The sequence below is a fragment of the Paroedura picta genome, chromosome 8, assembly GCF_049243985.1.
Source record: "Paroedura picta isolate Pp20150507F chromosome 8, Ppicta_v3.0, whole genome shotgun sequence".
Lineage (NCBI taxonomy): Eukaryota > Metazoa > Chordata > Lepidosauria > Squamata > Gekkonidae > Paroedura > Paroedura picta.
In genome coordinates this window covers 50,988,973-51,133,151 of record NC_135376.1, presented here as the reverse complement: position 1 = coordinate 51,133,151, position 144,179 = coordinate 50,988,973, and the positions used below count along the sequence as shown (strand labels likewise).

Below are 144,179 nucleotides of genomic sequence, written 5' to 3'. Positions count from 1 at the left end.
CAGAAGAAGGTGCCCCAGAATCTGCACAGAGTGGGGAGAGATCTTTGGGATGCACAAAGAACTGGCTCAGGAGGCTTCTGCTCTTTCAGGGTTCTGCCCTCTACCTCCACAGCAGAAACCCAGGAGCTGGCTGCAGCTCCCACCACCTGGGATGATACTGAGCTGGCTTCCCTTACAGCTCAGTTTAAACTGAGCTGCACAGACAGACAGCCCCAGCCTCAGACGTGGGGATCTGGCAACTCCCACTGTTTGGGCCTATCCCCCCCCCCCAAATAGCCCAGTTTAAACTGAGCTACAAAGGGAGCCAGCTTCAGCTTGGGCAGTTAATGTTTTAAGAACACTATAGATGTAGATAGGGAAAGTACTTTAAGTGGGGGGGGGGAAGGGAAATGAAACAATTTCATATAAAATTTAGCCTGGATTTCTGCAATCTGTAGTCCATATGCCATCTTTAAAACCATATAACCTATTTGCTAACAGGATTGAATTAGATACATTTACACTTTGACTTCATTACTTATCAAATTTATATTCTGTTTTTCATTCTTATCAAATTTATATTCTGTTTTTCATTCTGTTTTTCATTGTTCTCCAAACAATTATTAAACCATTTTACAATTGCAATTAAAAACTAAATTACACTTTTAAAAGCCTGATATCTCCCAGAGGAGAGGCATCTTGACAAGGATGTTGCTTTTTAAAAATCAAGGATTTTGTTCATGATTTATTATTTGATTCGGGGGGGGGGGAATACAGAACAATGAATGGGAGTGTAAGATGAAGGCCAGTTTTTGTACTCCCAGGTAAAAGGTTATAGTGCCAGACCCACTTCCTACCTGTTTTTTAAACCTCACTCCTATGCAAGTCACAGTGCTTGCGAGTCTACCTATTTGCTGGAAACAGCAAAGGTTGCAAAATGTCTGGAGAAAAAATGCCTATATTTTTCATAGAGGCTTAATGGGACAAGATTTATCTGGTGGTGGTATATTCTAGGTGGTGGAGTGGCTGGCTCCCTGGCCCACATCTGGCCAGATGCTCTCACCAGATGCACAGTCCCGCAAGAACTTGGGATACACCCCAAAGGTCGTTCACTTGCTGCCTACTGTTGGGTAAGTGGTGTTGGAGTGACCCACATCCATCAAGACCACCAGCATTGTCTCTCCACCAGAGGCATCCATCTGCTGGAAGTACTGCAGCTTGCTTGTGATGGTCATCTCTGAGTTCTGCAACCATAAGGGGTCCAGCTCCCCAAGCCCCTCAGACAGAGTACCCACAATGAGATCATTGAGTTTCCGGTTCTGGGCTCTAGTCGTCTGGCGGGCCCCCCTGGTGGCTCCGCTGGCATTAGAGGCCACCAATGGATCCCACCATCACTGGGACCTTCACTGCTGCACCCTGCCAGGGATGCTTGAGATGGTCAGCATGGTGCAGAACTCAGGCATGGTAGCTCGAAGCCTCTAGTCACACTGTTTGTAATGAAAAGCACCAGTTGCCCATTTATACACATTTAGGGTCAAAGGCTGCCCATTTTTCTGATTGTAACCATCCCACCTCTGCTCCAAGCTGCTCCTCTTCCTTTTATCCCCTTGGATTCCTAAGGGCTGAAGTCACAGCCTGGCATGAGAGAAGGCTACAGATCTTACCCATCAACCTTATCAGGATGCCAATTTCTTAACTATTCTGTATTCCTTTTATTATTCAAATCTCAGTTTTCATGGGAAAACCCAAAGACAGACTGGTCATTTAACTCAGGGGTAGTCAAACTGCGGCCCTCCAGATGTCCACGGACTACAATTCCCATGAGTCCCTGACAGCATTCTCTGGCATTCGCTGGCATTCGCTGTCAGGGGCTCATGGGAATTGTAGTCTGTGGACATCTGGAGGGCTGCAGTTTGACTACCCCTGATTTAACTTATAGGGAAAGTTTCTGATAGGCTGCTCCTCTGGAGGGCTGCTGGCAGCCCGCAAAAAAATACAGCCAAACCTCAGTAGCTCTCCTTAAACACTACAGGGGCAACACAGCCTGGTTTTCTCCAGAGCCATTTCATGCGTGTGAGAAACTACTATATTCAGGGAAAATATTCTTTGATCAGGAAGCAATATATACATAGGCGAAATTTAGAGTTGCCCAGCTGATAAAAATCATAAAGAAGAAATCACAGTATTAGTACAAGCGGAGGACAATATTATGAGAGGAAAGGTACACATGTATTACAACAAATGTTCAGGTCAGCACAAAACCTTTCATATAGTTAAACTGACAGAACACTCCAAGGCAGGTAGGAACAATATGTACTGTAGTGATGAAATAATTAGTTTTGTGCAGCCTTTGTAATAAAGGATTCCATGCACGTTTCACAGCTCCTGGGCCCAGTAGCAAGCTGAGTATGTGAAGGCTCAGCCTCAATAATTTTCACAGCTGAAATTTTTCACATTGTGAAGTGGTTTGGGGGAAAAAATACAGTCAAGAGACTTATGGAGGGAATCCTGTCAAACCTTTTACTGAAGGAACAAAGCCACAGCAGACTGCCACCAGCCTGAAATCAGTATGATATGGTCAGTAATACTAGACCATAAGAGGGCTGTTAGCATAGATTGTACCAGCAATGGGCTGCTGCTCTAAAGCTCCAGTGGGGCTTATTCAAACTAGATTCCAGTTGATGGTAAATGAGCCAGCAAAAAGCAAGAGTGTGAAATAACAAGCCAGCTTTTGAGTCTGCAGGGGCTGAGATTTTTTCTGAATGTCACCTCATGGTCTATGCAGAACACCTGTAAGGTAAGTGCTTGGACAAATTGCAGGAAATGTTACACCTAAAAGACTAATAGAGACATTACAGTTTTGATCTCTGATATAAAGCTGTAGTGTTTCATTACATTCTGGTGTAAATGCACTGGCTGCAAGCATCCCATTCTTCAACATTGGATTTTGCCATCAAGACAATTAGGGAGAGAACAAATGATGGAAAATAAATAGAGGGATTGCAAAAAGGAAAAAGGGCAAAAAGTATTTGAAGTGGAATGTTTCGGTCTCTTCGGCCAAGCCTCTGGAGTCTCTTTGCTTTATTACTTGCATCTGGGGGGGAAAAAAACAGAAATAAGAAAGTCTCTATTATGGTTTCTGCCAAATGTAGAAAGAAATATATTATCTAGTGGAATATCAAGGGAAATAATGAGGGAGATTTTTGTTGTGCCCTTTTGCAAATGCATTCTTGCTAGGAATGTTCTCCTCCTCTTCAAAGGGACAGCTACTTCATCTGATTTATATACTACCTTTCAGCAGTTTGGTACCCAGGGTTCAGGGTATGCCCAACATGGGATCTCCCTCTCAGCTTCAAGCAAAAGATTTTTTTTTTTTATGTTGAGTTCCCTCCAGTGTATGTCTGGTCGCACACCTGCGATCTCTCATGTGTCAGGAGTCTTGTGTAGTTGCTCTCTTTAAGGCTGCCAGCTACCATTTCGACTTCAAGCCAGGCCTGGGAAAAAAAACAGATGGTGTCATGAAAACTTTTAGGTAATTCCAGAATGTAATACAAAAGTAGGATGGGCATCTATTTCTTTCTTCAGAATAGACCTGACAATTACCTCCTGCTAGGTAATGAAAACCGGTCGATGTTGGTTACATATATTATATTGGCAATAAAGTCTCTCAACAGACGAGAAAATCAGCAGCTGGAGCCGTTCTGAAACTGAAGCAATTTCTCGAGGCAAGCCATTGTGCAGAGGGTGCCTGGAACTCCACTGAGCAAGCTGGTGGGTTTGTTGAAACTCTTTTGGCTTCCCTTGAAATCCCTCAGTGAGGAGTCCTCTGTGGAAATTGCTTTAGTTAACATTTTGCTAAGAGGCCTGAGGTATGGATAGAGATTTTGCTCATTTTACTAGGAATGTCATTTCACCCAGTGGGACATTTCTTAGAACTTGGAGCTGCTTAAGCTGCTTTGCTTTCATCGTGTTGTATTTTGTAAGCTGCCTTGAGCAGTTCCTGGAAAGACAGCAAAGATTTTTTTTTCCCTAAATAAATAGATGCAGTGCTTTCAGCAAAGTTTTGCACATAGAATTCTCTTGCTGTTACCCAAATAACAGCCCAGTAAGGCAGTGTATTTTTTAGGCCATTTCCGCATGAGGAAAATGTTCCTGGACAGCCTTGGCAAGTTGGCAGCATATAGAGCCCCCTCCACATGACGTCGCCAACATCCCATGGCTGTCCAGTAGCTGGGTCATGATTTGGCCATTTTTAATCATGATTTTGGAAATACAGAAAAGTGGATTTAGCATCCTAAGTTGCGCGAACCACCAGTATGCCACCAGTGAGCAACCACGGACAGGACCATATGGAGGGGAAACATGCAACAGTCTCAGCAGCTTTTTCCCGCCCTTGTTGGCTTTAATGGTTGGCTTTAAAACAAGCTGCTCAAAGCCCTGTATGATTGGCACAAGACAGGCCAATCACGCCCCCCCCTTTCCCAGCCCTACCCTCTCCATTTCCTGCTCCAAGTAATTTTTTTTTTTATGGCATGGTTCATGTTGCAGCGGGACTGCAGACCTACATTATCCAAGGTGGTCAGTTTGGTGTAGCGGTTAGGAGTGCAGACTTCTAATCTGGCATGCCAGGTTCGATTCTGCGCTCCCCCGCATGCAGCCAGCTGAGTGACCTTGGGCTCGCCACGGCACTGATAAAACTGTTCTGACCGGGCAGTGATATCTGGGCTCTCTCAGCCTCACCCACCTCACAAGGTGTCTGTTGTGGGGAGAGGAATGGGAAGGCGACTGTAAGCCACTTTGAGTCTCCTTCGGGTAGGGAAAGAAAAGCATTTAAGAACCAACTCTTCTTCTTCTTCTTCTTCTTCTTGGGATCAGGAAGGCAAAACACAGCCCTGTTTTTGTTTTCTGGTGGTAGGAAATAAGCTGGGAAAGGGGGGGCAGGTGATCGAACAGCTTTTTCCTGATGATTCAGCAATATATGTGCTTTGTTTTTAAGCCTACCATTAGCACAAAATGTATTTTTGGGATTCAGTTACCTGCCCAGCCTTCTCACAACTCAGGCAGGCAAAAACAGTCCTGTTTGCATCTTCTGGAGGTGGGAAATGGGCTGGGAAAGGAGGGGCGTGATTGGGCTGTCTTGTGCCAATCATACAGGGCTTTGAGCAGCTTGCTTTAAAGCCAACCATTAGCACAATATGTCTTCTTGGGTTCCAGGGACAATGTGCAACATCTCATAAATCCACCCAGTCAGAAATAAGGTGCAAAAAAACCCAACCAAATCCCAAAAGATGGGGGGAGTGCTTTATCGTCCTGCCGTTTCTTCATAGCAATGCGGCAGTGTTGATTTTATTAATGATGCATCTGTATTATGGCATTACTGCACAGCCATGTGAAAGTGCCTTTTCTTAAAAAATTAATTTTGAGGCTTCCCCCTCCACGTTTTCCATGTGACCCGAAATCACTGTTTCGGCGGCCGTGCATAATGGGCCCATAAGTTGACTATTTCACTTTTTTTATTGGGTGCAGCATGGCTGTGCTTTTTCCACATTCCTTTGCTGTGGAGCAATTAATGGCTAGATTCGCACCAGCCCTTCTTTCAGGAAGCGGGAATTAGCTCTGTGATCAGGCAAGTGCTGAGCCACTTCAAATTCCTCATGCAAAAGGGGTTTTTGTCAGCCTAGTCTATCTCCAAAGACTGGTGAAAATAAAATGGGAAAGGGAAAACCATTTATTCCACCTTGCATTATTGGAAGTTGGGATTAAAAATGCACTACACACAGAGATAAAGTTCTAGGAACTCTGAAAAATGTTGGCAACCCTAAATAAAACCCTGCTGTATTACTCAAATGTAATTCTCAAATAGTTTTTAGCAAGTCCTAGAGAAAGTCTTAACAGTTAGGTTAATGATTAACAAACTTGCTTGCAGGTTAATTACATAAACATTAACAAAATAGCTATCCTAGAAAAGGTACTTACATTTTCAGAGTACAAAGCATAGACATTTTCACTTTTACACTCTTTTAAAATAAAACTGTGTGCATTGAACAGGAGCTGTTTTTTCCTTTTCTCCCATTCTAGACTAAAATCAACTGCCTAGGAAGTCACAGTTATTAGCCATTCATTTGATATAATTTATTTTATTCTGTCTCTTTCCCAGGCTCATTTCTCATTTCTGCACTTCATTTAACAAAATTGTATTGAATCATCTTTGTGGAAAGCTTTTACAATCTCTCTCTCTCTCTCTCTCTCTCTCTCTCTCTATCTATCTATCTATCTATCTATCTATATTAATATTTATTACTTTTTATACCACTCTGCATTGGCTTTGTTGCAATATATGATCTCATGCATGCAGGGTTTTTGACTGGTCTTCTCAGATCCTGTGAGTTTAGAGAAAGAAATGATAGAAAGGACATGTCTTTTATTTCCACTTGCTTTTCAGTGATATTACTTATTGGATGTTCAATGATAAACAACATCTGAGATAAGTGACTGGTCTTTGAGGACTTAAATTGAAGTACATAAAGTCCCTATAAGTCATCCTTTTGTTATGTCCATTATAAACACCCATCAATAACAATACTTAGCATTTGTATATGATACTCAAAACATATCACAATTACCCTCTCAGTACTTTATACTAAAGGCCTGTAAGACAAGCCTGTAGTCTTGTTCCTACAACATCATATTTCCTCTGCCTTTCTACTTTGCCTGGAGAATGGTCTTTATTAAATGATATCTAACTATAGGCCTATTACGCACGGCCGCTGAAACGGCGGCATGGAGAACGTGGAGGAGGAAGAAGCGAAGCAAACCGCTTATACATGGGACAGGATGCAACAGCGGCAAAACCCAGAGTATCCGATTATGCACGCGGCTACTCTGGAGCCGCTTCTGGTTGTGCCCTGGTCCCGGGAAGCTCCACTTTCTTCCGCATCTCGCTAACACGGCTTTACGTTGACTCTGCGCCCAGTTGCCACCTGCAGCATGCATAATTGGTGATTTTAGCCACTGCCATTCCACCCCGAATGCGGGCCTTCCACTCCGTGTATAATGGGCCACAGTGAGGAGAAAACAGCTACTCTGAAGTTTTGTGTCCTACTTTACATGTAGAAAATAGGGAAAAATCAGTGCTTGTAGGGAATCTTTAATGATATTAATAAATCACACATAATATAAATAAGTCACAAATATTAAAGATTCTCAGGGTTTCACAAATATTAAAGATTCTCTCCTTACAAGCCCCAGCTTTCCCCCCAATTTTCTTTGTCGGAGCCGGTGTGGCCTGGTTCAATTCCCTGCTCTGCCATGGAAACTTGATGGGTGTTCTTGAGCCAGTCACTCACTCTCTGCCTAACCTACCTCACATGATTAATGTGAGGATAAAAAGGGAGAGAGGTAAAAGTTTTAAGCCACCTTGGGTTCCCATTGGGCAGGAAAGCATAGTATAAATGAAGCAAATATAAAAATCAAGTGAGAGGCTTGACTCAGACAAATGAGTGATTTGATCATGGTAAGTATGACTACTGATCATGTTAATGTTGTTTACAATGCCCATGGTTACTATTTTGTTCTGAACAGTATATCACAACTGCTTTGCAAGGCATCCAGTTTACATGCAAACTAACCTTGTCAATTTTTCATCGTCATGGCATGGTTCCTTCTTTCTAATTGACTGCTGAAATAAGGAATTTTCTCAGCAGCAGCATTTTGAACCAGACCTATCTTTATACATGCTGCCAAGTTCTTTTTTTTTCTTTTCTTATGTTGAATACTTGGCTGTGAGCCCAGTGACAGGAAAGGGTTGCTTTGTTGTGCAGAATATATCATTTTGAATAAGACAAATAAGTACCACCAATCCTCTGTGGAGCCTGATTATCATATCTGAAGGCACTAGTGCAGTCCAATCCTATGTGTTTTTATTTAGAAACAAGTCCCACAGGAAAACAGTCTCAGAATGGGGAGTGAGTGAGTGAGAGAGAGAGAGAGAGAGAGAGAACTTCTGGTGATGTGCAAGTCACTTTAGGAGTTACATTCTAATGAACAATCTACCTGTAGAAAGCTCCAATAAACTCAGGGAAGTTTACTTTCAAGTAAATATGACAGGAAGTCACAAATGTGACTATAAGTCACAAATATTAAAGACATGAAGTTGGATACCACTCATCAAAATCTGAACTAAAAGCATCCTATTCTTTAATGAAGATACTATAGTAAATCTGAGTCAAAAAAGTAATAGCCATGGAAAATGATAAGAGAAGGCTGTTAATCCTTGTTATTTGGACAACTTGCTATTTGTCTTCAGCAAGGATGAGAGAATGAATCAGACGGTAATAATGTAAAGCACAGGCACAGTACCTATCCATCCAGAGGACTATATCGATGTTGCCACCAAAAAGGAATACATTTATAGATTTCTGCTCAATTTGTTTCTACTGTCAGGGAGAGGTTTTTGGAAATCAGGGAAGCACCATAATTTCCCTGTCAACTATTTGATTTCAGAGACAGTGTGTTGTTAACCTCTCTGCCCTTTTTCTGTCTTCTCTAACAATCCTATTCCTTCCTGTGCTCATTAGGCAAGTGTCGGTCCTATAACAGCTTATCTTGTCTAAAGCTTGACTGGCAGGATCCCTTTGAGAAGTTCAAACCAGATATGTATTTCTCATGGGATGTAATTAAAGTAAGTAAATAAATAAAATGCATTGTTTTAATAATGGTTTTATTTATAACACCAAATCAAGATATTTTTTTTAAATACAAAGGAGAGGCAGTAGGAATTTCCCCCACATGCACACACAAACATTGACGCTAAAAACCATGAGTCCATTTTGCAACCATGTAAGTATTCAGACTTATGGAAAGAAATGAGTTCCGGCTGACATTTCCAGAACAAACGTCATTATCTTATGCAGACATGGTTCAGCTAAAAAGAGGGATAAGTCTGTCTGCTAAGGAACATATTTGGTGTAGACAGTTTGGTGTAGTGGTTAGGAGTGCGGACTTGTAATCTGGCATGCCAGGTTCGATTCTGCGCGCCCCCACATGCAACCAGCTGGGTGACCTTGGGCTCGCCACGGCACTGATAAAACTGTTCTGACCGGGCAGTGATATCAGTGCTCTCTCAGCCTCACCCACCCCACAGGGTGTCTGTTGTGGGGGGAGGAATGGGAAGGCGACTGTAAGCCGCTTTGAGCCTCCTTCGGGTAGGGAAAAGCGGCATATAAGAACCAACTCTTCTTCTTCTTCTTCTTCTTCTTTTGAGACTCTTACATTGTTGGCATCTCTTAACCAACCAGCCTCAGATTCACTAATAGCCTCCCTATTACATTGCAGCTGAATTACTGACATTATGGTAGTTCTTGCTACAATTGGGCTGACAAGCTTCACTCTTTATGTGAATGTATTCTGGCCTTTTTAATCTCTTTAGCATCATCCACTAAACATTTTATTTGCAATTGATTTTTTAATTTACCTGTAATTGAAGTTTATGTGCAGTTAACTTCTTGCAATAGGAATAATTAAGCATTGATTAAAAGTAATAGCAGAAGCCACGATTGTTTTGTTCTTAAAAGAATCAGTATATAGAACTTGAGTCACATTTCCAGGCCAATAGCAGAAAAGCCTGTTGTATCTGTGAATACAATGGGTGCTAAATCACCCCCCCCCCCTGCATGCACTGGGCAGGCCAGCCAAGGCCTGGAGGGGCCTCAGTAGGCCTTTTTGGGGTATAGGGGTGCTGGAGGGCTCTACCAAGGCCTGGCAAGGCTGTGGCTGGAGCTGCTCAGCGTGGCTGGAATCACTGGCAGAGGCTCCTTCCTCCCACCGGTCCTCCCCCCTCCCTCCCAGCCCCTGCTTACCCAGTTGTAACTTCTTCCACATGGAAGAAGTTGGAGAGGGATGCGACCAGGGGTGGGACATCTTTTCTGATTGGTTGCTTGTTGTATGGAGGGCCAATTAGGAATGGGGCAGCCAGGGCAGCCGACCTGATTGGTAGTTAGGTGGTAAGTCTCAGCTCCTCCCAGCATGCCTTAACAGCTTTATTAACAGTTACAGATTACAGATTTAAAGGAACTGCTTCCAAAAGAGTACACAGTGCAAGGTTAGTAGAGACCACACTATGTTCCTCTTTCCTACTTTGTACCAAAGAGCTCAAACATTTGCTTATCTGGTTTATGTTCAGCGCACAAGTAATAGCCCAGATAGTTTGAGCAATTTGGTTGTTTGCAAGCAGCTCATTGACTGATTGTTGGGTTACTTTTCATGTATTCCAGCATTGCAGTACATTATAAACACTAGCATTTCATGCATGTATACTCTCACCTGGCTCATTGGCATCCCTGCTTTCCCCCTTCCCCAGAGACACATCATTTCTGCATGCCACTCAAATTCAGTCAGCCACTGATTATATTCTTCAAATAGTGTTAATATTTGGTATTCATTTAAATCTGTTTGTCAATGTGCATTTCTTTGCAAAAGTCTTAATTGATTCGTAGTACTCTCCCCACACATAGCCTAGCCATCACAATCCTTGCGAAGAATCAACAACCTATGGTAGAGACATTGAAAAGGATTAAACAGAAGAAAGAAATTAAAAACCACTGGTACAGCTACTCTTTAAGTAGTGGCAAAAAGATTTAAAGCAGTAACAATAAATCTAATATGTAGATAGTAAATGATCATGATTGCTTGCCTGCTGAGCATGTTATCATGAAATTCACAGCACCCCTAATTAATACTTCGTAGAACAGCTGCAGACAGATATACTTACTGTAGTTCAACTAGAACTCCATTCCCCAGCTTTAGTTGTGCATTTGCATTGCATTCCACCATTGAGATACCAAGATCTGCCTTCCAAAGATCAGTATCCACTAACTAGGCTCAGGATGCCAGAAAGCAAGTGCCTGCATAGAAATATTCCCTCTCCCCGCCCTCACGCAGTAAGAAGTTTTTTACTGCGGGGGGGGGGCGGGGAGAGGGGGCCGCGGCCCGCAGGTTGGGGACCACTGCCCCAAAGGTCTCGTTCACACACAGTGCTACCTAGAAGTGTATCCCCCATCCAGTAGGCATGCTTTTCATTTTTCTGACCCAGATGCAGAACTTTACACTTATCTTTATTAAATTGCATCTTGTTCTCATTTGCCCATTTTTCCATTGTGTTCAGATCTCGTTGAACTCTGTCTCTATCTTCCAGAGTATTTGCCAGTCCTCCCAATTTGGTGTCATCTGCAAACTTGATGAGTAGTCCCTCCACCCCCTCATCTAGATCATTAATAAATATGTTAAAAAGTACCAGGCCGAGCACCGAGCCCTGAGGTACCCCGCTATTCACCTCTCTCCAGTCTGATGAAACACCATTGACAACAACTCTTTGAGTGCGGTTCTCTAACCAATTCCCTATCCACCTAACTATCTGAAAATCCAGATTGCAGTCCTTCAACTTATCCATCAGAACATCATGGGGAATTGGATGAGTCTACTTCTTCCTCAGATCACAGACAAATGAATTCAATAGCATCAGACCCAGCCATGACTCAGAGAAACATGCATCTAATACTGTTAGGTGATTTTTCATGGTGGCTAGACTACCATATTTTATAGCTGTGAATATTTATCTGCTTTTACCCAGGTATTAGTGAGAGTTGATCTAGGACATGTTAATTCTCTTAGGACCCATTTTGATATTTGCTTCAGTTGTAACATTTTAGTAACCCTTTTCTGTCTTCTTCAGAATACATAACTCCTTGGACATACAATGCAAACTGCCATGCTGCATTTGTTCATTATCTATTGTCTGTGATGGAATAATCTTCTCCCAAGCCATCCTTGAATCTTAATGATCAGTTTGTCAGTGTAGTGAACAACTCTTATCTGGCCTGGGCTTTTTGCCTGAGGATATTAACTAACAAATTGATCCTGCCAGGACTCTCTTTTGTGTGCATTGTTTCTTAATTACATGATTTGTATGATCCTTCAGACTCAATTACTCAATTTGAGAAGAGGCATAGGGAAAATAAAGAGAAGGCCAAAAGGCAGAAGGAACAGGGGAGGAAACATAAAGAGCTCCTGCTGTAAACAAAACAAATCCTAAAGTCACCAGATATTCCTTTCCCTTGATAAACATTCAACTCATAATTCATACTGGATCAGAATATCTCTCACTTCAACGCAATATGTTTTCTACATGTTTTGTACAACTCAGTTGCACAGTCTAACTATAATGATATTTGTTTCTGTGTATTATCCCTACATATGCAGAGACTGCAAAACAGGCTACTTTCTTTAGAAATTTGTCTCCCTGTTTCTTTTTGTTTGTTGGATCCTGGAGATTCCCTGGAATAAAGAGTTTACAGTTAGGTCATGTATACATACTATAATATATCCATCTTAATAAACAAAAAGCCTAGCCAAAATTGTTCATTATATCAACCTGTATCACATTAGATACAATAGCTGAATCCCACAAAAAATAAGACTGACAGAGTATAATTCTTTGTGATGTAAATGTCTGGGATTATTGAGCAGTGCTGTATCCAGTATCTGTCCTTGAATTTTGTCCTGTGGAATAATCTAACTCCTGTTGTGCCGGAAATTTATCTAGGCTCTACATTCTTTGGCTGAGTACACATGCACTGAAAATCTTTTTTCACCAACTTGACTGCCTGACATAACTTTCTTTTGAAAGAGGTAGGCTCCTTAGATATACTGAGGTCCAGATGTGATATAAATTCAGTATCTCTTGTTTTAATTTAAGTATTCAGGAGCAGTGATCTGGTCTCTTCAGGTAAGTTGCATGATGTCATCTCTTGCAAATAAGGCTTTCTAGAAACATCTTCAGCCTGCCAGGCTAGCTTTGATGCATCCAAACAAGTTAAAGGAAATTTTTGAATCTTAAGTGGAAAAGAACTTTCATAGAAGGACCCTGAGTAATGGATATAAAACTTATTTTCTTGGTACCAGTTCTCATTCTACAGCAGAAATGAATAGATCCTGAAAAAATCACTTTTTTCTATAAATAAATAAATATGAAAACATAGAAGGATCTCCAGCATTAATGAATTCCTATTACCCGAAGCTATTGAAGATGTGAGAGACTTTTTAGGAAGGCACACTGAAATATTCAAGATAATGCATCTTTTCGGGGGAAATACAGTGAAAACAATATATAGATTCTGTTAATACAGTTCATATTGAGCACCTTCCTCTGTTACAGAGAGATTCTCACTCAAAAATGCTTGCAAGCTCTAATGGATGTGATGAAGAAAGTTGTGGAAACATATATCCTAGGTACGTTACAAAATTTTTTAGCAACCTGGGTTCAGTTCAAAAGTTTTAATATCTTTAAATAATTCCATCTGGCGAGTTGGGTTTGATTCCGCGCTCCCCCACATGCAACCAGCTGGGTGACCTTGGGCTCACCACGGCACCAATAAAGCTGTTCTGACTGAACAGTAATATCAGGGCTCTCTCAGACTCACCCACCTCACAGGGTGCCTATTGTGGGGAGAGGAAAGGGAAGGCGACTGTAAGCCGCTTTGAGCCTCCTTCAGGTAGAGAAAAGTGGCATATAAGAACCAACTCTTCTTCTTCTTCTTCTTCTTCTTCTTCTTCTTCTTCTTCTTCTTCTTCTTCTTCTTCTTCTTCTTCTTCTTCTTCTTCTTCTTCTTCTTCTTCTTCTTCTTCTTCTTCTTCTTCTTCTTCTTCTTCTTCTTCTTCTTCTTCATTTTGTAAACAGAAGACCAGTGGCACTCTGACCATGTCCAATGTGCAATCGATTTGTGATCATTTACCATACTCCATAACTATTATACTTTTAGGACATTCATATCTTATGGGAAAGAATAGCTTAGCCATGATGGTAGATTTCATTATCTGGTGTTGAAATATATGTAACAACTGTAATGTGTGTAATTGCATTATGTTTGATTATTTGTTGCTAATTCAATGGAATTATGGTTATTGCCGTTACATTTCTGGATCTTACCATGAGCCAGCCTACTGGGGGGTGGTGGTGGTGGTATAGAAATCTAATAAATAAACTTAGAAGCTCTCCCCTACCCAGGGCATCCTTCACCACTATGGGGTCAGGAGGCAAATTTCCTCCAGGCAGGAATGGCCAGAGATTCTGGGTTTTTTTGGGGGGGGGCATCATCCAGGCATGGAATTGGGGTCACTGTGGGTAAATGGGTGAGCAGGTAGGTTCCTGCTTTCTGCAGGGGGTTGGCCTAGAGGACCCTAGAGGTCACTTCCAACTGTATGATTCTAAACTTAATTTCTGAATAAACTAAGTGTCACTATATCCTGTCAGGCTAAAAAAAAAGTTGTATGAATGGATCCTTAACAAATGTGGTCAGATGCAAATTCTGGTAGTTGTCTCTGAATCGTTGGGATGAGGCTTAATTTTTTCAAAATCTACTGAGGAAGTTTGCCACACTGATTATGAGGATTTGGTTTATGGGATTATTTTGGGCTTGGTTCAACAAATGGATTTTCCTGAGGCAGATATAGAAATATAAACAAACAAACAAACAAACAAATAAATAAAGGGTATGTGATGCTATATCATCCATCTGAACAAGATGAACTCATATTTCCAAGAAATCAATGAAAATCTTGTTTATATTTGACACGGTATAATTCTGATTCATGTAAAATCCTTTTTTCTTCACCATCTAAGTCTTCTTTTGTTCTCTTTTTCTCACTGTCCTGAATTCTGTAACTTTTTAGTTCTTGAGTGTTCTTAGTTATTCATTACACTAAATCGAGGGAAACCGCTGGTATTAGGAAGTTGATTTCCCCTTTTCCCTACACTCTGTAAACACAGAATAAATTGTGCTGGATTATTTGTTCTTGCTTCCTTTGAAAGACATGTAGGTAAAGTTCTCATCCATTGTAGTTAATTGCAACCTAACAAAGAAGTATAGCTAAGTGGCACAGTTATATTGATTTGGATTAAATATATAAATAGAATTTTAGACCAGGAACATCATAAGGATCAACAACATTATCCCAGGTGTAAACTTCCATGAATCAAAGTTCTATGGAGTTTTATCAGCCCTTATACCCAGATCAGAAGGTGGGAGAATTATTACATGGAACAGGTCTGGATGCAGAAATACAATGTTAACTGTAATCAGTTTGTTAGAGTAAGGAAATATCTACAGAAGTAGAAAGAAGATTAGCACCTATAATGAGATCAGAATTGCATTCCTTTAATCCATTAGTCATCACATATCATACATCAGGATGACCAAGGCCAATAACCAGGGCTAAGCCCAGTTTGAAAGTTCCATAGCCCAGTGGTCTGACTCAGTATACAGCAATTTCACTGTGCTCACTGAACTCCAGCACTTCATGTAATGTGCAAGGTGTCTTGATAAAATTCAATTTATGCATAATTCAGCACATGCCAACAGGAGTCAGACAAACCTTCAGCATGTGCTGCTAGATTTGGAAATCACCATAGGCCATTGATTTCCTTGGTTTGTGCTGATAGGATTGAATAACTGGCCTTGAATCAATTGCTAGAGATTCCAGAATGATTTTCTCTTTGGCTGCTTTCAGATAGAAGTTCAGCATATACAATATTCATAAGCAACATAGGAACTATAACATTTGCTAATCCAAACAGGACACTAGGAAGTAGCATGATGTAAAGCCCTTTATGTCAGGGTCCAATAGCTCTATGAGACATTTCATCCTTTTTCTACTACTGTAGCATTACACTAAGGTTGAAATGATTAGTCACTTGTTTAATGGAATAGTTCTGATTTATGAGTTCATGGGCACAGCGATGTGAATAGAGAAAGTATGATTATTATTGCTAGCAAAAAAATTCATCTTCTGGTGAAGTTTTGGCTTTTGGAAGAAGAGGTGAACACTACCTTATTAAGTGCTATGTTCACTGTGGTTTTGGTGTCCATCCTGCTGACGAAAGCCATCACAATATCCCCTATATCATCTGCCCCCTCTATTCCACCCAATCCCTAAACATCATAGGACAACAAAACAATTGCTTGCCCAGTTTTATGGGTCCGAAATATTTTCCCTTTGTTCTCCACTTTCAGTAGCATTAATGATATAACATTGTATCACATGGTTCACCCTGTGACTAGCTGCATCTTTCCCAAAGCCAAGAACACCCTCAGACTGAATGGGGGGTGGGGTGGGAGATTAGAATTCTCTTTAAAAATAGATTGCCATCTGTTTAATTGTTAGTAAGGGGTGTTTTATTGGTTTTATGGTATTTTACTGTATTTTATTATGTTGTAAAATGCTGTGAAACTTTTGGAGAGTGGCAGTATACAAATAAAAAATTAAATAAATAAAAATAAATAACAATATTCTACTGCTCATTTTAAAAAATAATGCAGAAACCTAGATGCCCTAAGCCATGGGTAGGTAGCCATATTTGAGGATTTGTGGCAAGGAAACTGTGGGAAAATCTGCCATGTGGAAACCCCATTGCTCCTGTACTTTATTTGCAGTCACATCCTCATGTAGGAGCCATCTAATAGACTGAGACTGTGGTCAGAAGAATATGAAGTAAGTTGGTCACAATAACAAAAAAACCCCAGACATACAGGATTTCATTAAGCAATTCATGTCGTTATATAAAAGATCACTATCTAGGTTGGTAATTTTTGGCTGAATTGGAGCATCACTTTCTGGTTCATTAACTTTGAACATAACTTTGAACACACAAAATCAAAAATTATTGTGGTTTTGAATGTTATGTACATTTTTTAGTGTCAGCAAATTACAGACGCTGCTGCACATCAGACACAAAAGCTGTGAACGTAGTAAAAAAAGAAATGCATTCTGCCTGCCATTTTTGAGAGTTGTTATGCATCTTTAGGTGAATTTATTACATTTCATAATTTATTCCATTTCAACATTTTTAGTGATAGCCATGTCTATTATTTAGAATGCATAATGTAATTTTGCAGATCTGCAATTATGAACTTCCTCAGTTTAGACCATCCAGACTAATTATGAGATTTTCCCTGTCCCACTGACACTTACCCAATAGCATTTTGAAAACTACAGTACCTGTCAGTCTTGATGCCTGAGATTCTGCTCATGCAGATTCCAACACCCTATTCAGGGCTACATTCTATCATTAATCAATGTGTAGGGGAAAGGGGGAAATAGTAGTAGACTGGGGAAGTTTCCAGGGAGAAGCAGTGGATGGGTTGGGATAAGATGGGGGAACCTGGGAGAAGAAAAGACCTCTAGACTCTGGTATATTCTCAATAACACCAGTAAATGCAAGGTGAGACTGGGAGCTTTGCAAGGGCCCAAACATAAAGCAACCTAGTTGTGCAATCTTATACCATTCTAAAGCAATGTGCTTAGAAGGGTATAATTCTTTGTCAGATTGTACTATCACTGATGTCAGATTTGTAATACTGGGGTGCCCTTTTTCCTGGAGATTCCAGCCAGCATATGTCCTGCAACTCCCCTCTCCAGCTGTATCAAGGGTAGGGAGGCACACAGCATGTCAATTTTCATCCCAGGAAACTGGTCCAGGCATGGCTACACAGAGCCAAACTCCACCATCGTACTTCTTATGGCCTGATGCCACCCCTTCCCAATTCAAGATGATACTCATTCAGCACACCCACATTGTTCTTTTCTGTCATGATTTATTTATTCTACTCATGCTAGCCAATCAGGATCATACTCTTTATGCCATCACATTAAAGACAGAGAATCAACTGAAACTTCTAATGATAATGCATGCCACTTGAACCATAACAAAACTATGCCCCGTTACCAGCCCTTCATTGAAAACAGGAAGCAGCATAGAATTTGTCTGGCTTTCACAGTCCTGTTGTACCTGTAGTCATGCTCCAACTGTGTTTCTGCCTCATAAGAAACATCTTCTCTGCTACATATCGACACATTGAAACCCTGGAGGTGAAATACCTAGCAAAAAAAAGATGCAGTTTAGGAATAATGTTACCTTAGGTCTGATACATTGGCGATAAAGGCAATGATTCTTGTTGTTGTTAGTTGCAAAGTCATGTCCAACCTATCGCGACCCCATGGACAATGATCCTCCAGGCCTTCCCATCCTCTACTATTCCCCGGAGTCCATTTAAGTTTGCACCTACTGCTTCAGTTACTCCATCCAGCCACCTCATTCTCTGTCGTCCCCTTCTTCTTTTGCTCTCGATCGCTCCCAGCATTAGGCTTTTCTCCATGGAGTAATTCCTTCTCATGGGGTGGCCAAAGTATTTGAGTTTCATCTTCAGGATCTGGCCTTCTAAGGAGCAGTCAGGGCTGCTCTCCTCTAGGACTGACTGATTTGTTCGAAAGGCAATGATTACAATCTTCTAATTGGAAATTAGCTTTATTTCCATATTGGAGGAAAGTTGCTCGCTTAGCTAGACTTTACTATGCAGCCTTTTACCTACAATGGTTTATAGAGTGCTTTACAGGTATGCTAAGCAATTAGGTTTTGACTAAAATTGAGAATTGTGGTAACCAAGCTGAGCCTCAGAAGAAGAAGAGAAGTTGGTTTTTATACCCCACTTGTTACTACCTGAAGGAGTCTTAAAGAGGCTTACAAAAAGAGGCTTCCTTCCTCTCCCCACAGCAGACACCCTGACAGGACTGCTCTGTGAGAACAGCTCTAACAGGATTGTGACTAGCCCAAGGTCACTTAGCTGGCTGCATGTGGAGGAATGGGAGAAAACCTGGTTCTCCAGATTAGAAGCTGCCTCTTAGGCCGTACTCCCTCCATCCGAGCCTGGTCAAAAAACGGAATTCCACTTTTCATTATCCCAAGCTTGTTGGGGAGGATAAAATGATGGAGTGAGTGTTTGGTTTAAATTTTTTCAGATTTTAATAATATTTATTGTATGGGGATTTTAATGACAAGATAAGCCATCCCAAAAACATTTTGAGAGGGGCAGACTAGAAGGCCATCAAACAAACAAATAAAATAACAATTTTTCCTCCATATACACCCCAAGTAGTTATATTTTGCGCATAATAATTCAGTTTTATGTACATGTATTTAAAGTTTAAATTTCATATTAAAACAATGCTGATTCATTGATGGATTGTATTTATAGAATCACCCCTCTTTACACAGTCATATCGAGGCAGTGTACAGTTATTTAAAAATAGATAATTAACAATAAAATTAATTTAAATTAGTTTTTAAAAATTATCACAGACCACACTCTGTGTCTTCCATTCACAAGTTTTGTCCATTTAGATGTTCTGGGGGAGGGGCTGGTCTTCTAGAGGTCTTTGTAGGCCGGCCTCAGCCAAATGGCCCATGGAAGAGCTCTGCCTTGCAGGTCCTGTGGAAATCAGTGATCTCCAACAGGACCTGTGTATCTGGGAGCCTGCTCCACCAGGTGGGGACCAGGTCCAAAAGGCCTTGACCCTGGTCGAAGCAAGGTGAACTTCTTTTGGATCAGAGATCACTAACCTGTTAGAACCCATAGAGCATAATGCCTTGGGGGATACACCAGACCCAAACCATGAATGGACTTGAAGGTCAACATTTATTTATTATATTTATATACTGACCTCCCTGAAGGCTCAGTGTGGTTTACATAAAACAGGAACTATAAGGATAACTCAGTCTATAATAATAATACAGTGATAACAACAAACAGTATTGCAAAATGATATAACACTGTGAAGAACATTAAATCAATGCATACTGATGGCCCAGTGGGCTGAGCAGATCTCCAGTTATTGCCATAGGAGGAAGGTTCGAGGGAATGCCAGTGGGAAGCAGTGGTACAGGTCAACCTCAACCAAATGCTTGGCAGAGGAGCTCCTCTTGGAGCTTGTTCCACCAGGTGGGGGCCAGGATGGAGAAAGCTCTGGCCCTGGTTGTGGTCAAGTGGGCTTCCTTGGGACCAGGGAAGTTGGAGGTGGTACAATGTAAGGCTCTTTGAGGGGTGTAGACAGAGGTGATCCCTCAGGTACACTGGGACAAGACCATGTATGGCCTTAAAGGTGATAACCAGAACCTTAAGCCTGATCCAGAATTCAACTGGAAGCCAGCACAACTGCTGGAAGATTGGCTGAATGTGAGACCTCCAAGGTGTTGCTGTGAGGATCCTGGCAGTTGTGTTCTGGACCAGCTGTAATTTCTGGATCAAGGATAAGGGCAGGCCAGTGTAGAGTGAGTTGCAGAAGACCAGTCTAGAGGTGACTGTGCATGGATCACTGTGGCTACATACTCCGGGGCGAAGTAGGGTGCTAGTAGTTTGGCTTGGTGAAGGTAAAATGGCAGTCACACTACCATCATGATCTGAGCTATGCTGCCCTATCTGGCCACATCCAGTGGCAACTGGGCAGAAGATGCCTGGGCTGCAGAGCCCAGCTGGAGTCCACACCAAAGTCAGGTCAAAGTCCAATCCGAGTCAAAGCAAGCAGAGTTAGGGGCGAGGCAAAGAATAGTCAAGGGAATACCAAGATCAGAGAACAGAGAAACATATAGTCACCAAATACAACCCAATTACCAAGTGCATAGTCCAAAAGCCATTTGCCAGAAGTCACAGGAGTTCACAGAGACAAGGAATCCGAGCCAGACGGGAGGGTTTCTGAAGGTCACCCATCAGAGCAACCAATACCATCTCCACCCCACAGTCAGGCTAGAAGCCAGACTGAAATAGGTCCAGGGGAGAAGCTTCTTCCAGGTATGCCAGGAGCTGGTCTGCAGCAGCCTGCTCAACCACTTTCCACAGAAATGTCAAGTGTGAAATGGGGCAGTAGCTGACCAGGTCCTGTAGGTCCATTAATGTGAACCATGAACCAGTCAAAATTCATCGTGAACTTTAATTTGTGATCCAGTTTATGCTCATCCCTAGAGTTGTCAGTTTCCTAAACATGAACAGCAGCATGAACCAATTTATTCCCCATGGCCACAGCCCCATTGATAAGGAGATCTTTCTTCACTATTTTATTTCTGTTATGTATTATGATACTGTATTTATGTTATTTACATCAAGTAGTACCTACTAAGATGGTAAAAGAGTCCTGCTTCTGTTTGCACAATAGCCTACAGATTTAGAATACAAAAGAATAATTTATCCTACTTTTCAGCTAAGATTGGCTCTCCAACAGGCTTGCATAAATTTAAAATATAGATTTAAAACAAATGATTTTAAAAGTTGCTTGTAAAGCAGTGATGTCTGAATCTAGAGATTATGTGTGCTCCCTCTTGACTCAGAAATGGCTCCTAGTCTCTGATAAGGGACTCAGAGCAGGCATGATGGATGGGTGAGTGGATGCTTTTTTAATGTTCTGGACTTAAGAATTGTTGGAGCACAACCAGCCTGGAACAGAAGACCTTGAAGTCATGTGAGGGAATTCTCTTTCCCCAGATCTGTCATCTTGCCTGTCATGGTGTATTTTTGCTAAGTCTTTAGCTTATATAAGTTAACCTCCAGGGATATTCCCAGAATTAACTGCCACTAAATACTTAAAAAGCACAAAAAAGAGCTGAAAGTGACTGACAAGTATCTGTTGACAGCCTATGAAGGCAATGCTTCACTTGCTTCTATTATTACTCTTTTCTTTTTCCAAGAGAATAAAAGACTGTCTGCAACTCCTTAACCAAAGAAAGTCAATGTCATTAGTAATCTGTGTAGCTAAACTGTGAGTTTACTAGCAATCAAATAAAATCTAACTTTTAAAATGGTAGCAGAAATACTCAGCTCTAACCTATGGTCATAATGATTTTGTGAACTGCTCAGAGCCTGCTGTAAAGCAGGAAGGGGCAGTATACAAGTGCAAGAAATAAAAAAGTATAATGAAATAATCATCAGAAAGCTTAGAGATGCTTTGAGGTTGGGTCCACAACCATTCACCTGTACCATCTGCAGTGTTGTTTAGGAGAGGGCCCAATGTAATCTTTAACCCAAAAGGGAAATTTATGATGAGACTGAGGGGGGCTCAGAGTGACAAAATAAAAGATAAAGCAAAGAACAGAAAGACCAAGGCCGAAGGGGAGGATGTATCACAGTTGTTAGGATGGTTTGGCCCTTTGATCACAGATAACACACCAGATCATGAATAGATGCGACTGTCATTTTTATATACAACCTCCGACCTAATGGCTCTTGATGACCTGAAATCACATTGATGGCCTAGACCTGTAGGCCTCTAACAAGGTCTTTTGCCTAGCGTGACATTGCCCTAAAACATGCCAGACTGAAAAACCTTTTTGTTTTAAATATTTATTATTTTTGTTTTAGCTCTAACAAATGGAAAAACAGATACCGGATGACTCGCATATAGAAAGACCTGTGTAAAGAACAAAGAGTTACATAGCATTATATATGTTTACCTCAGAGGGCTATCTCCAAGGTCTGGCTGTATCCCTGGTCCAATGCAACAATGCCACTCCCTCAGAGTCATCTCCAGGTCCATGTTAATCCTCCCCCAAAGTCTCCAGGCTAGCCCTGGAGTCCTGATCTCATATGTCTGATATGGCAAGGGTCAGGAGGTCAGTACATTGCTTTCCAGCTTATACTAAACAGAGCACATTTCTAAACAGACATCCATTTGCAATGCTGCATTATCAAAAATGTAACATCAGTTGTTATTCAAGATTTCAAGGCCCACCTGAAGGTTGGCAACCCTAGAAGGAGAGAAAGTAGTAAGAAAGGGGAGTGGATATGGGGGTTTTGAGTAAAGGGAAATAGTGGAAGACGGGGAAATGAGATGCCTTGGACTCTCACTTGTAGTCTACTATTTATTTATTTAAAATGTCTATTCTGCATTTTCAGCAGTCCTTACAGGTTTCTCAAATGGCTCACAGTTTGTAACTAAATTATTTCATCATGTAATTGGATGATTCAACAGATCTCAAGAGTTGCTCTATCATCTCTTCTTTCACATCACATATAGAATTTTTTAAACACTGAACCATTTGTTATAACAGTCTCCGGTAAGGTTGACAAAAGATTAAGAGTGCAATCAGTAACTCTAGAGCAGGTCTGCATAAGTTTGCAATTCAGTGTACCTCTCTTATCAACAGAGTTGCACTCTTCTAAATTCACCAGAAATAGTAGGTTTATAAAGCTTTAGCTCTGCTTAGGGTGGCACTTTTAGAGTTTCATGAGCCCAAAGAAGTTCTCATGAAATATTCAGGAACTTAATTTAAAGCCTTTTAGGGTACAGGCATTTGGTCAGTTGATTGAAACCTTGGGGTCATGTTGCTCAGAAGGGGGCTACAGCTAAGCTGAAAGCACAACCCTGGCATCTTTCTTGGAGAAGTTAACATTTCAGTGGGCTGAAAGGTTTGCTCAGATTACCCTTAGTATAACTCACTGAAATGCATTATAGATACAGATTATATTATTGGTGATTAAAAAATGATTCAGAACAACATGCGTGGTGTGTGAGAGGACCTGAGGTGGAGTCGAGATGGAGACAGAAGAGACAGAGATCTGAGAAAATTTGCAGTGCTCTGAGACTCCCATTTAAGACTGAAATGTCAGAGATCAATGGAACAAATATTTCTTGAAGTCTTTCAGTCTTGCCTAAATATTTATTTATATGTATATATTTTAAACTAGTTTATTTTGGAAGTGTTTGTTTTTAATATTCACTGCCTTGGGAATGCTGAATTGCATTGAAAAGTTTAATAGATTTTTTTTTAAATTCAGTATCCACGGGACCACGGGATTTTGAGGAGCTGGCACAAAAGAAAAATCTCTGTTCAAAATGCACTTTTTAAGATCAATTAGAATTCTATCAGACAAATTATAAATCAGTATCTCCCTCTAATTTTTAGCAGTTATCATGTCTTCTCTTCATTTTCCTCTTTTGCGTGGATCATATACAAAGTGAGGACATGAACATCTTCAAAAAAGAAGCCAAAGAGGCTGATCAGTTGTAGTCCATGTTTTCATCTGAACTGTGGTTGTTTTTTGTGATCGATGGTGGATTGCCATGCAGGCTTTTGATCAAGTTGGAAGTGTTTGGTTGGCACGCTGGAGCATCGGACGATCGAGGAAGGCTTCCTAAATAGGGTTTTGCATAAACAGGCTCATGAACTAAAGTTCATCACAAATTTTGGCCAGTTTGTGGTTCATGAAGTAAAGTTTATGGAAGGGCAACAGGCGTCAACATCCCACAAACTTTCATGCTCTTGCTGGAAGGTTGTATTTATTTGTGAATGGATACATTTTCAGACAGTCCTCACTCAATTAAAAAGTTTACAAAACTTTGAAGAAACTGGGGGGTGGATTTCTCCAGCCTAGCAAATGTCAATAGGGACCCTCAAAGCCTAACAGGCATGGCTAGCTGCCAGTAAAAGAGCTACAATTCTGCTCTATGGGATCAGAATTCTATATATACCTTCAGATCAGCTCTGTTGGCAGAGGGAAGGAACTGTTATGGGCCAATCAGCTGCCTTCTTCTCCTCAAAATCAGAAGAACCAGATTCTTCACCACTAGAATCTCTACCTGAGCAGCTAGGTCCAGCAGCAGACCCAATGGGGTGGGGGGATGTTGGGAAGTGAGAATGCTTTCCCAGTCATGGCCAGGCAGCTCAGTCTTGCAAGGGAAGAAAGGAACGTCACAGAGGTCAGTATCTCCACTCCCTCTGGGTTCTCCCAAAGCAGCAGAGCTTAGATGGAAGAAAGAGAGCACTTGACAGCTCTAGAGAAATAATGAACTGCTCACCTAATTGCTAAGCAATGATCAGTGTTAAGTCCTGGAGTGGAGTCCTTGACAGGACTGACAGGCTGATAGGGAAACAATAAAGACTTGCACCTGTAGGAATGTGGCTGCGACTGTAAGGAGTCACACCTGGGCCTTGGAAGATGAGTCAGCAGGGGCAGAGAAAAAGCATACTTGAGCAACAGCCAGCATGGAAGCAACTTTGCTTGCCATCCCTCTGTTCAGCAAGCAGAGTGCTACCCTGACTTTCTGTCTTACTGCTGGGATTCAGACCTTGTATCTAGCACCTGTTCATAAACCCTGGAGCTGGACCCTTGAACCCTCAATCCTTCTGACCCTTGGACTGGTTATGTGATCTCTGACTACAGACTGGTTTGTAGGCCTTGCCTCTCTACCTATTGTTGTGTTTATAGTTATGGTATTAATTTATTCCAGAAAACCTGGGTAGAGCAATAATGGCAGGGGTTTGGTTATTAGATGGACTTAGGTTCCTGAGCTACCCTTACTCTCTGTTTACACTGGCTTAGCTAGTGGGTGACTTGGCTGAAACTGTATACCCTGTGAACTGTGAACTTCTTTCTACTGCTGGGGTTTGGGTATTAGGTGAACTCAGGGCTCTAAGCCACCCTTGTGTCTCTGCTCCTACCAAGCAGAGGGGCTTAACTACCAGGTGCTTCAGCTGAGGAATCATATCCTTATGATTGTAAATTAGCAGCAAATTAGTAAACAGCACCATAATGTCCAAAATATGCAGTATGATAATTCTTTACTAGAAAAGCAAATTAATACTTTGGGTTCAATTGTCATTCACAAAAATATTGGGGTAATAAAAATGTTGAAGTTGATTATTTATGGCAGACGCTTCCCCAGCTGTGAAAAGAAGTAATTAAAAGGGACTTGTTGCTAGCCCCATCCATCTGCACCCAAGTATGGAAGCATCCCCACAAATGGCAAGCCATGTTGAGTTTGTTATCTCATCCTGAGAACAGAGAGTTAGATTCTAAATAGCATTGCATACTTATATCACATAAGTTTCATTGTCCTGAATAAAATAAAAGGAAGAGGGGATTGTAAGAAATGTGAATATAAGAGTTGCATATGTAGTGAGATAAGAAATCTGTGTCCTTGTTGAATCCTGGATATTCCATTGTTTTGAGTGTTGTAATAACTTGTGTTTCTGTAATCTTCCTTTCTATCCTGTTCTTGAAGTTCCTTTGAGGTCCCTTATTGAATGTTCTGAAAGGTCTAAGTGTTTACCTACACGTTTCTCAATTCTGTGATTTTTTATGTCAGATTTGAGTCCATTTATCCTTCGGCGGTGGGTTTCACCTGTTTGCCCTGCGAAGAGAACAGAGGAGCATTGTTGCCATTTAATGGCATATACAGTGTTAGAAAATGAGCGTCTCAATAAGCCTTTGTTGGTGTAGGTGATGATGTTAGGTCCAGTGATTGTACTATCGGAGTGCATGTGGCAGCAAAGTTGGCATTTGGGTTTGTTACAAGCTCTGGTAATAGTGTCCATATTCAAATTAGATGTATTGTTGTGGGTGAAGAGTTGCTTGAGACTGGTGGGTTGTCTTGTGAGGGTTGTCTCCCTCGGTACTTGGGAAAGAGGCTGTAAGTCACTGATGTGCTGAACTGTTTTGAGTTGAGAGCTATATGTAACCACTAGTGGTGTTCTGTTATTGTCTCTTTTAGGCTTGTCTTCCAACAGGTTTTCTCTGGGTAGCCTTCTGGTTTTGTCAATCTGTTTCTTGACCTCATTAGGTGGTTACTATAGTTCCAAGAAGGTTTGTTGTAGATCCTTTAGGTGGGAATCTTTGTCTGTGGGATTGGAGCAGATGTGTTTGTAACAGAAAGCCTGGCTGTATACAGTGGATCATTTGGCATGCTTAGGATGATAGCTACCCATTTGAATCTACCTTTTGGTGAAGTTCACTACAGGCTCTGGTTTTCAAATTACCAGTTTTTAATCTAAAATATTGAGCCTCTTGTGGCGCAGAGTGGTAAGGCAGCCGTCTGAAAGCTTTGCCCATAAGGCTGGGAGTTCAATCCCAGCAGCCGGCTCAAGGTTGACTCAGCCTTCCATCCTTCCGAGGTCGGTAAAATGAGTACCCAGCTTGCTGGGGGGTAAACGGTAATGACTGGGGAAGGCACTGGCAAACCACCCCGTATTGAGTCTGCCAAGAAAATGCTAGAGGGCGTCACCCCAAGGGTCAGACATGACTCGGTGCTTGCACAGGGGATACCTTTACCTTTACCTTAATCTAAAATATTAAAATTGTCCTATTGTAAAAGCACAACAAATGTAACTGGCCAGTAAAAAAACAATATCACAATCCTCCTCTCCTTTCCTATAGCATTTTGTAACAAATGACTCATTAAGTTTGTCTGGCTGCAGTCTGACATTGCCTTAATGCTGCTTCTGGGATCCCAAGAGGATTCTTTTCTCATATAAAACTTAGTATTTGAGTGCACAGAAGCTGTTTTAATTAGCAGGAAATTGTGACAGGTGTGACATCTTTTTAAGACCATCTGGAACCTCCTGAAAATTTTTTTAGAACAGGATGTGGTCTATTTTGAACTATAAGTGTAAGCACAATCTCACCACTGTCCTTTGTCATTGCTACTAATGGGGGAAACATGCATGTGATTAACTCTGTTCTTTTCCAATCAGGCTTCGAAATGGTCATATGTCGCTGGTTTGTACCCACATTATACTTAAAGGCTGTTTTTTTTCTTAAGGGACATGATAATACAATTCAAACCTGCAGATATACTCTTTGGTTCTTTTACTTTAGAACCTTTACAAAGAAACATTTGACTGACGTTATAATTGTTGTCCTGTAGAGAACAGGCAGGGCTCCAGTGATGTCACTAGGATTGCCACATCTCTCAGAATGTGGGAAAATAAAGTTACTTGCCTAACAATTCCTACAAATTTAACATTTTCCCATTGATTCATGTCCATAGCATTGCTGAACAACCCAAAACACTGAAAGCCATGATGCTGTATCACAACTTTGCAGGAAATGAATCAAAGTATTTAGACCCAGGGGATTAAAATAAAAGCTCATTGGGAGCCAAAGTAAATATTCACTACAAGTTTCCTTACTATTGATAATGCTAAGAAACTTTAAGCAGTCTCATGGTTTCAATTATTTCATAAGATGTCATTATTTTGCTCTCTGTGATACACCTATCCTCAGAACAGGATAAAAGAAACTTTTCATTGTTATTCATCTTACTGTCATTTATTTCTCATTCAGCTACCCTGTGGCTTGGAATTATGTATCATTCAAAGTAGTATTAGTATACAAAGAGTTGTCTGTTTTCATAATTAAGATAAAGGTAAAGGTATCCCCTGTGCAAGCACCGAGTCATGTCTGACCCTTGGGGTGACGCCCTCTAGCGTTTTCATGGCAGACTCAATACGGGGTGGTTTGCCAGTGCCTTCCCCAGTCATGACAGTTTACCCCCCAGCAGCAAGCTGGGTACTCATTTTACCGACCTCGGAAGGATGGAAGGCTGAGTCAACCTTGAGCCGGCTGCTGGGATCGAACTCCCAACCTCATGAGCAAAGCTTTCAGGCGGCTGCCTTACCACTCTGCGCCACAAGAGGCTCTTTATGTATCATTCAAAGTAGTATTAGTATACAAAGAGTTGTCTGTTTTCATAATTAAGATACTCCTTTGCTATTCATAATATTCAGACTAAGAAGACACTGAGAGACAGTAGTTTAAATGAGTAAAAAAAATAAAAAGCACCTGTAGGAAGGGGAGCCCAACTATAAGAAGCAGCACCTGGGCCTTAGGGGGTGAACTTAGTGAACAAAGCTCTAACCTGACCCAGCTGATGCTTTGTACTTTATCACTGGTAACCTGTACTTGCTTCTGAAGCCTGGGACCCAGACCCTGTTTCCTGCATCTATTCCCAAACTGATGTTTGGATTAGATGTCTGGATCTCAGATTCTGGACTAGTTTGTAGACCTTACTTCTGTATCTTGATTAACTTGTTGTCTTTGACAGTTTCCACAAGGTGGGCTAAAATGCGCGTGGCCTCCTGCTTGTGAGAAGGCTGGACATGGTAATTGGAGCCCAAACCGTCTTTTTCTTTTTTTCTTTTTTCTTTTTTTTTTTGCAAATGGCTGGCCTAAAACCGAAGTGCTCAGACTCCTGAATGATTGGGAGAAGGCTGCTTGATCACACACACACATACACCCTTTCCCAGCTCATTCCCCACGTCCAGAAAACAGAAACAAGACTGAGTTTTGCCTGCCTGATCCCAAAAGTAAACTGTAGACATTTTGCAGAAGATTTATTTTACCTTCACCAATGTAGCTTTGTGCTGGCACTGCAACACAAACTGTGCCATTTAAAAAAATAATTAGTCAGAGCAGGAAATGGAGAGGGGAGGGTGGGTGTGAGGGTCGGTCAATGCTACAGAGAGTATTGCCCCTTTCCCCTTCTATATGGGCTTGCCCCTGGTTGCTCACCCATGGGATGCAAATCCACTTTTTAAAATTTCCAATTTCCCTCATCCCGAGGCAAATCTGGGCTAAACACGAGGCAGCCCCTGGATAGCCTTGAGATGCAGGTGATGCCCTTGGAATGCAGGTGATGTCATGTGGAGAGGGCTCTAAAACCTACCAGCAACCAGAGGCTGTCCAGGGGTGGAAATGATGTTTGTATTTGTGTATCCTGGAAAATCTGGGTAGAGTAACTGTGCCAGGTATAGCCTTGAACATGACAAAATATGTTTGGGGTAAATGTGACATTATCTGAAGATTTTGAAATCCATAGCTAGGTGTAAAGTTTGAGAAATACTATATAGACATGCAAAGTATCAGGAATAAATGTAACAAGGAGCTAGATTGCCCATTTCCCCACTTTCCTGCTTTTCTGTTTTTGAAAATCCTATGGATATGTGTTAAATCCTAACCCACAGAAGATGATATCCAACATTCTACCTATTGCCCATATCACAATAATGCTTTAGCAAGCAATTATATAGTTATTATATTAGAATAGTAGGGTATAGTGAAATAGTAGGATACAACTCTTCTTTCTCTGACATAAAGGGCTGGAGTAATATCTGTCACACAGCTAGAAACAACAGGAAGAAAATTCAAGCCAAAGATAACAAGGGCATGTCATATAAAGGGAGGATGTTATATTATAGGCTGCCCAGGTTTTCATGGCCTAAAAAAGAAATTTGGAAAAAAGAAATATGTTTTCTAATCTAGAATCTATTAAAAATTTAGTAACTAAAATATCTGGAGGAGAATCATTCTGTTGCATAAGGGATTAATCTATTTCTCTCTAGCCTACTTGTACCATGGGCATTCAAACAGGTCACAGTTTCTATTTCATCTAAACTGCAGCTACAGTATCTATTAGGGATGCACATGAACCAAAAATTACAGTTTGGTTCATGCTTCGTGGAGTGCCTGAACCATGGACCATCATGAACTTTAGCCATCAAATCATCACCACCACCACCACCACCATGGGCCAGCTTGTGGTGGGTTACAAAGTCTTATAAACCCAGTTAAAAACCCCGTTAAAAGACACAAAAAAATTCCAACATGACAGAAAACCCCCCACCCAACCCCCACTACAAGAGAGGTGAGGAAGGAGGTCAATGATGTACTACTCATCCCCAGGGTAGGGTGGCATTGATCTACCTTGCCGACCCCAGCCTCAACCATAGCTCAGTTTTGTGCCAAAAGCCCCTGCAAGCCCGTAGCTTAGGGACCTAATAGAACATCACCCCACAGTATACTAGAGATACCCATCTTGCAGGGGATCTCTGTTGACTCTTATCTGTTCTCCAAATCTGGTGAGGATTGGATTTATGGGATACAAAGAAAGTTTCCCCCTTGAAAGTGCTTTCTGGGGAAGTGACAGGTATAGGTTCAAGAGATTCTCCCCACCACTATGATCTCTGGATTTCTCTGCTGCTCTTATCAGTTTCAAATTTCTCTTGTCAATTTCAAGAGGGCTCCCATCCCCATTTGCTGGTGCACCTTTGTGTTCCAATTTTCTTGTACAGAGCTTGCAAAATCCCCCTTTCACTTGGATTTCTTGTGATACTGTACTTTGAAACTGATTAGTAATTTTACGTTTGTAATGCCATGATGGTGCTGAATTCTGCTGAGCATTATGTACATTGAACTGTTTGTGCTGGACTTGCATAATCCCACCCCTTTTTTTGTCTTGAAGTTTGCTTTGAAGTTTGGCAAGCATCTTGATTGAGCAGAGACAGTGTCTAGAAATATACCTATTCATGAACCACAATAAACATCACAAAGCACGAATTGCCCATTTCCCCCCACAAATTTTGCTTAAATGTTAATTTGGGATTGTAGAGTTAATATGCATAATGGAATAAGCATTAATATTGAAAGTATGAACATAGTGAACATAGCTGAATAAATATCTTGGCATTGTAAAGAGTGGTGGGATACCCATACAGAGAGAAGAACAAAACTGTTTATCTTGGCAGATGATACTGTTATCAATCTTCCTAATTAACTGCTTAATAGTCTTATGAAATAAAGGCCATCCTAATGCCAAAACCACATTCTCTGGACATCCCAAAATATTCAGTTTTTCTTCTGTAGCTCCCATGAACAGGAGAAGTTATCTGATTTCAGATGGTGGAACGAGCTCCCTGAGGAGATCAGAGCCCTACCCAAACTTCCACAGTTCTGCAGGGCCTGCAAGAGGGAGCTCTTCCACCAGGCATTCGCTTGATGCCGACAAACTGAGAACACCTGCTGGTCCCCCCAGATGCCTGCCCATGACTTTCCCAATATTACTGTTAATTGTTATTCATATTATAAATGTGGTTTTGTAATCTTTTGATGCTTTATTGAAAGTTGTTTTGATGTTATATTCTGTATAATGTTCCATCTAAGTTATATAATGTTCAGTGTAAACTGCCCAGAGCTGCAAAGAAATGGGAGGTATAGAAATCTAAATAAATAAATAAAACAAAACAAATAAGCTCTTGTCTTCTGAAAACATTATTTTAAGTTTAAGATTGAATGCCAATTTCCAACTCTAGCTTTGACACAATGCTGCCTGAGGTTCAATTCAAGGGCAGTATCAGCCACAACACAAATGATGGTATTCCACACATTTGGGATAGGAATTGTATTAATGGCTGATCTATAGTCTCATTTATTTTATGGACTCAGATGGCTGCACCATATAGTAACTGAGACAGTACTTCAGTGCTGAAATCTGTAATTGCTGAAAGAAAATACTGTCTACTGTTCTTATGGGGAAAAAATGTTTTATTACTGCACTAGAGCAAGCTGCTGATGCCGCCACAGCCTTGCATTGAGGTTTCCAAGTTAGATACACATTGAATGTTACTCCTAGATATTTAAAGGACATGACTTGTTCTAACAACTACTTATAACTTGGATCTCTTCTCTTGTAAAGACCAATACTTTGATTTTATGAAGTTTATTGTTAGGCCTTATTCTTGACAGTAGTTAGATAAGGATCATATTAGTCTTTGTAGCTCAAACTGCATCATCAGAGTTTAATAAAATAGATATTTCTAGAACCTCAAGCTGATGGAATTAATCATGTTTAAGAGCAGGTTCTAAATCATTTAGGAACAGGTTAAAGAGTAGTGGAGTCATCAGGCATCCCTGCTTAACTCCAGATTTCAAGATAAACTTTCTTATTAATTGCCTGTCTGGCCCACTTCTGGCCTGGGCTGTTGGATTATCATCCAGAGACTGTATCAGCTACAGCAAACCATGTTTGATCATGGTTTTCCTGAGTTTTTGCTGTTGATTTGCCCTGGGTATATGTTGGTCTGCTTGCTGTATTATCATAAAACTAGGAAATAAGCCCACTGTAATCGGAATACAGCGGGCGCTAGCAGGACTGTCGAGGTTGGGGTTGCGGCAGGGCGAGAGAACGTACCGGAGGGCGGGTGGCAGGCATCCTGTGAGACGGTGGCGAGTCGTCACCTCCCCTCCCCATGGCCTACCGTATTTAGTGGCTGCGAGGCAGGAACTCTCGGCGGGTGGCCTGTAGGCAGGAGACTGCTGTAGGCTAGATCGGCTCAGCTCCTGAGGTGCGGCTGGGCGAGCTTTGGATGTGCGGGGTGGGTGGCGGCAGCGCAGCAGCACAGAGGGTGTGCCGATGCAGAGTCGTCTTGGGGCCGCGGGGCCGTGGGGCACTCCCGGCTGTGTGTTCCTGCGGTGAGCTTCATGCATCTGGTGGGTGGGGTGGACAGCGCTGCCGCTCCAGCACAGGGCTCAGCCAGCCACTTGGGCCAGCGGGCGAGCTCAGCTGTGTGCGGGCGGGGCGGGTGGCGGCCATGGCAAAGGGAGGGTGGGCCGGTGGTGAACCATTTTGTGTGGAGCCACAGCCGCCAGTGGAGCCGGCACCACGGCCACAGTGACTGGTCCCTCGTTGTGTGGCGGGCAGGCGGTGACCTGCCCTGGTGACGGTGAGGTAGGTAATGGCGGCGGGCGGCGGCATTCGAGCGCAGTTGGAGGGGGGCGGATCGGGAGGCGCAAAGCGCCTCCCGATTGGTCAGTCCAATGGCTCGCGATTGGTCCCTTGCCACCGGACTGACAATCAGCTTCGCGCCTGCCAATTGGGCCCTCCGATTGTCAGTCGGGGGGAAGGGGCCTATTGGCACCCTTCCTCATCCCGGACAGGGCCCACCGATGGAGCCCTTACGGCTTTACTTTATCTACTCCACGAGGAGCGGTTAAAGATGCCTCAGGAATTTGTTATAGAATTGTATTTACTAGGAACATACTACTTAGACCCTTTTATATTTGCTTGTACTCTAACTGGAGAACTGGGTTTAATTCCCCATTGTTCAACAGGCAAGCATCTGGGTGACCTTGGGCCAGTCACAATTGTCTTAGAGTTCTCTCAGCCCCACGTACCTCACAGGGTGTCTCAGGGAGAGGAAGGATCATGAATTGCTTTGAGACTCCTTTGTGTAGTAATAAAGGGTTACAAAAACTAGCTCTTCTCTAAAATGACTATGGAAATGTAATATTGAGTCTTATGGCATGTTAATGAATAATGAATATCCTATGGCACACTCATGACTCAAATTTCTCTGCTAATTAAAAATACAGGCAACAAATTGGCTTACCTAGAAGAGTGATGTGTAAGCTTTTCTTGTTAGGTTGGGTTTTGCTTTCCCTTTTTGGTTTTGCATTGATCCTAGGGCATCCCAGCTGTGGGGTAGAAAGGGTGAAGCAGGGAACCATGGTAAGCAAGCTGGCAGCACAGTAATGGGATAGAACTGATGAACCAGGAAAGGCGGGCTAGTACCTGCATGCCAATGTGGCTAATCCCTGCTTATGCATGATGCCATCGCCATCCAGGCCCCCTTCCGACTCTGGCCCATGTAATGACCTTTGATGGCTTGCAGCAAGGGAATGCGGATTTTACCCATTTTACCCAAAGGATCAGGTGGTCAGTGATATGAAAGAACTCAGGCCTGAGTCGTTACAGAACTGCTTCCAATTTAAGTATACATTATTGACCTTAGTTGACCAGTGATCTGATTTAGTATAATCCAAGTTCATGTACACTCAGGAAGGATACAGCAATTTCTTATTGACATAGGAAGTTTGGTATGCATACAGAGCTCCATCTCCTGCAAATTTTTCTCATTCTTTTCATATGGATATCTATATGAGTGTCCATTTGCATATCAAGATCAGTTTCCATCTTGGAAATCAAATTAGCTACCTCCTGAGTGGAAGTGCTCTCTGTGCGCATCTGAATGCATAGGGGTTCCAAATATATCATGTCATGATGGGACTCAGTGGGCTTGCTGTAAATAACCCTTGACTTAGTCTTCAGTTTGTAGTTTTTCACCATATTGCATGTGGGCTGTCCATCTTTTAGAATCATAGAATCATAGAGTTGGAAGGGGCCATACAGGCCATCTAGTCCAACCTCCTGCTCAACGCAGGATCAGCCCTAAGCATCCTAAAGCATCCAAGAAAAGTGTGTATCCAACCTTTGCTTGAAGACTGCCAGTGAGGGGGAGCTCACCACTTCCTTAGGCAGCCTATTCTTGTTTAAAGCACTGTTTGTGCTTCTATGTACTTAAAGTTCATTTGATGCTGCTTTTTTGTGTGTAAAGGAACCAGTTTTTGTTATAGCTAAAGTATTTCTCTAGAAATGGGTGGAGGAGTAGAGTTAGGACTCCAGAGTCACCAGCCAATCAGTATTGTAGACTTCTGCTTTCTACTACAGGCTGGCAGAATAAATTTCCATTGAGTTTCACCCTGGCAAGAAGACTGAACATCAAAATACAATCTAGACCACATACTTGCTAAGTTAACCAATGTGCAAAGCCATACTACACCTGCCACTAGACGTTTGTCAGGAATCTAGAGTTTGTATTCAGTTAAATCTTTTTTGCTTTCTTTTCATTCCAACAAGGATTAGGAAAGGATTCTATCCAAGGACAGGCTGAGAATTCATGACCTTCCACATGTGCACACAATCCATGCCATGGGATTCCAGTGCCAAGGAATCCCATAGCATGGATTGCGTGCACATGGGCATAAAAACTGAGGTGTCCTAGTCACGATGGAAAACATTCATTCAGGTCACAGAACTGGATTTTAAGATATATAACACAGCAGCCATCTAAAAGCTAATCAAATCTGGACAGTGCCTGGATATCTCAGAAACTTGTGTACATCTGCTTGAGTTCTGCAGTAGAAAATTAAGTTAATAAATGAAATGGTATGCAGTCATTACTAGGTCAGTCTATTAGGGCTGTCCATTCTGAGAAAGAAACAAATCTAAAGTGGATGGACTATAAGCCACCACATTTCATGAAGCAAACAGTAGGTATAAAATTGCTTCCTGGTGGCAATAAAATCCAGTATTTGCTGACCTGGCTTGGTTTGAACTGCCGACCCAGAAAAAGAGTCTTTCCCACCAGCTACTCCTTAATCCTGTATCAAAAGATGGAATCCTTTCTTTATTGAATTGATGTCCCAAGGACTTAGCTTGTCTCTTGCCCCAACTACATGACCTGTTGCTGAGTTATTACAGTCCAAAGCCTTGATCTCATGATTAAAGTGTATCAGTCAAATTCTCCAGGGAGTTACTTTGAATGATACCAGACAGATACAGTTACATTATGCACAAAGTTTTCATTGGTTAAATCAAAAGGAATTTTAAATTGATTCACAAAGAAATCAAAGAGTAATAAATAGACATAGGGACACAACCAGCCTATAAAAACAAAACTGGGGCAATGCTGGAAATGGGTTTTGGATTATTCAGTTACACTTGGGAAACCTAATTTAGAAATGATTCCCACTTTCTGCTTTTCTGTAGCAATTCGTGTTAGTAGCAGTCTTCAAATTATGGGGCCAAACCTACCTGTGGATCACAGGGCCTAGATTATAGGGTGGATCCTACCCCTATTTGATCACTGAGCAAATTTTATTTATTTAACCCAATCGTTTAGTGTTGTTGATTCTTTTATACAAATAAGGGGGCTTAAGTTTCTGATTTTTTTTAGTTTCTAGTTGTTGCTGCTTTTTAGTTTGAATCATGTATCTTGATTTTGGAAGGGGGGTTGTTGTCCCTGTTATAATGAGTTGTCCCTGTTGTAGAGGAATATTTGCGTTACTGAAAAAGCATCAGTGAATGATGTTTATTATTTTTATTTATTGGATTTGTATACTGCCATTCCCAACTGGGCCCACAGCGGTTTACAAGGACAAAAGAATAAAATACAATAAAACCCGAACAGACTTATGTTGCCTCCTAGCACTGATATCCAGAGGTTTGCTGTTTCCCGATATAGATCCCAATATAGATCTTGTGAATTTTGAGGGTAATTTCATTCAGATATTCAGGGAATATGAGAATGTGCATGTATGGAAGCTTTTCTAATAGTATAAATCATTCATAGGCACTGCTATAATGTGGTTATGCATATACTTGATTGGATTAAGCAATATTGATAGTACACTGTTTTATACTACACAGTGTATTGAAGCAATGATTTAAAGATTGCTTTCTTTAAACCTCACTGGTATAGTTTTTGGGGACACCAATGAATAATCCATTCTTGAGCTTTTGTATTGCAATAAAAGCTTTCTATATTAAATAGAAAAAAAAGATTTTGCCACCCACAAGCTTTTGTAGGGATTTGATGAGCAGATGAGTTTCTGTCTAAATGTCCACTGACAGAGGCTGAAACAAAGGAAAGCACCAAGTGATGCTTGAAATCACCACAACAGACATATAAAATAAATGAGCGAAAGGTGATCTTACAATATATCGACATATTATCTTTGATGATATGCACACAGTGTCTCAGTTCCCAGTGAGACACATTCATCAGTGACTTCAAACCATATTGGTTGCCTTGTGGCCACCCTCTGCTCCCCATTGATATTGATATTGATATTGATATTGATATTGATATTGATATTGATATTGATATTGATATTGATATTGATATTGATATTGATATTGATATTGATATTGATATTGTTTATATCCCGCCTCCCCACGAAGGCTCGAGGCGGCTCACATAAAAAAACCCTCCCCTAAAATCCATAACAATAACATAAAATTACAGTAAATAACAACCAATTAATCAACAACCAATTAATCAACCAATTAATCAACAATAGATGGCAGAAAGATAGCTAATACAGCATGGAACTTATGAACAGTATTGCTAAATCAGACCAGTGGTCACCCTACTCCATCTAGTTAGTGGTAGGAAGGCCTAGTGTTTAGCAATTGCAAAAGCCTTGTGTTTTAATTTTTTTCAGCTTCTGTTATGATTATACTTAAATTTCACTGGAAAGTATCAAAATGATAGTCCGCTATAACGTTTAATATTATAAACCAAAAATCATTGGGAATTTCACTCAGCTTCTGCAGTGGCACTGTGTCATAACCCCAACCAATTCCACATGTAGGCATAAAACTCATGCCACCTCTTGCTTGCAAACACCCAGTTGGAAGCCGCATATTTGCAAGCTTCCTGATGGGATGGCCCTCCCGTGTTTTCCTCAATGAGGCAACAAGGGAAAACAACCCACACTCCTCCTCCTGCTCTTTGGTTTGCCAATCGCTGTAAGCCACCAATCCTATCACAGTGCTTATTTCAGGGGCTCAAACATCCTCCCCCCCCCCCCCGCCCGAGTCCCAACATTATTTTTTTAAGTGTAGTTCCATGTTGTTATGGGGAAACACCAACATTTTTTTAATCAGTTTTTTTTAAAAAAAACTAACACTTCCGCATTGCCACAGGATCATGCCACAACAATGCAACATTTTCCCTTAGATCTCTTTTTGGGGATTTTCATAATGGTCTCTCTTTATTTGGGGGTACATTTTTATGTGCTGTCAATGGTAACAGTAGTCACAGTAATAATTTAAAATAAAGAGCACAGAAACCAAGCAAATAGAGAGAGCAGCTTCATCACATGCCACCCCCCATTTTCGGTTCATACCCCACTGTCAGAAAACACACACAGGAATGTGTTTTGGCTGCCCTATCACAAAATTACCAAGCCCAATGAGGTGAACATTTTATTTTTATGGAGGGGACATAGCTTTGCAGTCCCACAACAACGCAAACCGCACCATTCCTTTTTTTTTTTTAAATACTCGATCTGGAAATGGAGAGGGGAGAATGGGTGTGAGAGTGGGCAAAATGCTACAGAGACTGTCACATGTTTCTCCCTCCACACAGGCTTGCCCCTTTCTGCTCCCCGGATCGCAGTGCAGCAAGAAGTGGCAAATGCAGTTTCCCTCAACTCAAAGCAAACCTGGGGAAAACTCACACCAGCCACTTGAGAGCTCTAGATTGATGCCGATGTCGTGGAAGAAGCACTAAAGCCTGCAAGCAATGAGAGGCTGTCTAGGGGCAAATTTCTCGTGTGTAATCGGTCCCCGTGATGCACATCCAATGAAAGACATAGGTGGTTCTTGAAAAGTCCTTAAGCTGTTATGTTATGATTTTAGAGACCAAATACAGGCTTCCAGCCATAACATTGCTAGAGACATTAAACCTTTTTAATGGCAAAATCAGGCTACATATAGCCTTAACCTCACACCACTTTGATTTGGTATTTGGTTGCCAAAAAGCATTCCCAGGGGGAAAGTAATTTTTTTTTTTAATCAAGAAAGCAAAGTGAAAGTATTTCAGAGTTTGAACAGCTAGGTGTACAGAGCAACAAGGTCATTTGCCTTATTTCAGTGCACAGGCCCTGGCATAAGATAACAGACCATAAAAAACACTGACAGATCAGAGAATGCAAGGAGCTAGGAGGAAGTAGAAGAAGGCCACAGGACTTACAGAAAAATACCAGAAGAGAACGCCCCTGATTGATTATATGGAATCAGGAAAGGGGCAACATGACACACTGGACACCTATTGAGCTATAGATTTCCACTACAGGACCTCGGAAATAAACTTTGAAATAGATTTTAGGTCAATTTTGAGAAAGAAAGGGAGGGATACCTGGTGGCAGGATAACTAGTGCACATTTCTGAAACCGATTGTCTGTTAGGAGACAAAACCACAGGAGTAAAAAATGGTCCTGCATTTTTCTCTCAACTAGGGCTGACAGCTAACTGAATGAAAAATGCCCTGTTCCTTTAATAGAAGCTTAATGTGTGGAAATAAGCAGTTGCCTTTTTTGTGGCATGGATAAAAAATGATTTTGCCTTATAACAACCCATTAAGCTTCAATGCTATATACTTTATTTGGAAATAGTAATGAGAGAGGGGGAGGCTTAGTGATAGGGTACATCTTTACACTCAGAGGGACTCGGGTTCAGTCCCTAGCATCTATAATAATATACCTCAACTACAGAAGAGGGAAGACCTTTCTGACCTGCCACCCTGAGAAACAGAAGAGTTGGTTTTTATACCCCACTTTCATTGCCCAAAGGAGTCTCAAAGCAGCTTACAATCTCCTTCCCTTCGTCTCCCCTGTGACAAGCTCTTTTCATGCTAGATGGAGTCTGAATGTGGTTTGAGTTGCTATAAGGCAGCTTCTGGAATGAAAGTTAAGACAGAGTTCGATGGATCTAAACATGCTGAAAAGTGGGCAAATGAGAACAAGATGCAATTCAATGAGGATATGTGTAGAATTCTACATCCAGGTCACAAAAATGAGAAGCATGCATACTGGATGGGACATACAATTCTGGGTAGCAGTGTGTATGAATGAGATCTTGGGGTACTTGTAGACTGTAAGTTAAATATGAGTAGACAGTATGATGTAGTGGTAGCAAATGGCAAATGCCATCTTTACAACAGAAGTATCAACAGAAGCATCACATCAGATTTGCAGAATTTCATAGTCTCACTGTATACGGTATTAGTTAGACCACACCTAAAGTACTATGTGAAATTCTGGAGCCTTCACTTCTAAAATTACCATTATGGTAATTCTACATCCATAATTACCATTATGTGGAAAAAAGTGAGAGTGCAGAGGAGAATGACAAGGATGCTCTGGGGCCAGGGGGCCAAGCCTTATGAGGAAAGGACTGAGGAACTTGGTAATATCCAGTCTGGAAAAGAGGAGGTTGAGAGGGGACATGATTGCTCTCTTTAAATATTTCAAAGGTTGTCACTTGGGCAGGAAGCAGTTCCTGTTGGCTACAGAAGACCGGACCCACAGAAATAGGTTTAAACAACATGTAGAACGGTGCCAGTTAGATATCAGGACATTTTCCACAGTCATAGCAGTTCAGGTGTGGAATAAGCTGACTAAGGAGATGGTGAGCTCCCCCACACTGGCAGTCTTCAATCACCGACTAGATAGCTATTTATAATGGATGCTTTAGGCTTATCCTGCATTGAGAAGGGGGTTGGACGAGGTAGCCTGTATGGCCCCTACAAACTCCATGATTCTATGAATTAGACATTTTTCTATGTATACATTTAATGCTACCGGAGATCTTTAGTACTTCTTCTTACTATATAACATCTGACTTTTCATGTCTTACCACAAGTTTTGCTGTGAGCAGGCCAAATACATCTTCTAATTAGTTCAGTATAATTCTGCTCCCCTTAGACACAGATCAAACTAAATCTCCACCAAAGAAGACTTTGGCTAAAGATTGTTGAGAACGGAGATTTAAATATTACAGATAGAAGTTAATATTTTAGAGATAATTAAATACTGCATGGTCTTTGCATCTGTGAAGCATCAACAGCTCATGTGGTTGGAAATAAATTCTCCCTGAAGAACTACCAGCTGGTTATCAAAGTCATGTTATTGGACATCCTTTCTGACAGTACTATTCAAATATGTATGCCTGAACTCTCTCTGATACGATTATTAAATTCACTCTCATATATGGAAGTAGCCAGCAGCCCACTTGGGTTTTGAAATGTAGCATTTTGATAGTTTTCATCAGCCTAAGTTGTCAAAATGCTAATCCTTTGTTAGATCATTAGACCTCCCTCCCCAGAAATTTTTTGAAAAATAAAGGAAATCAGTCTTTTATTTCCTTAGATACCACTGGCTACATAACTGCCTAGGGACACCTTTTGTATCCATCTGCCTTTTTTTATTCCAGACTCTTGTTTTCCTTGCAGCCGTCTTTACTTGTTTAAACATATGGTACATGATCTACATTTCTTCGTCAGCTTTAATAGGTGTTTGCCAGTTTAAGTCAAAATAATTCCATATGGGTAATCTATAAGAAGAGTATATCGACTGCTTCAGAATCTGTTTGTACAAGATCTTTTGCAACATCTAACATATTCCATATTGTATATCTTGATTCCGAGAAATTGGCTACATAATATCTTATGTGAGCAGAAATGCAAGTGGGAATACGTTTGATTTAAAGCAAGCAGCTACTGTGATTTTTTCCCTATTTCTCCTTGTGCAGGAGTTCTAGTGCAAGCAGCACTTTAACACTGGAACTCATGAACACACGAAGCTGTCTTATACTGAATCAGATTCCTGGTCCATGAAAGTCAGTATCATTTACTCAGTCAACAGCTCTCCAGTGTCTTTTAGCCTACTGCCTGGGACTTTTTTTAACTGGGGGTGCCAGGGATTAAATTTGGGATTCACTAAATACAAAATAGATGCCGTACAACTGAGCCACAGTCCCTACCCTAATGGAAAACAAATATGGCTTTTGATTTGTAAAAAATTGTTAAGACATGTGGTTTGCCTTTTAATTTCTGGATGAATATACAAACTGTTTTAATGCACTCCTCTTATTTGGAACCCCTGAAATGACAGCTCCTTGATGAGAATTTAGGGTACCCGAGGAAAGGGTGTGCAGTCAATCTCACAACACACACTGTGGAAGGTTGGAAGACAGCACCGCTCCACTAGCCCTCTTCCTTCTTGGCCATGTCAAGAACCTACCTACTTTCTTCCTTGTGCCCTTATGGCTGTGCTCACATTCCACATCCTGATCTCAATGGTACAAAGAAGGAACAGGGCCCACCACAACCTGATGGCGGGAGGAAAGGAGGGTGCAGGCTTTCCTCCAGCTGCCTAGGGCAGGAGATGAGAAGGGAACATGAGAGTCAAAGAACAGGTTTAAAACTTAAGATAATTGCTGAAACATTAGTAGGAATAGATCATGACTGTAGGGTGATGATCTAAAGGGAATTGAATTGCACATGTGTGTACATAGGTTTGTACGCCTTGTCTCTTAAGAGTCTGGTCCTGTTAGTCACATCATCCACTATAATAGCACAAAATCTTTTAAAGGGCACAAAGAAATCACAAACATACAGCCATGGGTCTGATCTAGACACTCAAAATTTAGCGAGATGACATTTTGGTATCACAAAATTGTAACAATGCTAGTTTTTGCGTTTTTTAAATTTTATTCAAAACTGGTCAAAATGACATCTTGAAGATAGCTGTGTCACATGCTTGTGGCCCAGCTGACATGCGCAGCTGACTCAGACCATTGAGAGTGCCCACAGAGTGGCATCAGCTACCCTAAAATTTTTCTTTAGGAAGAGGAACTCATATTCCTTATGCAATTAAAGTTTTTCAAGCCAAAATATTATCCACACCCCTATATGGGTCATAGATTTGTTTATATAAAGACTCCTATCACCTAGAAGCCACACAGTCCAAGTTTACAAACAGCATACAGTGCACCAAACAATTCTTAGAATGGAGTAGGTTCAAGTTTCACTAGAAATGTGTGGTTGGTATCTGGCAACATGCCTTTGAATTAGGCCCCTTAATCGTTCTAGATACCCATTGCTCAGGCTGGGAGGATGCTGTTGAGAACAAATTAGTAAAATACAGCATTTCCCCCTCAGCAGTTTGCTATGTTCGACCTTGGGAGCTAAACGAAGGATAAAATAATGCATCACACCAAAAAGATAGTGTCTAAATTCCCAGGTAGATCAGATATGTTTATTCATCCCTTCTCTTCACAGATCATTCAAACGAGACTTCCATTAAAAGTTTTGGGCTAAGGGTTGACCCACCAGGAAGCTGAGAACCCAAAGTTTTAACATCTACCAATTATAAGAAGGTTTTAAATTTTAATTTTCAGCTATATGTTATGTGTTGCAGATGCAGACGCGGATCTATGGGTCGAAAATAAAGAAGGAATGAAAATGTTTAAAAGGTGTTAATAATCCTGAATGCTAGATACATGTTTTATTTTTAAAAGTTATCAATTAACCCATACAGAGCTAAATACTTGAAGATGCTTTTGGAAGGAATGGAAATGGTGTTTCCTATTATACAGCCTTTCTTAGTAATATGTTACATTTTTTTAAATGAGGCTGTAGGACAATAGAAAATAAATTCTCTTTCTTGTTGTGTAGATCATTCCGTGTTAAAGGCAAAAGATTTTCCATAAGGGCTTGCCCTTACATCTACTAGCAACTTTGCCATGAATGTTAATAGATTGTAGAGACTGATAATGATCCTTTGATAATTGAGAATAAATTCTGATATTATACCTAATTCTCTTGATAGAGGCTCTTCCAGTTTTTAAAGAAGATTTCTTTCAAATATGAGATGAGTCTTTGTTTATGGATACGGAAATTCTTTCTCTCTGTTAACTATGCTCTGTGTAATATGTTGTCTGTACAATCCAAAACACAGTTATATTCTTGTAAGCATGTTCACTTGAGTGGATTTAGAATGGTATCATTCTGCTTACAAGGGCACTATATGTGTGCCCTTGGAACTGTGCGTGTACTTTTAAAAAAAATCTAGTTTCTCATGAGAATAATAGATTTCTTTATATCTTGAACATTCAGCAAAAATGTATTTCCAGATGTACATATTCTTACATATACACACACAATGTATGCACCTTAATAGTCTCACGTATACAGATTGACATGTACACATGCTTTGCTTTGTGTGTATCTGAGTGGCTTAAAATTCAGTCTGTTTCATACACATTTAAAAAAATTTTCTTCGTCAGAACTTGTGGTCATATACATTTAAACTCTTCGTTTGTCCTCTGTGTTGCTGTGGCCACCCACCACACAGCTGCATCAATACTAGACACTGCTGTGGTGGCCTCTGGGGTGATCCCACTGCAGCGTTGGATTCCTGCATTATTGCAAGGTGGTGACAGCGTGATAGACAGGGCTGGTAGGACCAATGGAAGTCATGAGTAGAGGAGGTTGTCATTGACAGGATACTCTAATGTCTTAGGAAAGAAGAGTCATTATGGTGTAGAGCAGTGGTCCCCAATCTTTTTCTCACCAGGGACCGGTCAACGCTTGACAATTTTACTGAGGCCCGGGGGGAGTTAGTCTTTTGTCAAGGGATGTCGCCGCCGCCTGAGCCCCTGCTCCACTTGCTTTCCCGCTAGTGCCCCTGACTTCCCGCGGCCCGCTGGGGGGTGCTGCCAGCAGCAGCTGCGCAGTGCCACACTGAGGGGAGCCCCAACCATGGCGGCCGCTGGAGAGAACCAAAGGTGAGCTGGCAGCAGAGTGGCAGGGCAGCCCCTGAGGCAGCAGCCATGAAGGATGACGAAAAGGAGCCACGGCCCCGTACTGACTCATCCACGGACCGGGACCGGTCCCTGGACCAGGGGTTGGGGACCACTGGTATAGAGGTTAGAGAGGTGACCTCTAATCTGGCAAACCAGATTTGATTCCCCACTCCTCCATGTGCAGCTAACTGTGTGACCTTGGGATAGTCACAGTTCTCTTGGAACTGTTCTTGCAGAACAGTTCTACTAGGGTTCTCTCAGCCCACCTAACATAGGATTTCTGTTGTGGGGAGAGGAAAGTAAAAGATGTTTGTAATCTGCTTTGGGGCTCCTTTAGTTAGTGAAAAGCAGCATATAAAATACCAGCACTTCTTTTTTAAGTGTCTAAATGTCAAACTGGATGGGGAGTGAGGCAGGAATATAAATCTTCATCCCAAGGAATGCCAGAAAACTTGAAACAATATGGATAGAATGTTTTCAAGTAACAGAAACATGTTGGCAACCCAGGAACTAAAATGTAAAATTATGTAAGCTTCCAAAAGCATGTTTATGAACCAGTTATCTATGTTTCTTGAGCTATTTTTATACCCTATGACTTCCTGCAGGTTCAGGCTCTAGTTAGAAATTCTTTGTTGACCCTGTAATTAAGGGATGTAATAGTTATTCAAAATGAGAAGCAACATAAAGAAGACAATTAAGTGGCTTCCAAAGCAAAGTAGGGAGATTAAGCTCCGATTATGATGCATAAAGCATGAAAGCTCTTTTCTATGTCTGTCACATGGGTAAGACTAATTGTAGTTTTTAAATTATGCCTTTTTCCACTAGCACAGAGCCATAGAAATTTAGGGGAAACCTGAAGGACAGTCAGAACATCCATTTTAATCTTAGACCACGGGCAGGAACCACCCAACAGCCTTAAACCAATTAAGCTATTAACATAATGGCATATAATCAAATCAAATTACAATATCCTGAAACTAAAGAGATGCAGGAAGTACAGTGTATCAATACCATGCAGTTTAAGATCCCAGCAACAGAGACATCTATAGTGCAAAGAAAACCTAGATTACTAAAGAAAAGAGACCTATATGTAGGAACTGTAGCTTTAAAACTAGGGTTGTTTTACAGCCTGCTTTCCATACGTGCCTTACAGAAACAGAACAATAATTATCTAGTCTTCAGTTTGAATTATCTTATTTGCCATATTCATTATTTGGCACACAGAGGCTATGTCAATGTATCATAAAACAAGGTTTCTTTCTAATGCTGGGTTTCATAGTGCTAGGGATATTTAACAGCCATGATTCCTGTATTGTTAAACTTAATTCTTAATGACCCTTGGGGTGATGCCCTGTAGCGTTTTCATGGCAGTCTCAATACGGGGTGGTTTGCCAGTGCTTTCCCCAGTCATTACCGTTTACCCCCAGCAAGCTGGGTACTCATTTTACCGACCTCGGAAGGATGGAAGTCAACCTTGAGCCGGCTGCTGGGATTGAACTCATGGGCAGAGCTTCAGGCAGTATGTTTGCTGCCTTACCACTTTGCGCCACAAGAGGCTCTTTCTTAATGTTTACAATGTTATTTATGAATTTTTCCCACTCGATAATTCTATTATTCCATTATATGGTTTAAATTTTGGATTATGCATGAATATAATAAACTGGATTATGTCAGAACATGTTAATTTGGGTTCTCACGATTTACCAGTGTGCACAAGATACCCAGCTGTATAATGTATCAGAGCAACATTCCATGATATGTCAGAATATTTGTGGGTGAAGTGTGCCCAACAAGCTATACTGTAGCAGTCCATTACCCAGATGTGTACCTGAAGCCATCATGTGGATGTTTATGAAAGGTCAAAATCTTCAGAAGAGGCAGAAATAATTCCTCAAGCAATAGTATTTTTAAAAAATCGAATGGTAACTGTCAGACTTTTTTGTGCCATCCTTGCTGCCTTTTGAGCTGGTGATGTAGGGGTCAGGAGGCCAGAGCTGTGGGGTGGGGGGCTGTCCTGTGTGTTGTGTTCCTCTTGTATTTCACAGGGGGAGGGGGAAAGAAGCCCTGAGAACCTGGACAGTAACCTGTTCTGTTTCCCAGATAATAAATCAGCTGGGTTCACCATAAGCTTCAAACAATGTCATAAAGACTGATTTCTGAAGGTGTGTTAACAGAAACCAATTCACATAATTGTTTCTAACAGGAATGGCAACTTGACAATGTCTTTTTTTTTGGGGGGGGGGGGTTAAGCAGCAGATGTGCCACAAAAACTTCAACCATGCCAAATAATGAATCGGACCTTAACAGAAACGGTTGGGGTATTTAATGATCCAGTGATCCAAAATTATCCCAACCACATTATGCTAAACAAGATATTGATATGGGGTAAGGTCAGCCTGCCCAATGTTAGTATGAACAAAATACCCGTCTGATATTTATATTGCCTCCTATTTATTTCCATAATAGCAAAAACAAAAGAATATTTAGGGACAGAAAATTGAGAAGATAGTGATGACTACAGTGAATTAAAATTATTTTATTGCAAGTGGAAATCAGCCATCCAAATCTTTTGCATGAAAATGACTATCCAATTAAAATGGAGTGTTTTGCAAGATTGTTTCTTATGCATGCACAAGTACAGCCAGCTAGTTTGCAATATTTGATTCCTTTTATTTTGGATGGAGTTTTTAGTTACCCAAATAATCCCACTCTCAGTGCAGAGGTATTTCCATGAAAAGAAGTCACTAGGATTATTTTAAACGACTATTAAAAGTCTAGTACTGAAGAACATTTATTGTGTAAGAAAAGCATCAGTCACACTTAATTTTATTCATTCAGTTGCCCTGACAACACTTGGGTCAGTTTTACTATTTTAAAGTAAACAGTCATTAAGAAGAAGAAACAGTAGTAAATCTAGGGATTATTTTAATTATTCTAATCTTTTCACTACAGGATAGCATGCTCCCAAAAGGTCAGTTATAGCACAAAAGCAAATAAAAAGTCCCTTAAGAGACAATGAACTATGGGGAAAATTTTTCCAGGTTTATAGCCTTTAATCAGAGTACATTTTTTACTACCCAAAAGTTTGTGTAGGTAATCATGATCATTATGTGAATAAAAGACCTGTTGGATGGGGTTTGGCTGAGGCAAAAAAAGCAGGCTGGATTCATCCTTTAATCCCAGACTTTCTTTAATCACCAAAGCCCAAAATATAGTCATTGTTGTGGGTCTCAAGAGAAAAAAATAGTTTTACAAGTGTCCTTAATGAAAGTGTCCTCTGAGGAAATTCTCACCTCAGGATTTTAGGTGCCTGAGGAAGGTTAGAGTTGGGAAATCACATTCAGACCCTAGTCAAGAATCTCATGTAGTGATTTGAAGCCAGCTCTCTGCCTACTGATTCTGTTCAAAGAAGCTCATTTATATGTGTATGGCCTTTATTCATGTACCTCCTAGACCCATTATGCATGGCGGCAGTTATGCTGTGCTGCCGCCATGCCATTGCAGCAGGGCACAAAGTCCCACTGCAGAGCTCCCCTGGCACACACCAGCTGCCCCAGCGCAACAGCCCTGTGCACGCAACGCAGGGCTGGAAGTGCCGGGAGCACTTTGAAGTGGTGGTGGTGGGGATCGGGGGCATGGGCCCCCCACTGCACAATGGTGGGGAGCATTCTGCTCTCCCACCATGATGGGGGGTTGCCCTGTCAGTTCCGTGGAGCCAGCAGTGGCAAGTGGTGTCCCTGCAGAGACACTGTAGGTCGGGCTTTTGGCCCAGATCCTCCGATTATGCACATGGCTAGCCCGACCTAGCCCTCGCCTGCACCCTCGGGAGACCCAAGGCCTCCAGAATAATCCACGTTTCATTAATGCAGGTCTTCTGAGGGCCTGGGTCGGGCTAGGCCTGGGATGGCAGCAATGTCATGCACAGTCGGGGATTATCCCCAAAGCCCTGTCGCCACCATCATGGGCATTCCAGCCCATACATAATCGATCCTAGACATTAATTTGGGGGGAATCTTAATCTGACTAATGAAAAAGGTTAAAGCAGAAAGTGCCAAAGCAAGACTACAGCTGAAAATCAAGAAGATAAAAGTAATGATTAGTGAGGCATTACTGATAGGAAGTAGTGCAGTAGATAGCTGAAGAATAAAAATGTAGGTATGGGTGATTGGGTTTGGATGAAAAGTACCTGAATCAGCCACATTGAATCCAAATCTCCATTCTGTAGTCAAAATGACCAAATCAAGCGTGTCCAAATTGCTGAATCAGAGCTTAGCTAGGGAGAGCTTAACCAGTTATTACAATTAATTTTTGCAAATGTATTTCAATGAGGTCTTGCAGCATGCAAGGCTTTTTTGCATGCCTAAACCTAGCTTTGAGGGGAGGGAAGCAGTTTTCAGTCAATAGGCTTTTTTGGTCAATCACAGAAGGATTTTCTTTTTTGAAAACCTGTGCATGGTCAGAGTATATAAAATGAAGGAACAATGTTTTATGTAAACCGACCAGAGCCATGGGGAAGGGCGGTATAAAAGTATAAATAAATAAATAAAATTATCTGACTCCATTGCTTGCCTGCTGAGCTGCTCTGCTGGAGAGGAGACTTGCTGAGTCTCGCTCCCAGAGATTTTGCTTGTTGGCTGGCTGACTGCCTGAAGCTGACTGCTGTTGCTGCTGGAGGATCCTTCTTCTTTTTTTTTTTATAATAATTTTATTGTTTATTATTATGTAAAGCATTTACAGAGAAGTTGTAAAGAAAAAGCGACCAGTTGATATGGTTTGCCATCTCTTTTAACATAGATATTTAGTTCCCATCACATATTATTCCTAATCTAGAAGTTTTTACCATTTTTCTTAGCCAAGTGATTGTTAATACATATGAGAATATGATCTGTTATAGGAATACATTCTGTTATTATCTTAAATGATATTAGGTCAGTCTCCTTCATAAATTGGCCCTGACCCAAGAATTACTACTGTCGTCTTGTTAATGCCTATAAAATATGGTTTGTCATCCTCTTTTAGCATACATATTAACATACATATTCAATTCCCATCGCATATTAATCCTGATCTAGGGGTTATTACCATCTTTCTTAACAAAGTAGTTGTTGATACATAGGAGGGTATAATCTATTATAAGGATATATTCTATTATTGTCTTAAATGATATAAAGTCAGTTCCCTTCATATATTGGACCTGTCCTAAAGGTTACTGCTATTATTTTTCCACAGGAAGCCAGGAGAGTACTCCATTGTTCAGCTCATCTTTCAGGTGGTCGCAGAAAATGAAATTGTGTTTTTTTCCATAGTAGAGTATTTCTGATTGTCCTTCTGTCAGGGCCAAAGAAATCTCTTACTTGATTCTTGCTTGTAATCGCCTTTGAGGGGGCTCTGAATCCTTTGTCAATCTGGATCTCTTCCTCTGGTCGCACAGAAATATCTCCTGATAGCTTCCTAGTTGCTGTCGCTTTTGAATAGACTCTTTTTATTTTGCTGATCCAAGTCATTTCCTGCTCTGAGTAGACTTCCAGGTTTTCGGTACTTTCCTTCCTTGAATCTGTTTTCCCAGGTTCTTTAAAGGTACTTTGAGTTTTTACATCTCTGGCACTCTCTCCCTCCAGTTGATTAACTTCCAGACATTGAAGTTTCACTTGATTTACTGTTAGCTGAGCTACGTCATCAGCTGGTCTCTCCGGACCTTGGGCTCCATCCAAAAGCTCCCCCTTAGTCCCACGAATTTCCTTTTCCAGCTTGTTGACTGCTTTCAGTATCTCTGAGTTTCCTTTGCATAACAAATGGAAAAGCTGTGCCTTAGTTAATTCTTCCATAGTTCTAGGCAGTCACAAACTATAAACAGAAAGTCTCGTGAGGTCTCGCGGGAGCACGAGCGATCCCAAATTATCAGTTTGTCGATCTCCGTATCAAGTCAAATCCCCCACTGAACGTTCACCAATAAATCTTCAAAGCACTCTCTTTGTTTGGTTAATGGGTATAATTAGCTGGGAGTCTCTCACTCGGCGAAAGAAGGAATTCGCTTATGAATTGGTTGGGGGGGGGGGAGGGAAGAGCTTGTGGGAGAAGAGAGAGAAAAGCCAGAAAGCTTTCAATTCTTACTGTTGCAGATTCCAGCTTCTGTCAGCTTCTGCTCCTGTCGATCTGGTAAATGATGGTCTAGGAAGAATGTAAGGTCAGCTGGTCGTTTCAAGCTTGTAAAGTTGTTTGCGACAAAGACGCCATCGTGACCTTGAGCACAAGCCGCTATTAATCCAGGGAGGTCGGTCTTCCTATCTCCCGACGGATCTGTAGGACCCTCAGGATACCGTTCCCGGTTCCTGGGGCGACCGGTGAGCAGATTTGCGTATCTGCTCAGGTCAGCCAGGTGCAGAAGCTCCTGACCCTCGGCATGGCTTAAGAGCTGAACAGAAGTCCAGCTTTTCTTTATGGCGCCATCTTCAGTTCCCTGGAGGATCCTTCTTGATCTTCCTTAACATCTCTGGAGAAGACCACACTGGTTTGGCTGGAGAGAATCTCTGAAAATTTTTACCTTTTCTTTTCTCTCTCTCTCTCTTCTGTTTGGTGTAGTGGTTAGGAGTGTGGACTTCTAATCTGGCATGCCAGGTTCGATTCTGTGCTCCCCCACATGCAACCAGCTGGGTGACCTTGGGCTCGCCACGGCACTGATAAAACTGTTCTGACCGAGCAGTGATATCAGGGCTCTCTCAGCCTCACCCACCCCACAGGGTGTCTGTTGTGGGGAGAGGAATAGGAAGGCGACTGTAAGCCGCTTTGAGCCTCCTTCGGGTAGGGAAAAGCGGCATATAAGAACCAACTCTTCTTCTTCTTCTTCTTTATTCTCACTCTTTGGATTTTTGTGGGTGTGTGGGGTGGCTCTGAGTGAGTGGAGGAGTGTGATTTCCTCTTTGGGTTCTGCTGTCCATGTTGATTGTTTTTTTTAAACAAAAAATCTATTCTGGTCCCCCCCCCCCCCCCAGAAATTATTTGTTTTTAAAAGGTTGCAATTCTATGTTGTCTTGTCATTTGGCTTGCTTTAATTAAATTGTTACTGTTTTAATTTATTTGAGTGTTTTGATTTTTTCAACTTCCAGTGGGTGTATGAGTGTGGAGAGGTGAAATTAGGAATCCATGCTTAACTTTAAAATTTGGGGTTTATTGGCTCTGGTGGTCTCCTCCTGCTTGTTGTTTTTGGGTTACTGCTATATTTGTGTACTGGCTTATGTAGACTTGTGTCTCTTTCATGTGAACTGTTGCATTTAATTTTGGTTCCCTACTTTTCAATTTTGGACTGGATAGCCTTGAGGCAAGGACAGAAGGCCTGTTGTATCTTGTCTGATTTGAAGTTTCTTGCATTTACAGCATCCTTGGTTAGGCATTGTTTGTTCTGGTCTGGTCGGTACATCAAGGGTACTTAGTGCCTTTTTCTCTGCCTGACTTACGCGGGGTTATTAGTGGTTTGGTGTTTTCAGTTTATTGATTAGGTTACCTGCTTTTGAGCACTTGCTTGAGGCTGTGGTTTCAGGAAGAAAGAGCACTTTAGGCTAAATAGTGTTTTCCCTCTAAATAGGCGTTAGACTAATAGGGTCTCTTGTAGGCATTTAAATTATTTTTAATACAATTTTGGATAGAGTTCTAGCTTCTTTCCTAATTATGCTGCATTGTTGGGAATACAGTGCAGGTAAAAGCTAGTAATCTTAACAATTTCCACCAAAATATGTGGCTGCTTGGCCTAAGGAGGTGGTGAGGTCCCCCTCACTGGCAGTCTTCAAGCAAAGGTTGGATACACACTTTTCTTGGATGCTTTAGGATGCTTAGGGCTGATCCTGCATTGAGCAGGGGGTTGGACTAGATGGCCTGTATGTGCCCTTCCAACTCTATGATTCTGTAATTCTGTGACTCTCTGCCAAACAAATGAACTGATAAAGTGATTTCTGTATCTAAAGGTAAAAGGTAGGGGAGCCCAAAGGGAGATGAGAAGGCTCAGGGCCATTTCGCACGGCTTCAAAATAGCACAATGGTTGCTAATTGAAAAAGCTACTAATTTGCCTTAACGCACGACGTCGCAGACAATCTGCAACACTCCTGAAACCAATCAGCAAAAAGCGCTTCGTTGTAGCGCTTTTAGGGGAATCCAGAAAAGTGGATTCACCCTCCGGATAGCGATACACTCCTGCAACCAATCTGCAACACTAGCGCTAAAGACCTGTGCGTTACCATTGTTGCGGGTTCTTCAAAGTCCCTCCTCCTGAGCCTGTCCTCCAAACTTCCGGCGAAGCGATCGCCATTTTTTTTTCTCCGAGCGAGCGGGGATAAACGCACCAGCGAGCCTCTTTCTGTTTAGAGGCTTCCCTGGCTTCAGTCCTTCAACTTTAGTCACTAAGCACAAACCACATAAAAGCCCGTTTGCTGAAATAAAGTCCCTTTATTTTTTACACATTAATTCAGCCGAAAATCGGGCCCGTGAGAGGGGGGGGTTTATCACTCGAGGCAGCGTGCCAACGATCATACAATCAAACGACAGCTCACATTAGGCAGCTGGATGGGTCTCTCCGTTGCAACGAATCTACCTAGATTCGTTGCTATGGGTCTGTTTTTTTTTAAAAAAAACCTTTCTTAAAGGGAAAGGGGCTGTTTGGGAGCATGCTAACGGCTGCCCATTGGCTGCTTGACGGCCAGGGGCGGGACGAGCTTGGCAATAGCGCTTCCTTTCTAGCGATTTCTGCCAAGACCGGAAGCCTGTGGGAAACGCTAAAAAACGCAACTGATTCCACTACAAAGGCAGGTATGCATAACGACGAATTCCACTATTTTAAATGGCGATTTTTCATTCCGCAAACAATTTGCAACAAAGATCCCCGTGCGAAAAGGCCCTCAGTTTTCCAGGACAAGTCGTATGACATTTCATTGCAGTGCAAGCATGAAAACAAGATCCATTCCAATGACCTTGGAACTGAGCTAAGATATCTCTCTGAACAGCAATAATTTTTGAGACTTCTGGGCTGAAATGACTTTATTTTGTACAGTTGTAATCAAGAATGAAACTTTGCTCTGATGACTGTCCAGTGAGTCATCCATTCTCATCAATCTAGTTCTCTGCTACTTTCTTCTGTGAAAACAGTCACTTCACGGATTCTGCCATAAAAGGAGTAATCACAGAGTTGTTACTGCCCTAATCAGAGCCTTCCCCTACCCTATACTTTACTACACTTTCCTCCTGTACAGGATGTGTCATTGACAAGGCCCAATTAGCTAAAGAACCGTTTATATTTTATGACAAAGTTCATAGTTAAAACAAGCTTTGTGATCTATTTTCAGAGTAAAGACCCACAGTTTAGTACTTTATGGTTTTGAACAGAAGCAACAAATATGGTCAAAATTTGTCCAAGCTTCCAATTAATTCAGAATCCAAATGCCAGGGTTTCAAATACGAAATCACAAAATGTCAGTTATCTAATACTACTTCCCATCTAATGCTGTCAATTAACATCATGCTAATATGTCTCCAATAATCTAATTCACCATTTTTCAATACTCGCTTGGTTGTAGATTAACTTTTTATAAACATACTGCCATACCTTTGGGTCTAACATATTTCAGCAAATTGTGTCTTTTCCTTTTCATTTTTACCAGCAGGGAGCACATTTTGAAAGGCATCCTGGGGCATTCATTATTTTTTTCACCCCTCAGGTGTTCTGATCTTAAAAGTGCCACTACATAGCTCTTAACATATAGACACCTAAAATCAGATATTATAGGCATACTTCCTAAGTTCATTTCTATCAGATATTTATATCTAGCCAACCAAGCTTCTTCAGACTTATCTTCAGTTAATGTCTATTGTACTTTGATTTTCCTATCATGTTGGCCAAAGTTAAAGGAAAGACTGGTGGTACTAATTCACCATAATATTTAGCCCATATTTTTAACAGGTCATTAATTATCCTATTGGTTCCATTATACATTCTTCTCCTTTCTGATCTGTATAGCCAGATCCAGGGGCATTGAAAGTCTTTCTCAGCTGCCAGCAATGATTTATTTCCCTGGTTCCTCATCCATTTTCCTATCAAAATAAATTGTGGTATACAGTATTTCTCAGACTAGGTTGGCCATGGCCTCCTTTCCAAAAAATTATCTTGCAATTTTTTATTTCTTGATCATTCTTATTGCCTTTCGAGATAAACTCTTAAAGCATTGTTTGAAACCTTTTCAGACTTATTTCAGAGACACAAGCAAGTATGTTGCTTACCTGAAAAATCAATTAGGTACTGCTATTATTTTCACAGCATTGATACATCCCCAGGAAGATCATTCAAACCTCTTCCACAGTCTGAGGTCATTTTTAATTTGCTCCTGATCCAAGGTTTTAATCCAAAATTATACTTCACAATATTTTCATAATCTCTTGGTATTAAAAGCCCTCCAATATTTAATCACCTTAGTGATCACTTTTATATTTGTGAAGGAAGGTTCACCATTGTGCTGGAATGCAGCTCTGTCTATCAGCATAGACCCTGGGTTTCACATCTAAATGGATCTTGTATTCTGCCACTTTTCCTTATTTATGTGGTATAGATGAGGGCTCCTTTCCTGACTTGTGGAGGTTAGTCATGTACTCTGTATCAACACATCATCTGTGAAAATAATTCAGCTATAATCATGACTCTTAATTTTCATCCCCTATATTTGATCATTTTGTCTTATGGTTCTAAAGACAGTAGAAGTAAAAGCGCTCACAGTGGCTGCAGGCAGCGTCCATTTCTTCAGGATACTAGCTGGAAGAGCACACCCTCAGCAGCTGCCCAGCTCTGTCTCGCACTTGCTGTTCTCCTCACCTAGGGATTGCAAGTTTCGCTGCACCACAAGAAGCAGAAAGGGGCTTGGTCTTTGGCCCAACCAGCAAGGGCTCCGGTTTCCACTGCTCTCCTGCTGCCTCCAAAAGACAACTATTCCAACTCTCAAATATTAATAGTAAACACTGTATGTGAACTTTCAAATATTAATTATAATGTATCAGTAAGTGGAAAAAAGTTACAGTGGAAAAAAGAAGATTTTTATTTTCTTTCTCCATTCCCCTCCTTTTGCTCTGAACACTTCCCATGGTGACATTCAGAGTGAAAGGGTGGGATAAGGGTAAGAGGAAGGAAAACAGACACTGGGTGGGGAGGAGAAACTTAATCTCGCAGTGCCAAGAGTACAGGACATGAAGGATCATTTAAAGCCTTTTATAGGGCAGAGATAAGTATTCCTTCTAGTTTGTCTAGAGTGGGAAACCAAAACAATGATGCATCATGTCAGTCTATTCTGGAAGGTAGAAAGGATTTTTCTTTAATACTTCACACATGGAAGCATGTTAGCTGATTTTTTTTAAGCCGTAGGTCTTTTAGCAGCCAACTAAAAACTGATTTTAAAGACCAAGCATAACTCTAATGTAATACTAGCTTATATGAACCATCTATGCAATGAGCTCTAGAAAACTGTTGCTGTTAAAGGCTGGCTAGAGCCCAATGGCCAGGTGCAACACAACTGCACCATGTGGCCCCCATCTCTGCCTGCAGGCCACCCTTTGTCTCAGCCATCATTGTTCATTTCCAGATCAGCTTTCCGGGTGAAAATGGCTGCTGTGGAGGGTGAACTTTGAGGCATTATATATTCTTTTGAGGCCCCACTTCCAAATGGCAAGGAATATTTACAACCCTGGGGTTGCTGGCCATTGGATTGAATTGGAAAGCTTTCCCCCCTGCACACATGCCCCCTTCAAAAGGAATGCACACAGAGGCCCACAGACACTCCTGCAATGCTCTTGGAAGAGTGGCAGCAATGTCTTCTCCTCAGCATTATGAGACAGAGAAACATGTTCTTTGTCTCAGTCAGTTGCGGTTAGAGGCTTCCTTCACAGCAGGCCAGGAGGGAGGGTATGGAATCCTGAGCAACAGTTACAACTAGCCCTGAGTGGGGGATATTCCACCAATAGGAAAAAGGCAGCCCAGTTTCATCAGCAGTTGCTGGGCAGATCCCTCAGACTGCAGGGCAGGCTGATTTAACTGGTGAGCTTTTATTGATTGCAAGTTATGTGATGATATATCAATCATCAACCAGTATAGCAGATTGTCAATACAGTAAAATCTGTGGATACTTAAATCCAGAGATGGTAGCCATGAACAGACAAGACAGATCTTTCAACAAAGTTGAGAAAAGCCCTAGTTTTGTGGAAAAGTCTGAAACCTTAAAAAAAAATCCTTGTGGAGGGGAATTTAACACACACACCCTAATAGAAAGAACTGTGGATTTAAGAAAATAATATCTTCAGTGGATACTGCTAGGCAACCACAACAGAATTGCCAGTATTCAAGCCTTGGTTTCTGTCAGTAAAAGGCTTTCAGTACTGTTTTGGCCTCCAAGGAGGACTTCCTTGCTCGCTAACCAAGAAAACCCTTTTAAAACACTGAGCCACAGAAACTCAGTTGCTTCTGATCTAAACAGATAACCCATAGGGGCAGCTTGCTCCCACAGCTCAGTTTCAGAGATCAGAAACAGCCGAGCCATGGAGACAACCTGCTTCCATGTTTCAGTTCCTTTGGGCATAAATCTCACAAACGCAGTCTGTTTTTTATGCAAACTGCCTGGGTTTGTGAGGTTCATGGTTAGGATTGTGGTTCACCCATGACTGGTTCTCTGTTGAGGATATCATATGATGTTCCATATTTTTATTTAATACATTACTGTTCACACCAACCTCTAGGGAAGCATATATGGTATATGCTCTATTAAGGGTGTCTAGACTTAACAAAATTAAAATCACAATGAGCTCATGACAGCATGAGATTTGAACATAGTCCTCCCTGATTCTGGTTTAGCACTCTTCTCACTGCAATGTACTGGCACAAACTAGAGCCTGCACTTCCTGGATCCAGATTTTTGGTTTCAGCTCAAGATCAAAGTGTATATCTTCACTGCTATCATAGTAACAGTCACTAACTTTGGTATTTAGCTTTCAGCCTATAATCAAGACAAACAATGATGAAACCCAGCTGCTTTTAAGTGAAATTAATAAGTCTCTTTCTGGTCTGTAGGAGTTCATGTTTACGAAGCCAAAGGGAGAAAAACATGTACAATAGGAGCATTTGTCATGAGAAAAAGAAAGGTTAATAACCTTCGCTGCTGGGGTGGAGAAACTGATTGTTAAACCAATAAACCGAAACCACATACAGCAAAGCATGATATGTGCAAGCCACTTTAAATACTTGTTCTTTGGCAGCTAGAAAGACAAGGATGCAGATAAACAGTCCAAAAGCAGGAAAGGTAACAACATTTAAAGGTGATTAATTCAAAAGGTGATGCCTAATTTTAGTGTGCTCTTTATAAACACCTCCATCAATTTTTAGCAAGTGAGACCGGATTTTGCAAAGGTAATCAGCAGAACCAAATTTTCCTTGAATGTAGGATTAGTACCCCCCAGGGTGGAAAGGATCCTGATTTTATTGTGATTATATATCCCATGTTGCTGTGTTAACATGCACAATGGAAAGATTGCAGAACAGTTATGCAAAATGTTTACTCCCAAATGCATTCGTTCCCAAGGTAATATAGAGATAAAAACTATGCCACTAAGAATAAGAGTTGGTTTTAATTCCCCACTTTTCACTGCCTGAAGTAGTCTCAAATAGGCTTACAGTTGCTTTCCTTTCTTCTTCCCACTACAGACAACCTGTGAGGTAGGGGTGAGAGCTCTGACAGGACTGTGGGCCAGTGCTGCTCATGCTACTAGACCTCTAAGCAATGTATGACACAGTTAACCATGAGCTTTTAGCTCACTGCCTTGCAGATGCCGGGATATAGGAGACAGCTCTCAGATGGCTGTTATCCTTTCTCCAGGGTCATGGAGAGAGACTATCAAGCTGCCACCAGTTTACATGTGGAGTCCCATAGGAAGCTGTCCTCTCTCTCCAATATTATTTAACATCTTCAGATGTCCTCTTGTTCAGCTGGTGTAGAGGTTCAGGCTGGGATGTCATCAATATACAGATGACACCCAGCTCTTCTTCCTGATGGATGGCTGCCCTGATAGCTTTTTTTCTGACGCACATGAGATACACTCTCAGCACAGAATTATATAATAGCGAAGTGTGGTGACCCTAGGCATATATCATAGGAGGTGGTCTCCAAAAAGGATAAAATTTACATATATTGGTTGGAGCCATAATTTACAGATCCCATTCAACCACTCAGCTACACTTTATAAAAAGTTTAATATAGATATTTTATATCGAGTGTATGATCACAGTTCTGACCACTGAGGAAGACCCAGTAGGGTCGAAGCGTGTTTGGTCTTATGTGCTGTTAGTTCTGTATAGTTTTTTATGAAGTTTTTATTCTGTTTTTAATTGTGCACCTTGAACCAGTGAAATGGATGGCAATTGGTACAAGACAGACAAAAAGTGAGACAGTCACAAACATAGATATTGTGAAATCACATTTTTATGGAGGATAGGTCCATCAATGGCTACTAGCATCTTGGGTTGCCAGGTCTCCCCAGTCACTGGTGGATGAAGGATTCCCAACTCCAGGATGGGAAACTCCTAAAGATTTGGGAGTGAAATCTGAGGAGGACAGGAATCTCAGTGGGGTACAATGCTATAGTGTTCACTCTCCAAAACATCAAATTTTATCCAGCAGAACTCTTATGTTCTTGTGAACCTTCTGGCCATGTCCCTGTTGGATGGACCTGGATCTATCCTTGCCTCTTGAAAGATTGGGCCTTCCAAGATTTGGCAGCACTTGGATGATTTAAAAGTTAGCAGTGAAACACCATCTATTAAAACAATAAAATCAAGCCTAATGCTTCCTCAAATATATTCATGATTCCAAAATTACCATATAATTTCAAAATATGTGAATTTATAGCACAAATTTCAGGTCTTACTGGGAAGAGGAGTGTCTATAATCTGGGGCAGCAGTTGAAAATGCTCTGCAGCAGGGATGCTGCAAATTTATCCACAAAGGGGTTTTAATATTTGAAGGTGGCAGTCCTATGTAAGCTGATCACTCAGTCTTTGGTTTGTGCCAAGCAGCTGCAAACATCTGCATCAGGTTTTCGCCAAACTGTATGTGCAAAGACATTGCTATTCTATTCACAACTGAATAACAAAGCATACAATTTGTCTGTATGCTTTACAGTACTATTCTATTAAGGCAATTTAATTTGAAGAACGATTAGTAGATATGTTATTAATTAATAAAATCTGGAAATCAAACTCCACTGTAACTTTAAAAATAACTCAGATAAAAGACTAGCTTCTTCAGTAATGTATTCCTTGAAACCCTTGGACAGAATACTGTAAGCCTATTCTTTCAGTTAGATTCTCAAATAAAATCCAAGAAATAATATGACTGGATGGATAATCCAACAAAAAGGTTTTAGAATAAACTGCACAAATGTTTTAGAGTATAATTTAAAATTAATATAATCCCATTTATATAATTGCACTGACATCCTAGTGATATGCCCATTATGTTAGCAAACAGTATATGAGGAGAGAAGCCCTGCATGTTTCATATCACTATGTCTCATAGCAATTCAGTATAGGAGTAAAAGATTTTGTTCCTCCTGCATCATTATGTCTAAGTGCAATTAATGAAATGAGAGGATACATTTGGAAATATGGTTTGAAGATATATAAAGGCACCAGCAACCCCATTTCTAGATGGGGCTGCAGCTCTGGGCTTGGATCTCACCTTGAATTTTCACAGGTAGAAAGGGGTACAATTTCTCTGGATTTGCCCTTCCCCCAAATGTGGCTCTTGGGGAAATGGGGCATCCCTAGGAAAATTTGGGGGGATCAGGAGCCTCCTGCAGTAGGAAGAAATTTGTGAAAATCATTGTTTCTTCATGGAAATTCTGAACATGTGTGAAGCCATTGTCTCTTCCTAGCTGAGCCCTGCAGATTATTTACTTCATCCTATACATCATACAAGAGGAGCCACTAGAAAATGTCCTCCTTTATTTTTTATGATGACATCAGCATGTGCTGAAACATTAGGAACTGGCTTTTTTCTATGACAGATAGCTGCATATTGCCATATCATTACCAGTATACATAAAACAGTTCTTTAGGATCCTAATTATATTGTTATTAAAACAAATAGCCTACATTTGGGCTTCCCTTTTTCCTTTCTCATTTTTTCAGCTGACTATTCAGCCAATTATAAAATGGTATTTCCTTCCTGAAAGAACATTTTTACAATGCAAACAGAATGAAGATGCAGTATTCATGAAGCCTTCCTTCTGTATTGCTCAATGTGTGACTAGATGTTCTGAATCAATATGTGAGGATTTGAGAAATGATTAACTGTTAAAATTAAATCAACATCCAGCATGAGAATACTGTCATTCATTGAGCTATTCCAATGTTGCATATTAATCCATCCAGTACAGGAATGTACATGCTAATAAACATGTCACACTGTGTTCTGTTGACTACAAAAAGAGAGACAAACATAAATGGCATGTCTGAAAAAATGCATAGAGCAGATAATTGTATGCTATGTGGTTTTATATCAGTCCCTACTGGTAATTTTTAAACTTTACAGGTAGAAATATAGTTCAAATCCAGGTGGTTTTTCAGGTTCTAGACTTTCAGGACTAGTATTTACAATGTATGTATTTGAATGTATTTGATATTCTGGGACAGCTGTTTATAAAAGTGGTGGCATGAAACTTACATACAAACCTAAGCCCCCCCCCCCGCCCCCCACTGTTTCAAGTAACTCGGACCAAGGGGCTTCAACTTGAAAGTAGACACCTCTTGGCATGGGCACTGCACTGAATTCAATCAATGGGGAAATGATGCCATGCAACACTTCTCTATACACCTTTTATTTCCTGATTCTTAGTGACTGAATAACAGTATACTATTTTACATTTTTACTGAAAACTCTGTTCTTGCTGTCTTGTGGTCCGTGGTTTGTTTCCTTTCACTAAGTGAAGATGGAAGGACTTTTTCAGAGGAGCTGGAGGAGCTAGTTTGCAACTGAATAGTACCAAAAGTGCAGCACAGCTAGTGCTGCATGTCTCCTAATGAATCACCAAGTTTCAAGCAGATTGCACTAAGGTATCGAATTCTATGGGCCCCAGTGGAAGGTGTCTTCAGCAATAATACTTGCAAGAGAAAAAAAGGGCTCTCTGCCACAACAAATGAAGAAAGAGAAGGAGAACAGCAGTTATATTATTATCCCCTATGTAGTGGCTATTTTCAACACCAAACCTGCAGGAGAACTGGCAGCTGTTTGGCCAACCACATATTCTCTTGACCCTTGTCCCTTGTGGTTAGCAAAAATTGGAAGTGAGAAGATCCAGGGCCCTTTCTGGGAGATAATTAATCTGTCCCTGATGCAAGGGATGTTCCCAGAGAGACTAAAAGAGGCTTTTGTGAGGCCTTTACTGAAAGAAAGAAAACCCCACAGAGCTGGATCCCAGTGACCCAGACAGTTACTGCCAAGTTTTGCATCTAGCATTCTGGGCAAGGTAATTGAATTTATGGTGGGAGGACAACTCTAGGTCTTCTTGGAGGAAACTTTGGCACTTGACCCTTTCCAGTCCAGTTTCTGATCTGGTTATGGGGTAGAGACAGCTCTGGTCATCCTGATAGACAATCTCCAGAGACAGCTAAATCTAGGTGGCTCCGTGCTTCTTATGACTCAGATCCCAGATACTGTGTAAGAGCCTATGGCCAGATTATATTGAAAACTGCTGTTACAGAGATATATTTGAGGATTTAATTAATATGAATTGCTATCATTGGAAGTTGCTATATTGAGGACAGGCCACTGAGGAAAGATTGGTGTTTGAAAATGGGTATACTATCTGGATATAGTTTTAGCTTGATGCATAAAACAGAATAAAATCAACTATAGAATACAATAGACATTTAAGAATGCTTTATTTGGAATGCCATTGGAGTTGGGTTTTTTCTTCTTTTGTCACTACAGAACAACTTGCTCGGTTCTGTTAGGTTTAAATAGCTGGCAGCCATTTAAACCTTCCATTTCACACACACCCCTTCTAGCAGGAGGAAGTGAAACAGATCACTGAAATGGCTGTAAAATATTTGAGCTTAACAGGATGGACATGCCCACCCAGCTGTAGGGCTGAAATGGCTGCAAGATATTTCAACAATCTATTTCACTTCTGTTTTCTTGGAAGTGGAGGCAAGTGAAATAGAAGGTTTAAATGGTTGCCTGCCATTTAAACCTTTCAGCTGACAGGTGGACCTTTCAACTAAATGGCTGTCAGCCATTTCAGTGCTCCATTTTTCTCCCTCACACTTCTAAGTGAGGGGATGTGAAATGGATCACTGAAATGGCTAAGCTATTTAACCAATTCTTGCATAATGGGCATCTTTATCCTAGTTTGGTGTAGAGCCAGTTTGGTGTAGTGGTTAGGAGTGTGGACTTCTAATCTGGCGAGCCTGGTTCGATTCTGCGCTCCCCCACATGCAGCCAGCTGGGTGACCTTGGGCTTGCCACGGCACTGATAAAACTGTTCTGATCGGGCAGTGATATCAGGGCTCTCTCAGCCTCACCTACCCCACAGGGTGTCTGTTGTGGGGAGAGGAATGGGAAGGCGACTGTAAGCCGCTTTGAGCCTCCTTCGGGTAGGAAAAAGCGGCATATAAGAACCAACTCTTCTTCTTCTTCTTCTTCTAAAAATAACAACTACATGGCTTTCTGTTAAATTTGTCCGCCAACAAGTAACTCTCCAAAGTTAGTTCCCAAACCATTAATCCATTGACATGAGCATGTGTCAGAAATCAAATATTTTGAATTGTGCAGTAGGCAAATAGGAAATCTGCAGAAATACAAAGTAAACAGCATATAAAGCATTTTTATGTTTACTTTTAAGAAAGCCAAACCAAACACCTCTGCTGGTCTCTTCTCTTGGCTGTTCATATTATATTGCCGTGTGTTGATGGACTGATCAAGTTTCTTGAGGTTACAGAACATGTAGTGTCTTGAAGCTGAAACCTGAAATTTATAGAGTATTATCCCCATGATACAAACCAAAGAAGCAAGTATAGATAAGGAAGGCAGTCATTTATTTGTTAGATATATGCACACTATTGAATTAGAGATATTAGTCAAGGGCATTTTCTAAGCTTTCATTCCACTACACTGCTGGTATGATGGTAGCAATGTCCCACTTTACATTCCTCTGGTAAGAACTTTGTCATCCATTTCCAACCAGGTGTGACCAATATTTCAGAAATGCAGGGTCAAATTAAAGAGAGAACTGATGGAATAATTTGAAGTTCTTTTCTGTTTGTACTTAGTGTCCCAATCGGTAGCCCATTCCTAGGGAAGCCCGAGTCCTTTTTTGGAAGGCTGCACTGTAAGTGTTCCAGAGTCCTGCAGCAGAAGTCCTTTTAACTGGTGTCAGAAAGTTCCCAAACCATTTTTATGGAGTTTGTATGACAGAGGCAGCGAACAGAGGAGGTGGAGTGAAATTGTAGAAATGTAAGTAGCAAGGGGTGGTAAGCCATCAATTAAAAAAAACACCTTTCAAGAATAAGAAATAAATTTTCTGCTTTCTCTTCAAAGTACTGTATTCCATTTTAATCACTGTTGTATTTATCTAGGACTTGGTGGCACAATCAATAATCTAACAATACTCCACATTCTTTTTCTTTCTATCACCCTCCTAACACATTGCCTGCTTCCTCCGTGAAAACCATCAAAGCAAAAAAAGAAGCTTCTGTGCATGTCAGTACTTGGGAAAGTGACATTTCTTTAAACAGGTCTCTGAATAATTCATGGAATATATTTTAATTCTGTACAAGTATCGGGCTTGAATGCTGTGTTAGCCTTACTTAAATATTATTCCATTAATCATTACAGAGATGAGCAAAGCAAAATCATTATGCTTACAGCCAAGTGATATGACTGGTACTAGTATGTTCTATTATTATGAAAAACATGTCTTAAAAAGTGATCAGAACTTTTCCCACTGGTGCATCTGTAACTACATTTATTCAAGGTTTTTTTTTTTTAATCTCTCAGCTTCTGGGTTCTACTTCATAGAGGGAAAATAGTTACAAGCATACAAAGTACTTCAGGAAATAACCACAGCCTGATAAACCACAAATCGGTCACTCTGCTAAGAAACTTTTTTCAGGGTTCAAAATCAAATACATGTGTGCACATTGTGTAGGATTCACCATAGTCTCAGACTGGAATTATTGGGAGGGTAAGTTGAAATTGAGAGTAACCTTTTCCTCCACGTCTTTCTCCCGAAATGAAACAACTATCTGCTCCACTGAGGTAACATGCAGATACTCCCTTCACTGTCTGCAGCTTTGCACTGTGTGTGGTCTAATCCAGTGGTCCCCAACCTTTCTATCACCAGGGACCGGTCAACCCTTGACAATTTTACTGAGGCCTGGGGGGGGAGGTAATCTTTTGCTGAGGACACTGCCACTGCCTGAGCCCCTGCTCCACTTGCTTTCCTGCCGGCACCCCTTATGTCCCACCACCCACTAGGGGGCACTGTCAGCAGCAGCTGCGCATTGCCAGGCTGCGGGGGAGCCCCAGCCATGGCGGCCGCCGGAGAGCACCAAAGGTGAGCTTGCGGCAGAGTGGCAGGGCAGCCCCTGAGGCAGCAGCCGGGGAGGAGGAGCCCCGGCCTGGTACCAACTGATCCATGGACCGGGACCGGTCCCTGGACCGGGGGTTGGGGACCACTGGTCTAATCCATACAGCCACTTGATTCCCAGCTTTCTGAATTTTTGCCTTCTTATACCTTTGTCTAATGAGCATACAGGGCATTTCCACATATCACAAAAAATAGTGTTACGGCAGCTGAATGGTGTAGTGCTAAATATTATTGTGCCTCCAAGCCCCTCCTCACCTTTTTGCTGTGTCACTTTCATCTGCTTCCTTTTTGTGCTTAAAACCCTCAACATTGGCTGCTGCAAATGGCGGAAGAGAGCAATGTGCTTTATACACGACTCTCTTCTACCTCTCAATCAGTCCAGGCAATCAATCACTTTCTCCATGCTTCAAAGGTCCCGGGATGCCCACCAATTTTTTAAATTCATACTACTCTGTTTAAACGCCTATACATATAATTATAGATGCATAGTGCTTTTTGAACATTACCCCTTAAAGAATCATAAGTCTTTTGATATTTTCAATAATTAATCTCCTTCCTGGTTTTGGGGGGGGGACTTTAGAGAGGCATGCTCTGAGTTAAAACTTTGGGGGGGGAATCTTTTATTTCTGGCATCGCCTGCGCGCTTGTCTGCCTATTCATTGCTCCAGGAAGTTAGACAAAAAAGACATTCCCGTCCCCAGGAACAAGGGAGAAGGAGGCAGGTGCATTTGAGCCTCTTCCCTGTTGGTTGCCTGCTGGTTGCTCTCCAGTAAATAGGTTGGCAAATCCACTTTAGGATAAATAGGTTGGCGAATCCACTTTATGTGATTCCCCAACTAGCACTTTAAAATGGATGTAGCCAGCCAGTTACTGCCCAGATGCTGGATGTTGGTGATGTCATATGAAGGGGCTGGAATATAACAACTACATAAGGTAAGCATTTAAACTACATTTAATGGGTGTGGAAAGATTTTGAACAATTTCCTAATGAGAGTTGTAATAGAGAAGTTAACATAAACTTGGCGAAGAGAATACTATGCTCACATATCTAATTTGATTGTGAGTTTTCATTATGTAGACCATTTCAATAATACTTGATGAACTGAATATATATAAATATTCTCTAAATATGTCTTCATCAAGGAGGTGACACAATTCAGCTGTCCGCTTATGCAGTCTTACAGGCAAGCCTGGTACAAAGGCTCCAGCAGCCAGTACCAACCTTCCCTTATGCCTGCATGGTACTTGCGGACTGTAAGCTAAATATGAGCAGGTAGTAAGATGTGGCACTAAAGAAGTCAAATGCAGTCTTGGGCTGTATCAACTAAGGCATCACATCAAAATTGCAACAATAAAGTCCCACTGTATACTGCATTGGTCAGACCTCACCTGGAGTGTTGTGTGCAGTTCTAGAGGCCTCACTTCAGAAAGGATGTGGACAAAATCGAGAGGGTGTAGAGTGATGAGGGTGGACAAAATCGAGAGGGTGTAGAGTGATGAGGATGATCCAGGGCTGGGGAACCAAGCCCCATGATGAAAGCCTGATGAACTTGAGAATGTTCAGCCTGGAAGAAGTTGAGAGGGGACATGATTGCTGTCTTTAAGTATGTGATAAGTTATCATGTGGTGGATTCATGGAAATGGTTCCTGTTGGCAACAGAGGGTAGGACCTGCAGTAATGGCTTTAAACTATGCATATAGTTAGACATCGGGGAGGGGGTGTTTTATAGTCAGAGTAGTTCAGCAGTGGAACTGGTTGCCTAAGAAGGTGGTCAGCTTCCCCACATTGGCAGTCTTCAAACAGCAGCTGGACAGATACTTATCATGGATGCTTTAAACTGGACCTGTATGGTCCCTATGATTCTGTTTAATCTTTTGAAATCTACACAGATTTGTTGATAGTAGCTGCTCCCTATTTCTAATTTTATTTCTTCAGAGAGAGAGAAAATAACTACTTATATTTTGTCTATATCTTATATATAAGTCACTATAATAATGCACCCCCTTCAAGGATCGCTGCCTTGTTGTGGCAAGGGGGCTTGCGTAGTTCAGTGAAGCTATGAGCTATACCGTGCAGGGCCACCCAAGACGGACAGGTCGTAGCTGAGAGCTCTGACAAAAGGTGATCCACTGGAGAAGGAAATGGCAAACCACTCCAGTATCTTTGCCATGAAAACTCTATGGACAGTTCCAATAGGCATAACGATATGACGCTGGAAGATGAGCCCCTCAGGTCGGAAGGTGTCCAATATGCTACTGGGGATGAGCAGACGGCTAGTACGAGTAGCGCCAGAATGAATGAAGCGGCTGGGCCAAAGCCGAAAGGACGCTCAGTTGTGGAAGTAACTGGTGGCGAAAAGACAGTCCGATGCTGTAAAGATTTTTATTCCATAGGCACCTGGAACGTCAGATCCATGAATCAAGGTAAGCTGGACGTGGTCAAACAAGAAATGACAAGACTGAACATCGACATTTTAGGAATCAGTGAACTAAAATGGACAGGAATGGGTGAATTTAATTCAGATGACCATCAGGTATACTACTGTGGACAAGAATCTCGCAGAAGAAATGGAGTAGCCTTCATAATCAATAAGAGAGTAGGAAAAGCAGTCTTGGGATACAATCCCCAAAATGACAGAATGATCTCAGTTCGAATCCAAGGCAAACCATTCAACATCACAGTGATCCAGGTCTATGCCCCAACCACTGCTGCTGAAGAGGATGAAGTTGATCAGTTCTATGAAGCCCTACAACACCTTCTAGAAGCAACGCCAAAAAATGATGTGCTTATCATCATGGGGGATTGGAATGCTAAAGTAGGAAACCAAAAGATAACTGGGATAACAGGCAAGTTTGGCCTTGGAGTACAAAATGAAGCAGGGCACAGGCTGGTAGAATTTTGTCAAGAGAATACAATGGTCATAGCAAACACTCTTTTCCAACAACCCAAGAGACGACTCTACACATGGACATCACCAGACGGTCAACACAGAAATCAGATTGACTATGTGCTCTGCAGCCAAAGATGGAAAAGTTCTATCCAGTCAATAAAAACAAGACCAGGAGCTGATTGTGGTTCAGATCATGAGCTTCTTGTGGCAAAATTTAGGCTTAAATTGAAGAAAGTAGGGAAAAGCACTAGGCCACTCAGGTATGAACTAAATCATATCCCCAACGAATACACAGTAGAGGTGACAAATAGATTTAAGGAATTAGATCTGATAGACAGAGTGCCTGAAGAACTATGGACGGAGGTTCGCAACATTGTACAAGAGGTAGCAACTAAAACCATCCCAAAGAAAAAGAAATGCAAGAAATCAAAATGGCTGTCTGAGGAAGCTTTACAAATAGCTAAGGAGAGAAAGGAAGTGAAAGGCAAGGGAGAAAGAGAAAGATACACCCAACTGAATGCAGAATTCCAGAGAAAAGCTAGAAGAGATAAGAATGCCTTCTTAAATGAACAGTGCAAACAAATAGAAGAAAACAATAGAATGGGGAGGACCAGAGATCTTTTCAAGAAAATTGGAGATATGAAGAGAACGTTTCATGCAAAGTTGGGTATGATAAGGGACCAAAATGGTAGGGACCTCACAGAAGCAGAAGAGATTAAACAAAGGTGGCAAAATTATACAGAAGAACTATACAAGAGCGAGCTTAACATCCCTGATGACCACAGTGGGGTAGTTACTGACCTGGAGCCAGACATCCTGGAATGTGAAGTCAAATGGGCCTTAGGAAGTCTGAGCAATAATAAAGCTAGTGGTGGTGACAGCATTCCAGTTGAACTATTCAAAATCTTAAAGGATGATGCAGTAAAAGTGCTACACTCAATATGCCAGCAAATTTGGAAAACTCAACAATGGCCACAGCATTGGAAAAGGTCAGTTTACATTCCAATCCCAAAGAAGGGCAATGCCAAAGAATGTTCAAACTACCGCAACATTGCATTCATTTCTCATGCTAGCAAAGTTATGCTCAAAATCCTACAAGCTAGGCTCCAGCAATATGTGGACCGAGAACTTCCAGAAGTACAGGCAGGATTTCGAAGAGGCAGAGGAACTAGAGATCAAATTGCCAACATACGCTGGATCATGGAGAAAGCTAGGGAGTACCAGAAGAACGTCTACTTCTGCTTCATTGACTATGCTAAAGCCTTTGATTGTGTGGAGCACAACAAATTGTGGCAAGTTCTTAAAGAGATGGGAATACCAGAGCATCTTATTTGTCTCTTGAGAAATTTATATGCAGGTCAAGAAGCAACAGTGAGAACTGAACATGGGATCACTGACTGGTTCAAAATTGAGAAAGGAGTTCGGCAAGGCTGTATACTGTCGCCTTGCCTATTTAACTTGTATGCAGAGCACATCATGAGAAATGCGGGATTAGAGGAGTCACAAATTGGGATCAAGATTGCAGGGAGAAATATCAACAACCTCAGATACGCAGATGATACCACCCTAATGGCAGAAAGTGAAGAGGAACTAAAGAGCCTGTTGATGCGGGTGAAGGAGGAGAGTGCAAAAGTTGGCTTGAAACTCAACATCAAGAAAACAAAGATCATGGCATCCGGCCCTCTCAATTCCTGGCAAATAGATGGGGAAGAAATGGAGATAGTGACAGATTTTATTTTCCTGGGCTCCAAGATCACTGCAGATGGGGACTGCAGCAAAGAAATTAAAAGACGCTTGCTCCTGGGGAGGAAAGCTATGGCAAATCTAGACAGCATCCTAAAAAGCAGAGACATCACCCTGCCAACAAAAGTGCGTTTAGTCAAGGCTATGGTATTCCCAGTTGCAATGTATGGCTGTGAAAGTTGGTCCATAAGGAAGGCCGAGCATCAAAGAATTGAGGCTTTTGAACTCTGGTGCTGGAGAAGACTCTTGCGAGTCCCTTGGACTGCAAGGCGAACAAACCGGTCAGTCCTAGAGGAGATCAACCCTGACTGCTCTTTAGAAGGCCAGATCCTGAAGATGAAACTCAAATACTTTGGCCACCTCATGAGAAGGAAGGACTCCCTGGAGAAGAGTCTAATGCTGGGAGCGATCGAGGGCAAAAGAAGAAGGGGACGACAGAGAATGAGGTGGCTGGATGGAGTCACTGAAGCAGTAGGTGCAAACTTAAATGGACTCCGGGGAATGGTGGAGGACAGGAAGGCCTGGAGGATCATTGTCCATGGGGTCGCGATGGGTCGGACACGACTTCGCACATAACAACAACAACATAATAATGCAGGGTGGTAATGGGGTGTAGGCTATCTCTCTCCTGCCCACATGATCCTGATTTGAATTGGATCCCTATACAGCTGTAATTAAACTTTATTGGAAAATCCAGTCACTTCTCCTTGGTCATGAGAGTGTTAGGATCTGCTTCTTTGCAAATGACCCCATATAAGCATTTCATATACATATTACTATATTTAAATGGGCACACGTGATGTAGAATTTATTCAGTGTTGTCTAGCATTTTCCTCAGCTAGCTCTCAAACTGTAGCCCATTCAAGTGAAGAATGGAAATTGCTTTGGGGACAATCATATAAAATAGCTCCCCTAAGTTTTGTTACAAGTATGTTGGTGACTTTTACCCATGTCAGCATACTGGGGGTGGGTGGCGGGTGGGGGAAGAGAGATGCTGTTTGGGAAAACTAAGTCAGTGGAAGTATTCCACCACATTCTGTAAATTATATTTAAAAGGCAAGAATTGTGAACAGCAATAAGTGTGTGTTGGCACATCTCTCTGACAGTGTCCAAGCCTTTGTGATTTCTTAAAAGAGATCATTACAGCAATAAACTGTAATAATTTTAAAGGAAATTTCATGAGTCCTTCAGTAAGTGTTATATTCATTATATTGGGAACACTTTGTTCAGCACAGAAACTGCTTCTTCATAATTCAGCATTTATTATTAGAAATGTTGGACCTATGAGAAGTAACTAAGGTGTGAGGACAATATACTTGTCTAAAAGTCTGTCTGTCTTACCCACACAGTTTTTTTCAGGCCTGAAACATCGCTAGAATTATTCTACTCCTTACTGTTCAAACGCTTCTTATTGAGAGGGGCTTCCTATAAAGCCGTCCAATCTTCCTTTTAAGCTTCACAAGCGCCTATATGCTTGCCGTACCTTTTCATTCTTAGAGAATTTGGAGGATTTTATCAAACAGAAGCTGTACCTGTGCAACCATCCCATATTTTTATATCAAGGGTCTGTCTTGCCTCAGCTTCCCACAAGTTACATGCAGTTTGGTCCAGGGCTCTTGATTGATCATAAAATGTAGGCAGAGTAGATGTTAATCAAAAGCCTTCTAAAATAGCAGGCAGGTTTAAGTATATCTTGTCTCTTTTCCTGATACCGAGATCCTGGCTGTTTCCCTTGGATATGCTTTACTTAATTGCCTCCTTTATCTGTTCTTGGAACTTTTCTAGATGGCTGATCTTGAAATTCAAGACCCCACCCCCCCCACCTGGTCGTCTTTGTTGATACCTTATTTTGTTGTTTATTCAGTTCTCATTATCGCAAGCAGCACACATCTTGATGCATTTGATTAGCTTTTATCTTTTCTTTTCTTTTGCAGATTTTCTCTGTAACCCTGAAGGATAAATACAATAATATCAATTTCCATTTGCTAAGGTATAAATGAATTAGTTTACTGATTGACTCATTATTGCCTTATATAGAAGACAGATCATGCTATGGACACCAATCCCATATATGAAGTAACCCCAGTGCATTCAAAACCACTTACTCCCAAGTAAATACACACAAGATTGTAGCCTAAGAGACAAATGAAGAGTTTATATTTCACGTTATTCTTCTGAACACCACAGGAGATGTTGTGGAACTAAAAAAACCCTCTGACCTTGAGTGTCCTAATAATAAAATAAAAGGAAAGCAGTAAACAGGAAAGTTGTTTTTACATTCCTATTCATATAATCAGAGAGTACTTAATGGGAAACATATGTAAAGAGTAGTTACTCAGTATTTCCATGAACGAATGGAAAAGAATTATGTATGTCAAAAAACTCTCCAAGTGATAAGAAATCTCCAAACATGGATTTTTGTGTGAATGTGTGTAAATATGTAGAAACATCAATGTACATTTTGCTTTATGGACTGCAATGAAAAAGTATTATCATGACATATTAAGTGGTGCAAAAATTACATAATAGGATTACATCAAGCTATACACTTACAGTAAGCTGCACACAGCAGTAAAGACCACAGTCCCTAATCATTTTCCAAGTAAGTTTGTGAGATGTTTTATACAGTGCAGCCCTATTGTCTGTGCAGAAAAGCCCTCTTGAATCCTTTTTTTTTTTTGCATAGTTTGCAGAAAACCAGGCAAATAGTAGCCTTCCTGATCTCCTCAGGCAGGTTGTTCCACAAGGTGGAGAAATTATAGGAAAACATTGTTGGAGCTGTGAATAGATTTCTAAAGTAATAACATTGCCAGCTAATTATATCACATCAGAGCCTCCCTTCACCTTCACATTTATCATGCCCTATGTTTTTATAAAGTCTAAATAACATCAATTTATAGATTTGTCCTTATGTGTGTTAACTAGTTTCAAAGCCTGTTAATAAGAACAGGCTTTGAGAGGGGCACTGCCCCTGCCGCCGTGAGGTGCTGAACCTTGACACCTGCCCCCTCCCCCCCCCCGGTGAGACCACAGCCTAGGGGGAAGCCATCCTCGCCCCACAACCAGGCGGCTTCCCTCTGGGCCACAAAACATACCCACGGCCTCTGCAAGGCAGCCAGACTCGGGCAGCCAGACCGTTCCATCCCCCAGGATGTTTCATAAATATATAAAGGAGAACCACGGATAAGGATAAGTTTCATACAGCCATAGTTCTAGAATTAACAGAAACTATCAGATGACGTTTTCCACAAACTATCATAGAATCATAGAATCATAGAGTCGGAAGGGGCCATACAGGCCATCTAGTCCAACCCCTTGCTCAACGCAAGATCAGCCCTAAGCATCCTAAAGCATCCAAGAAAAGTGTGTATCCAACCTTTGCTTGAAGACTGCCAGTGAGGGGGAGCTCACCACCTCCTTAGGAAGCCTATTCCACTGCTGAACTACTCCGACTGTGAAAAATTTTTTCCTGATATCTAGCCTATATTGTTGTACTTGTAGTTTAAACCCATTACTGCGTATCCTTTCCTCTGCAGCCAATGGGAACAGCATCCTGCTCTCCTCCAAATGACAACCTTTCAAATACTTAAAGACAGCTATCATATCCCCTCTCAACCTCCTTTTCTCCAGACTGAACATTCCCAAGTCCCTCAACCTATCTTCATAGGGCTTGGTCCCTTGGCCCCAGATCATCCTCGTCGCTCTCCTCTGTACCCTTTCAATTTTATCTACATCCTTCTTGAAGTGAGGCCTCCAGAACTGCACACAGTACTCCAGGTGTGGTCTGACCAGTGCCATATACAATGGGACTATGACATCTTGTGATTTTGATGTGATGTCCCTGTTGATACAGCCCAAAATGGCATTTGCCTTTTTTACCGCTGCATCACACTGCCTGCTCATGTTTAGTTTACAATCCACAAGTACCCCAAGGTCTCGTTCACACACAGTGCTACCTAGAAGCGTATCCCCCATCCAGTAGGCATGCTTTTCATTTTTCTGACCCAGATGCAGAACTTTACACATATTTTTATTAAATTGCAACTTGTTCTCATTTGCCCATTGTGTTCAGATCTCCTTGAACTCTGTCTCTATCTTCCGGAGTATTTGCCAGTCCTCCCAATTTGGTGTCATCTGCAAACTTGATGAGTAGTCCTTCCACCCCCTCATCTAGATCATTAATAAATATGTTAAAAAGTACCAGACCGAGCACCAAGCCCTGAAGTACCCCACTACTCACCTCCCTCCAGTCTGATGAAACACCATTGACAACAACTCTTTGAGTGCGGTTCTCTAACCAATTCCCTATCCACTTAACTATCTGAAAATCCAGATTGCAGTCCTTCAATTTATCCATCAGAACATCATGGGCAACCTTATCAAAGGCTTTACTAAAATCCAAGTAAACGACATCAACCGAATTTCCACGATCCAGCAAACCTGTTACTTGGTCAAAAAAGGAAACCAGGTTGGTCTGACAGGACCTGTTGGAGACAAATCCACATAGGGTTAGGTTAGTGTTAGGGTTAGTGGTTAGGGTTCATGGTTAGGGTTAAATGGGGGCCGTTCCACACAGCATTAATGTTGCTGAAGTCTCACCATTGTGTAACGCTTTTTTTTTAACATTACGCATGACGTCGTACACAATCTGCAACACTCCCACAAAAATTGCTTCATTGTAGCGCTTTTTGGGGTATCCACAAAAGTGGATTCCCCCTTAAAAAACCGCTAGACTCTTGAGAACAACCTGCAACACATCCGAAAAAGACATGTGCGTTCTCAATATAGCAGTAGCAAAAATGTCCCTCCCTAAGCTCTCGCACCTGACCTTCCTGCGTTGTGATTGTCATTTTTTCCCCCTTAAGCTGGCAAAAGCAACGAATAAGCCATACTTCTTTGGCTGAAATCCCTCCACAAGCAATTGTCTGTAAAGTTTCCAAGCACAATCCAGCCCCCTGTTTAACACTGCCCTAATTTTGGCCAGAAATTGCATGGGGGGGGAGGGATTTTTTTTTAACTGTAAGAGAATGTAAACAATTAAGCGCCAGCTCCCACGCCAGCAAAAAAGGTCTTTCTGATACATCGAATGAACAAATATGTGTTGCTATAGGTGTTTTCGGGTTTTTAAAAGACAGTTTTTAAAGGGAATCACGAACACAACAGGTTAATTGGCTGTTCTGTTTGATTGATGGTCAGGGGTGGGAGGAAGCATAGAAAAATATCGCCTCCTTTGTTGCGATTTCAGCGTGACCGGAAACTTGTGAGTTACAAGAACAGCGCTAGTGGGAGAGCCTTTTTTCCGAGAAAAACGGCTGTGTGCGTTACCCAGACCTGCCTCTATTGATTGCAGCGCTTTTAAATAGCGCTCAGATTTAGCTGCATTGCCGGTTGTGCAGAATGGCCCTAAGAGTTAGCTCAGTTACCATTAAAGTTGGGGAAGAGATGTATAATCATTTTTTAAAAAAATATTTTTCATGTAAAAGTAGGCATTTATATTGGGATTAAGATTAGGTTTAGGGTTAGGATTTGCTTAGCAAATATTCTTCAAGTTCAAGTCCTTGGCCACCTGATGGTGCCTCTTCAGATAGTTCATGAGGACACTTGTCGAGAAATGATGGGGTCCTCTTCCTTGACTGACCCATTGCAAGCAGACCTGGCACTCCACAAGATTGGTCTTCTCTGGAAGTACTTCCAGAACAGGGAAGTTTGGATCCACCCAGGCTGACTAGCAGCCTCGGGAGTCCTCTAAACTACCTCTTGTGAGGAACTTGGTGTGGACACACTGTGTCCAGGGGGAGCAGGAGAAGCAAAAAGAGGGGCAAAGGGTTGAGATGGCAGCATGGGGGGGGGCTACCTCTATCTGTTCGTCTTGTGCTACCTCTTTACTTTGCCCCCCAATTCTGGCCCGCTGGATCCTGAAGGAGACTGTAGAGTCAACAGGGGAACAGTCTCTTCTCATACTCCTCCAGGGCATTCTGCATCCCTGAGGTGAACAACGTGAACAAGCTGCACATGTCCTGATGCTCATCCCAAGGGACAGATCAGACAGCTCCTTCTGTGAGCACCATGCCTTGGTGGCAACGACAGCTACAGGAGATGCTGTCTGATCAGCAGGCCCCACCCATGCAGTGGCTGAACCTGCCCCTGCCTGTACCCCTGAAGCTCCCTTGCCCCAGCAGTCCCCTCAATAAAGAGACTTTTTATAGGAGAGTTTTAAACAATCCAGCCATGGAGCCTGTTGATTGCATGCCTAATAGTCTGGTGCCTTACTTTCTAAAGGGACTTGGGTGAGACAAAATAATGGTCTCCAGCCTATATGCAGGAACTGCATTTCACCAAACTATCTTAAATCCCACTTTAGACTATGATATCTTTTAAAGGAATAATATTTAAAAGGGAAGCTCAGTAAAGCACAACCAGTCCAGTTGATTCATCCAACATTGTCAATGAATTTTTGCTGAAGATAATTATTTTTATTGCTGAAGATAATATTCAAATATTAGCCTTGACCCGGAAACTACAGCTGGTCCAAAACGCAGCGGCCAGGATCCTCACAGCAACACCGTGGAGGTCCCACATCCGGCCCATTCTCCACCAACTGCAGTGGTTGCCAGTTGAATTCCGGATCAGACTAAAGGTTCTGGTAATTACCTTCAAGGCCATTCGCGGTCAGGGCCCAGTGTACCTGAGGGACCGCCTCCCTGCCTATGCCCCTAAAAGAGCTCTGCGCTCCACCGCCACCAACCAGCTAATGGTCCCTGGCCCTAAAGAAGTCTGCCTGGTCGCGACCAGGGCCAGAGCATTCTCTGTTCTGGCCCCCACCTGGTGGAACGAGCTCCCGGAGGAGATCAGGGCCCTGAGGGAGCTTAAACAGTTCCGCAGGGCCTGCAAAAAGGAGCTCCTCCACCAGGCATTTGGTTGAGACCAGGCACAACCAACAGCGAATGAAGGGTCCCCGCCCCCCGTTCCTCCCCCTCCCCCCTCTCCCCCCCTTCCTCCCAGAACTCCACCAGAGCACTCTGGACCTGTTGTGGTATTGCACCGTTCCATCATTATATTATTTTATTATATTGTTATACTGTTACATTCTGTTATATGGTTACAACCACTGTTATTAATTACTGTATGTTTTAACAAAGGCTGTTTCATGTATCGTTGACTAGTTTTAATGTAAACCGCCCTGAGCCTTCGGGGAGGGCGCTTTATAAATCTAAATAAATAAAATAAATAAATAAATAAATAGATCACATTTCTGATATAAATAAATCTTGATTACAAAATACTGAATAAGAATGAAGACAAAAACAGCAAAATAACTCATTAAAAAAACATTAATTCTTTCAGTGATATCAACAGAAATATTATTCTGTGAGGTAGAAAGGTACTGTCTGAGATAAAGAATTGTTTATCTAGTTCTTCCCACTAGTTGGAATACAAACGATTGGGAATAATTGATCTATTCAGAGTCTGCAAAGTGATTTCATCACTCTAGTCATGATCTCTTTTCTCTTGAGCATTGTCCTAGGAGAAATAGTATATAAATAAGTAAGGCTCATGCCCTTCACAGATACAAATGTTAATATTTTTATACACAGTGTGGATAACAAGAATTTTATTGACAGGAAAATAAATTCCTTTACATGAAATATGATTCACTTCACTCTATTTATGTACAAAATATATCAGGTTTAAGGGGCAAGCATTTTCCTCTCCAAAAAGCCATTCCTCGCATATCCTCCCTTCCACGATAGAAATATAGAAAATGAAATGGGTCAATATTTGTAACAAAAGGAAAGGCTTGATTTATGAGAGAAAGAGTGTGAGTAGAGACACAAATACTTTCCCCTTCATAAATAGTGTTTATTTGGAATAGCCTTATAAGTTATTTCAGAAATGTTCGTCCTTCAGTTGTGACATTCACTCACACAAATTCTGATGTTAACGGTGTCACTAGATTTCTGTGTGATGATAGAATTGATGAGATAGGATAAAAATGTCCATTACAGTTCTTTCTGCTACTGAGGTATGCTGCCTTTTTTTAGAAAATGAGAAGCAACCTCATATGTTCCACCTTATGAATGTCTTCTCTTATTCATTTTATATAGAGCAAAAGTAAACAAAAACATGCTAGACTCAGGGCCTTTTCGCATGGGGATCTTTGTTGCAAATTGTTTGCGGAATGAAAAATCGCCATTTAAAATAGTGGAATTCGTCGTTATGCATACCTGCCTTTGTAGTGGAATCAGTTGCATTTTTTAGCGTTTCCCACAGGCTTCCGGTCTCGGCAGAAATCGCTAGAAAGGAAGCGCTATTGCCAAGCTCGTCCCGCCCCTGGCCGTCAAGCAGCCAATGGGCAGCCGTTAGCATGCTCCCAAACAGCCCCTTTCCCTTTAAGAAAGGTTTTTTTAAAAAAAACAGACCCATAGCAACGAATCTAGGTAGATTCGTTGCAACGGAGAGACCCATCCAGCTGCCTAATGTGAGCTGTCGTTTGATTGTATGATCATTGGCACGCTGCCTCAAGTGATAAAAAAAAATCCCCCCCCCTCACGGGCCCGATTTTCGGCTGAATTTATGTGTAAAAAATAAAGGGACTTTATTTCAGCAAACGGGCTTTTATGTGGTTTGTGCTTAGTGACTAAAGGTGAAGGACTGAAGCCAGGGAAGCCTCTAAACAGAAAGAGGCTCGCTGGTGCGTTTATCCCCGCTCGCTCGGAGAAAAAAAAATGGTGATCGCTTCGCCGGAAGTTTGGAGGACAGGCTCAGGGGGAGGGACTTTGAAGAACCAGCAACAATGGTAATGCACAGGTCTTTAGCGCTACTGTTGCAGATTGGTTGCAGGAGTGTATCGCTATCCGGAGGGTGAATCCACTTTTCTGGATTCCCCTGAAAGCGCTACAACGAAGCGCTTTTTGCGGGTCGGTTTCAGGATTGTTGCAGATTGTCTACGACGTCGTGGGTTATGGCAAATTAGTAGCGTTTCCAATTAGTAACCATTGTGCTATTTTGAAGCCGTGCGAAATGGCCCTCAGTAAGTTGGAACCAATAGCTCCCTTCCACTAAATGCAGGCACTTTAAAAGAAGCCATCATCTGAACAAAAAAACAGGTTGCTGGATGAGTTCTCTGCAGCCAAGAGAATTTATAAGTTCCTTTATAAGTTCTATATCTTCTGAAGGTAGAATCAAATTACTGGAAGGTGCCATACAGGCCATCTAGTCCAACCTCCTGCTCAATACAGGACCAGCCTAAAGCATCCTTGATATCTGCCCAGCCACTGCTTAAAGACTGCTAGTAAGGATGAGCTCACCACCTCCTAAGGTAGCCAATTCCACTGCTGAACAACTCTGACTTTGATTTTTTTTTTCTCCTGATATCTAGCTGGTACTATTCAACACAGAGGTTAAACTGTGGGTCCTATCCTCTGCTCCCAACAGGAACCTTTCCCTGCCCCACTCTAAATGATACTTAAAGACAGTTGCACACTTCCAAGGCTAAGAAACGTTTATACAATCTTAATCCCTATACTTTGGCTTAGATCTGTACTTTTCAAAAGGAATACATTTGAAGTTCAGTCCTGTGCAAATTTATAACCTTCTTAGTCCATTGACTAAGACTGCCCTGTAAGAAAGAACATCCAGTATACTGTAGATCAATGTAACCAATGTTTTCAGTGGCCATGAATGTTTTGGTCGATTTTGTTCCAAATACCTAGGTTCAGAGCTTCAGTCCTCCAGTTAAGTCTCCTCATTTTCTTATCCAATGTATTGAGAATGAATCATGGAAAGATGTAAAAATGTTTTCAGTACTGTTCATTTTAATTGCAAACAAATCTTTGATGCAATCTAAAGACAGGTGCAACTTCACAAAAAGACATTTCAAGCACACTTGAAAGTAGTTTGCATCTGGGTGGCATTTTCATAATTTCTGATGATGACAAATATGTATTGCTAGCGTAAAATGTCTCCCTATCTGTAGAAATTTCTTGTTGCTGTGGTTGTCAGCCATTCAGTCGAGTCTGATTCTTGGCGATTCCATGGCACAGCTGTTGCCACAATCCTCACTATTGTACTGCCTCTCTCAGCCATGCAGTGTTCTAGCCAGTGTCCATTTTGATTGTGTCTAACCACCGTATTGTCAGTCTGGCTTCCTTTTTACACTGACCAATCCTAGCATACTTGCTTTCTCCACTTGAGTTGGATTGCACGTTATGGCCAAAGTAAGTGATTTTGCCTACCAGTGATATACTAGACTTTATGCACTGTAGTATTTCTTTCTTTGTGACTTTTGCTGCACATGGAACCCGGAGAAGCTTTTCCATCCTCAGAGTTCAAATGAATCAATTCTTCTCTTGTCCCATTTTTTCATCATCCAACTTTCACAGATACTGGAAATATGATAGATTTAAGTAATCTATATTTGGTAGTCACGCTTATGCCCTTTCTTTTACATATTCGGTTCAAGCTTGTCATTGCTGAGTGAATCACAAAAGAACTCTACACATGCAGAACAGAAGTCCTCTGCAAAATGAAAATAAAAGAAATAAATAGAAATTTGTACCTTGCTTTAACCTGGTGTTCAAGTAAGCCTTTCTAAAACTGATCACATTAAATATGCATCATAGAATCATAAAATCATAGAGTTGGAAGGGGCCATACAGGCCATCTAGTCCTACCTCCTGCTCAATGCAGGATCAGCCCAAAGCATCCTAAAGTATCCTTTGTCTAGTAAAAATAATCACGTTAAGACCCTTCAAATTCCATCCTTTCTTATATTTCTTGGGGAGGGGGGAGAAGAACTAGCTTTTTCATAGTTAACTGCCTTTAGGATATTTGAAAGTGTTGTGTCCTGACATTTAAACTGAGGCTAGCTATGGGCTTGTAGTTCAAAAGACAAAGGTAATTTTTTTTTCTTAGTGTACCTCTAGTGAAAACATTCATGCTACATAAATTCTCTCCTAAGGATAACTCCATGGATCTTGATGGGTTTTGCCCTTTAGCCTACTAATAATAGTCAATAAAACAAATCATTGCCTCACAGACTGTCTCTTTCATTGTCTCGGAGAAGCAAAGTGTACTCCAAATAACTAAGTCTTTAAGGTTCACTGGAGATATCTGAGTATAATGTCTGTTCTAGTTTTGGTTTTGTTTGTTTTTCTTTCTTTTTCAGGTCATTGACATAGAGGTTCTCATCCAACAGGACCTAATATCAGAACATATTGTTGTTACCACATTAAAATTACTACTTAGAATGTAAAGGAAATCCATTCAGTGTTTTTCCTTATACATGGATTCAGCAATGCCACTTAATGGAAATATCTACAAATATAGAGGTGTTCCTCTACTAACTGTCCCAAACATATTAGCAGTGAAAAGATTAAAATTAAGAGTTATGGAAAGTCAGAATGAACAGATTTCCCATATTCTATTATTGTCCCATGCCTTGCTTCTGCTCCACATTCAGCTGTATGTTCCTTCAGATTTAATAGAGAATTTCTAAAATTAGTTAAAATTGTTATTTGCAAAGTATATTGTTATGTTCTCTTCCTTTTGTATTTTTCCTATTCACATAACTGAGAGATGCTTGAGAGGATGGTGGACACACAAATCTTTTAAATAAAAATAAATGCACAAAGTTCCTGGATGCCTTAATGACAAACAGCACTACAAGTAAACTGAAAGCAATGTATGCATAATCACATTAAAATTTCTTTTTGCTGTGTATTTTATCACTCAATTCCAGCTCATCAATACAGAATTCTAATTTTCAAAAAATTAAATATCCAGATGAACTGAAGATGTCATAAAGTTTCGACTTAAACCCATGGTTCTTGATTGAAGTACTCTGCTTCTTGTTTCTTTCCATCTTTTTTTTACTGTAAAATTATTAAATCAACATTATACATTTAAATGTATATGTATAAATTGATATAAAATGTACATGTATACACAACATAACAAAACGAACACAACCAGCAGAAGCTGAAGAATTAATTTTATACCTCACTTTTCAATTTCCCAAGGATTCTCAAAGCGGCTTACAATCGCCTTCCCTTCTTCTCTCCCCAACAGACATCCTGTGAGGTAGATGAAGAAAGAAGAGTTGGTTCTTATATGCCGCTTTTCTCTACCTGAAGTACTTTCAGCAGCTTACATTCACCTTCCCTTTCCTCTCCCCACAACAGACACCCTGTGAGGTAGGTGAGGCTGAGAGAGCCCTGATATCACTACTCAGTCAGGACAGTTTTATCACTACACCAAGCTGGAAAGAGCTCTGTGACTAGCCCAGGTTCACCCAGTGGGTAGTATTTGGAGGAATGGGAAAACAGACTTGGTTCTCCAGATTAGAGGCCACTGCTCTTAAACCATACAGTACACTGATTCTCAGAGAATTTCTGATTATATAACTAAATATAAAAAGCAAGCAAAAAAAGTAAAGAATTGTTTTTCTCTATTTCTAACACACTGGAATCACAAAACAGAGCTGTCATTTATCCAGTTTAGGGATACTGAATTAATTTTTCTTATTATGACTTTCCACAACTTGGAATTACTTGTGTAATCATTCTGTATAATACTATTGTATCAAAAGATGGACTTGTTCATTAATCTAGAGAGGCTTACAGAATCCTGTCTGAAAAGTGAAAAATTGTATTCATTTGTCCTTCAACTGAAGAGGCTATTTATCACAATATTTATAAACTTGACCCTGAAAGTATGGATCTCATCTATCAACAGTCACCAATCTAAGGGGAAATTAAATTAAGAACTCTTCATAGTGTTTGTATCCTGTATTGACAATGTAACTAAAGGTGAAGATTGACAAAGATTTTAAGGGAGGTAGAAGTGGCTTTAAAACATTCTCTATACTGAAAATAGAATGCAGGAAATGTTACATTAAACCCTTTCTATCACACTTTGGAAATCTGTACCACATAGTGGCTCTATATAATTGGGAAGAACCACTATGGGTGGAGTGGTATGCAGGCCCTGTCTGGGTGTCTGGACATCTCTTCTGCTCCACGGGCCAATCTGGGTGTGGCCAGCCCCAACATCCTGCCTCATGCCCACACGCTCCCCACCAACCACCAACCCCTGACCAGCACACTGCTCTACCCAGGCAGCGGTGGCGGCACCTGAAAAGCACCGGTGAGGTGGCAGCAAAGATGGCAGCGAGATGGCACCAGAGAAGCAGTGGCAGCAAGGCAGCAGTGGAGAACCGGTACAGGGAAGCCGGCACCACAGAAGCAGACAAGGAGGCAGTGAGCCAGCACTGGAAAAGCAGCGAGGGTGTCCCCGAGCCACCGGTGGATAAATGGCAGAGCTATCGCCAGAGCAGCAATGGAGGCATCACCAGGCCGGTGGAGGAGGAGCAGAAGAGCCTGTGATGAAGCTGTGGCTTAGGAATGGAGCTGCCCTGTCACCAGCCTAGACCAGGACCGCCCTGGGCCACCGCGCACCCACCCCACCACCTTCACTGGGGGAAGGTGAGAGGAAGGGAAGGGCCTGGTGCTCCATGCACCCGCTGCCTCCCCCCCAACAATTACTCCACTTGCACCCGTTGCATTCAATACTGCAGTGGGATTTTTTTTACTAGTTATGTAAATAAAGAAGTCATAAAAGCAACAATAAAACTTTTGGTCAGGAAAGAAAAATCATTGAGGGGGATGCTGAATGAAACAAAATGTTTTCCCTGGGGTTTCAGAACTTTGGGGACATGATAAAGAAGGTACACATCCATCTAACCTCAGAAAGTTGGTATACCTGAAGTATTCTTGCAACGATTCCTCTTTCCTGACCAAAATTTTTATTATTTACAAAATCTATATGCTATTTTTCTGTCCTTCCAAAGGCCACCAAGGCTGCAAGCAATTTAAAACATAAATAATAAAAACCAAATTTTAAAATCATCAAAAAGCAACCATCCAATCACAAGTTATTTTTAAAGAGATTATATCCATACAAAGCATAAAAACAACTATTAAAACACTGAGGGATCACTGAGGGAATGCCAGATAAAACAAAGAAGTTTTTACCTGCTGGTGAAAATGGCAACAGAAGGGGATAGATAGATCTCTCTCAGAAGGAAGTTCAAGAGTTCTGGTAACTTGATTGAGAAGGCCCTTTCCACCCACCTAATCTCAGAAGCAGGGCTCTAAAGATGACTGTAGGTGACTTAGAATCATAGAACCTGTAACTTGCTACCCCTTTGCCTTCACAGAATCAGCCTCTCCGTCAGATGGCTATCTAGCCTCTGTTTAAAAATTTCCGAAGATGGAGAACCACCACCTCCCAAGGAAGCCTGTTCCACTGAGAAACCACTCTGTCAGGAACTTCTTCTGGATGTTTAGATATAATTTCTTTTGAATTAATTTCATCCCATTCATCCTGGTCTGTCCCTCTTGGGCAAGAGAGAGCAATTCTGCTCCAACCTCCATATGGCACCCTTTTAAATACTTGAAGATGGTTATCAGATCCCCTCTCAGTCATCTCCTCTCTAGACTAAACAGACCAAGCTCCCCCAACCTTTCTTCATCTGTCTTCATCTCCAAACCCCTCATCATCTTTGTGGTCCTCCTCTGGACACATTCCAGTTTGTCAACATCCCTCTTCAACTGGGGTGCCCAAAACTGAACACAGTACTCCAAGTGAGGCCAAACCAGAGCAGAGTAAAGTGGTACCATCACTTCCCATGATCTGGACATGATACTCAGTTTGATAAGGCTGTAAGTGTCCTTCAAGTATGCTGGTTCCAAATCATATGGGGCCGTAAAGGTCCAGAACAGCACCTTGAATTGTGCCTGAAAATAAATTTACAGTCAGCGTAGATGAGCCAAGAACTCATTCCACTCAACATAATTCAAATTCTCATTCAAACCATAGGCCATTATGGTCCTTGGGCTGAATATCCAATATGTTTCTGTTCTTCATGGCTTTTCACATAGTCTTGATACAGTGGCAGTAACCTTTTCAACAGCAAAAAAACTTCAGCGGTTCTTTGAATTGTCCAGATTTCTAAAATGTTTTACTAACAGCTCTGATGTTTGCATATTCTAGTCTTAAGGCTCTAGTGGTCATTCTCACAGACTTAAGATTGCAAGGACATTTCCCTACATACGTTACTCCTTTCGAGTTAATAAATATTTCAATAGAGTAATTCGTAGTATTCCATGTATCTTGAAATGTATCATCAGTCTTCATATTGTTGGAAATACTACAGCAACCATATGGATAGGTACACCTTTAGTAAGTTAAGATGTGATTTTATCGTGTATGTTTTGTATCATTGATTGCTTTGGTTGCTGAGAGGGCAGAAAGGTAGATGGGATTGGACAGATAGAGCTCTAATAGAACTGCTCTGTGAGAACAGCTAACCCAAGATCACCCAGCTGGCTGCAAGTGGAAGAGTGCGGAATCAACCCCTGTTCTCCAGATTAGAGTCTGCCACTCGTAACCACTTGCTCTCAATTTAACCTGAACCTGAATAACCCAAATTATTTTTTGTACCTCCCTATTTATTATTCCACTGGCAATGTTTCTTCAGTAGTGACTCAGAACATCAAACTCTGTAATTATGGCAGTACATTCTGGTATCTAGTTCAACAGATATACAGAATCAGTTTTAAAAAGTGAAAGAAGTAGATGGGTGAGCGAATGACTAATATAAATCACCAAACAAAACCAGTACAGCTCCAGAAGTTAAAACAAAGGTGCTACCTTCTCATGGGGAAAGAATTTCAAAATGTATTTTTCTCCATTGCTAGGGCAAAATTGCTGCTAGAAAATTTCATGCTGATATAACTTTTACTGTGCTTTCATTTGAAATTTATATAACCAGTGTCGATATTGTAATGCTGTATTGAACCATAGTGGAAATACACATGCCATTCCCCAAACCTCTAATTCTTCACCCAGAATACTCTTTTAAAGTCATATATATTTTCATCCCTTCAGTTCTAGAGCTGCATGAACCAAAAAGTAGTATAACAATTCTCTAGCAGATACGCCCAGAATAAATATGATGGATAGAATTTATTTGGAATCATTCTTACACAGAAAGTCATTCGCTTTAAAAAGATTAACATGTTCCCATGCTTGTCCTGTTACAGCAGCCATGGTGAAATAACCTGAGGGGGGTAATAAACAGCATCTTGTAACAGAGAAATTATGATACCACAGAAACCCAATTATTTTTATGCAAATTAAAGTACCCTTGTTTAGATCATAACAAGGCTTCCAGCTAGGATGCTCAATATTTTCTGTACCTTGAGATTTTGCCTATAGACATCTCTGCAAGACATGGAAAAGACAGTTCTTTGGTATTTGGCCCTCAACTCTTCCTCAGAGAATAGATAAGATGATCAGGTTCTGTTGTAAAGCAAGGCTAGTGTGCAGAAGACTGACAAAATGTTCTTTTTGTGCTTTTAATTCCTATTATGTTTCCCAATATCTTTTAAATTTTACAGATATAAACATGCATATTTCACCTTCCCTCTCCTAGGATTTTCTTACATATTAGCTGTAGGAGAGTTGAGGGCTAAACACCATCTTTCAGAGATGTGTATTTATCCACTGTAAGATAATGCTAAAGCAAGATTTTAAGAATAGACCTTGTTGACCTCAACGAGGGCCAGAGCTTTCTCTGTCCTGGTCCCCACCTTGTGGAATGAGCTCCTGGAGCAGATCAGGGCCCTGCTGGAACTAAAAGAGAGCTCTTCCACTAGGCATTTGGTTGAGGCTGATTGAACTGATAACATCTACTGAGCCCTCAGAACGCCTCCCCATGAAGCAAACATTTAGAACAAACATATCAGGGATAAGGTAACATCTAGTAGATACTACTATGTACTTCACCCTGAAAATCATCCTACCACATTTATTTATTTATTTATTTATTTTTCTATACCGCCCATTTCTTTGCAGCTCTGGGCAGTTTACACTGAACATTATATAACTTAAATGGAACATTATACAGACTATAACATCAAAACAACTTTCAATAAAGCATCAAAAGATTACAAAACCACATTTATAATATTTATAATATATAATATAAATAACAATTAACAGTAACATTGGGAGAGTCATGGGCGAGCGTCTGGGGGGACCAGCAGGTATTCCTATCAGTTGACAGCACAGACCAAGTCTAAAATAACAACCATAATATTGTCATAGTCTTTGAGTTGGGATGAGGTTGGAATGGAAACAGCATACATCTGAGTATGTACCCTTATAAACTAATCCAGTTTCATTTATAATAAGTGCTTGAGCCAAAGCATAATGAGACTACTTATTTGCATCAGTTCTTTGCCTGGGGTGGTGGGTGGGAAAAGATAAGGTAAAAGGTAAAGGTATCCCCTGTGCAAGCACCGAGTCATGTCTGACCCTTGGGGTGACGCCCTCCAGCGTTTTCATGGCAGACTCAATACGGGGTGGTTTGCCAGTGCCTTCCCCAGTCATTACCGTTTACCCCCCAGCAAGCTGGGTACTCATTTTACCGACCTCGGAAGGATGGAAGGCTGAGTTGACCTTGAGCCAGCTGCTGGGATCGAACTCCCAGCCTCATGGGCAGACAGCTTCAGACAGCATTTCGCTGCCTTACCACCCTGCGCCACAAGAGGCTCTGGGAAAAGATAAACAGATGGCATAATCAGAGAAACAGACACACTAGACAACTATGCAATATGGTTGCATGTATTCTTTCATTAGATTAACATGTCCACACACACACAAAAACTATGAATGATGCAAACTACCATTGAAAGCAGTTTCTTTCTGTAGGTGGCTACTTGTAAAACCTTCCATAAGCAGAACCAGTGGCAAGCTAATGAAATGTGTGTATGTATTGAACAACTGAAAACATCAATGCAGTTGGCAGGATATTGAGAAATAGCTTGATTAGCTGTGGAACAGTCTGAACATGCTCCCTAGTCCAAAGTGATATCTGGCATAGAACCATCAAAGTGAGTCAGTCTTCAGGCAGTTGTTCAGCTACTGTTCTCCTGAACAAATGCCACTGGCTGCATTGGTAATGAAGATCAGGAAGGAACAGAAACTAGTTAAAGCCAGAGGGAAGTATGATTTCTGGATGCATTTTTATTCAGCCATAATTGTTCATTGCTAAAATGGATTAGCTACTCAGAACAGAAATGGATGAATTTAAATCAAATTCTGCAATCTGTTCGATTATAATATGACAATTCTAACATGTCAACTTGTCAAAATCCATCTACAAGATACAGAAATGTTTCAGCGTAGAGCAGCAGGCTATAGATGAATATTGAAAATACAAATAGGGCAGGTGCCTGGAGCAAAGACAAAATTTCACTGGATCATTCGCTAAATATCAGAGTGACAAGTTCTGTAGCAATACCTATCTCTAAGAATTTGGTTGTCCTATTTTTTTTCCTTGCTCCTTCACAGAGATTTAATTAATCTCCAATAGCCTATATATCCTTACAAGGACATTAAGTCTGTGATGGATTATGAGTAACTGGGCAAAATATATTAAACATGGGACTATTTCCAACCAAGCACTAGGAGAAGATTCTAACAGATGCAGATTTGCCTTGCATTCTCCTTAGTCCAGCAGTTATTCTCTGCAAACAAGATGCCTGGAGTTGTATGGTCAGCATGAACAAACAGTCACTGTATTAAGAAGAGAGAGATGGATAAAGTTATCTTATTTTCCCCCTAGTGAAGTTCTGTGAGCAAAGGTAGGAATGGGGAATTTTGTCCAATTCCCTCTCCTCACGGCAGTCCACATGGTTTTTATTCTACATGGAGCCTGAAATTCCAGGTATCAAATAGGCATGTGCAAAAAAACCCCCAAAAAACAGCATTTTCTGGATTTGGTTTTATTGGCCTCTTCAATATCAAATACCACTTTGATATTCCAATTAGGGTTTGGGGAATGATACTTCAGATCATTGTTCCCTATGGGGAAACTTTCTAGGTGGCAGAGGGTAGTTTTTTATCATGAAGGTACCAAAATAGCAGCAGAGCTGCTGATGCCTGTTCTTTAAATGATCCTGTTCTTTAAATTATCCTCAATTTTCAAGTACGTTGGACCAAGGGGTCCAATTCTATGGGAAGAGACAGAGCTGGATGAAGTGATACAGAGTTGGGTAATGTCGACATATTGCTGATGGCCAGTCCCAAAACTATAGATGATTTCTCCTAGAGGAGAAATAAAATAGAATGGTAGATAGGTCCAGATCCTGCAGAATCCTAAACGGCAGGTGTCACACTGGTGACAACTGGTCCCCGACAGCAATCCTTGAGTCTGGTCTATAAGGAATGGTTTGAACCAGCTCAGAGCACATCCCCTGATACTCCCCTATGTCTCCAAATGTCTCAACAAGATGGCATAATCCATTTACCAAAAAGTTGCAGGTGAGTCCAGTAGGAGCAACAAAGAAGAACAGCCTTTGTCTACATTCAAATGGAAGTTAAGCAAAGTCACCTGTCCTGTCTCTGTCCCATAGCCTAATCTGAAACCAGACTAAAAAGATGCAAGAACAGATGAGTTATCCAAAAGACCAAAAGTTGGTCAGCTACTGATTTTTGTATCACTTTGCCCAGAAAATATAGATTAGGGACAGGATGATAACTGGCCACATTATTTTCCTGTAGGGATGGTTTTTAAGGAGTTGATGGATAAGCACCTCTTTGAGTGGCCAAGGGAAGGTGCCTTCAAGATTGCTTTATGAGAGACATGGTCCTTTCTTGATTTTCCCAGCCAGGATCAACAAGCGTTAGGATTGCTAGGTCAAGCCTGACCACCAGAAGGGTTGGGGGATGGGAATATGGAAAGGGCATGTGACATCAGTGATCCATGCGATGGTCACCTGTAACTCGCTCTTTGCAGGCCTGCCCTTGAGCTTGAACCGGAAATTGCAGCTGGTACAAAATGCAGCAGTTAGGGTCCTTACAGGAACACCATGGAGGACCCATATCCAACCAGTGCTGAGGTAGCTGCATTGGTTGCCAGTTGCAGTCTGGATCCGGTTCAAGGTTTTGATATTAACCTTTAAGGCCCTGCGCGGTCTGAGACTCGTATACCTGAGGGACCACCTGTTGCCCTGTGCCTCCTGTAGGGCCTTGTGCTCTGTAGGTACAAACCTGATGGTAATTCTCAGCCCTCAGGAAGCGTGTCTGGTCTTGACCAGGGCCAGGGCCTTTTTAGTCCTGGCCCCTACTTGGTGGAATGACCTCCCGGAGAAGCTACGGGCCTTGCAGGAGCTTTCAGTGTTCTGCAGGTCCTGCAAGATGGATCTCTTCCACCAGCTCTAAGGTTGAGGCTGGCATGCTGAGGAAGATCTGTTTGACCTCCCTCAGGACAAAGACATTGCTATTTGAATGGCGGATTTGGAGTTATCTGCCTTTCCTTGCCTTCTCTATGGGGACAGAATTGGGAATTAATGGTTTTGCTGCATCTTGTTGTTCTTATCCGATGTATTTTTCATCTGTGGTTTTAAGGAGTATTTTATTGGGGGGTTTATACAGACATTTGTAACCCACCATGCCTCTCAGGTAACTTGTTCACAAATACAAAGGCAAAAGGTGATCATCAGGAAAAATGGGTACAGCATAATCTTTGATTTCTCCTAATGTGTATCTGGGACAAAACAGAAAATCATAACACATCATAATATAAACTAGTTTTCCCAAAATGAACATTAATATTTCTCTTCATCAGAAATATAAAGGGACTTTTCCACCCCTAACATCAACCACCTAATCCTTTCAGTCTTTATTTTATTAGTGATGAACATATATTTGTATTTTCCTTTTTTTTCTACCCCCTCCTCTGAATTCATTGCATCCTCAAAGAACCAATAAAACAGATTATTTTGTGAAAAGTCAAAATTTTAAGAAAGACTGCTTGGATTTGAAGTTTTATTTATTTTATGCCTCTTTATGAGATTGAGAACCACAACTAGGGGTTTTTAAAGAGTTTTTAAAACCATGTTTTGCCTTTTAAAAAAAGAAGGGGGGAAACTTAGGGCCATTCTGCACAACTTAAATGTAGCCGAAGTCTTACCTTACGCTATTAATTTAACATTCCGCAACTGCAAAACTCCCGCAACAATCGGAATTTTATAGCGCTTAGGGGGAAATCCAGAAAGGCAGATTCCCCCCGAAAAGAACTGCTACACTTCTGAGCACAAGCCGCAGCACATCAGCGAAAGACATGTGCATTCTCAAAATAGCGGTAGAAAGAATGTCCCTCCCTAGCTCTCGCCCCCGAGCTTCCAGAGACACCATCGCCATTTTCCCCCCTTAAACCGGCGAAAGCAACGAATAAGCAAGGCTTCTTCGGCTGAAGTCCCTCCACAGAACTGCTTAACAGTAAAACAAAGCTCCCTTCTGCAATTGTCTTTAAAGTTTCTGAGCACAATACAGTCCCCTGTTCGACACTGCCTGTAATTATGGCCAGAAATTGCACCCATCGGGGGAAATTTTTTTTTTAACTTGAAGAACATGTAAATGATTAAGCACTAGCTCCTACATCAGCAAAGAAGGTCTTTCTGAGACTCTCAATAAACAAATATTTGTTGCTACTGGTGTCTTAAGGTTTTTTTTTTAAGTTTTTAAAGAGGAAGGGGTTTTTCCGGAGCATGAACACAACAGTTCACTGGCTGTTCTGTTTGATTGATGGCCAAGGGCAGGAAGAAGCACGGAAAAAATATTACCTCTTTTGTTGCGATTCCGGTGAGACCGCAAACCTGTGGGGAATGAATAGGCCGCTACTGGGAGTTCAATATTTCGCTAGAATTGAAGGTGTGCAGAATGACGAAATTCCACTATTAAATATAGCGTTTCTGCATACTGCAAACATTTAACAACATTGGTTGTTGTGTGGAATGGCTCTTAAAATCAAGCAACTAAAGTTTTTTAAAAAGGAAGAAAGGGGATGGGGGACAAATAGACCCAATAATATACCAACAGTGGTGGCAGATCTATACATTTCTATAAACTATTTACAAATATTTAAAAATAAGACCATATGCAATTGTCATTTATATGCCATGTGTTCCAATATTGATAGTGTTCTAAGGTCCTCAGTTCATTGATTTACCAGAGGTAGGATTTTATTTTTTCAATATTCTAATACAGGTCTTTTATTTTAGTAAGGGCATGGAGGATCCTTTTTTGTTGACCATCAGTTAGCCTCCAAGAGGTGAGCAGAAAGTTTAAAAGTACATAAGAATCCCCCAAATCAGTGAACATTCTATTACAAAACTAATATGAGAAATAACTTCTTCCCAGAAAAGCTGAATTATTGAACAAGTCCAAAGTATATGTTTAAGGGACACATCCTATAAGTTAAAATGTTAACAGTTCAACATTTTACTGATTCCTTTGCTAAAGTATATTCTATATATAATTATATTCTAATTGATATCAAATATTCATGTACAATATTATAGTTTATTATAGTTTATGCCTTGATTCAACTAGAGTTTCTGGGCCCTATTTCGATATTTCAGTTATAAATATTACCATTCAACAGAAGTTGACAAGTTACCTATCAACTTTAGCTAAGAAAATTACAAAAACTCATCATCATAGTCTAGTAACCGGTCCAATATAAAAACCTCTCTAATGGTCCAAGCCTTCCATAAATTAGATTTCTTCCCAACTCTGAGCTCTAGATTGGCCCATAATGGTAATTTAGCATGTGAAAATGAATCAAATTGATATTGTTGTGACATTATGCACTATTATTTTCTAGCTCCAGAAGATGTAGGACTGATGACTCTAATGCATTTACATAGAGAGCAGCACTGGACAAGAAGCGTCAAAAGAGCCCAAGATAGATAGTCCAACTGCACAGAGCAATCCCCCAAATTAGCACAAGATAACAAGTTTGTATGATGATAGAAATGAATATAAGAGTGTCCAGAGGGAACCACAAAGAGAAACCAAATTCTCCATTGAATGGAAGTTACATCTTCTTTAAAGAAATTGTTAAGATTTCTTTCATGTTAATGGTTCTGCTTCTGTGTACCACTGTCAAAGTGATAATATTGAGTTAATATAAAAATCAAGCAGAGTGGGAGCTAGTAGAGTGGGGTCCTTGTTTGACACCTGCAAAGATTTGTATCATATTGATCACGTAGCCACCACACTCACAATCTTTAGCCTAGTGCCTGGGTAAAATCACTGAATCAATTAATAATGACTGTGTAAAGCCATTTGTCAGTGGATGTACTCTTTTATTTTATCCACAATCAATCTTAATATAGAGTCATAAACTGACTTAAAATCAATAAAGACTATACAAAGCACCATTGTTTAAAGTCCACATTTATCCACAAAATGTTGAAAAATTGAAGTTTGATCTAGGGAGGACATTCAAGCCGGTTGGCTAGGAGTGGTGGTATACAAGTTCAATAATAAAATAATAAATGATGTTTTCTTCCTCTAGCCCCCCCCCCCCAAATATTTCTCTAGTAAATGATTCACATATAATTTGCTGATAACACTCAAGTTAATTGGTCAATAATTGGCAGGATTTAATCTGAAGAATTATGGCTAAACTGAATTCTTTAGGAATCTGAACTATGATCAATCTGGACTAACTCTGGAACTCACCAATCCAGGTTGTCCTTTAAGATTTCTGGTGTTATATTATCAGTTTCATGAGACTTCCCCATTTTCAGCGGAATGATGAGATGTTTAATCATTACCCACTTTTAGATACCCCTCCCCACTGCAGACTCTCCTCATGTGATTGATCATGTTCCCCAGCCTCCGGGAACTGCATTTCTTCAAAAACAATAAGGGGGGGAGCAGAAAAATTCAATTCTGCCATTGTAAAATTTAGACTAGATTTAATCCTCTAGTTTGTTATAACCTAAATAGTTATTGATAGTGTAGTCACCCATCTGGATGATCATACTAATCACAAGTACTGTGTGATATCTGAGCTGAGTTAGTATAATCAAAAGTTGTGCAAATTCCTCCAAGATGATTCATAGAATCATAGAATAATAGAGTTGGAAGGTACCTCATGGGCTATCCAGTCCAACCCCCTGCATCATGCAGGACACCCGCATCCCCACCACCCATCCACTGCAACCTGTCACCCCCTTGCCTTCACAGAATCAGCCTCTCCATCAGATAGCTATCTAGCCTCTGTTTAAAATTTTCCAAAAATGGAGAACCCACCACCTCCTGAGGAAGCCTGTTCCACTGAGAAACCGTTATAACTGTCAGGAACTTCTTCCGGATGTTTAGATGGAATTTCTTTTGAATTAATTTCATACGATTCGTTCTAGTCTGTCCCTCTGGGACAAGAGAGAACAATTCTGCTCCATCCTCCATATGGCACCCTTTGAAATACTTGAAGATGGTTATCAGGTCCCCTCTCAGTCATCTCCTCTCTAGGCTAAACAGACCAAGCTCCCCCAGCCTTTCTTCATATGTCTTGGTCTCCAAACCCCTCACCATCTTTGTTGCCCTCCTCTGGACACGTTCCAGTTTGTCAACATCCCTCTTCCTTTGGGGTGCCCAAAATTGATTGACCATTAATATCATGTAGGTATACTAGAAACTTTTTGAAATCCCTCCACTTTCCATGTTTGAATCCCATTCATATCTCTTTACACTGAAAAGTAAAATAAATACATTTTGTTAAAGTCAGCTTTAATGACTACCAAAACCAGTAACTTTACATAATTACTATTATAAACCATTCAGCCCGTTATAAGAACAGATGCATAAGTACAGAACACAATGCTTCTATTACAAAGGCATGAAAAATGAGAGATGGTGTTCTGAGAGTTATTTTTTCCATTTATTTGAGGGTATAGTTAACAATGTTGCAGCAAGTGGATGGGATTTCATTTCATCTTTTTTCATACTGTTTTTCTTCAGATTATAGTTGCAGCTGCAAAAACTCCCCATGACAACAAGCGCAGAACTGGACCCACCCACACCAGTGGGCCATTATGTGTCATTACCGTGCATTGTGTATCTTCATGTCTCCCCCACATGCATGAAATAATAATGGTCTTGCAGATGGAAAAGCCATTGCATTTTTGTTTAATGTTCTTGGAAGTGAAAATAATATGAGAGAAAGAACTAGATTGCAGAGAATGAACTAGATTGCTAGACTTCTCTTCTCTCCTAAATAATATTTCCCCATAAATGTTTGTGTGGTAGACATCTGTGATATGTAAAAAGGAGATGTGGGGAAAATATTTGAGGAAAACGTGTTTTTCACCAGACACATTCACATATCCATAATTCAGTCTGGACTAATGTGTTTGTGTTATAATGAGATGAAAGCCTCCCCACAATAATTGTTCCGGTTAAGACAATCTCGCTCCTTTATAGCTGTGAAATTCTCATACTCTGATCCAACAGTATTTTCTTAGAAGTCATTTGTAAAACCAAGTGTTTTTTTGTTGTTGTTGCATCCCGAATGCAATGACATTTCATAATGAACAAAAAATTAAAACTGTAGATGAAGGATAGTGAATGTCATGCAGGATATGAAGTCTGGAAATATGAAGGCTTTGCAGAACTCAACTTATTTTAATGCAAAATCTGGGGATGCGAAAAAAACCGAAGGTCTCAATCTTTATTTGTTAAAATGGCACTTTATAGCTCTCATAGTGTTTGCATGGCGTGATAACGTGCAATGAACATCAGATTAATACTTAAAAACAAGAGGAGTTATAGGCAAAGATTCCTGTGTATTGTACTGTTCCTTCTTTTGGACTACTGGTACTTGGATGCCTTAATTAAGTGCCTTGCATTGAAGTCAATGGAGTCAGAATGGTGTAACTGTTTACGACTGCTCTGCTACCTATTTATCTCTGCAATCCCAAAAACACTTTCCTGACAGTGACCTATTATGCATGGCAGCAGCTATGCTGGGATGCTTCCAGAGTGTTGTACTGGAGCAGCATGCTCTGCCATTTATTGTGTCCCCACAGGGGACACATTTCATTGACGCAAGCTGGTGCACCACTTTCTGCCTACCCACAGGGGACACATTTTGGAGATAGACCAGCTCCATGCCAAAATGCCTCCCCCTGGGGAACACAGACACAGTGGAAAGGTTCCGCTACATGGGTGGCAGCGGGGTTCTTTTACAGGAAGGTAGGATTGCATGAGAACACAATCCCACCTTCCTGCAAAATAGCAAAACAAAACCCCATTCGACTCCACAATGCCGTAAAACGCTGCAGAGCCAATTGGGGCATTTTGGTTCCCTCCCAGCCACCATAGCACACTCTTCCTCTGTGCATCAACCTGGCCACTGAAAGCAACTGTAGCAAAAAAAGAAAGAAAGAAAGAACACTGAAAAATCAACATTTCCTTGCCGCAGGCCATCGGAGACCTTAAGGCAGGCCAGGGCTGGGAGGGGACCAGGCTGGTGGCTACGTCATACGTAAGTGGGAATTAGCTCTGCTACCATGCTGCAACCAGCCTGGCCTTTCTTCCCCATGTGTAATCGGTCAGTGAGAATAAACCTTCTGAATAAACCTGCTGAAGATTGTTCCTTAACATCAAGTTTTTTTTTAAAAAAAGAGACTATAGTGTTGTTATTACTTACTTTAATCTTTGCATTCTTTCTGACACCTAGCACTCAAGTCAACTAACACTTAAATGCACAAAAGGGGGCTCCAGAGACTAGTATCTCAGTTATAGCACTTCATTTTTGGAATGCCTTTTCCTTGAGGCACAGCACCTGTCTTACTGTCCTATGGTACCAGGCTAAATAATTTCTTTCAACCCAGGCATTTAACTGATGGCTTTATGTTTGCTCGTTTTATGGTCACCTTAAGGACAATTTTATGAAAATCATAAGGTTTGTTATTATTGTTCATAGAATCATAGACGTGGAAGGGACCTCTTGGGCCATCGACTCCAACAATACAGGACACACACAACCCTCTTGCTCATCCACTGTAACCTGCCACCCCCTAGAACCTTCACAGAATCAGCCTCTTTATGAAATGGCTATCCAGCCTCTGTTTAAAAATCTCCAAAGATGGAGAACCCACTATCTCCTGAGGAAGCCTGTTCCACTGAGAAACTGTTCTAATTGTCAGGAACTTCTTCTGGATGTTTAGACAATTTCTTTTGAATTAATTTCATTCTATTGGTTCTGGTCCATCACTCCAGGGCAAGAGAGAACAATTCTGCTCCATCCTCCATATGGCACCCTTTTAAATACTTGAAGATGGTTATCAGATCCCCGCTCTCCAGGCTAAACAGACCAAGCTCCCCCAACCTTTCCTCATACGTCTTGGTCTCCAAACCCCTCACCATCTTTATTGCTCCTTTCTGGACATGCTCCAGTTTGTCTACATCCTTCTTGAACTGTGGTGACCAAAACTGAACACAATACTCCAAGTGAAGCTGAACCAGAGCAAAGTGGTACCATCACCTCCCATGATCTGGACATGATACTCCTTTTGATACAGCCCAAAATCCCATTTGCCTTTTTGGCCACTGAGTCACACTATTGACTCATGTTCAATGTATGGTCTACTAAGACTCCTAGATCCTTTTTGCACATACTACTGCCAAGACAAGTCTCTCCCATCCTATATTGTTCTATATGGTTTTTCCTACCTAAATGCAGAACTTTACATTTGTTCCTATTGTATTTCATTTTATTCAGTTTAGTCCACTTCTCGAGCCTATCAAGATCATTCTGTATCCTGATTTTGTCTTCTGTTGGGTTTGCGATCCCTCCCAGTTTAGTATCATCTGCAAATTTAATAAGTATACTCTCTAATCCCTCATCCAGTTCATTTATATGTTGAACAACACAGGCCCCAGGACAAAGAGCTTTACTGAACTCCAGATAAACTATGTCCACAGCATTCCCCTGATCCAGCAAGGTAGTCACTTTCTCGAAAAAAGAGATGTTGGTCTGACTTAACTTGTTCTTGCGAAACCTGTGCTGAGTCTTAGGAATCACCGCTCTCTGTTCCAGCTGCTCAAGGACTGACTGATGATTTTTTCCAAAATTTTGCCAGCTACAGATGTCAAGCTGATGGGTCAGTAGTTACCCGGATCCTCCTTTTTCCCTCTTTCTTTTTTTTTTAGAAGATTTTTATTTTCCAGAATTAAAGATAGTGAAATACATGCAATCTACATTATTAGTACAGAAAAAAGAAAGGTTATGCTCTTCATTTAATACATTTAGTTCCCCGTTTCAATCCCCTTTTGTATTATTTTCTTAAATAGTTCAGGTAAGGGCCCCATTGTTCTTGAAAGGCCTCTTCTGTTCTTCCGTTGACTATTAGTGTCAGTTTAGCCATCTTGGCAAAGTCAGCTAGTTTATTCAGCCAGTCTTCTATCGAGGGTAGTTCTTGCGTTTTCCATTTCTTGGCCAATTCTAGTCTTGCTGCCGTCGTCGCATAGAAGAAAAAACGTTGTGTGTGGGTTGGGAGGCACTGCGGAGGAACACTTAATAACATAGCTTCAGCTTTCATAGGAAATCTAAGACCCCACATTTTTCTGCATAATAGTATGTATTTTTGCCCAGAACTTATAAACTTTTTCACATCTCCACCACATTTGAAAAAAAGAGCCTGCTTTATCATCACATTTCCAACATTTGTTGTTACAATTTTTGGCAATTTTAGTGATCACTTTTGGTGTTACATACCACCTATAAAACATTTTATACCAATTTTCTTTAAGTATTTGACTATTAGTATACTTTGGTATTCTAGACCATACTAACTCCCATTGTTCCATTGTCACATTAGTCTCAATATTTTGCATCCATTTGATCATACATGGCTTAACCCGTTCCATTTCTGTCTCATACCTTAATAACAATTTATATATTTGGCCCTGTAAATGTGGTTTGTCTTGGATTACTAAGTTTTCAAACTCTGGTATTGGAGCCTCTAGATTTAACGGTTGCTGAAACTCTGCTTTGAATCTAGATATTAGTTGGTTGTACTCTAACCATTGAATTTCTACTCCTTCTTTCTTTATTGTTTGTATATCCTTGAACTTGCCGGTCTTTGATATTAAGTCTTTGTACTGGAGACAAGTCAACCTTTTCTGTTGAGCTTTCCCAAAATATGCCTCAATTGGCGATTTCAATATTGATGGTGCTGGGGATAGTCTCTTATTATATCTTGACCATACGTTCAAGAGCCCAGGTGTTTGCTACTGCTTTTTGTTTTTGTTTTCCTGCTGGCCATAGTCTTTCATGGAAACTGTTATCCATGGTTTTTCTTTCAAATACCCATTCTCTTGAGTGCGGTTCCCGAATCCAGTCCACTATGTATGTAAGTGCTGCTGCGTCTTTGTATAGTTTTAGATTAGGAACACCTTGGCCTCCTCTCTCCTTCACATCTTGAAGTATTTTAAAAGCAACTCTTGGCCTTTTCCCACTCCAGATAAATTTGTTGATCACTGATTGCCATTTTCTTAGCGTTTTCTCCTGGATCACTATTGGTAACATTTGAAACAAAAAGTTAAATTTGGACAACAAGTTCATCTTGACCGTGGCCATTCGAGCCGACCAGGACAGTTTTGACTCGTTCCATCTTTTGATATCCAGTTGCATAGTCTTCCATAGTCTTTCATAGTTACCAGTGAAGAGTTCTTGGAAGTCTTTGTCTAGGTAGATTCCCAGATATTTCACCCATTTGGGATTTGTCTCACATCCGGTTTTTCGGTTGATATTTTGCACTTCAAGATCTGTGGTTCCCAGTAAAACGATTTTTGTTTTATCCTTATTTATTTTGTACCCTGAATAATGCCCAAAGTCTTTCAGTAGTTCCAGGAGAGGAGGAATTGACACTTTTGGGTTCATAACAGTACAAACTACATCATCAGCATAACATTTTAATTTAAATTCCTGATCATCGATTTTGATTCCCATGATCTCCTATGTAGCTCTTATCTTGGTTGTCAGCATTTCTAGTACCAGATTGAATAACAATGGACACAAAGGGCATCCTTGTCTGGTACCTTTACCTATTTTAATGGATTGTTTTGTGAGCATTCCATTTATTAAAATTCTAGCTTCTTGTTCAGAGTATATTTGTCTGATAAATTCCAGGAAAGTACCACCACAATCGGTTTTCAAAACGAATCTTATGTTGTTCCTCATTAATCTTCTTGGCATAAATCCAGTTTGATCTTGGTGTATAATGTCTCCGATACATTTTTTCAGTCTTTCTGTTGAGATTTTTGCCAAAATTTTATAGTCCACGTTTAGCAGAGAGATTGGTCTATACGAGTTGGGTGAGTTCGTATCTCCTCCTTCTTTATGAATAAGTGTTACTTTTTCCCCCTTTCTTGTTGTTTTTATGATATTGTACTGCGGGTCTCTGAAAAAGCAGCATATACATTTTCTTGCTAAATGTTATGAACAGGCTGCATCCAAATCTTGCATTTATGCAGCAAATTTGGGAGTTGGGGTGGGAATCAGAAAAAATGTTGAACTCACAATTTGGAAAAAGTTATTGCATCCCAACCTTAGTGATGCCCATGATCTTCTCAAAGTCATGTTCTGATGTCTCACCTCAGGCAACATCATATCTCCTCTGATTCCTATAATCAGCTGAGATTTGGTCTTTGATCTTCCACTCACAGTTAGCAACAGGATAGCTGTAAACCTGTTCAGCAAATACTCAGGTTTTTCAGAACAGATCAGAACAGATATATGATTGGTAAACATCTGATCATGGATGCTGAATATATTTTATGTAAAATTCATAGTATCTCTAATTGGAACTGAAACTTTATAGATGCTCTCCCCATTTGTTCTTTTTTTCTCATTGTTTATATTTGTAAAGGTCAACAGGGATGTTTACTACAGTAGGTTTTGTTTTGCATGTACTTCTCCTAGTAAGCCATCACAGACATGTAAAAAACAAAGAAACTACCTTTCACTTCCCTCCCTTCGGAAGGGTGTGTGTGTGAAAGGGAGGGTTTATATGGCGGCTGGTCATTTAAACTTAACTGCTTATTGGAGGACTGGCCAAGCTTTAAAGTTTAAACGGCCCACCACCATTTCAGTGGTATAGCTGCTGAATTTGCTGAAATGTAAGTTTAAAAAATGTCAGCTAATTAGAAAATCTGTATTCAGTTTAGAAATACTGGGAGGTATTTTCCCAGTATTTTTTAGGTTCAGGTGAATTAAATTACATGCCTAGACCAAATTCAAAGAACTGTGTTTTTAACTATACACATGCATTTTTTGTGGGTACAAACAGTTTCCTCCTCCCACCTGACTACCACCTGGTATGCCAGTTCTGAAATCCTGGACAATTTCAAAATCAGCTTGCAAGGTGGAAGGGAATTCTTACTGCTCAAAAGGAAATACAAAAATTCTGCCAGGTGAACACCTTTGGCCTATCTTGAATAATCCTCTGGACTGTGGTTAAAGTCTAACTCTTTATTATAAAGAGGAATATACTAAAAGAATTAATCTATAGTGTTATTATTTCTGCTGATTAAAGAAATATAATTATCAATTAAGAATAAATCATGCAAGCATTTATTATAGAAAATGAGAATATTATATTAATATGACAGTATATTAAGTTTTACAAATGACCACTTGTCAGGTTAATGAATAGACAGCTTTTTGCCTGTTCTTGCAAATAGACATGCAAGGGAACTGCTTATCTGATCAGCTTCTGTTCATAGTGAGAATATTTAAGTGGACCAACCATGTGCATGGAGTTGATTTACAGTTGCACTTTATACTTTTGTACTAATACTAAGCATAGAATTACATCCTTGATAGTTATTGTGGAACCAAGAGAAGAAGCAGAAATAGCAACAATATCAACAATAGCTTTGCAGGTTGGTTCCTAGTTCCCAACAGAGGCAGTAACAGCAATCCACTCCTCTGCTCCAAAGCATCTCTTTTGGTGCTGACAGTCTTTGGGGTACAGGGTACAGAGAGGCTTCAACAAGCTGCTTGGTCACAGAGTTAGCCCTTAGAACTAGGTATCAGCAAGAAGACTTGAATACAAGATCAGCAGAACAAATGGGTCTGATCTTGGAACTGAGCCAGTTCCAGGAGAGTGAAGAGCCTTTCTCAAAGAGCTGCTGTGAATTGCACACCTTTATTCAACCAAGCCTCGAGGCTTCTCTCCTCCAAGGCAGCCCAAAGAGGCTGAGGAATGCCTTTAATTAGTCAGGCATATTTCACAAAGAGAGACCATGCCTCCAAGGCAGCCCAATGGGGAGGTGAATGTCTCTATTCAGGCTCGTTCACAGCCAAAGCCTTTGAAAAGGATCTGCTCTGAATCCAAGGCGCTGTCAGATCACACCTCCAGGTTTCCCACCTTGGAGCTGAGATAGTCAAAGAACAGTGCCTCTAGTCAGGATGGGATGTGGCCCAAACCTTTCACAAAGTCAGATCATGCCATCAGGTAAACTAGTGATAGAAAGATAGCTCTACTTTTATGGTTACCCAAGCAGAAAAGGCACAGAAAATGGACATTTATCTGGGTCCTTTTAAAGCCACAGCTGACACAATCCTTTTGAGCTACGATGGCCCATTATGCACGGCCACCGTAACGGCGATTTCAGGTCACATGGAAAATGCAGAGGGGGAAGATGCGCAGCAAACCGCTTATGTATGGGACGGGACGCAACGGCGGCAAAACCCAGAGTAACCGATTATACACGCGGCGCCCTTCGCATCGCTGCTTCTGGTTGTGCCCCGGTCTTCCGGAAGCTCCGCTTTTTTCCACGTTTCGCTAACGCAGCTTTTTCGGTGGCATGCACCAAATCTGCGGCCAGTTGCAGCCGGCACCGTGCGTTATTGGTGATTTTAGTGGCCGCCATTCCACCCCGAATGTGCGTTATTCCCCCCGTGCATAATGGGTCAATGACAGAATTAAAAAACAAAACCTTTTCTTCTTTAAACATAGTTTTATTTTTACTACAATGACCATTAATTGTTTTTAAAATTAAAAGAAAAAACTCTTCTCGGTCTTGAGAATGAAGGGGGGGGGGGGATAGAGAAAAAGTGTTACTTTCTTTGAAAAGTCATAACAGAACTACGAGAATTCTGCCCATCCTCCTGGTTATATCTGGGCTTTGGAAGGATAAGCCTCAAAAGAACGGGGAGAACACCCAGTCTTCTAGAAAGGACTGCTTTTAGCCTGCAGAAATCTTTTCTGCAAGCAGCCTGTGAGTGCCCAAGCCCAATGTAGGATTGCACAGAAGACATGATGATGAACAATTATGTTTGAACTGCATTATCGGACCTTTAAAAAAAAGAAGCCTAAAGAAAAAAACCAGAATTTTCTTAGGTACCACAAAAAAAAAAAAAAAACTTTAGAAGGAATATTTTACAAAGTGGCAATTACATACATACATACATATTTATATATAAATATATCTATATATAGATAAATATATATTGTCATAGATATGTGCAACAATGATATTCATTGTCATAGATATGTGCAACAATGGCTTCTGTCACCTGTGTGCATGTGTTAAGTGCCATCAAATCACTTCTGACATAGTTAGCCTATGAATTAATATCCTCCCAAACATCCTGTCTTTAACATTATTTTCTACTGTGCAGTTAATCCAGATTTATGACTCACCCATTCTTTATAGGGACTCTTAATCCCACATTTCATAGTCAATGTTTTATTCAGCCTGGACACATTTGTGAGCATACAGAAATCATCCTCTCATCATCATCAGCCATTTGCAAATCTTTACAGGGTTTATTTTGAAACTAACAAAAAAAGCTATCTGAGATTTCCAAAATTCCATTTGATCAATGTAATAGGTTTCACCAACCACTCTAGTACTTCCAAAATTAACCTTTACAATTTTAATTTATTTAATTCCATTTCATGCTGACTTTGGGTTTTCCTTTCTTTTTAATTCCATTTTCACTTTATTGGCTTTTCATCTTTATTTTATTATCTCAAATCCTTTCTCTTTTTTCTGAGCATCTTTCTGCCTGATAGTTCTATTTTCCACGTCATTTTCCAGATCTCTGCTTGATCTATATTCACAGTCTCCTCATCTTATGTGCTGTTCCCTATAGCTGTGACTCAACTTCATTCCCCTCAAGTGTTTTCACTTGCTTCAGTGTCATCTTGACAAAAGTTTTACAAAATTTCTTAAATAATTTATATATTTTTATATTTCACCACAGTGGACTCCAGATTATGAAACTTTTGGTTTATATCTCACAGTTATAGTATTGCATTGCATCAGGCTCTTGTAAATCATCCAAGGGATTCCACAAAGGCTCTTGAGGTTCTTTTAAAATAAAACCTTCCCTTCATTTCTCTTGGTTATAAATTTGTGGTAGCGTATTCAGAATCACTCTTATGAGGTAAATTTTGTGGTAAGCAAGAACAGCATGGATATCATTGAGTTAGGAATTATATAACAATACAAATGAAGATTATTTCTATAGAGGTTGTTTTTAAAGAACAATTTAGCAGCCTTGGTCTCCAGACAATCATAGGAGAAGCCTGGCTAAGGCACTTGAACTGGGTATGATTTCAGTTTTTTATTTAAATTTCCTTTAACATTTACAATTCCAAACTGGTTTTCATTGCCTAGCTACTAAATTATTATTTTTTCACATGCACAAGACTCCAAATATATTAGCCCAACATTTCTCAAAAGTCAGGATAGTACCACCTTAGTGTAGTGGTTAAGAGCAGTGGCCTCTAATCTGGATAGCTGAGCTTGATTCTTTCCTCCTCCACATGCAGCCAGCTGGGTGACCTTGGCTAATCACAGTCCTGTTGGAGCTGTTGAGGGTTTATTTGTTTGTTTGTTTGATTGATTTCTATACCGCCCTTCCATAAGGCTCAGGGCGGTTTACATACAACATGGGGGATACATGGAATGAATTAGTACATAACATAAACAAATACAACAACAACAACAACAATCCAATAAGACAATTTAGGATGGAACTGTGAGACAGAGCAGAGTATCATCCGCATATTGGTGACAACCCAGCTCAAATCTCCAAGAGCGACACCATATTGAGCATACTGCACATTCTGGCACCAAGTCAGAGACTACCTCTGTGAGCTCATATGGGGTGTTAGTGGTGGACAAGAGGCTGTCCTACCTCTGAAAGGTAAAACATTGCTGATCTAACATCCAATCAACCTTTGGGGGGGGATGATATTGGAAGGCAGCACAGCAGCAATCAGTTGGGGTCAGTTTCAGCAGGTGAACAGGCAGTTGAAAGGGTAGTTCTGCCTGGTAGCATAACGGAGTGGTTTAAATCTCTATTTGGAAGGGGACAGAATATTTAGTTGTGGGGTCTGTCTCTTGCGATGAGCAGACTTGCTGCTCCTGTGAGCATAATTTCTCTCTGCTTGCCTCTAGAACTGACAGAGTGAATGCAGGACAACAGTTAGGAAGTTAGTCTCTCTCTCTCTCTCCCCTTTCTATACAAAGTCTGTTTCTCTTCATAATAAAATTATTTTTTTCTTTTAAGCAGCTTTGCACTTAACTCCTGTTTGCATATTTAAATCCCACCAAAATTGGTGACCTTAATTAATACAAAATAATAATACTGCGGCTTGAGTGAACCAGTTCTGAGTCAGACTTAGTAGGAAAAAGTTTCTGATGTCCTTTGACAAATGCCCTCCTCCATTTATGTGATTCCCTCCCCCCCAAGGGCCACTCATGAGAATGAAATATTTATAAGTGGAGTTATAGAAGCTTTTGAACAATCCAGTACTTATGCACACCCACAGCAACATAGCTTGCAGTGTGCTTTAATGCATAGGAATTGGTTTTAATTCCACAATTATATTTAAAGATACACATTTATAGGAAGCAGCACTCAGCCTTCTGTTGTACTTTAACATTACATTATGTCAACTCTCAGCAATTGAGAGGGAAAAGAGTGTTAGAAATATACTTTTTGATTAAAAAAACACAACACTTAAATCACAGTAGAATGAAGCTCTTTGTAATAGTTGTGCAACATGGGAAGAAATCACATTTTTGTGGACCTTTTTGAACTATTAAGGATAGCAGGTTTTGCAGTGAAAACCAGAAATACAAATATTCAGAAAAGCACCAACATAAACACATATCTGAAAAGAGTGTATGTCAATATTCCAGTTAGGTTTGCCAAGCTCATAAACAGCCTTGAGATCTCCTGGAATTCCAATTTATGAGATCAATTATCCTAGAGGAAAAGGCTGGTCCTTCCCTCTACAAACCCAGCCCTCCCCAGCCTTCAACCCCCAGGCCCCAGATCTTCAGGCATCTCCCAACCTGGAGTTGGCAGCCGTAATTTCAATGCATACTATCTTATCATATACGAGGGATTATCCCCTGCCATTCTCTCATTTTAGAAACCTGTTTCCTTGAAAGGGTTTTGTTCTGTGTATAAGGGTTTTTTTTAAAGTCTGGTCAACAACATTCTACATCTTAGAAACATGCACAAAAGATTTCCTGCACTGTTTTAATTTTGTTGGGCCCATTGTTTCTTTTTAAACAGAAAGCTACATGAAGCTATTGTTTGATATATTACAAATATACACACAGTCAAACAAAACATTAATTTAGCCAAGCAATTACCACTCCTTCCAATGCTGTGTGCTGTTGGAAAAGAAATTATTCTGGCAGTGATTCATTCATTCATTCATTTATTGTTAACAAGTTTTCCCACTTACTCCCTAGGAGGCCCAAGAAATAAACTCAGTATGTAATTAGTCATACTAGATGCTAAGAGATTATCTCAGTGTTTCCTGCTTTTATTCTGCAGAGTTCTACAGCTTGTTTACATTGTGGTTATCTTTCATCAATACTCGTGTACAACTTTAAGAATGATGTAGATCAAACCCATAGGATACTTGCTTGGTGTAGTGGTTAGGAGTGCAGACTTCTAATCCCCAGGGGCAGCAGGTGTAAGGGCGCAACAGCGATGAACAGCAGGAGAGGGGCAGGCCAAGTACCTTTATAAGGGCATGCCTGGTCACACATGTCCTCTTTCCCTCTCCTATGCAATGAGGCTTCCCACCCTACCCTACCCTCCCTTATGTTATGTGGTTGGCTTCTTTTTTAAAAATGTTTTTTCATTTTTTAAATGGTTGTAATAAATGTTGTGATATATTGTCACAGTTTGTAGGTTTTGAGCATGGGGCAGATCCATTTGTGGGGTAGGATTAGGCGTGCTGGCCTACCCATCTGAGAGGGCCTCCATAAGAGGATGTGCAGATGCTGAGCCAGGCGGCCTTCACGTAGGGAGGGGGGAGACCTCGATGGCTGCCTTGCATTTCCAGGTGGCGAGGGAACCCAGCAGAGGCTGATGTGTGGCAGGTTCCCAATCACCAGTAACCTCCCATGGGCTCAGCAGGTCATTGTAGGCCTAGGGATCCAGGCAGGCTTGCCAGTGGGAGCTGTGGCATCGGTCTGCTGATGTAAAGTGCCTGCCTTGTGGTTGGCTGACCACAAGAGGGCCGGATCCTTTATCCCATGCTGAGCAATGCTCTATAATTAATAAACTGTGGCCAACTTTATACCGGAGAAATGGTTGCCAGTGTCCTTATTGAGGTGTGGATAATGTCACCCCTGCAAAGCAATCCTAAGAGAACTTCTTTCCAAGTAAGCAAGCATACCATTGCACCAAATATTTGTTTCTTTTAGAGAACAGTCTAGAAAAGTGCTAAGTGGCTCAATTGTAATTGTTTAGTGTAATTGTTTAATGCAACAAAAAAACAAAAACAACAGCAGTGAAATGATTGAGTGAGGGGCTCAACCTGCCAGTTAAGTCCAAATGGCAATCACGTTAGTCTTAAACGTATCAGAATTCCTGAATGCAACATAAAGCAGAATCCTAGAACAGTAAAAGAATGGGACATGAATTCTGCCACTTCCTAACGGTTCCTGTTGTAAAATGTACTAGGGGTGTGTATGCACATGTAAAGGACGTTAATATATTCTCCTGCATCATGTATTTTCTCTAGTCAAAGACAATGTGCATAACCATGAAGCCCCTCTTTTCTCTGCAACAGGTGACTCATTCTGTTAGTGCTGGCTGTACTGAATAGCAGTTGGGTTGAATTCTGGACACCAATTTGGCCTACTGCACACAATGATCTTTAGATTGAGGTATCTATTTCCACACAATGGCTCATTGTAAAGATGAATCACTTAGCTGTTCACATCCTTAACAAATATGTTTTCTCTCAGGGACTGAAATCCTTAGTAGTGCTTTTTCTTAGAACACAGCAGGTAGCATTTCATGGTGTACAGGTTACAACATTCCCCTTTGCTTAGGTTATAGCAATGAATAAATCCCAAGTTCACATCTGTCATTTTATATCTCCAGAGCAAAAACTATTATTTAATTCAGCAGTAATTAAAATGACTGATGCTTCAGTCTGATGACTACCTTGCACAAAATGATTAATTATTTAAGTACAAGGGAAAACTTAATTAAACCTGGCTTTCCTAATCCAGCAATCACTTCGGTATATTGAAACTGTGTCTACAGTTTTTCATGGCAGCCAACAGGGCACTGAAGGAACAAGTAACAATCTGCAATCAGCATGTATTTTAACAATGGACTACTTCTACTACTGTAATAATTAGTCAAAACTGGAAATGTCTGCAACACAAAAACCTAGTCAATCACTATCCTAGAAAAATCAAAATCCCAATTGTAATCTCTTCAGCACAGATTTCAATAGTTGTTCAAAGCTGGCTGCAGAGTTATATGAGGAAAACAACTCTAATTCCCACTTGAGCCCAACCTCTGGAAGAACTTAGCACTCCCAAAGCAACCCATGAGGAGATCTAGAGATAGTGGGGGCAGAGTCAGAGTAACAAGGACTAATAGTGGTGGAGGCAGCACACTCAGCACCCCCTTGCTGGGTGACAAACAGCAACAGAAGCAGGAGAGAGCCAGGGGATGCTGGCACAGGCAGGGGCAGTTCAGCTGGTGCCTGCACAGGAACCTAGGGGGCTGGAAGTGGTGACAGCACCCAGGCAATGGGCATGAGTAGCAGTAGAACTGATGGGGGAGAAACTGGCTGTCACTGGAGCTCCTATGGCTGAGATTTGGAGGGAGAAGCTGGGCAAAGACAGGTAAGCCCAAAAGACTCAAGGAGGCTGGCTGCAGCATCAAAAGCACTGCACCTGCACCCCTCACCAGCCAAAGCACAGCTGGGTAAGGGGGATCGACCCATTGTAAGCTGAGGTAGGAAGGAAGGTGAGCCCCACCCACAAGGAGAGGCATATTCAGATCCATGGATATACAATGGACAGGTACTGATTCCAATAAGAGAGAGCAAAAGTGATCCCTGGAGGAGGAGGGATGGATAAAAGATGTCTCCACTCCAGAGGCTAGGGAGAAAAAAATGCTGGTGAGTTCCCTAACAGCTGCCTGAAGCCTTTCCAGGTCCTGGGGGGGGGGGAGGCCATCCTCAGAGTTCTCCCATCCATTGTACTCCTGAATGCAATGGGCTTGGCCTCTAATAAAGCACATTGTAGTGAGCACTTTGTCACTGAACAAACCTTGTTTTCTGATCAGATCTGAAAAACTGTTTGAATTGCCCCAATATCATGAAATATAACAGTCAGAAGTAGGATAAAATCACAATTGAACATTTAAACTCTCCTGGCCCTTTAGTTTAGCTTGCCTAAAAGGCTTCCCAATGGAATTGTCAGCATTTAGTTAATCCCACATTGGCTCCAATCTCTGTCCAATGAAACTGCTATGCCCTGTTCCTTCTTACCTTCACCAAAATCTGTGCTGAAAGATGCTGACTGTTCCCACAGGGGAATATAGGATTCAAATACTGATATCATTTACCAAGCGAGTTCCCATTCTAACCCCTGTGTTTAGTTAGGCGTGAGTGACTACCTGGGATTCCATATTATGATACAATGATGATTATACCCTTGCTTTCCACATGTTTTTCAAATCTTTCCCTTTCAGAGAACATTTACCAAATCAGTGTCATTATGAAATCTTTGCTTGTCTGCCACAGAATTTATATGGGCTCAGGGGTACATTCTATCAGTTTCTATAGTAAAACATTTTGTGTCATCATCATCCTCGTGAACAGAGGGCATGTCCTGGAACATAGCCAACATTTTCAAGGGCTGTGCATTGCAGAGAAAGATCAGTAACAATGGACAATATATCCCTTGACTGTTTTCCAAGAGTTCTTCAGCAAGAGTAAGTTTCCATAGCTATCAGAGTTTTCTGGCAGCTGGAAAACTACTGGACAGTATCTGATGGTTAGCCTGCACTTTGATTTGGCATTCAGTAACACCTTACAGAAGTCTTCCCCAACCCCCAGGCTTCGAACCGGTACCAGGTGGGGGGAGGTGCGGGCGCTGGCAGGCACAAATGTGCAGGCACAGAGCTGCCGTGCCAGCACGTTTGCATCCACCAGTGTGCCGGCGTCCATGCCTCCCTCCCCCCTGCAGAGCAGCACTCACTGGGTCAGGGCCCGGGAGCAATCGGCCGCTTCAGAGCAGCCATGCCTGCGCGTTTGTGCCCGCCAGTCCACTGCCGCCCATGCCTCCCTCCCCCCCCCCGCGGTATGGCGCTCACTGCACTGGGGCCTGGGAACGATCAGCCACTTTGGCGGTCGATTGGCGCTGCGGGGGGAGAGACATAGGCATTGGCGGGTGCAAACGCACAGGGATGTTCTCATCCATCTTGGCAGCCCTATTGCCTTATAGTATGTAATGACATTTCTTACCTAATAGAATTTGATGGACAACATGCAATAGTAATCAATGTTTAACAGTTTATGGCTTATGATTCACCAGCTTAAAATCAGATGGAAGCTACCACACGGCATCATATCAGAAATTATGAAATTATGAAATTACTAGGGACCAAGCCCATTGTACTTGTAAATACAATGGGTGCTAGGTGCGCTTTTGCAGAAGCGCACTAGGCCCAGAAGCGCACCCGCAGCCTCCTCAAAGGCTGGACTCTGAGGCATTGTACGATTTTGAAGTCCCACCTCCAAAACTCGAGGAATATTTCTAACCCAAGGGTAGCCAACCTCCAGGTGGGGCCTGGAGAGCTCCTGGAATTACAGCTCATCCTCATAGTATAAAGATCAGCCCCCCAGGCAGAAAGAGCTACTTTGGACAGGGTTGTGATAGAGAAGAAACATTTAAGTCCTCCCACACAGGTTGTTGTTGAATTGAAAGACAAGGCCTACTGCACAGTGTTGTTGTGCAGATGAAACAGGAGACGAAAGAACCTCCACAACAGCATCCAGTTTCGTCTGCGGAATAACACTGTGCAGTGGCCTCAAATCTGCAGAGAGTTGCAAAGAAGAAATACACATGGCATGGCTGTGTCTAACCCCTGGCCAGAATAGTATTTTAAGTGAGAAGGAGCTTTTTCTGTGGCCTCCCTGTCAGCCGTTTGGCAGAAGGAGAAATTTGCCCCCCCTCAAAAGGAATACCCACCCCCATGCCCTTTATTCCATAAAGAGACCTTAGAGATTTTTCAAGGAGTTGGAGCCCATTAATACTCAATAATAATGTTCCCTTTTTCAAGGAGAAACACTTATTCATGGGATTTATTTCTTTTTCTTGTAACAAAAGTCCCCACACTTTAGAGGACTCAATACCAATTATTATAGTATTTAAAATGGTAAAGAAAAATTAAATCATCAGAGTGTCACTTGTAACAAGTGATGGTACAGACACTATCCAATAGGAATCGGTGCCTATTGTTTAATTTCTTTGTCCTTTTGAGTATTATTTCTGCCTCTTCACTGTCAGTTAAATTTCTCATTTAGTTTATATTGTAAGTGCCTTAGAGACAGGGAGTTGTCTTTTCATCATGAAATATTTAAACCACTATATAGCTTAGGAGTATGATATAAATAATAGTACAAATAATTCCACATATGAATAACTATTATAACAATAACTGAGGAAGATTCACAATCCCCAGTAATAAAATATCCCATTTTTAATGCTTGTGAAATACCAGGTTGTATTCTACTAGCTTTTCCACTGGCAAAAGAAGTTGGGGACATTTTAACGACCAGAAAGAATATGCTTGGGGAGATGGGAGCATGAGGATAGAAGCCACAAGGGAGTGGGGCTACAGTGAACAGGGGAGTAGGGAGAAATGGAGAAGAAAACCCAGTAGGATCCAAGCCATGTTTTTTATAACAGAAGAAAGATTCTGGATACAACATAACAATCAAGAAAAAAATGGCATGACATTTGAATCCCACAAGTGCTAATTGGAAATGCTGCCATGAAATTCTACAACAATGAATCACTATCCTTCCACATGAAGTCTTAGAGCTGGAAGTGGCCTTATACATCATCTAGTCTAACCTCTTTTTCATTCAGGAAATCCAAACCTAGATCTTTCTTGAGTCTAGCCTCTACAAAGATCACCAGCAAGAATAAGCCGCCATTCCCATCCCATCACAGATGCACTGAAATAGTTTCATTCTCAAACTTTTCTCACAAGAATTTATTTCTGTTACTTAACCACTTTAGATTTAGTCTTGCTCTCTGGAACAAACGAGGACAGGATTCTATCCTCTTCCTCATGACAGTCCTTCATGTTCGTGTTTGAACAGCTTCCCCTTGGTCTTTTGTTCTCCAGAATTATTTTCTTGGCTCTCAATAATTGCAGAAATCTCCTCACTTAAAATTCAGTGCCCAGAACTGGACATCGTTTTTATATGAGGTCTGACTAGCACAAAATATTACTTTGTATGACCTGACTAATACACTTCAGTAATGCAGCCTAAAATTAAAGTCTTTTAACACATCAAAACCTACTACAAGATCATCATTACTCTGTAGCATACTGTGTTTAATTGGAAGCTCACCATTCTCATCATGGGAAGCTAAGAATTTGCTGTTTCAAACATGCTGATGAGATCACAACCCAAGGTGGTACATAAAAAATGGCTGTGAACTCTTGGTGATGGGAAAGTCTTGAGAGCTATTTTAATTAGGGACCATGTGCAAGGATTGAACATAAGCATGGTGTTCTGGGAACTGAAAGTTCCCATCCCTTACACGTATTCATTTCCTTAAAAGATACAGCTTTAGTAGTACATCTTAGAATCTGTTTCTGTGTAAGTGTTATTTTGAAAACATTCTTTCCACAATTTTATATCCTATCAGAGGCTAGTGCTATAGTCCAAGGTCATGCGGCGGGTAGGCAAAAAGAATTGGCTTAATATATTCTGAAACATTAGCTCCAGGCAAAGGAACTTTTTTTTTACATTAATAGAAGCATTATTTTGGAAAAAATAGAAAGCTGATACAGGAACTGAGTATTTGAACTTTTTATCAGTTTCGTAATAAATTAAATGCAGATGACAAAAAATGTGAAGCAACAGAAGGAATGACTGTCAATGAAATTAAAAGAGTTCAGATTAAATGTTTTTGTACCTTAAAAAACTTGGGTTTTCTTGGAAGTACAGCTGAAGCAATACGTGGTACCCAAGGAGGAAATGATTCGTTTTTCTCTGTACTGACGTTTGTTCTTGTACTATTGGGCTATTTTCCAGCGGCAGGAATATCCCACTGTGACATATTGTGAGAAGGGCCAAGATTTATTTTGAGGTCTAGATGGAGTCTACCATCTTATGTTGATCTGCCCAAATAAAGGCCGAAGGAAAAGTAGGAGATAATTATGAAAGTTTCTCAAACGTCATGGTGAGCTTTGCAACACAATAAAAGATTCTTCCCCTATAATTTAAGAGTAAAAATATAATAATTGGATATTAGAGATCAGTATGAATAGGACCCAACTAATCTGTGCAAAGTTCAATAGTTGCTCTGGTGACTGGGAACTATGATATCAACTCCCATGCCAGTTTACATGGGATATATCCATTTATATGAAGAATACCATGTGGGAAATTATTGTCCCTAGATTATACAAAAATATATTCCATAGTGCTCAGCATATATTTTAGAGCATCAGAGATCACAGTCATTGCTGGAGCTGCTGATGCATACATGACATGTGGAGAGCAATCCTAGTTCTGTTCATATCCTACTAGGACCAATGAAAGAATCACAGAAAGGAATCCAGAAACCCACCGTGCCCCCTGAGGGTTCCCTTCACAACCATCATTATGACTGAGTCATTGTTTATGGGATTTTAATGGGGAATATTAATGGTTTTAATGTATTGATTTGTAGTGAATTATTGTGAACTGCTGCAAGCCAGTCTCCAAGAGCAAGTCATACAAATTGAATTTATTATTGTTATTATTATTATTATTATTATTATTATTAGTAGTAGTAGTAGTAGTAGTAGTAGTAGTAGTAGTATTTAGAAACAGATCAATCAATCAATTAATTTAATTTCTATATCCCACACTCCCCTAGTTGGCTCCCCTAGTTGGGTAACAACAGTTTTAAAACAACAATTTTAACAACAGTCAATTAAAAAATACATATAAAATTTTTATCTGTTATACTGCCAGGGAATGGTAGAGGACAGGAAGGCCTGGAGGATCATTCTCCATGGGGTCGTGATGGGTGGGACATGACTTCGCACCTAATAACAACAATACTGCTAGTGAAAGTTGCCACAATTATTTTAACAGATTTTTTTGCGGCTCTACCAGGATTTACCTGCTGAGTTTGATACTTCTTTAGACTGCCTCAGTCCACTCTCCTTGACCAATGTAGATAGGATCCTGGCAGCTGTCTGACCAGCCATGTGTTACTGTCCTCTCCACACTGGTCAAGGAGAGTGGACTGAGGAAGTCCAAAGTCAGATTTTGAGATGACCAAGGGCCCTCTAGTTCTCTTACTGCAGATAAATCCTGGACGAACAACAATATTTTCTCCACAAAATAGTTCACAAGAAATTTAGGTTAAGGATATCATGAATCAAACCATTCTAAATAATTGTGCTAGGTGTGAGCTAGCAGAGGTGATGCCATTTCATAAGCATTCATAAAAGTCTTATAAGATGTTCTTGTATCGTCATGGGTTTTTTGCCAAACTTACTCTAGCCATCTCAGTATCAGGGTATCAGTCTGAGCCTTGAGAGCAAAATTACCTGACCATGGCACTCTATTTGATTACACCAGAACAATATGTATTCCCTGTCCAAAGATCAAGTCCAAGGTATAGCCTGCTTGGTGTGTGGACCCAGTAGCAAATCATGTTCTGCAAATGGCATAGCAAAAAATGGATTATATTTATTTTTACAGAAGGTATGTTTGTATACTAGCTGGATCACTGCCAAAACATTTGTGGCATGTAAATAGGAATTAACAATTAACCAAACAGAATTAGACCAGTAATCAGATTGGATAGAAATGTTTTCCTTAAATTGTTTTTGTATCTTGTCTTATCTCCATCAGGTCAGAGGATCATTTAAATTTGGAACACTTTTTTAGATTCTTCTAATTTTTTTGTGAAATATGTTGTGTTTCCCGGGGGGGGGGGGTGTGCCTTATTGTTGAACTAAGAAAATAGTTCAATACTTCCACACAAAAGGACCTTAGTGTTACAAACTAGAAACACAGAAAGAATTATTTATATGTAGTGATTGTGTACAATTGCTCTCAGTGAAGAGAGATCTTGGTATCTGCTTAGTCTGTAAAATTCTGCCATTAAATTAGAAATGTTTGTAGTTTGGTGTAATGGTTAGGAGTGCGAACTTCTAATCTGGCATGCCAGGTTTGATTCTGCACTCCCCCACATGCAGCCATCTGGGTGACCTTGGGCTAGCCACATCACTGATAAAACCAAGCAGTGATATCAGGGCTCTCTCAGCCTCACCCATCTCACAGGGTGTCTGTTGTGGGGAGAGGAAAGGGAAGGCGACTGTAAGCCACTTTGAACCTCCTTCAAGTAGAGAAAAGCGGCATGTAAGAAACAACTCTTCTTCTTCTTCTTCTTCTTCTTCTTCTTCTTCTTCTTCTTCTTCTTCTTTGGAGCAAGCAAAGAATTGGCAGTTGCTTAATAGCATTGGCTACTTCTAATGCCAATATGACTCTTTGTTAACTGAATCACAAAAGAAAATAAAGTAGTGACAGTCTGATTCTCACAAGGTATGTGGAACACACACTTACTCCTGGGTTCCTTGGTCCTGGCCCTCTTCCTCTCTTTCACAGAAACAAACACAATCACACACATGCACACACAGACTCCTTCCTCTCTCCCACTTCTCCCTCTGCTCTCCCTCATTCCCTCTTGCTTCCCTGACCTCCTCCTTGGTCCCTCCCCCTCCCGCTCCTCCTAGACACACACACTCTAACACAGAGACTCCCTGTTTCCTCTCATCTCCACCTCTCCTCTCCCTCCATACCTCTTGCTTCCCCAGCCGCCTTCTTCATCCCTCCCCCACTCTTCTTCTTTGCAGTTTAGTTGAGGGAGCTGCTTAGGCATAATTCTCTAGCCTTTTCCCAATAAACACTTCCCAATTCAACCTCCCTCCCCAAGAGCTTCCTTCATGAGAGTGGGCCCTCTCCCCCAGTAGAGCAGGAGGCTACCTCCCCCAGTGGTGGAAAAGGTTGTCTGTCCATGATGAAGGGGGCGGGGCTGGTTGGCATGGGCTTTCCTTTCCTTCCTCCCTTTTTCCTTCTCTCTCTCTCTCTCTCTCTCTCTTGCTTTTTTTCCAAGTTTCTGTTCCTTCCTCCTTTGTACAAACTCTGCTGTTGCTCTTGTGCTGTTCCTGACTCACTCTACTCCGGGTGTCCCAAATTCCTGAACTAGCCCCTTGTGCCTTCCCCCTGCTGCCTTCCTGCTATCCTGTGACCATTTTGCTGAACCTCTGCCAGCCATATCAGCAGGATGACCACTAGGTAGCCACCTACCCTTCTCCTGGATGAAGTGAGTGGGTAAGCAAGCAAACAGGCACACTTTTATTCTTTGTTCTCTCCTGCCCCTCTGGTCCTGGAAACTCTTTAAGGAGGGAGGAAGATTACTAGTCCTTGTTGCATACCCCTCATCAGTTTTCCAGAGTGGGAGCAGTAGCCTCCTCCTTCACCGGCATGGACTCCTGTGATGCCAGCATGGCTTCCCACATCCCCTCAGTTGGCTGACCTGCAGCTGCCAGCTTCAAGGCTCCTTTGAGCTTCCACCGGTGCTGCCCTGGCCTCCAGCCTCCACTGGCACAGCTGCTGTGTCAAACTCTGCCTCCTCTGCCTGCCACCTCCCTGTGTCTTCTGCTGAGCTCCCAGGTTGGGACAGCAGATGTCACATCTGTACTAATTTCTGTCCGAGGGGATATACCAGAAGATGTGTTCCACATCAATAAATCTTTTTGCAAAGATAAATGGTACCTTATGCTATGCAAGATCAACCAGTTAAAGATGGGTGGGGTCATTCAGCTACTCTGCAAAGTTTTAGCCAGGCATGTCCAAAGACCCCTGGTGCAGCAAAGGTCAGTGATTACCCGTTCATGGTGTTGGAGAGAAGAGCAATCATGCATTGAAGACAGTAGTCCGAGTAATGCTTCGAGCTACATTTGAACCATCCTAGTTCTCAATCTCACATCTTCAATGGCCTCCACTAAAGAAAGTGGAAAGTGAAAAACTATCCTCTTTCCACATTGGAAACCTTAAGGTATGTGAAGCTTTGTACCATCCCCATACCAAGTCCCTCATTTAATCCAGAATGAAATTTCAACTGAGTCTCAAAGCAGCTTACAATCACCTTACCTTTCCTCTCCTCACAATATACACCCTGTGAGATAGGTGAGGCTGAGAGAGCCATGTTCGGTCAGAACAGCTTTGCCTTGCAGGGGAATACCATCCACACCACGAATGACATGGACTCATAAACCACACAACTCTCCTTTTGGCGTAACAAGGCCACAACTTTTTATTAAATGTAAGTGTTGAACGGCATGGGGAAAAATCCCGCCATCTCATGACCCTTTATCAGTGCTGTGATGAGCCCAAGGTCACCCAGCTGTCTGCATGTGGAGGAGCAGGGAATCAACCCTGGCTTGCCAGATTAGGTCCACACTCCTAACCACTACACCAAGCTAGCTCTGGATCTGATACATTGTATATCAGTAATAGGAAATGAAGTTAAAAGTATAAAATGGGAGCTTCTCCTGGACTCCCTATATGGCAGGGGTAGTCAAACTGCGGCCCTCCAGATGTCCATGGACTACAATTCCCAGGAGCCCCTGCCAGCGAATGCTGGCAGGGGCTTCTGGGAATTGTAGTCCATGGACATCTGGAGGGCCGCAGTTTGACTACCCCTGCTATATGATTAAAGACCAGGTTTAAACTGATTATTATAGAGTTTTAAGGGTACTGGCCAGAACATTATCTCTGATTATTTCCTTCCCCTCCAGAAATATTCAGTAGCTGAAGGTGTTCCACTGAAAAGGCCGCAGGCACAAAACTAATGAGCAACTTCAAGGATATAAGTCTGCTCAGTCTTTTGCCTTCACTAAGCATCTGAGCAATCTTTTGGTTTTTCATTTACAGTCTTGAAAACATGCTAGTCAGCCCATACTGAAAAGAAAAACACTCCATAACAGATTTTTCCCCACCAACATTTCAGTTCTGGTGTCAGTGTGTCTTCCCCTTCTCCCAACTGCTAATCAGAAGCCTCAAAAAATTGCTCATAGGGTTGCCAGCCTCCAAGTAAGTGGTAGCTGGAGATCTGTGATGGCAATGAGATCAGTTTACCCAGAGAAAATGGCTGCTTTTGAAAGTAGCATTTATGGCATTTTACCCCATTGAAGTCCCACCCCCTAAATGCAACCCCCTCAGGCTCTACCCTCAAAATCATCAGGTATTTCACAATCCAGAGTTGGCAACCTTAGTTGTTGAGGATAAGAAGCCACACAGCTTTTTTACACAGTTCTACCCTTTATGTCGTCGCTGTGTGTTTTCTTCATCCATATTGGTACCCAATCATGGCATCAGTTTTTCAAGGCCCAAAGAATACTGGAGACGGGGAGGGAGGGAAATCCACTTCCACAGTGTTGAATTTAGTTTATGGGTGCTAATTTTACCTCCATTATGTAATTGTGTAGCGTGGGCAAGTCATACACTCTGACCCTCAGTTCTAATTGTCAAATGTGGATTCTACTCACCTAGTTGTCTCATTGGGTTGTCAAGGGAGTAAGAACAGAAAGAGTGCAAATATCTTGGCAAGGCAAAAGATCTATATTTAAATTACTTATGCTGCTTCACCAATTTAACAAATGATGTTAAACCTTTTGTTTCTTTTAACACATTATTTAGGGACTTTGTCAATGCAACATACATTACAGAAATCATAGAATAATAGAGTTGGAAGGGACCTCATGGGCCATCCAGTCCAACCCCCTGCACCATGCAGGACACCCACATGCCCACCACCCATCCACTGCAACCTGCCACCCCCTTGCCTTCAAAGAATCAGCCTCTCTGTCAGATGGCTATCTAGCCTCTGTTTAAAAAATTCCAAAGATGGAGAACCCACCACCTCCCGAGGAAGCCTGTTCCACTGAGAAACCGCTCTGTCAGGAACTTTTTCCAGATATTTAGACGGAATTTCTTTTGAATTAATTTCATCCCATTTGTTCTGGTCTGTCCCTCTGGGGCAAGAGAGAACAATTCTGCTCCATCCTCCATATGGCAACCTTTTATACACTTGAAGATGGTTATCAGATCCCCTCTCAGTCATCTCCTCTCTAGGCTAAACAGACCAAGCCCCCCCAACCTTTCTTCATATGTCTTGGTCTCCAAACCCCTCACCATCTTTGTTGCCCTCCTCTGGACACATTCAGAAATTATATAATCAAATGGTCTAATTTCTATGCATGTCCATCTGTGAAACAAAAAAGGAGTTATCTGAGCTGTTAAAAAATTCCATGTAATGTTTTTGACCAAACCAGTCTAGAGTATACAGTGTGCATCTCTAGAATTCTTTCTCAGGCTATATGTTTAAAAGCAAAAAAGGGGGACTGGAAGAACAATAATCATAATGGGCCATAATCCTAAAAGATCACCCTCTCTTTATTTTTCAGTATCCAGCCTGATGAAGAGTTGTGCTGAGTTCTGCTGGGCTATTTTGGTTGATCTTAATAACAGGTATTATAGGCCTTTCATTTTTGTAAAAAGGCCTTGCAAACAGATGCTAGCTGTTATTTTTGTCATCACCAGTCCCACTCTAGAACACTGTATAGGCAGTTGTTGCTCAAGAAGGGTGCTCCCAATATCAGCCACATTTTTTAGCCCAAAGGAAGCCAGGGCTGCCTCAGCTGTGGCCATATTTTGCTACCCTTGCCTCTGACTTAATCATTTCCTCTTGTCTGCCCTTCATTCCACCATCCCCCACTTTTCACCATCAAGCCTTTGCCTCTCATCACCTTCTCCACCACCCAGGAACCACAGCTGTTTCTTCCCTCTGGATTCCCCCAGGCATTTTTAAAGATAGTATGGCAAAGTGTGTGTGTGTCCAGTGAGGCTTCTAAACTCTTTCCTAAATCACCATAGCAGCAGAAGAGTTTGGGGGTGGGGCATGGTGTTGTAATTCACAATGTTTACAAGCCATCGGCTGCTCCACACACTACAATACAAAAACCTTTAATGGCATCCATATGCTCCACACAAAAATCCACTGCTTTACCTACTAAGACCACTGCTTTACCCCACATATTGTAAAGCCAGCCATTGGTGGAAAATATATTTCCATTCATAAATAATGTTCTTTAACAGTGCAGGCTTTGTAGCATCATTATACACATTCAGGAATTTCAGAAATCTAGTCACTTCTTCCAAAATACCTGTCCAGAGGCAGCATTCACACCACTGCACCTACAAGTGGAGACAGGATGGTTCCTGGAAGAAGAAATTGGTGGTGAAACGCCAGAAAGTAGATGTGGTTTCCAACACTGCCGGGGCATACCTCCCTCAGTGCAGGAAGGAGGGAGGCATGCCCCTTCTCCTGCAAGTTATGGCAGCACACAGAAGAAGTCGAAGACAGTAGCAGGGAAGAAATGGCAAATAAGAGCAAAGGTGTGAGCTTGTGTGCCAGCAGGGATGGGAGGCAGCCCCACTCTACACCAAGGATAAGACAGGAAGGTGAGGCCAGAGAGAAGGTGCCCCACTGGGTAGGAGGGATGTCCATATAAATCCTACTCAGGGAGGACAGGACTGGAGAGCCCAGTGGAGTCCTGCCTCAAGGAGGAGGACTTAAGCAGCAGGCACAGAGCAGACAGGGGAGGAAGAGTGCGGGCAAGACTCAGACATGCTGGGAGAGTAACTGGGCTATTGCAAGCAGGAGGGAGGGAACAACCCCCCTCTCCCTATGCTGAGGCCAGAGCTGGGCCAGCTTGTTAAAAGGCATTTCCTGGAGGACTTTGCCTTTCCAAGTTTGGACTCAGATTCCCCAGGACGAGACAATACTCTTTGCAGAGTGCTGCAAACATGGAGGTGGGGAGGGGGGGGGGAGAGAGAGAAAGGGAAGATTAAACCAATGCAAATGAAGAAAACAGCTCCCAATATCGACCACATTTTTTAGCCAAAAGGAAGCCAGGGCAGCCTATGCTGTTTAGACTAACCTTACAACAGGATAGGACACAAGAAGGCAGCATATGTACCAAAATACCCACTGGAGTTCTTTGAACTGGGTGGTGACATAGTCCTATGAGATCAGATTTAAAGACCAGCTGTTCTGAAAACAAATAGAATACCAGCTTTGTATTTTACACATCCCATATATTAAAATAAGAATACTAATGACTTATCAGCATGAGTACAATAGTTATGAGTACAATAAATATTGTAAGGAACTTGGCAAATTCAGTTGAAAGTGCTGTACTTAAACTGTTGATACGTTCAATAGTAAGACGGATCCCTGAAAACTGCTTTCTAGTGCATTTACTGGCCAGCACGGTTTGCAGATTAAAGGCATTTCTATTTTGCGTGGCCAGCTTATTCTTCTCTGCAGTGTGTTTACTGGCTTCCTCCTTATCTGCTTTGTTGGCTGTCCGTGGTTCAATTGCTTCCTCAATGACTCACTCGCTCACTCACCTACTGATCTGTTTTGTTTCATGTCCTAGAACACAGTGGACTTAAATCATCCAGTATCTAATCTGTATTTAAAGAGAAGCTACATATAATATATTTTGCTTTGAATCTGTACTATGCCAATATCTGAACTCTGTTGTTTCTAATGGAAGTCATGCATGTCATTGAATTGCCACAAAATTTGACTCCTCAAAAGCCAGACATCTGCTCATTACAGGAAATAAGAAATTAGCATAATCAAAATTGTTCTAATGGTGTGAAATCTGGCTGTAATGAGATCAGACTTCTCAGAATCAGTGTTTGCAATTTACGTACTAGTCCTCATGACTATGCATGTAAAACCTATGACATTAATGCATGTTCTTTGTCACCACATATTGTCAATAGATGAACACAGAAAGTACACACAAAATTTTAAACTGAAAAATTCTAATCTTTCATTTGTAACTAAGGATGATGGTCTTCTAAAATCCAGGGAGTGGGGGAAGACTGTGTGTGATAAACAGAATGTGGAAAGTAAAGAGCAAAGGGTTAGAGGAAGAAAATGCATACAAAAACTAGGAAATTATTTTGTTACATTTTCCAGCATATGTCTAGGGGCAGTTCCCCTCTCCTACATTTACCACCCAGGGGAGAAAAGGCAATGGCACCTCTGGGGACTGATGTCAGCTGCAAGCCTTGGCCAGGAGGAGGTCATAGGGATGTGGCAGGAGATGCAAGAAGGTGTCTGCACCCAGCTGCACAATGGCCTGTGATGGTCCATTGTCCAGCATGCTGCTGATGAAAGATTCTCCTGTGGGAAAGACAGCAGGGGCTGACTGGAGATAGCTCTCAGCAAGGCCAAACCTACATGCAATGGGCCAGCCTCTGGATCTGCAGCACAAGTTGTAGTATCAGTCTAACACAGTAAAAGATAATGGTGCTGTTTGATGAGGGAGATTATTTAGAGTTTTAGAGATGGATCAATCAGAGTTAGGACAGAGTTTTATGCCAAGGCACATACATTTCAAGTTTTTTTACAAAAACACAGCATAAAGCTTAATTGCTAGAGCTCAGTCACCAGATTGCTGAGGAGTCTTCATTAGTAGTTTGGGCTTAAAGTACACAACATGCCACTAACAAAGAGTATTTTGGACAGGTAATTGGTAGGTGTACAGTACAAGTACTTTCTGTGCCAAATCAGCACTGATCACAAGGCTGGGGAACTGAAAATATATGGGAATCTTTCACCCCCAAAAAAGACATGCAGACAAGAATGATGGGGAGAAAATAATGGGATTTTTGCTTTCCTGTGAGTCTAGGTACATCCTGTGCTTGCATATTTTTGTACACACTTCATCTCCAAACTACAAGATTTTCCAGGGATTTTCTTACCAGGGATTTTCTTATCTAGGGTAAACCAGCAGTGGACTATCATGGTACATTTAATATTTGATCGATTTACAAATATTTATGTTTTAATTAGCCACTTTTCTACCTTGAAAACTAAAGGTGGCTTACATTAGAAGTAAAACAAAGATTATAGAAAAAAATAAAAGATTACAAATTTAAAACTTCTAATTAGGACTGCCAATGAATAAAACCTAAAGGTCAAATGCAGTCCAATCTAATACTGCCTTCAGCTGCCTTCTGAAGATCAAAAGTGAGGGCCACTTTCCTTCCTCGGGTAGTTATGCACTCACAGTTTTTTATCAATAAGATCACTGACACTGTTAAATCGCCCCTTTTAATGTGTGTGTTGTTGGGTAGCTGGCCCCAAACAGCAGTCTAGCTGCAGCAATCTGCTTTAGCTGAAGCTTTCAAATAATCCTCAAGAGTACCCCTAATACAGTGCATTGCAGTATGCTATTTTCTTAGTAACTAAGGCATGGATAACTATGGCAAGATCTGACTGACCTATGAATGGGTCAGGTTATCAGTCAAAGTCCAAGCCACAACAGCCACCTGATTTTTCTATGGTGACTGCTTTGTGAAGTTGCACTCACATGTACTGCAATTCTGGGTCAAGGGAAATATAACACCATCCAAGACAGGTGAGATCTCAGGTTCTGTGTCTGCGTTTCTATGAACCCAGAGAATCTGTCTTGTAAGGATTTAGTTTCAGCTTGTTCACCCTCATCCAATCAGTTACTGGTTCAGAACATCAATAGCATCATGAGAATTATTTGGAAAAGAAAGGTAAATCTGTGTTATCATCTACATATTAGTTACATTGCAGCCCATAACTCCTGTTGACCTCTCCCAGCAGCTTCATATGGATATCAAATAGCTTGCAGGATAAGATCAAAACCTGCAGAAGTCCACAAGCCAGTGGCCATGGAGTAGAGCAGGAATCCCCCAACACTAACTTCTGAGATAGGATTTGAATAACTGCAGAAAGGACTTGACAAATTGTGATACAGTGTCCCTTCATCCCAGCACTGAAAGAATATAAGATTGGTGACTGGTCAGAAATTCTCCAAAATCATAGTGCTCAAGATCCACAGTCTGAAAGACATTCATTTAAATTGGAAAAACAGATGCCAATGACACATAATCTGAACATATGTCTGCCCTTGCATCTAATTCAGAGTGGAATTGGGCAATTTTTTCTGCAATAGAAGTAGCAAATTGATCACAGCAGACTATCATTGCCCCATTTCTTGGGACAAAGATATAGAAGTTTTTGAACAATGCAAAACAGTTCAGATGGACAATTACATGAAAAGGCAATGGTGGCAGAGAAGTATTGCCTTTTCACTGTCATCACTACAGAAAAGGCTCTAACATGGGCTTTATATTGCATTTCATTAGTCTTGCTCAGTTTTTCAGCAAGATTTTAGCTGTTGTTCTTCCCATTTCATCACCACAGTTCCCCAGTGAAACAGGGAGACTTCACTCTGTCCAGGGTGAGAGGGAACTTAGGGGTGATTGTGTCAACAACCCAGGCCATCCTCCTATTTCAGAGGATCAGCCAGAGCCTTGACAGGGTCATGAGCAGTTGAGGTGGGAAAATTCCCAAGCACCAACAAGGTTCTATCAGGATCTATCAGCTGTCCGAGGTACACCATCTTAATTGGTCCTTCACCCCTAAAGAGGAAGCAGTAAGTCTAAACCAAGGATGGCTAAACTGTGACTCTCCAGATGTCCATGGGGTGGCAGGGACTCATGGTAATTGTAGTCCGTGGACATCTGAAAAGCCACTGTTTTGGGGCCTGGTCTAGTCTCTTTGTCTATGACAATGGAATCAGCCTTAACTCCTATACCTCCAGAGGCACATCTACATAACAACATTTCTGCTTCCTATACAACAACATATCTGCTTCCTCATATCAGCTCCCCAGACAACACATACAGAGTTCTATTATGGTACTTCAGCCAACACAGATTTTTTTTGCCATTTACATACAGCTAATTCCCTTCAGATGCACCCCCTCTCACTTTCCCAGTCCTTGATGGCTGCTTGAACAGAACCAGTAAAGCCAATTAAATGGATATCTGCAATCATTCAAAGCCTAACTGCCCCAAGTTTGCTCAGGGCTTGCCACTGTACTATAGCTGCCACTTCGGGGTGGCAGTTGATGAGTAGTAAATGCACAACAGGACCTGATTCATATTGGGACCACTGTGCCAGAGAAGGAGGAATTTCTGACTTTCTCCCTATGCTATTTTTGGTGACCCATGAGAGGCATGTTATTTGCTCTGTTAGGAGGTAGCATGTGCAAGCATTCAGTGCATGTGCTGTCTCCCTATAGAGCAAATAATGCTCTCCCCTGAGGCTCTGAAGCTGTTTCAGGCATCAAAAATCACTCAGACAAAAAGGCAGGAATTCCTTCTTCCCTTGTGTAGAGCTGCCTGTCTACACAGTGTAGGGCTCTGCTGTTCACTAACTCTTGAATTGCCACCAGGAATTAGCAGCTGCAGTATAGGACAAGTCCCCGTAACAAATGCATGCTGTTTGTAATGTCTAGGTAGGCTCTAAGAAACATTTTCATTCTTGTTTTCACATCTGACAGACTGAGCCACAGTGATCACTATAACAAGACACTATAACAATGACTGTCCCAAAGGCAAAGAAGGCCATCTCCTACCATCACACTCCATTGTGTCCTCGTACTTTTCTCTTTGTCAGCCTGGGAATCGTGTGGCTAGCTTTTTAACTGACTGGTGTTCCTGTTCCTTTAACAGAAGCTTGTTTTACATAACCCCAGTTCTTAGATTGTAAACAACCAGGCTATTTGATTTCTGATAACTTTTTTTACTGGATGAATCAGGGCAGGGCCAGCCATATTAACCAAGTAAATATTTGCATAAGACATACAATGGTCCCCGCTTACAGGAGATCAATCAATATTTCACTAGCTCTGGGCAATGGCTTTCGGTACTTATCTATCAGAAGAGTGAAAAATATACAGAGTGCTGTTCAATGAATGTGTTTGTCTTCTATCCTCCCCACACCAAATATATTCTAGATGAGGGTAAACAAGATATATTCATGTGTTCTCACAATCCATTTTAAATAAGAGGAGCACTACTTAGATTTTTTAAAACTCATAGATTATGCAAATAACATTTTCCAGTATCTATAGAAAAGGAGGCTACATTTTGCCTTTTTCTATATGGCATCCTATAAGTTCATTACATTAGGTATTACCTACATTAGGAAATCAATACTTACTCCATACTGTTATGAAAGAGGAACTAAAAGATATATTAATATGGGTTTCCCATGCTATGATTATTTTGTGATTGCTCAAGTAATGGCTTTGAGCCAATATTCAGCACACAATAACCTGCTCATAGAAGGTCAGTAATGTTGACCAACATAGAAGGTCAGCTAGGTTGTTGACCAACATTTCCCATTCCCATTCTAAAGCCTTAAAAGTTGATTGATCAAGTGCTTCCAACATTCAAATGAAATTTGAAAACTGCCACAGGTCCAGCAAGACCAACATTAGGTAAGACACTCTAGAGGATGATGCACTTACATAAGTCAATATGGCTCTTAGAATCATAATCAATGGGCATACTCCAGTATTTAGTTAAGCACACATTTCAGTGGGCTTAAGCAAACATAATATCCTGGGAAACTTGAGTCAATGTTTTATAGTCCTTGAATATATCTCAACACTTTACTTTAGTACATGTGATTGTATATAGTCATACATTTTTCTACAATACACTTGACCAGAGATTTTTCATTATATTAGAAGAGTAACACATTAGATGACTGCAGAAATAAATGTGTTGATTAAGGGCTCTCTAAGTTGAACAAAGGGGCAACATTTGAAGAACAAAAGTCACAAAGTTCTTCCTTTAATGGGAAAATATTGCTGAAAGGTTAGAAGACAGCCCTTTATCAGTAGTTGTTGACTGACTGAAGCATGCCCCAGAGGTCATTAAACTTCCTCTAATGCTTGTTTATTAGTTGATTTGGGGGGGATCCAAAACCTTTCTGCATCTGGCTCCTTTTTTTAAAATTCAAGAGCACAGTGTGTGTATATTTACGGCCTATATACTTACTATGCCTATCATGGTCCTGTCTCATCAGATCTCAGAAACTCAGTAGGGTTAGCTTTGGTTAGTATTTGGATGGAAGACCACCAAGGAATACTGGGTCACAATGCAAAATCAGTCAATGAATGAATATCTTTTGTCTTGAATACCATGTGTTTTGTCCTAAGTCAGCTGTGACTTGACAGCAAAATATCTCCATCTAAATATCCCAGCTTAGCAGAATGATTCTTAACTGCTGCTTTTATAAACAGCCATTGCCCAAATCAAGTTGAATAACCTAGTATTAGAGTTTTCTTAGGCTTCCTGAATTCTGGATTCCTTAACTGCTGATTTTGGCTTCTTCACTGCTTCAGCGCCATTTTCTGCTCACTAAGCAAATCACTGTGTGGTTTTCTGTTGTAAGTTGCCTAAGCCATTTGGAAAATTGGGGCAAGATTTCATCAGGTATGTCTGGAAGTTTCCATGGACTGTGAATCATCCAGAGAAAAAATAACCCAGCTGGGGTTTGGCTTTTAGAACAGGTTATCAGAACAGCAAGGATGAAAGTTATTCTTTTTTTCCTCCTCAGCCATTATTGAACATTGTACATTTATTAGCCCTCAGACCTCTCCTCTCACCTCTCCTCTCACAGATTCACTCAGCCTAATCCCATCATCATCCTGGCCACACTTCCCCTTACCCATTATACCTTTATTAAGTGGCCATTAATTAACACTTAATTAACCATCTAGATTCCTTTTATTGTCCAGTACATGTAGAGCCATGAGTCTTTCCATCCCTTTTTGCCATATGTCTAGTTTAGTCATTGTTTTCTGTCACCCCCACCTGAGGGTGCATTTTGTCCTGTAACTGGACCACCCTGCTACCCCTTAACTATATGTGTGTGTATGTGTTCCTAAAGAGCCTCTTGTGGCGCAGAGTGGTAAGGCAGTGACATGCTGTCTGAAGTTCTGACCATGATGCTGGAAGTTCGATCCCAGCAGCCGGCTCAAGGTTGACTCAGCCTTCCATCCTTCCGAGGTCAGTAAAATGAGTACCCAGCTTGCTGGGGGGTAAACGGTAATGACTGGGGAAGGCACTGGCAAACCATTCCATATTGAGTCTGCCATGAAAACACTGGAGGGCGTCACCCCAAGGGTCAGACATGACTCGGTGCTTGCACAGGGGATACCTTTACCTTTACCTATGTGTTCTTGATACCAATCACATACATTCCTCACTTTATGGACTCTCCTCTTTCACCTTCTGAAACCGGCCATTTTGCTTTTCAACTTGCTGCTTCTTTAGAGCTCTTAAAGATCAGGAATTATTATCCTTCCTTAATCATGTCTTCTTCTTCTCCCGTGTTTTCCTTAGTTCTTCTATGTGTTTGCATTTTTGTTTTAATTTTCATTTCATTCTTTACAGATAAAAACCTTTCTGATTGAACATCTACATGGTTTATTTTGACAGTTCTATTAAAAGGAAAATCCTGGTATACATAGCTAGAGAATCCCACTTACCCATCTCTTGCTCTGTCTCCATTGCTAATTCCTCCAACTAATTGGAAGACTGCATATTTTGGTAACACATCTTATGAATAGAAAGCTTTTTGTAATAGGATCTTCTTGGCATTTCCATAAAAATGATATTTTTCATCTCCCCTATCTTCAGTGTGCAGAGCAAATATGTGTTCTCTCACTTGGGAGATATCAGCCCACACTTGGATCTGTGACATGGGGCTGACCACCTTCCAGAGGCAAAGGACAAAGAAACAATGTCCATGATGTGATGATGCACTCAGGGAGCTCCACAGTGAATTTTGCATCTCTAGCACACTAGGAGACAGCCTACCACATAACGAATCCAAAAAACTGAACTTGTCCGTGAAAAGATCGGGCCCCCAGGCCCCTGTGCGCAATATTAAACAGTGTCAGGAATTACTATCTCCAGAGTCTGACCGATTCCAATGGCTCATTGTGTGGAGAGGAGTTTTATAATGTACCACCATTTTTATCTGGTTTGGGGAATTGTTTAGCTTTTACTAATGGGGTTCTTTAGTTTTTATATTGTGTACTGTTTTTTATTACTTTTTTGGGAACTTATACAAACAAACAAGGTTTCTATAAGTCCAGGATTCAAAGTTCATGATATCCTCTGACCTGCAAACTCCCACAAACCTCCATTTTTCAGGTTTGCGCCCACCTCTAGTGCTCACTTTAGAGTTCAAACCGTCTTCTATCACAGCCTCTCCAACTGCTCTGCTGTTTCTGGAATATTTAGGTGTCACATATTATAGAAAGAATGTAGAACTGTTACTTGCCTCGGATTCCTAGTCTTCATTCTTTTCAGAACCTGTGAGTCTTAGAGAACCTGTCAAAACAAATATAATGGTAGCAATTCAGCACTCTCTCTTCTGAGGCCAATAGCAAGAATTGAAACTACTCTGTAGAATGTGTAGGTATTTTCATGTTTCAACTACCTACTATCTGTAATCATGTGAGGTAGTAGTCTATGGCATGCTTTTTCAGACTTCATTTCCATAATATCATTTCCCAGTTATTAAACAGATGGACTCCATATGTGTTTTTATAGGGTGCCTCAGTTGGTTGGCAACACTGTCACTGAAACAGGCTTTTCTATCAATTCACAGTTTATTGTATGCACCATTCAAATTAAATGAAAATAGGCAACCCAAGAAAAAGAGCAGCTAATTAACAACACTTCATAATACTTACCATTTAAGCTTGAACTATTTGTTTGCAGTTTTTTCATAGAACCATCTCAATTTTTTTACAGGCCAACATATGGAGGTACATGGAAAATGTGAATGACTGAAGATTTAAATATCTGGTATAAAATAATATGTTATGTAATTCAATTGTATATGAACATCTTTGTCACACATTCTAAAATTACCTGCATTTTTGTTTGAATTAGTTACTATATTGTTACAAGAAACAATTTGGTTGTGCTTGTAGGAACATATGGACACTGAATAAATAATGAGGAAACACAAATGTTAAAATACAAAGACTGCAATCCTGAGACAACTTAATGTGCAATAATTCCATTTAAGTCAATCAGGTTGAATTAATGTTGCAACATTTGCAGAGAAAGTGCTTTGAAAACTATAACCTAAGGGCTGTACCTAAAAGCAAAGTGTAGAGACAAGAAAAAATATATTCTTCTAGAATCCAATTACACAATCTATTTATTGAGGGGAAAGGCTATTTCTTTTCTACATTTTTCTCTTAAACTATTTGATCACTATAATATAAAAAATAAAATGTAGAAATGGATTATGTATTGATTCATTTAAATAACAACTTAATTGGAATCAATGTAATTTGTTCAGATTTATAACTGACTTTGATTTTAGCATTTTCACAGCAGGTTTTACATCAATTATGGAAAAAATATGTTAACTTCAGTTCATGTACACTGAAAATTATATTTCCTGGAATATTCAGATCTGTGTTTTACTGCTGAGACAGAATTAAAACACACTATCAGATTAAGCTTTAACAAATATTGTCTTTTGCAATGAACAGAGCTTATGGGCATGAGTATGTATTTTGAAGGGCCATGCATTAGGGACGAAAGCTTTCCCCTTCACCTAATGGTTGTGTGATAGGAAGGCCAAAAAAACGCCGTTTCTCACTGACAATACTGCTATGGCCAGCCATACTGCTAGAGGGAGGATGCTTCCAAGCCACGTATATCCTGTCTTCCCCCCCCCATCACCACCCCTCATTGTTCCAACCTTGACTTCTTCCCTCACACATATCTCTTTCAACATACCCTCCTCCTTTCACAAAACTGCATCATGAGATCCTGTTTCAGAGCTATGCACACCTTTTCTTGCCAAGACACAGATCACACCACCACCAGCTTTTCTACAGAATGAAGCAGCAAAATGACCCTGGGGAGGCAATAGGGCAGATCTCCAACAAGGGGGGAGTGAACAATAGGAGAGGAGGGGCCAGGCTTTCCTTCATCTATGGAGGATACTGGGCGGCATGGGGAGGCTGGAGCCCCCATCTTTCTGTTTTCAAAGGACTCAGAGCCAGCCAGGCCAGGCTTGCCAACACCTTACAGAGAGAGTCCTGGAGGTTGGGGAGTGCATACTCAAAAAGGTATGATTCCCCAGAGTCCATCCTCCAAAGCAGTCATTTTGTCCAGGCAAACTGATCGCTGTTGCCTGGAGATGAACTGTAAATCTGAGATTCCTAAGTCCCACCTAGATAGATGGCATCCCTAAACCTTAGTGGGGAGCAATTCCACAGAGTCTCCCCTGCAAAGCAGCCATTTTTGCCTGGGGAGCTGATCTTTATAGTCTGGAGATGAGCTGTAATTCTGGGAAATCTCCAGGCACCACATGAAGGTTGCCAACTGCAACGTTGGAAATATTTCTTGAGATTTGGAGGTGGGGCCTTAAAATTGCACAATGCCTCACAGTCCCCCCTACAAATCAGCCATTTTCACCTTGGTAGCTAATTTTTATAATCTGCAGGTGAGCTGTAATTCCAGGAGATCTCCAGGCTCTACCTGGAGGTTGACTAACCCAGGGTTGGAAATATTCCTTGAGGTTTGGAGGTGGAGCCTCAAAAGGGTACAATGTCTCTTAGCCCACCCTCCATAGCGGCCATTTTTATCTGGAGAGCTGATTTTTAGAGTCTGGAGATGAGCAGTGATGGCAAAGATGAAGGGCAGCCTGTAGACTGAGGTGGGTCGGAGAGGCACAGGTGTGTTCTGCCTGACCAGTGGGCTCTGGGCAGCCCTTTTCAGCAACACTTTTCTAGAGCTCATTTAATTTTTTTTGAGCAATGGGCTTTTTTGCTAGTTAAGATATACTGATTATGTCATGCTGGCATAGTCTAAAAGTAACAGGTGCCTGGAATAGCAGTTGGATGACTCAGGAAAGAGCCTAGTTCAATTGATAGTTGAGCACCTGGCTTGAATAAAGATGACAGTATGAACTGTAATTAATGTAAAATATATATTCGAAATGTAAGTTTACTTGATAAGGGCAAGATTTCCATATATCTGATAATACATCCAGTACACTGCTGGAAACAAAATGAATACGCTTCTATCATTATTATAATCTCAATAAATCCTCACAAAAATTTTACTGCTTGTATTTGTTTGCAGTATACCAGCATTTTCCACTGAAGAAGAAAGATTAATTCATTTGAGGCTCAGCAAATTGAATGATTATGCTGAAGAGCTTGCTAACTGGCAATGTCAACTCAACATCAAGAAGCTTGATTATTGGCAGTGTCAACCCAACATTAAAATGTCTTTTAGAATAAAACATTAAGGAAGACTGGTTGGGTGCTGGTTTGTTCAGATGTGATTTGAAGATTGGAGCATGTGGTTTTATATAGCTTCATGCCAGAGGCTGGAAACAGTGCAACCCCAAGAACATTTTCCTAAGAGGAAGACCTATTGAATTGACCTAACCAGGATTCTAAGTAGATCTTTGCTGTTCTTCTCACAATCCTACTCAGATTTGTTCAATGGTACTTGCTTCCAGTAAAATGTTCTTGGGATTGCACTGTTAGTAAGAAATATGATAAGAAGATTCAGGTTTGTAAATTTTGAATAAATCTTTGTTGATCCTAAAGATGCTACTGGACTCTGATTTTATTGTGTTACTTCAGACCAACATGGCTACCCATTTGAATCTAATAATTCCCATGCAAGAGTGGGACTAATTGTGTGTGACTTGCCATCAAGTCACATCCAACTTATGGTAACCCCATGCGATGTTCAAAACAAGTGGTGATAGATGGGGTTTGTCATTGCCTGTCTCTGTATAGTGCCCCTCCAAGTTCTTTTGGGGTCAACCATCAGAGTACTAACCAGGGCAAACCCTGCTTGGCTTCTGAGATCTAATAAGGTAAACCTTGGCCAACCAGGTATGGATGAAGATGAATGAGAAAATATCAAAAATAACCACAACCTCATAACCAAACAAAATGGGAAGAGTGCAATAAAGGAATTCATATTGTATTAGTTTTTGATAAAACAGGGTTATCTATTTTAAGTAGGCAATGAAATCCAAAGATAGATTCTTGAAAGAGAGAAGAAAGTTTCACACAGTTTGATGTGAAGGAGAGAGAAATACAATTGACCGACCAACCCTTGGCCATCCTGTCACTGTCTCAGATACAGTATTCCAGTATTCCACTAATTTTGGAAGAAGCACAAAAAGCCTTTCTCCTTTAATTTCTACTTTAGAACAAAAATCTCCTTGGGGGAATTTTGAGTTTGTACCTCAAGTTCTGAAAGGAACTCCCAAACTAGAGGGAAATTCATAACTAGCAGAGACAGGAAGAGTGTCCTGAACCAGGTTTTCAAAAGACCTAGCCAGCAACTCTGCCTTTATATTACTGGTATTCTGCTTTATTCCATCTGCCTGTAGATTGCTTCCAAATATCTTTGTTTTCTAGTATCCATTCATAGTCAATAAAATGTAGTCTGGAAGCGAACAGTTTCTCTGAGTTTCTCCCTGGCAGAATACATGTACTATAATATGACATACATAGGCTGTCATTAGTCCAGGGGCACAGCCAGAAGTGAGACTGATCTAATACTGATAGAACCACAACCTCATAACCAATGCTTTTTTTGTTTTCTAATACTCATGTATAAGACTGCAACAATTTCCACCAATTCTGTCTTAAGGACTTGGAATAATCTTGAAAAACAGTACCAGGACTCAGTACTCATAGAATCATAGAATCATAGAGTTGGAAGGGGTCTCCAGGGTCATCTAGTCTAACCCTCTGCATAGTGCAGGAACTCACAAGTACCTGACCACCCACCGTGATCCCAGTTTCATGCCCAAGTGATTCCTCCAACCAAAATCTACAGAACCCAGCCTGGCTTGGAGGAAATTCACCTACCATCCCAAAGTAGTGACTAGCAATTTCCTGAGTATGCAAGAAAGGGTCACAAGAGACAAGCACTGGCATACCACTTCCTGCCTACCCACTCACAATCTGCATAAGTTAATAAAATCAGCATTTATGTCACATGACTATCTAGCTTAAAAACTTCCCAAGAAAAAGAACCCACCACCTCCCAAGGAAGCCTGTTCCAGTGAGAAACCGCTCTAATTGATAGGGACTTCTTCTGGATTTTCTGTATGACAGCCCTTCAAGTATTTGAAGATGGTTATCAAATGGTTATCAAATCACCTCTTAGTCGTCTTCTCTCCAAGCTAAACAGACCAAAGTCACATAACCTTTCCTTGTACAACTTGGTCTCCAAACCCCTCATCAGCTTCAAAGCCCTCCTCTGGACAGGTCTTATGTGGGCTCTCCAAGGTGTTTGTGTAAGAACCAGGACAGCTGCATTTTGGACCATTTGTAATTTCCAGACCAGGATCAAGTATAGGTCCTCATAGAGCAAGTAACACAAGTCAAGTCTGGAGGTGACCATTGCTTGAATCACAGTGGCTAGGTGTTCTGGGGTCAGGTAGAAGGCTAGTAACCTTGCTTGGCAAAGATGGAAGAATGCCAGCTGTGCTGCCTTCATGAGTTTTATGGAATATACTGTTGTTATGGTTTTATTCTGCAAGCCACCCTGAGGCGAAAAGGTCATGAGAGGTAGGGTACAAATTTAAAAATAAATTTAAAAATAAATGAATGACTCGAGCCTCCATCATTACGAAGACACCAACACTCACTCCCAGGTTCCTGACTGGTTGTGCAATTGTGAACTGCAATCTTTCCAGCCAGGGAAGGTACACTTCCTCGTCTGTCCCCTTCTTCCCCAGCTAGAGAACCTCCATTTTTGAAGGGTTCACTTTAAGGCAACTTGCTTTGAGGCCACTCCATCACCTCTCACAAAGCAGTTTCTTCAAGATTCAGTGCTTTGCACACTTACCTGAGAATAGGCACTATTACTGTCATTGAATGTGCTTCTGAATAGACATACATAGATTGCATTGCATGTCATTCAGGGAAAAGAGTAATACTAGAATTAGCTTTGTTTTGACAGGAGTAGATGCTTCTATCCACTCACTCTGCATAAATGAAGGAGATCCAGAAAAAGACAGATACTCTTGCTTTCTGGTTTGTCCAAGAAAGAAGGATTGTACATAGTAACTTAATTCAACAATGATATAGGCAAGTTCTTTTGCCTTGACCACTTTGTAGACTTTCTCACTGAGTTAATAAACCACTGTCACTTTTGTTTGCTGCAAATAGTTGCTCTGTCACTCACAGATGGATGAGTTTACAAGATGATCTCTCTGTTGCTGGGATGGGAGTTTTTGACAGTTGGGTGGTATTTAATTTGAAAGCTACTAGCCAGCATCCTTCCTGTGCTTTTATTGATTTGTTTTAATCATCCCTACTGCTGCTGTGAAACATCTGTGGCAGAAAAGCTCAACAGATATTAAACTATAACAGGCTCCCACGCTGACTGTATATAAGAAAATAGCCACACACAAAAAAGAAGTATTGCTGTTATATCTTTGAAATGGGTGAAGCAGGGACTAGAGTGAAAATTAAAAGCACTTTTGCCTATCATCTGTCAACAAACAGATATTTGTGGATCAAATCAGCCGTCAGAAGAGCTCTGATCAGTTGTTTATTGATATGCAGTGATGGAGGAAGTTAGTCTTTTCACGTATCAGGAAAACAAGTATACGTAGACCATTGAGTGCCTTTGGTGAGAAGAAAGGCAAAATATAGATTGACTCTTTCAATCACTACAGCACTTAGTAGCACTTCTAGATTGATTGATTGATTTGTCATTATTATTCTCTTTGACTACAGACAGGCAGCAGGGCTGAAAGCGGGAAACCACTTTTAGTTGTTTATTGCCAAAGGAAATGCTTGGTAAGTGTATCTAGAAAAAGATTGCTTATGGGTTGCACATTTGTGGTCCAGGACACTTTTACATCAAATACATGTGGCACTGGAGCTAGTATCTTGAAACGTGGTTGAAAAAGACTTGGTTTTCCACTCACCGCTTAGCCACCAAGCAAATTGAGGAGAGGCCTCAAACAAATCAATATCTGTATTACAGTGAAAAAATATAGCATTTCTTTTACACCCATAAGCAGCCATTGATGAAGACTGTTGATGATTATATCAACAAGGTATCAGTCCAGACTTTAGCCAATTGCCATATATGAAACCTATTTAATTTACCAAATATTGAAATTCAATTCAGTTTACAGTTAATCCTCTAAGGCATATATTTACATTTCTGGGGGGGGCCTCAGAGCTGGCAAAGGAGTTATTATGTGTGTATTTATTTATTTATTTTAAAATACTTACATCCATGGATGGGATTGCTATGAGTTGGTTGCAACCCAATGGCACTTTCTTCTTCGTCTCCGCTTGCCATAATCTGTAATGCCTTTCAGTATTTCTCCAATAGCTAAATCTGCAGATGGACAGGTCGGGGTTGATGAACAGCAGCTATAACAACTTCAGCAAGGTGATACTATAGAGAGGCAGAAGGGTTATTGGTCAGTGGTAGAACACACGTTTCACTTGTAGAAGGTTCCAGTTTAAAACATATATCTCAGGGACAAAATTTTGGGAAAGACTATTGGCTTGCTGGCAATTGCTACAGTGTTTCAGGCTGAATGACCTGCACCCATTGCAGAGTGGATGATACTGAGCGACATGGGCATCCATCCTTTCTATGTATCTCCAAACTCAGATGGAATAAAGGAAGCTCAAGGGAACAGTATAACTAAAGATAGGTTTATGTATGGAAACAGTTAAATTCTTAAAGGCTACAAAGTAATTCAAAGTCCCTTCAGATCCTGTGTAACCAGCTGACAAAGAATAGCACATCCAGTCCTTGCCATAGGGCACAAAAATAGCTAGTTCTCTGATATCTTCAGAGTGTCACATAGTATACTAATAGTACATTCAAGTTCTTTGGGAGCACTTGCGTCCTTGGAATTATTCTGGCTCTATAGTAGCTAAGCCATCAATGTGATCATATATTGTGCCAAATCATCATGTAATTGCCTGAACTGATTGTGCCATTGATTTGCAGGCTTGCAGTTGGCCTAAGGATGACACTTACTCAATTATTTAAAGTTGGCAAAAGGCCACTGCTTTTATTATAACTTTTCAACATCCTAGTGTTGGCACACAAGGGAATTGGGAGGCTACATCCATTATCCAGGGCCATCCAACCCTCCAGCTACTCAGACAGTGCACTGAGCTTCCTGCCCAGTCCCCTGTTGGGCGTCGGGGCCTTGCTGATGGGTATCCCAATCAGGCATCCTGGAGAGCCTTGGAAGGTGTGGACCTTCCTCAGCCCACTCCAGTCTACCAGTCTGCTACTTCGGACCTATCCTTCCAGGTGGGCCTTACTCAATTTTGTTGCCTCATTCTGAGGCTCCCACCAAACAAGGGAGACCTGATTGTTACCTTTTTCCTCTCCCCCATCTATTTTAGGCTCCTTTCCCTTGTCCCCCACCAGCTGTGACAATATAAATAACAATTATTCCAAGCATGCAACATCCTGATAATATAATCGTGTTAACCAATATGGTGGGAGGGTGGGTAGCTGCTCCCTGGGCTCTCCAGGGAGAAAGAGGCTGAGTGCATGCACGTGGTACCTTTTAAAGTGCCACGCACCACCCTCCCCCTCTTCGGACACATTGCACATGCCCAGCCCCCCTGAGCACTTGCGCTCCAAGCGCCATCCTTTTCCGCCCCGCCCTGCTGCTTCATCAATGGCAGGCCATGGTAAGTCACAGCTGCTATTTGTTGAAATAAGCCACATAGATGTGCATTTGGCAAAAAGTTTAATATTATGGCCACAGCATAATGCTTACTGCTGTGACTTCTGTTCTTCCAATTTGGCAAAGGGATACAAAAAATGAAAGAAACTTTCACTTGTGCATAGCATGGTACCAAGAATTTATGAAACTTCTGCTGTGAGATGAAACAGTCCTCCATGCTGCATCAGCTGGGCAAAGAGTGGACAATACAGTATTCAAAGTAACACCCTGCTGTGTATTGGCATGCTGCCCTCAGAGTTCATAAGAGAGTATTTTAATTTATTAGTGGCACTTAGCACTAGTATTTTTATTTTAGTACCTGATTATCATTATTCTGATATATAATTGAAATGCTGCAATAAAACAATGCATATTTCTTATTTTTTCCTTGGAATGGGATAGGCAGCATGACTTCCTGTTTTTCTCTGACTAGTAACAGAAGACATTTTGTGCTGTCTTCATATTGCTTTACATACCCTATTGTTGAAGAACAGGTTCTAAGGCTAAGCCACCCAGGGGCTGGCTCCATTTAAATAAACCAATGATCCCCCCGCCAAGCTTAGTTACATATCTATGACCAAGTTCTATGTACTTAGACCCAGAGGCTGATAAATCCTCCACTATGCTTTGCAATGTTATTACAAGATTCATTTGAAGGTTTTACAAGACAATTAATGTAAGAAACTGAGATTGCTACCAAGTGAACCAATACAATATCACCTCAGTATTTCTGTTAAAAACGAATGACGTATGTTTAAGAAGCAGACAGAGAGGATGACTATGTGTTTGTGTTGAGAAAGCAATTATTCTAGAGTTCTTTGTTCAATCTGCTCCTATGCCTAAAACAACATTACTAAGATTGTACATGTAAGAGCTAAGAACACATTCATGTATTACAGTGTGTCTTGGTAGATAGTAAAGCAAATTAAGTTGTCTGTAACTTGACTGTAATCAGTTATGAAACATCACATAGAAACAATTGGAGGTTATTAATGTTATTACTACTACTTACTGGAATTTGATTTTGTCATGCTGCCTCAATACGGTATTAGGAAAATGCCAAGTGTTCATCATTTTGGCCAAATTGCATTGTAATAACAATACTGCCTAAAGAGAGAGAGTATTTTAATTTATTAGTGGCACTTAGCACTAATATTTTTATTTTAGTACCTGATTATCATTATTCTGATATATAATTGAAATGCTGCAATAAAACAATGCATATTTCTTCTTTTTTCTATGGTTTAGTAGTGGGATAGTTTACAAGTATTGGTGGAATCTTGTTACTGCACATATACAAAAATTAGAAAACCAAATTTGCAAGACAAAGACTGCCATTTGGAATTAATTACATGTTATTCACTATTAATTTCAGCGATCAGATGGGTTCAGATGGTGTAGCAACTCTGAGTGTCTTCACAAACCACAAATTGTCACAAACATTTAGCTGCCAAATGAACTGTTTTGATTTATGAGGTTCATGATGCCGTAGAATGTTGTCATCTCCCATGTGCTAGAGACACCAAATGTGCAACACAGCTCTGGCTTTTTCTCCTTTACTGGCCCTCCAGGTTTAGTGAGGGTTGTGTTTATGGGGTCCAACTTAAAGGCCCCAAAGAAGGTGAGCCATTCTCCATTGTTTCCAATGGAGGGGATAACTGCAAAAAGCAAAGGTAATAGAAGACCAGCAGAACATAATAAAAGTCCCAGATAATTTTTGGAGTAGAAACTGAAAGTGTGTGGGGGGGGGGGGGACTGATATCTAGCACAGAATCACCATCCAAACCAGGAGGCATTGCAAACTCAGCAAAAACAGTACAGTGCCCTATTCCTAGCAAAACCCAGTGCCATTGTGGCAGTGCCAGCTCAAAAAACTGATGTGAAGCCCATAATCACTCTAAGTAAGTGGACTGCAAGCTGAGCAGAACCAGTGCAATGTACCAGTGCCCAGGAGAACCTAGTGCTATTGTGACAATGCAAGTAAAAGAGGACTAATGTCAAACAAGAGAATTCCTGCAGTACAAACTGAAGCCAGACATTTTTACAAGCATAGCGCAACCAGTTCATTGTATAGAATGGCATTACAATCTTAAAGGGCTGATTTCAAAGCACAGTGTCGCAAGAAATCCAAGCCAGGAAGGGGAGATTTTGCAAACCCAACATGTCCAGCAGATTATCATTGGCTGTATTTGGTTGTGACACAGTCTACTGATGTAACAGAATTGATTTTTGCTAAATATCCCCTGTCATGTAAGAAGATTATAGTCTGACGAAGAGTACTTGCACTCGAAAGCTCATGCCCTGAATAAAGCTTTGTTGGTCTTAAAGGTGCTACTGGACTCTGATTTTATTGTGCAGCAGAATATAGTGTGACTGCATTGGAAGCTTAAAGGTGTTTTCAAAGTACAGAGTCACAAGAAATCCAAGTGGGAGGGTGTATTTTGCAAGCTCTGTGCAAGAAGCTTTAAACTGACAAGACTAGTTTGAAATTGGCAACAGTACTTTCAAGGCTTGAGAATTCTACCCCAAACACACCAGTCACTTTGAAGTTTGGTAAACATTTTGTTTGAGCAGAAACAGGCTGGAAATGTATCCATTCATAAACCAGTATGAACCTCCAGGAACTGCTTGAAAATCCATGGCAAGTATGCACTGGCTGAAGTGCCATCAACTTTCAACCCACAAACTGGCATAAATTCATTGCAAACTTTGGTTTGTGAGCCAGTTTGTGCCCATCTATATTCTGAACAGAATGGCACAGTACATCCCAAGCATCCTCGAAATAACAGGCTCTGCTGGGAAAAATTTAGAAACCTTCATGGAAAACAAAAGACATTCTTTGACTTAGCAAAGTTTGAATCATAGCCCATTTACAAAAAGTAGGAGGGAGGATAGTTAAAAGCTGCTTTAGTGAGTTACAGCCTCCTAAAGTTAACATTTAGATCAGTAACTTTTATAGTAATGATTTATTACTTATTGATATTTTAATTATTTCTTTCATTTTAATATGTTCCCATTTTTATAGTATATGAAGTGTTCTGAGAGCCTGTAAAGGTAGAATGAACAAGTCATATATCATCTAATAAACCTAGAACTCAATCAAACAGAAGAGGGCATTGTTACTTCTTAAAAAACATGAACTCTAGTTTTGTCGATAATTCTCTGAAGTGGGGAGAGATACTGATATTTGCTGGGCTACATAGTATCATAATGTCAGAACTGGTTATTTGATCCCTGAAGGTCAGATCATGTAGACAGCAAGAACTCTCTTTCTGGTATTAAAAAGTTTATAAACCACCTGCCAAGAAGACCATAAACAAGAATAAAACTGAATAAAATGGGGTAGAGCAGCCTTTCTCAACTGTTTTACTGTTCATAAAAAACATTCTTCAAGCTTCAAGAAACACAATCATGCAGAATGTGTAGATGCCCACCCAGTGCCCCTCCCCTTCACACCCCTCCAGGCCTATCATTGGCCATTTGGGGAGGGGGGGGTTGACATGACCATATACAGTCATATCACCTGATAAATGTTTAACAATTTTTTAAAAAATAACAATTAACTAATTCCCACCCTAGTTGAGAAAACCTGGGGTAGAGAAACAAAATTTTGAAGAAATGATTCAACTGATAGTAAAAAAAGAAAACAAGGCCAAGTTGACCCTTCCCAATTGCTCATATATATTTATATTCCAATATCCATCATAGTTTTAGTATTTATGGGATGCTCACTCAGATGGACAAACTACAAACTGAATCACAAACCCCAGTCAGCTTGTATGCAAACCAAACTAAGTTTGCAAGGTTCATGCCCAAAAACAACTGAGCCATGGGCACAGAATGCTCTCATGATTCAGTTATTTCACACTCTAAATACTGAGCTGTGGAAGCAGGCTGCCCCCAATGACTCAGCTCTCTCTAGTCTAAACAATTAAGCTGCAGGAACCCCATGATTCAGCTGTTTAGCCTGGAAACAGCACAGCTGTTTAAAGGGGCTGAGCAGCTAATCCTAGGAGCTGCCTGCCCAAGAAAGCTCAGTTAAACAGCTGCAGAGACCAGCTCAACTGTTTATGGGAGCTGCAGGGTACAGAAAAGATTTTATCATAAAGAAATACCGGTGCCTGAGCATGAAAGTTTAGTTGAATGTATAAAAGGAGTAGGAAATGAGAATGCTATTACTGTGAGGGTCTGCTAAAGACCACCAAGCCAATCAGAAGACTTGGATGAGATACTCCTAGACCAAATTACACAATTCTCAAAGAAGGGGGAAATAGTGGTCATGGGTGACTTCAATTATTTGGATAACTGTTGGAAGACCAACTCTGCTAAAGATACAAACTCGATTAATTTCTTAACTTATCTAGCCGACAGCTTCATTTCCCAGAAAGTAGCGAGGGGAACCAGGGGTTCTGCTATTTTAGACTTGATTCTATTTTAGATTTGATTTTTTAGACTTTATTTTCATCAATAGGGAAGAACTGGTAGATGAGGTGAAAGTAGTAGGCACACTTGGTAGCAGTGACCATGTGATTTTGGAATTTTCAATTGTGGGAAAGATAAAACCTTTTCATAGTTGGACATATAGACTGGACTTCAGGAAAGCAGATTTAAACAGACCTAAAGGTATGTTGGGTCCCATGGTCAGAAAGTCAGAAAGACTTAAAGAGATGGAAGTCCAAGAGGGCTGAGAGTTTCTTAAAAGTGAAATACTGAAGGCTTCCCTTGAGAAGAAAAGATGGAAGGAGCCTAAGGAAACCAAGGTGGCTCCATAAGCCATTGTCAAATGATTTGAGAAATAAAAAAGAGTCATTTAGGAAATGGAAGGAAGGCCTTATTACCAAGGATGAGTATAAACAAATAACCATGATTGTAGGGAGAGTCTTAGAAAAGCTAAAGCTCAATATGAGCTTTAGGCTAGCAAGAAGTGCTAACCATAGCAAATAAGGTATCTTTAGTTATATTTTCAAGTAAGAAAAAGAGTATAGACCCTGTAGGACCTCTGTGAAGAAAAGAAAGTGAAATTATAACAGATTATGAAGAGAGGTCTGAATTGCTTACCTCCTATTTCTCATCAGTTTTCTCTTGTGAGGGAAGTAATGCTCAATATGGCAAAAACGTATCACAATAGGGGAGAAGTAAATGGTGGCCTAGGATCACTGTGGGGACAGTCCATAAACACCTGGGCCTAGTCTGCACACAATAGATAATGCACTTTCAATGCACTTTAGAAGTAGATTTTCCTGTTCTGCACTGGAAAATCCAGCTGCCAAAGCACATTGAAAGTGCATTATCCTTTGTGTGCAGACTAGGCCCTGGTTTCTTTAAATGAAACAGTCTTCTGGCCAGATGAATTGCATCAAAGGGTACTAAAAGAAATTGCAGATGTAATCTCTGAACCTCTGTCCATTATTTTTGACAAGTTTTGGAAAATAGGTGAGGTGCCAGATGATTGCAGGTGGGCAAATATTGTCCCCATCTTCAAGAAAGGGAACAAGGAGGATAACTACCGACCCATCTGCTTGACATCTGTAGCTTGCAAAATTTTGTAAGAAATTGTCAGTCAGTCCTTGAGCTTGGACTGTTTAACCTGGAGAGGAGACGACTAAGAGGGGATCTGATAACCATCTTCAACTATTTAAAAGGCAGCCATAAAGAGGATGGAGCAGAGTTCTTCTCTCTTGCCCCAGAGAGACAAACCAGAACCAATGGGATGAAATTAATTCAAAATAAATTCCATCTAAACATCCAGAAGAAGTTCCTGACAGAGCGGTTTCTCAGCAGAACAGGCTTTCTCAGAAGGTGGTGGGTTCTCCATCTTTGGACATTTTTAAACAGAGGCTGGATAGCCATCTGATGGACATACTAATTCTGTGAAGGTTCAAGGGGGTGGCAGGTTATAGTGGACTAGAAATAAAGCCCATTTTAGCCAGGCATAAAATGGGCACTAGGCCCCCGCTCCCCGGGGAAGCCCTCACACGGTGAAGGCTTCCCAGGGGATGGGGTGCCGCGGATGTAAGTAAGGGGCGAGCAGGGGCATTGTGTCGGTGGCAGGAACAGACTGGCCACGT

General features: G+C 41.0%; 2 long non-coding RNA genes across 2 annotated transcripts; one reads left to right on the top strand and one right to left on the bottom strand.

Annotated features, from left to right (window-relative positions):
• Positions 1 to 24,824: 24,824 nt before the first annotated feature.
• On the top strand, positions 24,825 to 132,740 carry LOC143842634 (uncharacterized). Its single transcript, XR_013233241.1, has 4 exons — positions 24,825 to 25,017; positions 119,855 to 119,918; positions 130,134 to 130,187; positions 132,492 to 132,740. It is a non-coding gene; the product is annotated as an uncharacterized LOC143842634 (long non-coding RNA).
• On the bottom strand, positions 66,671 to 125,974 carry LOC143842635 (uncharacterized). The gene is made up of 4 exons (XR_013233242.1): positions 125,930 to 125,974; positions 81,909 to 81,983; positions 71,753 to 71,858; positions 66,671 to 66,840 (listed from the first exon to the last, which is right to left on the bottom strand). It is a non-coding gene; the product is annotated as an uncharacterized LOC143842635 (long non-coding RNA).
• Positions 132,741 to 144,179: the final 11,439 nt, after the last annotated feature.